The sequence below is a fragment of the Equus asinus genome, chromosome 17 (assembly GCF_041296235.1).
Source record: "Equus asinus isolate D_3611 breed Donkey chromosome 17, EquAss-T2T_v2, whole genome shotgun sequence".
Taxonomy (NCBI): domain Eukaryota; kingdom Metazoa; phylum Chordata; class Mammalia; order Perissodactyla; family Equidae; genus Equus; species Equus asinus.
In genome coordinates, this window is record NC_091806.1 from 32,841,287 (window position 1) to 32,985,465 (window position 144,179).

Here is a 144,179-nt window from a genome sequence, read left to right on the forward strand (position 1 = left end):
GGTTTCCTTGCTGCTAAAACACTGATCATGAAGGCAGCATCTCTTTTTGAACAAATATAACCACTTACATTCATTGGGAGAGGGAAAACTCTTCGCTTAATTTCAGCTTAGTGAACTCTGGCTTTTGTCTGACCTTTTTAAATATTTAGGTTCTACTATAATTTCAAAACAGCTAGTCCTTAAAAAAAAAGTTTTAGTACCTGAACATTCTTTCTTAAGGGCTAAATCCCCAAGTTTACTTTGTCCTATTGCCAAGGCAACCATGAAGACTGCCATATTAACACCTGCATGTGACATCACAGAGTGAGGACACTGTAAAGAGGATGTTTAGAAGTTGAATGCATATTTTGCTTAGTCTGGTACTCTCAGCCAAGCAAACAGGACATGAGGCCAGACAGCTCCCTGTGTGGCCTCCCATACACATTTGGAATTCCTATTTTATAGAATTAACTGTTACCACTTTCTTTTAACTCTCAAAATCCCTTGATCACCCATTCCAACAGAGGAGATAGATACAATAAAGCTTGACAAGAATCATTTAATCCATCACTTCTCCAAGAACTTCTGTTCCCATTCCAATCTAAAGACACCAAAGTTGGACCTATTTTTAAAAATTCCTCCAGTGAAGGAGTTTCCCTCAGTAATTTAGACTGTTTTTTGATTTTTCTGGGTTTGTCGGTGAGGAAGATTATCCTTGAACTAACATCTGTTGCCAATCTTCCTCTTTTTGCTTGAGGAAGATTGGCACTGAGCTAACATCTGTGTATCCTCCTCTAGTTTGTGTGTGGGATGCTGCCACAGCATGGCCTGATAAGCAGTACATAAGTCCACACCCGGGATCCAAACCCACTAACTCCGGGTCGCCAAAGTGGAGCATGCAAACTTAACCACTACGCCACTGGGTCTGCCCCTAAACTGTTTTTTTTTTTTTTTATAACAAATAATCATACAATTATTTTTAAGACCATGGTAAGTAAGATATAGCACCAATCTGAACACTACCTCTTTTGAGGAAGCATGACTCCTTCTGAAGCTTACTTGAGATAGGAGATGAGAAAGTCATATTCTTTAATAACCCGAGAAGCTTTTCTACAAATTTACTTATAATATCCTGCAGAGGAACAAATAAGTGGAGATTTTTCTTTGGGGCTTGGATTTCCTAATCCAAACTGGAAAATGATCAAATGATCTTTTATAGCATCTTTCTTCAGAGATGTTCTAAGAACAGCCATGAGACAATTGTGAAGTTTAGGTAGATGCATGTTTCATTTTTTAAAACAGCTTTATTGAGACATAATTGATATACAAGAAAACTAGACATATTTAATGTATATAATTTGATGAGTTTGGAGATACACAAACATATGCAAAAATGAACTTGCAAACGCCTCACGGAGATTCAGTTTTTCTCCTTATGTAAACAAAGTGAGAAAACAATTTTAAGAATCTTTGCCATCTTTCAAGATGATTCAATCATCTAAGTGCAAAAAATAAAACAAAAGGAATGTTATGGGCCCAAATTAAGCAGGAAGTTACTGGGGAATAGGAGTCCCTCTTTTTAATTTCTTTTGATTAAAAAAAGCACTCATTGTATGAAAGTAACAAGACATATGATACAAATTTAATTACACATACTGCCTAGCAGAGAACATGGGAAGCAGAAAGTTTGTCTCCAAACATGACAATGAGTCATTAAAACCGAAAGCCATTTTATTTGTCAATGATGTCAGAATTTAAAGTTGTTCAGTTAAAATCTACTTCCTCTTGAAAAAGAGAAATATACGGAAGGGAGATGCAAAGAACTTAAGAGTAGGATCACGATTCCTAACAGCAAAATAAAGTCTGCAGAAGTGATTATGGGAAAATGAGTCACAGGGAAACGTGGAAAGCTTGAAAAGGGACAGTGATGAGGGCCAAAGGAGACAAGATATGAGCAGGGCCATCATAGGCATAAAAATGGAGAAGTCTGAGACAACCAGGGATGGAATCAATGTGTGCATGTGGAAAATACATCTGCAGAGGCACTAGACAACAGGACCCAGATCTAAATTCAAGTACCTAATTAAAAATAAAAAAAGACTAGAAATCTAAAACTTAAGTATACAAGCTTAGTCATGTAACATCTAGAAGTTCCCTTCTTTGTTCATCACCTTTACTTTCTCTACAAGCCTATTGAGCAGAAGGTCAGTAACAACAAGTGTACTCTTTCGTCTCTTGGTTTACATTTTAGAGGGGATCTGAAGAGGCTGTGGGTTCAGCTAAGATTACAATGGGAAGAGCTTATTGAAGCAGGGTAGACAATAGGTCTTGTCGTTCTGTTCCCTGAAGATGCCCTTCGACAACTGCGTCAGGCAGAAAGCACACACGAAGTGCTCAGGATGGAACTTGTGGCCCATGGCACTGATGCAGCGGCCAGTGATGGGCTGCCCACATCCATGGCAGAGGGTTCCTCGGCGGTGATGGTAATGGAGCTCACAGAAGGGACGTCCATCCAGCTCAAAAAAGGACCCAGTAGAAAAGCTACTGAAGCAGTCCTGGAGGGACAGAAAGAAGAGAAAGGAAAGGAATGCAGATGTGAAGAAGTAAATCATCAGCAAAGTAAAGCTTTCAGCCTTGCAGTTCCTGCAAGTTACCTGCCAGTTGCAGGAACTCACTCGGGTCCTTGACAAATGGAGACCAGAATATCACCCACTTGCAAAACGGAGAAGCAAATGCCCACAATGGATGCTGTGCTTTATGTCTCCTTTAGGAAGCCCACATCAATCCTTCATCCTGAGCTGTGAACCCTCTGACCAGTTGCAGCTCTGCCTCTCCGAGAGGAGAACCCCTGACTTCTCCAATACCCAAAAGATAAATAAGTAAGTATACAGACCCCACAAACAAAGCACTCAGGATGCCAGACAGTGTCCATGGCTGAAAGATAGTTTTCCAACACTGGGCGGTTGCAGCCACCACACTTGGGTGAGAACATGGCTAAGAAATCCTTTCGGCAATATGGCTTCTTGTCCTTCTCATGAAAGCCTGGAGAGACAAAAGCAAGGATTCACTGTTGCAGTATGAGACTTTAAGCCAAAGTGAAGGCTGAGATGAGGCCAATAATTTAAACTCTTCCAACCTCAGGGTCCTCATATTCAAAATAGATACCTACCCCTAAGAGTTGTTTTAAGGAATATATGAGATAATGCATGTAAAGTGTTTTAGCATTGTGCCTGGTTCATAGTGAGCATTTAATAAGTGTTAAGATCTATTCCCCCTTGATGCATCTGTACTAAGCATTCTCTTGGCCTGCAGACTTCTGCCCCAGGTCTCGATAGGGCTAGTCTCATCTTGTGATTCAGAAATCAGCTCAAGGGGCTGGCCCCGTGGCCGAGTGGTTAAGTTCACGCGCTCCGCTGCAGGCGGCCCAGTGTTTCGTCGGTTCGAATCCTGGGCGTGGACATGGCACTGCTGGTCAGACCACGCTGAGGCAGCGTCCCACATGACACAACTAGAGGAACCCACAACGAAGAATACACAACTATGTACCGGGGGGCTTTGGGGAGAAAAAGGAAAAAATAAAATCTTTAAAAAAAAAAAAAATCTGAAAAAAAAAAAAAAAAAAATCAGCTCAAATATCATCTTATCAGAGAGGCATCTGTTCAGCCCGAATCTATCACTTCATCTTTTTAACTGTCTTTATAGCATTTACCATTATCTGAAATCATCTTTGTGGTCTGTCTTCCCTCACTGGAACATTAGCTTTGAAAGAAACTAGATGTTGTTTGTCTTGTCACATTATATCTCTACTATCTGAAACAGCACCTGGACAAAAGTGCCTAATACTTAGAAATAAAACACTGTTAAATAATAATTTCCAAATGGATGCAAGATCTATACATAATAATTCAAATCATACAAATACTTGAATTAAAAATGGATGGATTCCTCTTTAAGCAGGGAATAAGAAAACTGTCATTAAAATGGCTCAAATTTCAAAAGCAAGTTAAAGATTAATAAATTTAGCCACATTAAAAATATATATGAATGACTTACGGATGACCAAAAAACAACATAAGCAAAGCCAAGATAAAGGGAAAACTAAGGAAAATAATTGCTAATTACACCTCAGGAAAAGTATAGCAAATACAAAGGGTTCTGAAATGTATATATGGTTTCAATCATTGTTTTATAAACTAAGGAAACAACAAACAATCTCTAAAACACTGAAAGAAGAAATACTTTTAGTGATAATATGTTCAACATTATGAGTAAGCCATGAAACTCAAAAGAAATCTATGGAGTTCTAATTTTTGCTAATTAGTAGTTTAATTTCTAATTGTAGCTAAATAGTAAAAACAGCGTTAAATAAATATAGCCAATGCTGGAAAATACAGAGTGATTTATATATTTATATATTCCTGGTGATAAAGTTGAATGCTATTATTCTATTGGAAAGTCATTTGATAATGTGTATTCAAGAATTTTAAAAAAAGATATAGATATCTGAATCCCAGGAAGTAATCCACACAAATAATTCAAATAAGAAAAAGTGATGTTTACAGACATTCATTGTAGCACTACTAAAACTCCAGAAGTAATCTAAATATACTATTCTGAACGCATTTCAGTTGTTTCCAATATTTGTAACTATAAATAATTCAATGAACATCTTCAGGCACATAATCTTTTATAATCTGCATAAAATCCTAATTGAATAATGTATATTATTAAAATTATTATCATAAAATTATGAGACAACATGGAGAAATGTTTAGGTGAAATAAAAGGAATTTTAGGTATACTATAACTTACACATGCATAAATATTAATAAACGTAGAAAACATTGGTAGAGAAATTTTTTTATGTTGCATTAGTTAAACAGGGTGATGGGTTATAAATGAAAATTTCTGCAATGTCTTTTTATTGTCTTTACATTAAAAGAAGAAAAACACAATAAACTAATTCATCTTCAAGCACTTATTCAGTGACATATTCCCTCTGCTTTGAAAATCACTTCCTCATGCTACCCAGATGGTTTGGTCCTTCACTTAACCCAGGGGTCTGCTTAAGAGAGCAACTGCCCCAACCATTCTATTTCAAATAGCACCCTATCACTCTCTCTCTCTCTCTCTCTCACCTAACATATAAAGTCAGTTAGTTATTTAGTTGGCTGGTTTGATTATTGCCTGTCTTCCTCACTAGAACATATGTACCATGAGGGGGGAACTTCGTTTTTTGTCACTGCAGCCTCAGTACCTAGAATAGTACCTGAAACATACATAGGATTTGCTCAACAAATATTTATTGAATGAACAGACATGGAAACAATATTACAATAGCAAAACTGAGACCATCAGCTCCAGAATACGTTGCTGTTTAGAGTCTCACTCCAGGATTAACTAGAACACGTATAAACAAGTGAACTTTTCTGTAAAGAACGCTCCTTGACATTTACTTGGAGAGCCTACCTAAGATGATTATTAGCAATCCCATTTCTGTTATCACCTGCTTTGTACTGGTTCCAACTGAGAGTTTTACCTACAGTACTAAATTTAAATTAGATTCTTTACAGCAACCCTCCCAAAAGGAAATCTAAGAGAAATTACATGTAACCAACTAGTCAGTGGAGGAGCTGAGATTCAAATCTAAGCCTACCTTCAAAGCCTAACTTGGATGTCACACCCCTAACTTAAATGCATCCTGCCCTTGACCTCTTTGTGGGAACTGAACTCAGTATCAGCGAGTCCAAATATCATAAGCCAACAATTTTGGAATGAGAGCTCTACCTGTGTGCCACTAAAATAGCATGGAAGCAAAGCATGCACAGTAGATTGGAAAGCAGCCCGGGAAGAACGTTATTTCTAGAAATACTCTTTGATTGTAGCAGCCAGATTTTAAAAAGGTAATAGGAGCAGCCAGGCATTGGGACCTAAATTATGCAGCCATAGTTCCTCTGCTATCGCTGGTCACTTTTTGATATGCTTTGCCTTGTTCAACTATGCTGTTCTTGAAAAGGAGACAATTTAACAGACTTCTGAGGCCTATTGATCTAAGAATTTAAACTAATAATTTATAAACTGTCTTATATTGTTCTTCTATACCCCTGAGACACAGTAGAGCTCACTTTCTTCACCTTGTCAAAGAATGTCTAGAGTCTGATCAAATGTAACTGAATGTAGGAAGGCCTACGATTTAAGAAAAATAAACCAACACCCACAACCATCTTTCTTGCTGTTGGGCAGCACAGTCTTTCTCTAACTTTAGCATGGATCCATCACCTGGAGAGCTTGTCAATATGCAAATTTCTGGGTCCTATCCTCAGAGTTTCTGATTCAGTAGGTCTGGGATGGGGCCAAAGAATTTGCATTTCTGAGGAGTCCCCAAGTGATGCTGATGCTTCATAAAATAAATGAAATAAAACTGAGCTTGCCTATAAGTTAAGTGTTACTTGAGAAAATTATAAGACATGCCAACTGACCCAGGAATGACCCTCATCTAGGCATTTGCAGGGTAGCTGATCTCAAGAATGAGACAGCAGGGAAGTAACAGCCTCTGTTTCAACTCAGGTGAGTCCTGGGAGAGAAATTAAAAGCAATCAGCCAAACTTGCTGTGATACCCTTGCATTCAGTAATCCAATAAATTGAGAAAGTTTCAGCACTTACTTTCCTAGAGGCTCTCTGGGGCCAATTACCTCTGGAGGATGGATGAGAGATACTAACAATTAAAAGTGTCACAGGGAGAGGGAGAGCATTTACACTCTTGTGAGGCTCTTAACCACAGGGGGAATTAGGGAGCACCTGCATGGCCTGGATAATGAACAATTAAAAAGAAAGACGTAGGCACCGAGGACCTGGTCCCTATGGGAGGATGCTAAGGCCTGATGTGCTTAGAAACTTGAGCCTCAAAGAATAATTTTCTGAACTGAAACAAAAATGCAGGTGAATTTAATTTCCCAGGAGGCTCAGGGGCTAAGCTGTCATTATAGAAACTTTGTGTGTAGCTATGTGACATAGGGTAAGGCAGGATGCCACCTAATTAATGGACTAACCATATAGTAGGAGACCCATTTACAGAAAGTGAAGGATAAAAGCAAAATTACAGCTAAAGAGGAGCTTCTGATTAATAAATGGCCTTTTTTGTCAGTTGTCTCAAAAAATATGTCTTATGTGTGGCTTCTATCTATGTAAAGTCATAAATGACCCAATCAGCCTTGTCTGTTTAGAAGGGGCCTAAGTCAAGAACAGTGAAAACGAGGTATCTTCATGGTGCTTTCTGGTCATCTTACAGATAGGATAATTTTTCTTTTGTATATAATTAAATTTCTGTTTGAAATATGTCTATATTCTGTCGTTCTGCTCTCACACAACTTCTACATCATAATCACCCACAGGCACCGTTCGCTTGCTGACTGTTCTACTCAAGTCACTCTCAGGCTTCTGAGGCTACCGATACAATATAAACTTAACCATGACACACTTTAATATGCTTTCGATCAAATCACAATGAAAAATGTGGCTTAACTAAAGTGCAATCTAGAAATGAAAGACCTAATGAGTTGTGAAAAGCACTGAACAAGCTTCAGTGAATAAGTAAATTACTACAAAGCGCTGTATTAGTGGATTCTATCAGTGCTGCTCGATCTAGTTCTATCTTCAAATAAAATGTATCAGACTGGTGCTAAGAAAGCGAAAAGATCCAGTAGCAGAAGAAGAATCGAGTCTCCATCAAAGGACAGTTTTGATGTAGAAAAAACAGGGAACCTGCAGAAATAAGACCCAAGTTTAAATTTCAAATCTCTTTGACTTTCTAGTTGTATGACTGTAAGAAAATCACTTTACCTCTGAGGTTCAGTGTTTTCATCTGCAACTAGGTAAGATATGGAATAAAATAACTCTCTAAAGGTTGTGGTGGGGATTAAATAAACAAGAGTTAGAAATATACATAATAAAATGCCTGATATTTAGGAGAGTTTCCATGTTGGTGAGGGACTCAACATGTGGAATTTTCTTCACTCACTCTTGAAACATTACTAACATGACAGATAAAGAATTATTTAAAACAGAAAAATCCATAAGGAAAAAGAGAAAAGAAAAAGAGATGCTACAAATGAGATACCAATAAAATTTTCCAAAATTTAAAGTAAGCATGAGTGACAACCAGCTTGGCAAAAACAAGGAAACTAAAACCTACATCTCTACAGAGGGGAGGTGCCAATAAAATTCAAGCCATCTGGAGCTCATAACATCAGAGGGGTTCAGGAACTGCACGCGCAAAATAGTCATCGAGGCTGGAAATAGGATTGGTTGGTTGCAAGTCTGAAGAGCTGTTAGGAGATCAGATCCCCCACCCTACCATAAGATACAGTGATTAATTCTGGAAATGCCAAGTCAGAGAATCTCAGTGATCAGGGTACAGGGCACCATAAGGAAAGAAGTCAAGCTTTCTACTGAAAAATGGGCATTAAATAACAGTTGATGTGATAAATGGTGAAAACCCCATCTTCCAATCTCTTTTTTTAATTCTCATAATGCTGTTGGAGAGAACATCTCTTCAGTAGAATTGATTCAAGATAACTAAAATATTAATATTCAGGGGCCCTCCAGCAAAATGGCCAGAGTATCCTATCTGAGTACCATACAGTTGAGTCCACCAGTCAACAAGTTCTGCCTATATCCACAGAGCTTCAAATTAGCATTTTAGTGTCTCATTCTCAAATAGGAAATGGACAACCAAAGACCAGCAGCATTGGGCAAAGACAAATATAACAAGATGTAAGGAATCAAGATGGAATAGATATCAAATTCCAAATTGAGCTGCAAGACATCCTTCAAAGTAGCCATGAACTGTTTTCACAACTCTTGAACTCTTCACTCACGCTGAGGATACAAACAGATAAAGAGGAAGGGAAATTGAGAGAGGGATTTCTTTGGAGAAAACTGTGCTATGGGTGTTCGAACACCACCTCCAAAAGGGATGAGGTATGATTCCTGCTAACCTCAGGCCAAGAGAGGAATTTCAATGGGACTACTCAGAGAGCTAGATATGTGTCCCCTGCCATTAGTGAGATATGGTTGATGGTATTTGACTCATCCTTGGAAAAAGTCCACAGGAGATGGCATCCTTTATACAGATGTACCTGAAAATCAACTTCAGTCCCACTGAGTGCAAGGAAGGTGCAAGTTTCCCATGGTCCGTATATGAAAATGTGAGTAAAAGAGATGATCCAGAATAATTATAATCATTTCTAAGAGATCACCAGGAGGAACAATGTAAACCCTGCAAAAAAGAACCTGTGTGAAATGGATCCTCAAAGAAATGTGCCACGGGGAAACAACCAGCCAAGGCATGTGAAAAGCAATCAAGAGTTTACAACTGGACCTATATTGAACCCATAAAAGCATCCAAGAAGAAAAAAAAGTCAGAGTTAAACATCTGCCAGGCCCAGAGAGTATAAAGCAAATTTATAACAGCAGAGACAAGAGACAAGTTAGAACTTTTGTGCCCTCCAGTCTCATCTCCTTCCATACCTGTTTCAATTCTGGAGGGATCAGATATCAGGATTAGCAATAGGAGTGAGGGTGGTGGATGCCAAAGGCAGGAAAGGACAGATAAAAGGCCATAAACCCCTGCCCTGGTCTCCTGCAGCTTAAAGGACCTATCAGGGGAGAGAGCAGCTGACTCTAAATAAGTTGGAAGCTTTAGCTATTACACAGACTGAATTACCTAAGGACTTAGTTTTGTGTTTTGTGTCTTAAACTGACTTTCTGTTTAGAATTATTTATTAAGAGTAATCAGAAAAGACACAGGACTGTCCAAATTTTTATTTAGGAGAGAGGAGCAAACATTCCCCACTGAGTGAATTCTAAAAGGACAGGAAAAGACAAAATAAAGAAGTTTTCTGATTCCATGTATGAGTCATATCTGTTCAAAAGAAACATAAGTAGTAGAAAAAAATCAAGACAATTCAGAAAACAGAAGAAAAAAAACTTGCAAAGAGGGAAAAACAGGTCACATTGAAAGGATCACGAATAAGAACAAAATAACAAAAAATTCTCAACTATGGAAGCTGGAAGACAATGAAGCAATGTCTTCAAAATTATGAGGGAAAATAGCTTCCACCTCGAACTCTATGCCCAGGAAACTTAAAGTAGACAACAGAATAAAAATATTTTCAGAGATTCAAGGTCTCAAAAATTTTACCTCCTATCCTACTCTTGGGAGCTACACTTGAGGATGTGCTCCACCAAAATATAGACAGTAACATTTATTAAGAGACATGAGATCCAAGAAACAAAGGATCCAGAGAAGAAAGTAGTAAAAGGAATTCCCAAGATAACGGTCCAGAATACCACTTGTCAGCAAGCCTGAGGAGGAACCATTTCAGACTGGAGCAAGGAGGATGGAAGTCTCCAAGAAAAAACAAATGGAAATGACATGTTACCAGATATAGTAGATCATTTTGAGAAGGATTTCACAGCTCTGTCAGATAAATTATAGATAAGAACAACAAACATTAATCTAATGAAAAAGAAATCCAAATATTAACTTTAGGAAAAAATTAATTTATATAAAAATGATACCAAGAAAATAATATTAATTATTACTATGTCTCCATGTGCTGGGCACCATCCTAAACACTATAATGGTATTGTAATCTTAAAATCCTCAAAATGACCCTATGAGGTAAGCATTATTATTAGGTCCATTTTACTGATGAGAAAAGTGAGGTACAGAGAGGTTAAATGACTTGAGCAACATCATATGACTAATAAATACCACAGTCCAGATTTGAAGTCGGCAATCTAACTTTAAAATCTCTGCTCTACGGTAATCACAGTTTGCTACATGGCTCAATTATAAGCAGTATTTCCATAGTTGTCAACATGTACACACTGAATCTGACCTGTAATTATAACCTAATTATATATTGAGAGAATGGGGGAGAGAAAATATGTTGGGGGTAAGATGGGGTAGTAACAACATTTCTAAATTCTCATCTTCCCTGATAGATTAACATAATGGTTAAAACTAGAAAAAAAATCTATAGTAATATATTATTTAAAACACACAAGTAAATAACAGAAAAAAGTTAAAAAAAATTGGAAAGGAGAACTAGATTTGAGGGTAGAGAAAGGAAAAGCTAATCTTTTTCGATATTATCCTTGAAGTAATATTTGATTTTTAAACTATGTATTCATATTTCTTTGATTTAAAAAACTAATTTAGAAAAAATTTATAAATGTTGGGAAAAGGTAGGGAGGGATGGCATCTAGTACTGAAATGGGCACTTGGATGGTAGGGGCAGGACTCAAGGCCACCATGGCAGGTCAAGGAAAAGCTCTGCTGGTATTCTTGTAACTGTTCCGGGTGTACCTTCTGCACCAAACACCTCTCCACAATGAAAGCAAAAGAAGTGCTCTGGGTGCCAGGTTTGGTCCATTGCTGTCAGCACTTTCTGGAAAAGGAACACACAGAGAGATGTTAGAAGGCAGCAGAGTTGTAAACACTATCCCGGTTCTAGGTTCTAAATGAGTGATTAAATACTACATGAAAGCAGGGGTAAGGGGGATTTACTCACATCCTGGATGGGAGCAGCACAGTAGGCACAGCGTGGAGAAAAAAGATGGTGGTAGTCCTTGCAGCAGTAGGCCAAGCCATTCCGCTCAAAGAAGAGGCTAGAGCCAATCTCTTCTTTGCAGTGAGTGCAGACGAAGTGCTCTGGATGCCATGCTTGCCCTAGAGCGTAGATCACCTGGAGGACAAAATAAGACCTAGCATGGGAACCCAGTTGAGTGCTCTAGGGCCTTGAGCTTACACAACTCTGAAAGGCACTCTTCACAAGCATTCCTTGTCAACGACACCCCTGGAGTCATACAACGCTGAGGCCTAGGCTGAGGTTCTACCTATGCGACTGTTGTCTATGCTTTATGGATAGTAAAAGAGCGCCCAGTTTCCTGAGTGATCATGCTGATAGAGGCCTGTAAATGTTTGTTACCACTACACTGCCCCAGAGGGTAGGAGAAACAAAACAGAGCACAGTAGTGACCAACAAGACATACTATGGCCTTGGCATGGAAGGGATCCCTGGAAGAGGAAAAGGCCAAATGACAGTTTTCATTCCTCAGGTCTGAACACGTCATTTCATGCCCCATGCATGAATCAAAGCCCTTCATTATGGTTTCTGGTGAAGGGTGATGTGGAGCAGGAGTCTGTAGCTGTGATTTGGAGCTGAGTGCAGCTGAATTGTAATCAATTAATTTAGACTGAGACTGTCAGAACAGAGGAAGCAGTGAGAAGTTCCTTTCAGTAAAGGCAGTACAGAAAAATGCTTAAGAACTCAAATTTGAGAATCAGACTCTCCTGGGTTCAAATCTTACCTCTACCTCTTACTAGACCTTGGACATGTCAGTTAACATCCCTGAGCCCTCAGTTTCTTCATCTTTACAACGGGAACGGTAATAGAGTCTTCCTTAAAGGGCTAATGTGACTATTAAATGAGGGAATTCTTATAAAGCACTTAGCTCAGCGCCTGGAGCACTGTAAGGGATCAGTTACTAAAACGTCTTAGAATGTAAGGAGATAAAGCAATCTTTGGTGAGACGGAGACAGACATATACACAGACAGACGGCTGTAGGACGAACATTGTGGCCTATCCCACCTTTCCAGCAATCGGTTTCTGACAGGAAGCACAGTGGCCCTTGGGCACTGTGGCAATTCCAAGGTCCTGCAAATCCTGCTCCAAACCCCCCAGCATGGAGTCTAGGGAGGCCTTGTCGTCCCGTTTGTCTGGCAAGTGTTTCTTGCTGACATCTGGTTTCACTGCAGCCTGGTACCAAGGGAAGAACCATGAAGAGAATCAGTTTCATGTACATTTACCCTCGTTGGCATCTTCTGCATGATCCTGTAAGTTCATCTCTACTGACTGATCCTTTAGTCTTTCCCTAACCTTTGTTCAAGACATGGTAGAATCCAACATTGTAACACCACTAAAAATGTTTTCATCCTCCTTTCATTCTAAGTTCCTCAGGCCAAATAAAATCTGATTAATCTTCCTCCATTTATAAATCTTTTCTGACCATAGGAAATGGAGTGTCTGAAGACGATACCTTTTCTTGTTCTTATGACAACCATCGGTCAACAATTAATCATATCTTCTTTTCATTCATTTATTCTGCAATGTTTATTGAGCAATTAGTTTGTGCCAATAACTACTCCAGACTTTTGGTAGAGAGCAGTGCACAAGGCCTACTGAGTGCCGCCCTCGTGGAGTTTACTTTCTCTGGGTGATAGATAATAAACAATTTAACAAGTAAATATATGATGTAATGTCAGGTATAGATAAGATATAAGTTATATACGGAGGTGGAAGTGACAGAGGGTGGGATGGTGAGAAAGAATTGACTTAGATGTGGGAAATATCAGAGAAGGCCCTCTAAGGAGGTCATACTTGTGCAGATATTTGCGTGATGTGCTTAGGGACCCAGAAATATTGATGTTTGTAGGAAAAGCATTCCAGAAGGAAAGAAGGCCCGGTGCAAGGAAACAGTTTGATATATTAGAAGAAAAGTAAAATGGGTCAGTGGAGCTAGAGCAGGGGGAGTGAGATTGAGCATGTATGAGAAGAGATGGAGAGAGAGGCAAAGATGGCATCAGGCCTTCACAATAAACTCGGGTTTTATTCCAAGGGTGATGGAGCCATTGGAGGATTTCAAGCATGAAAGTGAAAGAATCTGATTTACAAGATCCCTGTGGTAGCTGAGTGAGGAATTAAGTGCAGATAAGCAAGAGTAGAATTAGCGGTACTAGTCAGGAGGGAGACTATTACAACAATTCAAACCAGAAGTGATGACTTGGACCAGTGTTAGGGGAGAAGGTGGTGAGAAGTTGTCAGGTAAGACTTGCTGGTGGATTGGATTTGTTAAAGCAAAACTCTAAAAGAGTTATTATAAACCATTCAAAGACAGAGCCTCAAATTACAAAAAAGATACCCAGCTTGTCCTTCATCACTTCGTGTCCTGCTTCCATCTCTCTCAACTCCCTTCCAACTGGGCCACTGCTACCATCTCCCTAATACTTCCTGATCAGAAAACAACAATGGCTGTCCACAACCTCCAGCATCAAATCTGTACTCATCAGACAGGCGTTCAAAGTCTCCCACCCTCTGTCTTCACTTTGCCTTTCCAATCTCCTCTTTCATTACTCAGTCAAAAGCCTCCATTGTTCAAGGCCAGCCAGGCTCCCTGCAGTCTCCCGAATGTGATCTGTTACTGTCTGCCTTCAGGCCTCTATATCCTATTTTTACTGCCAGGAATAACCTCACATTATCTCACTAATCAGAAATGCTCATTTCCCTTCAAGAAACTTTTATCATCTGACAGATTTCCTTCCTTTTCTATTATATAATGTTACCTAATGTGGAAGACATTAGTGTTCAGAAGGTTAATGTCTCAAAGGCCTAAAAGGACAACCAATATTAAGTAAGTAATAACACAATTTTATATATATATAAATCTATGTCTGTATTTACATCTGTAACTATTTGCTTGTATATTTCAGAATACTTCTAAATGGCTATGTAAGAAATACTGACAACCTCCAGGGGGCAGCACCGATGGCCGGGAAGAGAGCTGATAGAGAAACAGCTCACTGTAAACTTTTGTACTTTTGGTTTTTGCACAATGTGAATGCATGGCCTATTCAAAAAATAAACAGAATATCTTTTAAATGTAAATAAACCAAAGCATGTTAAATCAATTAGAAAACACAACACAATTAAAACTCCTAATGTAGATTTTTTTCCTAGTCGTTTCTGATATACAGCACCATGAGGAATGCACTCAGCTTTACTGTAAACATGAAAGAAAATTTGTTTCTGACATTTATTCATTTGTCCCTCTAATAAGTATGTATTACTCACAATGTGTCAGGAACTGTGCTGGGAGTCCAAAGGTGACCCACAAAGATAAGGTTCCTGTCTCCCCCAATCATACACATTTTTTTGCTTTTTTTTTAGGAAGATTAGCCCTGAGCTAACATCTGCTGCCAATTATCCTCTTTTTGCTGAGGAAGACTGGCCCTGAGTTAACATCCACGCCCATCTTCCTCTACTTTATACGTGGGACGCCTGCCACAGCATGGCTTGCCAAGCGGTGCCACGTCGGCACCCCGGATCCAAACCGGCAAACCCCGGACCACTGAAGCAGAGCATACACACTTAACCGCTGTGCCACCAGGTCAGTCCCCATACACATTTTTATATACTGCCTTGAAATTACTTCATCGTCACTCACACGTACATATCAAATCCCCCAAACAATTTAAAATGGTTGGACTCCCTACCTTAAGAATTCTAGATTATATTTCCCTTAATACATTTTTAAGCCAACTTCTCTGATTTTCCTTCCCTGCCAGGCCATGCGAGCTCAACACTCATGCTCTGGAGGCTAGAACAAGGAGGCAGGTTATATTGCAACATGGGGCTTAGGAATCCTCATCTGTCCTACTTTCAATGCCACACTTTGATCTCTCATGCTCTGTCCCAGCTTGCCCACAGGTCTCCTCCATCCTGCTCAGGCAGGTCTCTTTAACAGTCCTGCCACACTTCATCCAGCCTTAGATGCTGATGCTCTCAGGGCTCACTTCAACTAAAAGGACCTCCTCTCTCATCTCTTTGCATCCAAACGCTTTCCATTCTCCAGAGTTACCATCCCACATCCCATCCCCACCTCTGACAAAATCTCCTTGACCTCTCTACATTCTTAATGTTTGCTCCACATATTTTTTGAAAAACCACCTGTCTTTTATTCTGTAAATGTTACAGAGACTTATGCTTCATTTTACCAAGCACACTCCAAGCTCCTTCAGATCAGAGGCTGTATCATACTATCTTTTGCGTCCAGATAATACATAGCACAAATTTGAGTTCATCTGTTGAATAAATTTAGTCCGGGAAAATGAATGACAACTTAGAAGAATTCCTAAAGGGGGAAGGCAGAGCTGAGTTCCACAGAGATAAATGCTGGAAGCTTCACCACAGGGACTGTGCTCACCTTAGCCTGCATCTCACACAGGTGGGCCATGAGCTCATCCAACTGAGCGGCTGCTGAGGTTTTAGGAGGTGGTGGTGATTCCTTTGGCTCTTGGACCTCACTATGGAGAGAAATCAAAAAAAATCATTCTAACACATCAAAACTCAAATAAATGTTAAGCCATACATAAAATACCAGAAAATGCAGCTTTAGCTATTAACCCCTTAAATGTGAGTAAAACTAGAGACAGCAAGTACGTATTTTAAAAAATAGGTACTAGACGAAAACTCTGAATAAGGTTTCCCTGCCTTTTGTCTCCAAGTCTCCAACTGGTCGTCTCAAAAACTGACTATTGTTCTCAAGTGCATGAAGGAAAGTGGTGGACATGTAGGTGGGCAGCCATTCTCTCCCAACAACCAGATGCAAAGCAGCCTCTGAAAACAGCTTTAAGGCCATGGTTCAATGTGTATTATTTTAATAGCATTCTTTTATTAAATTATAAAGTATTATATCTTCTCTCAGTAATTGTCAGGCAAAAGACAAAAAATAAATAAGAATATAGAAGAGGCCTCAACAAACTAAGGCCCATGGGCCAAATTTGGCCATGCCCATGCATTTACACACTGTGTACACCTGTTTTCCTACAGAGTTGGATAGTTGTGACAAACACCTCATGGTTCACAAAGCCTAAAATATTTACTATCTGCCCTTTACAGGAAAAGTCTGCAGCGCCCTGATAGAGTTTAGATAATCTATACGATGCTGGTTTCATATCCATATAATTGTGAATAAATTATTGATCAATAAAATTTTGGACCCAAGAAATAAAATTCAGATTCTTCAAATACTTGCACAATCATTAGCAAAATTAACCATGTATAAGGACATAAAATAAAGCTCAATAAATTCTAAGTCAACCATACAGAACATATTCTTAGATTGCAGTGACTGAAAGTACAAATTAACTGTTAAAAAAAAACTATCCACTTAAGGAAAAATAAAATACTTCTAATTAATTCTTGGGATGAAGAAAAAAATAAACAGAATTTTAAAACTACTTAGAAATAGTAATGAGATCATGCACACACATACACATATGCTTCTTCGAGTTGAAAGCAAAATGTTACTGAAAGGAAAATAAACAGACTTAAGTGCAATATTGAAAAATAAGAAAGCTCAGAAACAACTAAACAAAATATCCAACTTAAGAGTCCAAAAATAAACAAAGACTAAAATAATTAAACAGAAGGCATAAAAGCATAAATTAATGAAACAGAAAACAAAAAAAACCTGATAGTTTTTTAGAAGCATTATATAAATTTTCAAGTACATAGAAAAATATGGAAAATCACCCAATAAGTTCTAGGAATATTGCAGAAACTTGATACTAAAACCAGACAAGGAGAGAACTGTTTGTGTGTGTTTGTGTGTGTGTGTGTGCGTGTGTCTGTGAGAGACAGAGACAGAGGGCGAAAGAGAGAGAAGCTTAAATTAAAATAGTAGAAACGTGTTTAAAAATCATCATGGCTAGGCAGTGTCTACACCAGTCATCCAAGGATGGTTCAACTTTATGAAAAGGATTTATATAATTCATTATACTAACAAATAAGTGAAAGATTTTATAAACATATTGATAGATGCTGAAAAGCAGTTGAAAATAAATTCAACCATGTTCCTCTTGTTGAAGATTGAGGAAAAGAACAAAAATTCCATAACCTGATAAAATATGTCTATAAAAAATTTATAACAAGCCTCATATTTAAGAGTCAAATAATAAACACATTTCTAATTGAGAAGAGGACAAGGATTCTACTATCATTGCTGGTCTTCAATACTATTCCAGAATGCATTATCAAATTCATTTAAAAGTAACAATAAGATTTATACATTTCAAAGAAAAAACTAAAGCACTTTCCCTCCTACTTCCTTTTAAATAGACGGTATGATCATTTACCTAGAAAATATAAGATAAATGATTGAACTATTAGAATGAAGAGAAAATACCAGGATGGTTACCAGACACAAGAATAAAATGAAATAATTGGTGTCTTTCTTATAAACCAGCAGTAACCAATCTGAAAATCCAATTGGAAAAAAAGAACGTGTTCACAATACCAACAAAACAATTTTAAAATATTAGAGAATAAATCTAGCCAGAAAAGTGCAAGACTTCTATGAAGAAAAGCCACTGGCAGAAGTAAAAGAAGACCCACATAAATGAAGACACATAATACAATGTTAGTTTCACCCAATTAAACTATAAATTCAATGGAATTCATATAAAAATCCTAATAGAATTATTCAAGTTAATTAATAAGCTAATGGTAAAATTCAAGCTCTAGAACACGAAAGAAAATTTTGAAGAAAAAAAGATGAAGAGGTAAGACTTCTCTCAATAGATATGCTCTCCTATAAAATGACAATAAGTAAATTTGAGTGATGTTGTTAAAGAAACAGACAAATATATCAAAGGAGTAGAACAGAGAACCCAGAAACACTCCTGTACCTATGAGAACTTTGCATACAGTAAATGTGGCATTTCAAATAATCAGAAACAGACTATTCAACTCAAAATGTGTGGCAGTCTATTTGGAACGCAATAAATTTAGATCTGTAACACAATACAAACAAATAAGTTTTAAGTGAATTAAAGATACAAATATTTTTAAACATAAAAATTCTAGAAGGAAATGGAAGACATTTTTTATAATTTGGGGTGATGAAGACCTTCCTAAGAAAGGCATACAACTCTAAAGTGAAGTCAAAAAAGAAAAAATGTCAATAGAGATAATTTCAAAAACAATTTAAACATAAATAAAAGAACATAAATAATATTCAAATATTAGGACATCTATAAATCAATAATAAAAAGACAACCCAACAGAAACCTGAGCTAAGGAGTTTTTTTAAAAAAGCAGTTTTCAGAAAAAGAAATTTGAATGTTTATTACTACATAAAAACATGCTTATTCTCAATCTTTAATATGAATATTAAACGAGATATCAATTTTTTACCCATTAGTCAAAATTTTGAAAGATTGATAATAAGCAGTATTGGCAAAAGTCAGGATTATATATATACATATATATTTACAAGTAGCTATGTAAATTTATAAAATCCTTTGCAAAGCAGGATCTAGTAATATTTCAAATATACATATCCTTGGATTCAGCAATTTCACTTTCAAGACTCCATTCTACAGAAAAATTGGAAATATCTACTAAGATATATGTACAAAGACGTTCCTTAAAACATAAAAATAGTACAGTTTTTATGAGCAAATTTTAAATAAAATAAATGGAGATAGAGTCAAATAAATTACGGTTCCTCCATGCTATAGAATAGTATGAAGCTGCTAAAATGAATGTAGGCATAGATTTATACGAACTAAGGATGACTTATAAGATACATTGTTAACTTCAAAAAGCAAAGCCCACAACAATATGAAAAATACCCTTCATTTTATGTAAACACATATGCACATATACATTAGTGCGAATATGCATACACAAAGGTCTGTAAGGAGACACACCTGACAGCAGTTACCTAGAGGGCTAGTAAATAGGTGGTGGGAGGAATGAGAGTCTACATGGTCTGAATTCTTTGACTTTTATTTTGACACTATTTTTTAGAGCAGTTTTAGGTTCACAGCAATATTGAACAGAGGGTACTTCTTTGTACACATTTTTTTTTATACACATGTACTTTTTTATACACATGAGTTTATAAAATAATTGCATATAAGTTATATTTTTAAAACAAAGGTCATCTGTACTAGAAAAAGAGCTCATGTGCACGGCCAACAGACAAGGTGATGGGGGGGCAAATGAGGCATCCATCAGTAGTTCAGTTCTCATGTATACACATGTACATATTCAGGTATAATAACTCTATGAACAACCTTCAGTAAAGTACATTAATATAGTCACAGTGTTATAGTTTTTATTAAAAAATATTTTTAAATATAAAATTAATGTAAGTGTAGAAAATTTTTAAACTGCAGAAAAATATAAAGAAAAATTTAAACCACACATAATCCCCCTTTTGAGAGGCAATTGATTACTCTGGACATGTTGGCTTATATCATTACACTCTTCTATGATTGTATACAATTTTAGAAAATTAGGATTTTTTTTCATGTTTTAAAGTGAACACTTTTTCATATCCCTATCCATCCTTTGCAACCACAATAGATAGCATCTATTGAGTGTCTACACTATGCTAGACCCTCTGTAAAGGGTTTTAGTGGTGTCCTCTTTAAATCCTCATAACCTTAAGAGCCATATATTGTCACCCCCAGATGAAAACAGTGGGGCTTAGAGAAGTTAAAAATGGTGCTCTACATAATATAGCTGGTAAATAACAGAGTTATTCTTTATCACTATGCTAAACTACCTTCCAAATGATGTTTAATGGCTACATAATTTTCAAATGTATAATATAGCATAATTTATTAAACCAATCATTTACTGTTAGACACCTACATTATTTCTGATTTTTGCTTTTATAATAAATACTGCTAAATAAGTACTTGCACTCATATTTGATTATTTCCATAGAGTAAATTTTGAGAAGTGGAACCGCTGGATCACACACAGGTAACTGACTCTAGAGTAAGTTTATAATCAACAATGACCAAGAGAAGTTAGCTGACAACCCACCAAACTGACATTGACACTGATTCTCTCCCTTTCTCCCTCTCTCTCTCTCTCACACACACACACAATGTCATAAACAGACCAACTATTCCAAGTCTTTCACTAAATATATTTTCAAAACCGAAAACATAAACTTACTACTTTACTTATTTTTAAGCATTTATCAACCAGGAAAAATGTAGAAGGAAAATGGATATCTTCGTTTCCTAAGAAAAAACAAACGGTCTTTTGGGTCAACATGTCCCACTAGTGACTTACTTATGTCTGAGTATTTAACAACAAGGAAAATGTAGGAGGAAAGTGGATGTCTTCGCTTCTTAAAGACTTTGTCTTTTAGGTACAACACGGCCTCCTGCCAGACCTTAAGATTTTTTTTCTTTTTAATCTGGGAACAAAAATGGTGAGGTATGCAAGTGATTGAGTCAGTCTTTGGAGGTTTTCAAGAAAGTGCAAAGGAGCTCTCCCTCACAACTCTTTTCAGTCATAATCCCTTAGTAATTTCTGCCACAGGTGTGTGTCATAGAAGTACGAAAGGCAGCTGGACTGTGAGCACATTCTTCTGCCCTGTGCCCCAGCATAGAATAAATGTTTCCTGTATGGGTCTGTATAATCTTGTCCATCTCACAGTTGGGGCATACTTGTGTTTATTCAAAGAATTCTCACTGGTTTCTAACTAAACTCCTAGTGCAGTGTATAAAGAGAAATAGATCATCGTCATGATACCCTAATAGTAATTGAGTTGACAATATGATATTCTAAACAAGAAAGGAGAGACCTTGAAGAGTTGATGATTACATCACTACAGGAAATGTTCCTGAAGAGAGGAACCTCAAGTCAGAGCTCCTGTGATTTTTTCCCTGAACTCTTGAAGACGGTAAAGGTGTTTTGCTATACCCTCAGCCACAACTTACTTCATTACTCAGAGATTTTAACAACACAAATCACAAGAGATGCATTTAAAAGAATCCAGACTTCTCAAGTGGAGGACTTCATTGTGCTGAGTTTTTTTTCCCCATTCAATCCCCTGTAATATTTTTATGAATTGTTTTTCCCTATTCTTACCAAAACTGTTTTTGTTCATGTAAAAGATACTTTCAAAATTATTGTTCATATTGCTACTGATATATACCTACTTTAGAAATATCATTACATTGCTATATTCACAACTGGTATTGAATACACTTTCAAGGTTGAAAGCAATGTCCCATTTATTTAAGCAAGCCAGAGAAAATGATGGAAAAAGAATGCAGGAATCTAGTTTCTGAGTCTCATGCTCTATCTGCACATGCCAGCCTTGTGAGCTCTGAATTATACCAGCCTTAGGAGTTGTATCAGTCTACTACATATTTACCAGGTCACCTGTATTTCATATCACTCTCCCACACAGACCTACACAGCAAGTATCATTCAGTAATGAGAAGTGTGTTGGTCAATGTCCACTCAGGAAAATACAAACACTGGGAGTAAACAGAAGGAATTTAATCAGAAATTTGATTACACAGGTGATGGGAGAGCTCAGAAGCAAACAGAAGACATTGAGGGAACCCAGAGATTAACCACAGCAGGAAGCTATTAGGTCAAAGGGAGGAAGAAATGAGGCAAAGTTCCCAGAGCCCAGGGGCCCAGGTCAACAGGCATAAGCCAGAACCACAGCAGACCTGTTTTGCTCCAGCTGAAGCCACAAAGGAGATATAACTGCTGAGAGACACTGTGGAGAGACAGAGATTGAGCAAGCAAATGCCCTAAATTGCCCTGCCTTTCATCCTCCAGTCTCTGCACAGTGCCTCCTACTTGTTGATGCCAGCAAAAAGCAACTGACCCTGAAGCCTGGAAAATCCAGTGGACAGAGTGGTCAGCTCCCCAGGAATACACAGCAGAGCAAGAGAAGAGGAAGAAACGAATTTGGTGGGAAATAGGCCAAAGACTCATACTACAGGGGAGGGAGTGTCAATAAGTTAGTATTGGCATGCCATCAATTGCTCACAATGCCAGATAAACAAGAAAATGGCTGTTGGTTGGGATGATTTTCTTGTTATATGTTCATGTGCTCATTAGTATTTCTATTAAAAGTCTCGGTTTCCTAGATTTAAAAAACCAAATATTTACTGAAAGCCTATTGTGTACCAAGCACTGCTTTGTTGTTGTTTTGATTTATTTATGAGGGGGAGAGACAGAGAGGTCCAGGGGGCATGCCCACCAGGTAACTTCCTGGAACTGAAATAAACTGGCAATATATATTAATAAACTGACCTTACCCCCAGCAAAGTAGAAAGTGCCCTGAAGTGGAAAGTTATAAAACAGACTTCCTGATAGCATAGGTCCTTCTCCTATTTTGGTGGTGTATGCGTGCTCCATTGGTTGCAATTCTGAAACCAGATCAGTGTAGTGTTGCACCCTTTACCAAGCATGAGCCTTTATTATATACATTTTAAGCCCTTTGTTGCCCAGAATTCTGATTTTCAAAATTGCAAGCTGTAACTAAAGAGAGAACAAGAAAAGTGGCCTTTTTATTTTTTTGAGATTGTCAATTCTGCTTTGGTCAGTAGAAATGATTAGGACACGGATCTGTGTCAATATGTAACTTTTATTAAAAGGAAATCCCTCCACCCGCTAAATAAATTTTGAGGAAATACAGAAAGAAGAAGTATATATTCATGAGCCTGCTGTGGAGATCCACTGTCTTAGCTCAGCCCTGATTTTAGCTCTGATTTTGTTGGCAACTTGCTGAAATTTCTTTAGGTCTTTTCTCTTCTGTGAATCAGAGCACAATATCTGGTATAGCTGAGCCAAAACATCTGTGGTGACTTGGATTATTTCCACTTTTTCAGGTGGTGAAGGAAATAGCGAGCCCACCAGCCTGGACACCCATCCAGAAGCCAGGCAACTGGAGAAACTGCCAAGTCAGCCTGGCAGAATTCCACCTGTGTTCAAAGACTATGGAAAGAGGAGGAGAGTAGTAGGAGTTCTAATAATAAACACTTGCAAAGCAAATTATTGTCCAAACACAGATTGATAACAATTATCTAATAACTTTAAGTATTTAATAAAAAAAAAACAATACCTGTAGACATTGGGCTCCTGGATATTGGTAGTATACACGAGCTGCACCTAAGACATAGTGACAGAGAAGAGCAAAGAATGAATTTCTGTTCTTAGAATGTCGGCACCCAGAGTTAGAGGATGTTTTTAGCTTCTAAAGGAGACTGATAGTGAGCATATCTCTGAGATCTCCTTTCATAAAGCAGGGAAACACCAGCCGTCCCACAGAGAAAGGGCAAATTCTAAGCAGAGTCGCTGGCACATGAACAAATAATGGTGGTCCCCTCCCTGCCCTGGTAGCACTCAAATAGAGAAGTCATCATACCCAGATAAGAACTAAGCAAAATGAGTCAGAGCAAAGCCCCTTTAACTAGACAGGCCAGTGTCTGGGGAAGATTATAACAGGATTAAATTTAACACACCAAAAGAAATATTGTGTGACTCTAAAGGGTAGTTGGTCAGCAGCTCATTTATTTAATGAACAAATATTTATCAAGTGCCTGTCATGTACCAGGGCTGGGGCCGTAGAAGTCAAAAAAACAAAAAAAAACAAATGAACAAAGACTGTTTACCCTGGACTTTACATTGCAGTGGTGAGAACCAGGCAATAAGCAAATTAATATATAAAAAAATAATTAATACGTAGAACTAATCAGGGAGTGGGAGATAGGAAACAGGGGAGAGATGGCAATTATAAATATATTGATTGGAGAAGGACTCACCAAGGGCCGGTAGGAGATGAGGAAAGCATATAGATATCAGGGGTAACATGGTCCAGGCAGAAAGAACAGCAGGGAGAGGAACTCCGGAGCATCAGCGGAACAGAAAGGAAGCCAGTGTGTCCTGAGCAGAGTGAACCAGTGAGACAGGGGCAAAGAGGAAAAGGAGTCAGATCATGCAGGTAGGGTGACCATATAATTTATTGTTCCAACTGTGATCCTTCTGAGAGTGAAAGATGGTATTAAAAATAATCGATATTATATAATTTTTGAAATACCTATTTATTGACCAAAATTTTGATTTTATTATATTGGGAGACCTATAAAATAATTCTATTCAAAACTTATTTGCAACATAGAATGTTCCAGAATGTTTTCAAATGATACACAGTTATGAACATTAAAGCAAAATATTTTTTTAAAAAGTTTTTGTATTGAAACAGGTCCACAGATCAATGGAACAGAATTGAAAGCCCAGAGATAAAACCACACATCTATGGACAGCTAATCTTCAACAAAGGATCAGAGGGCCTCCAATGGAGAAAAGAAAGTCTCTTCAACAAATGGTGCTGGGAAAACTGGACAGCCACATGCAAAAGATTGAAAATTGACCATTCTTTTTCACCACACACCAAAATAAACTCAAAATGCATCAAAGACCTAAAGATTAGGCCTGAAACAATAAGTCTTCTGGAAGAGAATATAGGCAGTACACACTTTGACATCAGTTTCAAAAGAATCTTTTCGGACACTATAACTCCTCAGTTGAGGGAAACAATAGAAAGAATAAACAAATGGGACTTCATCAGACTAAAGAGCTTCTTCAAGGCAAGGGAAAACAGGATTGAAACAAAAAAACAGCTCACTAATTGGGAAGAAATATTTACAAGCCACTTATCCGACAAAGGGTTAATCTCCATAATATACAAAGAACTCACAGGGCTTAACAACAAAAAAACAAACAACCCGATCAAAAAATGGGCAGAGGACATGAACAGACATTTCTCCAAAGAAGATATAAGGATGGCCAATAGACACATGAAAAGATGCTCATCATCACTAATCATCAGGGAAATGCAAATCAAAACTACACTAAGATATCACCTTACACCCGTTAGATTGGCAAAAACATCCAAAACCAAGAGCGACAAATGTTGGAGAGGTTGTGGAGAAAAAGGAACCCTCATACACTGTTGGTGGGAATGCAAACTGGTACAGCCACTATGGAAAACAGTATGGAGATTTCCCAAAAAGTTAAAAATAGAAATACCCTATGACCCAGCCATCCCATTACTGGGTATCTATCCTAAGAACCTGAAATCAGAAATCCCAAGAATCCCTTGCACCCCTATGTTCATCGCAGCATTATTTACAATAGCCAAGACGTGGAACCAACCTACATGCCCAGAAACTGATGATTGGATAAAGAAGATATGGTATATATACACAATGGTATACTACGCAGCCATAAAAAAAAGATAAAATGGGCCCATTCGCAGCAACGTGGATGGACCTCGAGGGTATTATGTTAAGCGAAATAAGCCAGTCAGAGAAAGACGAACTCTATATGACTCCACTCATAGGTGGAAGTTAATATATTGACAAGGAGATCTGATCGGTGGTTACCAGGGAAAAGGGGGGGTGGGGGGAGGGCACAAAGGGGGAAGTGGTGTACCCACAACATGACTAACAATAATGTACAACTGAAATCTCACAAGGTTGTAATCTATCATAACATTAATAAAAAAAATGAAAAAAAAAAGTTTTTGTATTGATTATCTGAACATTTAAAAATAGCACAATAATTACAGACCTTATTTGGTTACTCAGTCATTGTTGTCTCTAATATTATGATGTGGAAATTTTTCTGAAAAAAGTATTTTATCCAATATGGTCTTATTTATTTTCATATTTTTTTATAAAATTGTGATCTTCTGCAAAGTTGCGTTCTATGGTTAATATATTTGAAATTGCGGACACTTTTACCTAATGCTTCTCTGTAGACCGTGATATTTTTAATTGAGAAAATACTCCCTCTCTAGATGCTGATGAACCTATTAATTCAGAGCCACTCCTTCTGAATGGATGATATTCTCAATTCTATTTTTTATATTAAAATGTGTAAATATTTCAGCCCCAATATTTTCACAGGTGCTCTATTTCTGCCTCCACTCAGAGCACCTTTCTTCAGGAATATTTTTACAAGACAGACCTCTTAAATTGTCTCTATTTTTGATCCTTTTTAAGATTTCATCAAATGTAAATACTGTAAAATCATAGGCCTTCACAATTTTATCCCATTCTTGCAGAGAATACAAATTTATCCAATTAAAATTAGGAGCTCTGTCAAAGTCAAGATTTTTCACAAAGTACAATTTTCAAATTAGGTAATTAAACCTTTTGAGCTCTCATCTTTTGATTTGCTCAGTTCCTCCCCAGCTTTTGCAGGGAGAAATGTGAGCTGCTTCCTTTTTGCAAGCTTTGTTTCACATAATTGCAACTTGCTAAAAGCTTCAAAAGCCGAGTTCTCATGTTTCATTCATTGAATAATCTGATTAAACATTTCTAACTGATTTTGCACATAATGTGACCTAAATTTAGGTTGCTTTACAAAGTGATTTTTTCAAAGGCTCAGGCTTTTCTAAACTCCAGCTGATGACAGGCAATACAGAGAGAAAATATACGCAGCCATGCTGAAATATTTTTAGATTCAACATCAGCTTCAGTTACAAAAGTTTAGGAGATGAGTTACATCTGATTGTGTGTGTATATATATGTTATGTATATGTGTGCGATACATAGGTATATATACATAATATTTGTAAATTTTGACAATTGTAGTTTCCATTTTGATTGGTAGAACACTGCAACTTGTTTGGAGGCAGTCATGAATTTTGTGCACATCACAACCAATTCAAAGTATATTTTTGCTCCATAGGTTTTTAAGTTTGTAAGTTTTTACCGCAATGCTGTGCTCCACCAAAATTTGTATTCGTATTATCACCCCCAAAGAACATTTTATCTTCATTGTTGAACATTTCAACTAAATTTACAAAGGCATTAAAAATGCCAGATGTTTCATTTTCAACAGAAAAATGAACTTCTAACTACTTTTTTTGACACTTTGAACTGGATGAAAAAATTAAACCATTTTGCAATTAACAAATTTTCTAACATAGGCCTCTGATATCAATCTGACATTATTTGATGGTTTGCAAAAGAGATCAACTCATTAATTCTCACCAGCTCACTTTACTTACAATCACAAGAAAACTTGAAACTGAAAATGAGTAAAATTAATTTACTTGATATAAACTGAAAGGTGTGCTTCACAATGACATATAAACACACCTCCTGCAGCTGCACATGTTGAATTGTCATCTTCAGGCACATTCTTCTTAAATTAAATATTAACTTTTGAAGAAGATAATGCTTCTTCACCATATTTGTGTCTTCTGGTTTTGAAAGAAACAGTGATATCTCTTTTGTCCCCATGACAGACAGTAAATGTTAACAAATATTTTGTGCAAACTACACATTTGTCATCAACTTTCTTAAGAAAATTAAACATGCAATTTGGGTTTTGGTTTCGGTTTGAGCCAAATGCTGCTAAATGTGTTTATTCCAAAATTAAAAAGCATTACTAAATAATAAATAGTTCTAGCATTACACATACAATTAACGACAAAAATGCTTTAACAAGAACATTTAGATTACACTACTCTATGGCAAGACTGCTTAGCCTCTATTTCCTACATATAATTTGTACAACATTAAGCTACAATTTCCCATTATTTCTTTCTGACCCAGAGGACGTTCCATGCATCTCACAGGCCACCACACGGACCACAGCAAGGCATGAGCAAAGGTATAGCAAGTGGCCACAAGGGGAAAAAGCCTCAAAATCTTTCCTGCCACAACCTAGGACCAGAGTTAGCTGTTCCTGACTGCTGTGCTTGACCTCAGCTTTCACAGCCAGCACCCTGCATATTATCCTTGAAAGGGTGCTATCAGTTAGGTTTTGTCTGAACTAGATCAGGAAAACAGAGACAAGTTATCATTAGTCATCTTTTGGATTTAGCCATAATGAAATAAGAACTCTGTTCACTGCATGTGTGTTTTATATGCTACTAGATGAGACCATGAAAGAAGCCAGAAGAACCAAATGGAGGTCTATTAACCGATGCTGGTTTACTTTAACTCAAACACTAATAAGAAAACTTCATAAATAATAGAAAACCTGGGGTAAAAGGTAAAGCCAATAATAGAATGTCAAGAAAACAAACAAACCTGGGGCTCTTCCAAGTGAAGCAAGATATACGGTTGCCACACAAGGTCAGGGAAAAGATCACGGCTTTTACTCCAAATGAGATGCAAATTCATTGCAGGGCTCTCAGTAAAAGAAGGATATGATCTGATTTAACTCTTATGGGATCATCCTGGCTTCTATTTGGAGAATAAAGCGCAGGGAGGCAGGATAAGGGACCGGTTTGGAGTCTCTGGCTACAATCTAGCAGTGAGAACACACAACAGCTCCCTAGTAGAGAGACAGATGTGCATCCTTAACACTGCATGCATATAGCTGGAGGGAAGAAAAGCTAAAAGAGGAACCTACCCTTGGGCTCCAATTTCAGGTCTGTGCTACTAGTGATTTCATGTAGTGTATAAGCATGAATCAGAACATCATAGTTCAAAACTCACAGATACAAACAGCATCTACTTAATTCCTCTTACACTAATTCCATTCTCATCAAACAACTTTCTAATTATAAAGTAGATACACATAGACTTATCTATAGGAAATGAATACATATATTAGCAAATACTAGTATCTGTTCTATGTGATAGTTTTAACTCTAACTAGAAATTAATAAATTGGATTTCTGGATTTTTTTATACACCATCTCTTATGAGATGTTTGTTTGTTCCCTTGAGCTTCATCATCTCTGGATATTCTAATAATTGAATTTTCTAATATATATAGCAGCAAGTAAGACCTGGGAAGTGGTGACCCTAAAAAGTCACCCTAAGAACACTTGTCTGAGCTGCCACCTGGACTTGCAGGTGATTTCTGGCCTGATCAAGTGCTATTCCAGACAAACTGCAGCATGCATCTCTGATGCCCTAACAGTAATATCAGAATATCCCAAATGAATTAGGGAATAGTCTCTGTTATCATGCCCTCACCAGAAAAAAGTCAGTTCTCAAAGGCTTATTCTTTTATAATGAGTTTCTCAACTTTCCTCCTCTTTCCAAAAACAAAGACCTTTAAGTTATCATTGAGGGGGGTCCACCCCATGGCCGAGTGGTTAAGTTCACGCACTCTGCTTCGGTGGCCCAGGGTCTCACTGGTTCGGATCCAGGGCGCGGACATGGCACTGCTCGTCAGGCCATGTTGAGGCAGCATCCCACATAGCACAACTAGAAGGACCCAGAACTAAAATATACAACTATGTACTGGGGGGATTTGGGGAGAAAAAGCAAAAAAATAAATAAATAAAAGAAGATTGGCAACAGTTGTTAGCTCAGGTGCCAATCTTTAAGAAAAAACAAGTTATCATTGAGGGATTTTTTTTCTCTTTCCTGGATATATGATTCTCCTTTCACATCATTTTATGTGAGATACAATTAATTTTCAGAAATGCACTCGAACATCTATATTCAAGGTATTCCAATAAATGAAAAGTTACCCGCAAGGGACTTGTGTCATCCTGAACAGAAAGGATCTTTGATGCCTCCTCAAGGTTACTCTCCTTTCTGGAATGCTGATCCAGGGGAAGAGGAGCTGGACTGGAACATTCATGACTGTCCTGGAGGGTGGAGCGTTCCAGTTCCTCTAATAAGGCATCTATATTAAAAGACATAAGAGAATCATAATATAGGATATGGAAGTCATCTGGAATAATTATCCCCTTAAATATCCCCACTCTGCCTCCATACATTTCCCTCTTCTCTTGGGTTAAGGCTATTTTCAAACATCTTCCTCTTACTTCTTATTTCACTTCAAGAATGTGGTTTATTCTACCAGGACATGTTTAATGCTTCCACCTACTGTATCCTCTTTCTTATTTCCTATAATGGCATTGAATTTCATAGTCTCACTCTATAATTTGACTTCTTACATTGCAGGGCATTAATTTTTATCATTCATTGAGATCTCCAATTAGAAAAAAGTAAATCCTACATATTTTTCCTATGAGAAAAACATAAGCAATTATATTAGTTTTTCAAAATACACCAGGACAGTAACATGTATTCTTAACTCTGATGATTTTTTTCTTAGCCTAAGCACAGAACAAAATTCTCAAAACAAAATGTGTATAAATACTCTGTCTTTTAGGGTGTGGGAAAAAAGGTATTGAGGATAAAACAGATATTACAAAATCAAGCAAGAAGCTGCAATACAAACAGTTGAGATTTGTTTCTCTTGTAATCTTTTTGGGAAAAATCAATGGACTTTACAAGTATTACACATTTACCTTTCTGTTATGATGAAAATAATAATAATAATAAAAATTAACATGACAGGCACTGTGCTCAGGAGTTTATATATTTCATTTAGTCATCCTAATGCTTTGATTTAGGCGATATTATTGCCCTTATTTTATAGATCAAGAAAGAGACAAATAACTTGTTTAAAGTCACATTGCTACTTAGTGCAGAACCTGGCTGTCTGATCCTGGGGTACATGATCCCTAGTCCCTGCACTAACTTCAAGTTTGAAATTCCAGTCCCCATTCCCATGTGGATTCTCTGGGTCATCTAGGCATGACATGCTCTTCTCTGAAGCCACCTCCTCACCTACATAATGAAGCAACTGTATTACAACAGTATTTTTCAAATTGGTGGACCTGTAGAGGATTTTTTACCAGGGGTTGCAGTTTTTAAAAGTTTGCAAAATACTGGAAGATATTATTTCTAAGGATCTGCCTAGCTCTGAAGTTCTCAGAAGATGAAAATGAACTTTGCAGGTCATTAAAAAAGCTTTTTCATTTATTTCAGGTGTTGGGGCATTTCTTAACCACATAAGAAAAGGGCTAATCATTTCTTAAGAATGAAATCTTCTACAGATCTTTCTCAATCACCCATCTCACAAAAACAGTGAATTTTATGTACCATTTTAGAGATAAGCAAACTGAGCTAAACTCTTCAGGTCAAATTGCCCTTCAACAATGATGAAATCCGGCCTATGTGACAACATGGATGGACCTTGAGGGTATTATGCTAAGCGAAATAAGTCAGAGGGAGAAAGTCAAATACCGTATGATCTCACTCATAAGCAGGATATAAAAACAAAGACAAACAAATACCTAGCAACAGAGATTGGATTGGTGGTTACCAGAGGGGAAGTGGGGAGGGAGGAGGGCAAAGAGGTGATTAGGCACAAACATGTGGTGATGGATTGTAAGTAGTCTTTGGGTGGTGAACATGAGGTAATCTACACAGGATTTGAAATATGTTACAATGTACACCTGAAAGTTATATAATGTTATAATCCAATGTTACTGCAATAAAAAAATAAAGATTGGCACCTGAGCTAAAAAAGAAACAAAAAGAAACCAAAAATTACCCTTCAACAAATAAATTGTAACGGAAAAAAAGAGATGGAGGGGGAATTCACAGATCAAAAGAGACTTGAGAGACATAACTAATTTCAATGTATGAACGTTAACTAAATAAACAAAAAGAAACAATCGGGAATGTTAAACACTGACTGGGTATGCAAGCATACTGAGTACTGTTAATTTATTGTAGATGTGATAAGGATATTTGATAATATTAAGTAATTTAAAATTACTTTAATTTTTAAAAAGTAAGTAAAATTAACATTTTAGGTGTGATAATGGTATTTCATGAAATTAAAGAATTATTATTAAGGACTTTGTGAGTGATAATGTTATTATGGGTTTTCGTGTGTATACATATGTATATGTATATGTATATACGTGTTTAAGAGATCATGCTGAGATATTTACAGATGAAATGATACAACGTCTGAAATTGCTTTAAAGTAATCCAAGAGTGGAAGGAATGAATGAGTGTATAAATGAAATAAGATTGGCCAAGAGTTGATGATTGTTTAAGCTGGTTGATGGATACATCAGATTTCTTTAAACTATTTTCTTTACTTTTGTGCATTTTTAAATTCTCTGTAACAAAATGTTTTTAAAAAGAAGAGAAAAGAAAAGAAAAATAAAACTAAGGTAGAATTAGAAAGTAAAATTTTTTTTTTCAGGACTTTACTAGTCAGACTGAATTCCAAATTTCTGATTTCCAAATTTTTATTCTGTATCCCTCTATTAAGATATAGCCCTTTTCTTTTCTATTTTCTAAGCTTTGTTCCAAGTAGAAGTCATGAATCCTCTTAGATTCAAAATAAAAAGACGCTTACAATAAAGATTAAGGGAAGAGGAGACCCTCTATAAGAGAAGTAAACCATACCACGAAGAGGAGAAGGTTACCCTCAGAAGCACCAGCTAACCAAAGTTGCTGAAACTCTCTCTTCTGGGTCATAAGTTAACAGGCCTTTCTCTTCCTGTTTCCTACGAGGGCACATATCACCAACATCCCAAGATTATTTTGCCTTTTGCAAGATTCTGTAATTTGAAGATGACTAATTTCAGTATGACAAACATGGGATTACTGGTGGTGGAGTGTATTATACTGAAAACTCTACGGTCCGTCTCTATAGCCCTTCATCTGGAGAAATCAAATAATATCAACGTTAACATGAAAGGAGTAAAGTGACATCTCTTCGGGGTCTCACTGGATTGTGATGATTTCATTCAGAGCCAGAGTCTTCTCCTGGTTCCCCTTTATCTAGCATCCTCATATAATGAGGATTTTGATAAAGCTGTCTGGGTGGATCTGAACTACTCATCTTGGAGGAAGTATTGCAGAGAGGAAATATTGGCCCGCCTGTTCTGACCTGTTCTCCATGCTATTTCTGTGCAAGGTGGAAGACCCACCCTAAGTCTTTTGGGTAGTAACTGGGCTGATGACAATTTGAAGAAGCAGTTGGAGTTTAACCACCTGGATAATGTACAGGAATGTTACCTTCCAGGCTGCTTGGTATTTTCTGGACCAAATTTCTCTATGATTCATCCTGCTCAGGAAATGCAAAACTGTGCAAATCTATTATTTTGTAATTATCTGGGTTATTCTGTTGGCTGGAACACCTAAGCCAACAAACTTCTAAAACTGGAGAGCATCTTGTAGCTGAATCAGTTTTGGTGTCAGGTGCTCCAGAGAGTGATGTAGAACAAGTTATTTTGTTTTTCTTAGTTTTCTCATGTGAAAAATAAAGGCGGGGGGATAATACCTATTTCAGAGGTTGCTTTGGACGCTAAAATGATTAATGTATGTAAAAATGTCTAATTTTAGCGTAAGTCATTGAATAAGTATTAATTTCCTTTTGAATTACTTTCAGGAAAGCCATTAGGTATCCCTATAATAAAAAACCAGAGCTGGACTCCAGTGGAACTAAGGCAAAAGTGTGAATTTCCCTATCCCTCACACAGCACAAGAATTTGGATTCCACACCAAGCCCAAAATATATTCTACCCCAAGTATCAAAATGGACTTTACTTACAACCAATTCAACACCATCTTTTCATCATCAAAATCCCTTCCCTCCTGTAATTTGCCTTTCCTCCTCCCTCTACCTCTCCAGCTCTCAAATCACAGTTCAAATTTTTTTTTTAAAGACAATGTGCAAGAGATGTTTTTGTTGTCGTTGTTTGCACTTTTGACATACCCCAAACATACAAAAACTCACAACACTGCGGAATTAATAACACTTGGAAATTGGGTAAAGGTTAGTGACTCAGTGCTAGTAAGGCTGCCAGCAACAAAAGTTTGCAAAGGATATGGAATGAGTTTCAAGAATGACAAAGATTACATTACTCCAAAGGTTTGAAATGAGGAATTTCTCTGAGCAATGTGGCCAATAGTTTCACTGCTAGTTTTAATTGCTTTGGAGTGGAAGGAGCTATCATATTCACAGGCCATAGTAATCTGTTCTTTCAGAACTCCTTTGAATAAATGCTTAGCAACAGAATCCCCGGAGTTACAGTGCTATGTCTTCTTGATTTAATACTAAACCATGGAACAAATGAAACCACCCTGGCCTTTCTCCAACCTTTGCGGATCTCACATTCTTATACTTCTATTTCTCCTCATAACACCCTTTATCTCCCTCCCTTTTCTTTCTTTTGAAAGAAAGAAAACTAAATGCAAATTGCATTTCTGCAGTTGCCAACTGTGTGAACATCCTATGATCTCCAGTAGCCCCAAAAGGGCAAAATGCCCATAACAAAATGGCAATTTCAATCACAATTCAGTCGAAAAGTATTTGTGCAGAGTTTACTCTGAGGTTAGCACCTAAATTCTTTGCCTACATTCTGCCACTGAAAACAGTGAACCCATAGTTCCCCAAAACAATCATAGTTCCTCATGCTTCACTCTTGGTTGGGCTGAGGTCAGGAGAGAAGTGAAAATATACTCTTCCAGCACTACCCTCCAGCTGACTAGAAGTCCACCCCACCACACATGAAGATGGCAGCCAAGACTTCATTCCCTCCAAGTTTCTCCTCCAAGAAGGTCCTCACTCACCCAACTCTTCCATTGTCACACGTCCAAGATGCTCTGGTGCCACAGGTTGTGAGGAACTGCTTTGGCATGTGCCGGAGAAGAGGACCACAAAGGAACTGAATGAGACAGCGTGAAGCAGCCTCTATAACCCTTTTTGGTTCCTGTATTTGCTTAGCACTTCCTCTCTTTTGATTTGGTGAGTTTTTTCTTTTTTTTTTCTTTTTTGTCGGTCAGAGTTTTAAAAATGGGACTGAAATGAAAAGGTGGGTAGGAAGATTTGAGTTCTGGTAGTGCATTGGCCAGGGTGATAAAGATTCAAAATTAATTTTGAAAAATTTGAACACCTACTATGTGCTAGGATTCATCTCGAATTCATGGAAATGGCATATTTGTACTTGCGTTTTTTCCCAATATGGGTATACCACTGTGACTGGGCATCAGGGAACCTACTTTTTTTTTTTTTTCTGTAAAGCTTGTAAACTGCGGAGGCATAGCTTCCTTCATAGTTAACCAGCACCCAATTCATTTGGCTGTCTTTATTTCTTGAAGACATGCTTACCTGTTTCCTAAATAGATTGCAGATACATTAAAGGCAGGGCAGAGGCATATTCATGTTTGGGTTCTCAGGACCTGAGTTATTTCAGTGGTCCAAAATGCAAACAACTATAGGGGTCATTAAGAATGAAACCAGAAGATTTAAGACACCAGGTGCTAAACTGCAGACATCTCAATTAAGCATAATTCTGCCTAGTTACATTGCCTTACATTAGCTTCTCTGAAAAGTGACACTGAGGTTAGCTTTCAACTTTTTTACTGCTATGATTTTACTCATTTTGAATGAAACAGAACATTTACAAAAGGCCTACCATGAGAAGGTAGTATGTAAAGAACTATAATTATGGCCCTGTGAAATAGATATTATCCCCATTGTTACCAGTGGTGAAATAGACTCAACAGAAAACTGCTAAAATTAATAGAGTTAGCAGGTAGCTTTGCTACTTACTATAATCCAAATTTAACTTCAAATCCTGTGATCTTTCCTCTACAACACAGTAGTCTTTTTTAGGTTGATCTAAAGGAATCATTCATTCTCCATCCCATTGTGACTCTTAAGACCTTTTTCTTTTTTTTTTTAGTGGAAAAGAGAATCCACTCTGCATTACTCTGAGCAACCATTGGATGTCAGTGCTGTTCCAAAAGTCTGCTCACTGCAAAGATCGGTTTGAAAAAATCCCCATGCACAGGATGCCAGACAGTTTTAACTAGTGAAAAGCCATTAGCCTTGTGAAAGTGCGCAATACTCAATAGACATATAAAACATTTGCCGAATCTGAAGTGTAACTGAGCCAAAATACTAAAAGGAAAAATGCACTTCAGCACATCGCTTGCAAATATTGGACTCCATCTGCAGTTTAACAGAATGATTGTAAAATTTAGAATTGGACCCCCAAATCTTGTTTCCATCCCTTTCTTTTGGGACTTTAATCCTGGATGCTTTATTTTCAAGCGGTAAGAACCATTCCTGCAAATTGCTCCTTGATTATGATGGATGAAAGGAAAAAAGGAAGGAATGAGAGAGGCCCACTGCCATCGCCAAATGCAACTTGGAGATGAGCAAATGGAAACTCCCGTTTGACATATTAGAACAATTTATTTGCACACGCCAGTAAACAGCAACGTAATTTCTGACAAAGCTGCTATTCTGACTTTGCTTCCTGTGCAGCAGAAACATTTAAAAACCGCAGAGGCAGGTGGCTCCGGGGTGGGGAGCATAAGAGTCACGCGAGTCACGCTAACAACCCTTCACTCTTCCTTCCAGCCCAGGGACCACCGCCAAGTCAAGCAGCCGATTCCAGCTCCTTGGCCCCGACAAAGTCTAGTAACAAAGCAACTCTACAATTCTTTCTTAACTTTTATTAAGAATCAAACGAGTGGTGCGACTTGTGCTACGCCCCCCAGGACCCGACGGAACCAGATTCAGTCCCTGACCTCCAGGGACTCACAGGTTGGTGGATCAGACACAGGATGACGAGACGAATATTGCAGACACGAACGCTAACGGGTCCCAAAAGAGGTGCCACCTAACCAAACCAAGGTAAGGGCTGTTACGTGGCTACCCTACAAAAGCTTCGCTAACACCAACTGAAAAAGTAGACAAAACCATCGCAGGCAAATAACACAAGCAACTGGCTCAACATTTGTGCCCAAATGTTGCGTCGCGGCCTAACCCGGAACCACTTCCTCCCTGAAAAAGTTAAACTCACACTGCGCAAAGAGTAAACTACCATTCCCATCCTGCATCAGTCAATAGCTCCCAACATCCTCTTCGCCTCTGGTTTCCAATCTTTTTTCCTCCTGAATTATAAAATAAATAGGACTTCATCACCCAGCATGCCTTTGGGCAAGTTAACCATGCGCCTGCGCCAACAGGCGGGTCCTTCTTGCCCTCACGACCCCGCCTCTGTTCTGCCGCCGCCATTTTTTCAGAGACTTTCATCCGGCAGCCGACGGGGCTTTTTTTCTTAAAGGAGAAGCGACAGCTCAAAAAATTTTCCCCTTCTCCCCGCAAGACCTGGCGGCGTTGGGGACAGAAAGGCCACAGACAGGAAAGTGGGATCGGGGTACAGGCAGAAGAACGCCGAGGCTACTTCCGCGGCTTAAGGAAGAAGGATAGAGCCCTTGTGGCATTAGCGGCTCCTTAGGGAGGCAGGTGCGCGCGCAGCCTGGCCAGGGTGCGCGCGAGGCGGGGAAAGAGGTGCGTTTTCTTCCCACCAACCTCCTCGCGAGACCTGCCCCTCCCACTGCCCCTAGCGCACGTTGAGCTCCGGAGGGGGGATAAAAGGTGACTTTGGGATTGTCGCGAGACACAGCCGTTTAACGGTGAGAACGGGTGCGCGGGGAAGAAAACCTCGCGCGCTCCCTTGTAGCCGTTTCCTGATTGGCTGAAGGAAGGTGTGGGGGAGGGAACCCAGTACGCTGCTGCGTGAGAGACCGTGAGGGGTGGGGCGAAGAAGCTGTTCCCCTTCTCCGATTGGTCCGCTGAGCGTCTGTGTAGGGCGCGCGCGCGCGCGCGCGCCGCCAGCCGTAGCGGGCCCTGAGTGGCAGGGGGCGGGGGGGGTGCCCTCGGAGCCGGGAGGAGGGGAGGGGGGAAAGAGGAGCGCAGAGTGAGAGTGAGCCGGACGCTCCGGGAGGCGAGGGGGGCGGGGGGAGCAGCGTCGCGGCCGCCGCCGCCTCCGCCTCCGCCGCCTGGGATAAGGGGGTGGGGGACGGAAGAGTCCCGATGCCGGGGGAGACGGAAGAGCCGAGACCCCCGGAGCAGCAGGACCAGGAAGGGGGAGAGGCGGCGGCGGCCAAGGCGGCTCCGGAGGAGCCCCAACAACAGCCCCCTGAGGCGGCGGCGACGGCGCCTGCGGGGACCACTAGCAGCCGCGTGCTAAGGGGAGGTCGGGACCGGGGCCGGGCCGCTGCGGCCGCGGCCGCCGCCGCCGTGTCCCGTCGGAGGAAGGCCGAGTATCCCCGCCGGCGGAGGAGCAGCCCCAGCGCCAGGCCTTCCGACGCCCCCGGGCAGCAGTCCCAGGCCGCGAAGCCCCCGTCTCCAGCTCAGGGCAAGAAGAGTCCGCGACTCCTGTGAGTAACGCAGTCTTTCAGGCGGTGGTAAAGACCCCCCTCTGCCCGCACGCAACCCTCTCGGCTGCCGTAGCGCCCACTCCACGTGACATCCTGCCCGCTCTGCCCCCTGCTGGCTTGCACGCCAGATGTCACTCCGCTCCGGTTAGCTGTCTTATCGCGCCTGTCCAGCCTTGTGTCCTCCGCGCCCCTGCCCTCTGCCCTTCGGGCCGCCTCCCCACCCCGTGAAGTTGTCCTTTGCTGGATACACCTCTTCTGCTCCCTAGTGACCCACCTCTTCCCTGTCGCCGCAGGCTTCTCCCGCACTCTGGCATCTGCACTCCCTTTGTCAGCCTATCCTTTCCCTCTTAAGGCGGCTCTCCAGTATTACATCACATCCCCTTTAGGAAATCAACAGCATGATCTTAGCCTTCGAAAGTGTGTCCCCCTCCTTCCCACTAATTAGTTCAAAAGCCAGTTGTATTAGTGTTTTCATGTAGCTTTTTTCACTCTACTTAATTTTCACATCATTTTTCACTCGTTTTAAAAATCTAGTATTTACCAGTAGGGTAAAAGCGTGGTTCTACCAGTTTTGTTAAATGTAGAGTCTTTCATATAACAAGATTAGGTGTATATTTTTAACTTCTTGTTTTGCAAAGTGGCATAGTTTTGTTTTTGCATGTTTTAATATAGAAACTTCACTTTTAAAAATTAGACTAATCTGAAAGGAATTACTTTATTACCTGCAGATAATAGAGGAACCAGGAACATAAATATTTTAACTTGTTTATTAAAATGTTTATTGAAAATACTGAAGCACACGTGCTTGTAAACTCTAGAAATTAATCTCATTAGCCGTTGATTTCTTGACTGAAAACGTCATTTGTGTCTTTTGACTTTCAAGTGAAAAAAATTAGTGAAAGCAGAGAAAAGAAGGTGGCGGGGCGATCAGCTTCCCTCCCCACCAAAGATTTGGCTTGTACCAGACCTAGTAGATTTAAAATTTGAAACAACCTATTCTAAAATTGTTAAGTCTGTGACCTTGGCATGCTTGCCTTAGAAGCCTCTCAGAGAGAAATACAATTAGAAGGTGTCATGTTATGATATTAGATGTGCTTTCAAATTTTTGAATGTTAACATAAGGGGACTGTGTAAACTACAGTTCTGTGGACAACAAAAATCTGTACTTATAAATGATAGTTATAATTAGGATTCTAATTGCTGTAGATAAATTTTATGGTCATAAAAATTTTAAGCTTCTATATTTAAATTCATAAATTTGAAAAGATATATCATTAGCCTTATTCGGATATAAATTCCCTGGACAAACTTCTCAAACTGTCAGTGCCTCAGTTTCCTCGTATCTGTAAGATGTTAATCCCTGTAAGATGTGCTTGTGAGAATTAAGTACAGCATGTGAAGCACTTAACACAAAGCCTGATATATAGAAAATATTAAAAGTTATTGTTTTGAGGGCCAGCCCTATGGCCGGGTGGTTAAGTTCACACGCTCTGCTTCAGCGACCTGGAGTTGGCAGGTTGGGATCCTGAGTGCAGACCTACACACCGTTTATCATGCCATGCTGTGGCAGGTGTCCCACATATAAAGTAGAGGAAGATGGGCACAGATGTTAGCTCAGGGCGATTCTTACTCAGTAAAAAGAGGAGGACAGGCAGTGGATGTTAGTTCAGGGCTAATCTTCCTCAAAAAAAAAAAGTTACTGTTTTGAGTAGTGGTGGCATGATAGAGGTATAAGTGGTGTGTAGTGCTGTTTTTCATCTAAGTTCTGCAAAATTTGATATTTTTTCTGTTTTTAAATATTTTTTCTACTGCTTCGCATAGGAAGGTTAATAACTTAAAATATTTGACCCATTTGAGAGTTAAATATACCTATGTCTCCTTGCCACATTTCCCTCCCACTGTTCCACCAGTTTTACTTATATAAATGATCTCTGAAGATAATTATACCAAGAGTAGTAGTTTTACCTGCTGTCATGCTTTATTTTTTCCCTACCTCTTGACAAAAAAGTACTAATGAGCCTTTTACTTCTACAATATAAGTAATAGAACAGTTGAACTTGGATGAAGATGACAATTAAATCCCTTCAGTTTTTTCTACACAAAATTCCTTGTGGAGAGGAAGGAATTGTTTTGGTTCTCAGTGTCCCTCCCTCTCTCATCCAGGATCATAAAAGACTGTACAGTAGTATTTTTTTACCTTCTTTTAGCCTCAGAACTCTCTCTTGATTAGGTGTTTTAAATTATGCAGTTTTGAGTGGATTGTTAAAATAAATTTTTGTCATAATAATTTTTTGGTACACATTTTCAGTTTACCGCAAGTCCTGGAAATAAAGGAGGCCTAAAGCATTTCAGCTCAGTAAACTTGATTGAGTGGTAGCTGGGCCTGATACTGTGCTGAGTTGGGCTTTATAAAGATAAATGAGACGTGAACTTCAAGGACCTTGCAGTATAAGGGGAAGATACACTGATTAGTGGAGATTTGTCAGACAGTGTGCATGGCTTATGTATTTTCAGTGATAAAATAAATTTTAAAACTAATTAAGTAGGAAAGTTAATTTAATCCCCTGAGACATTTCAAGAGGTTTTGAGTATCAGTTTACTGAACCTTGGTCAAGTGCCTTCTGACCTTGATTTGTCTCTAGTATTTTCCAAATAACGTTATGATGGTTTTTTAAAAAGGAAGTAAGAGATTTAATCCCTATATTAATTTCTTGTTCTATTCAGGTCCTTTTTCTGTATCTCAGCATTTGCCTGTATAAATTACCAGTAATCAGTTGTTTAACCTACATTTGTTACTCTTGATTGAAGAGACTACAAAGTGTCCAATAGCTTAAAAGATCAATATAGAGATTTGGATTAATTAAAACCTCTTTTCCTATTAGAAGGCAAAATAATATAGTGGGAAAAGCATTGGACTTTAGTCAGAAAGTTTCAGGTCCTGGCTTCACCATATGACCTTGGGCAAGTCACTTCTTTAAATCTGCTTCTTCATCTGTAACTGATAATTTATGATTTGTGAAATGATCTTTGTAGTTAGATGATAGTTATGTTACAGTTTATAAACTTTCGTAAGCTTATAACAACTTTTCCATTTGCATTGAAATGTTTGGAAGTTAAATGAAAAGAGCAGGACATCTTTGTGAAGAGAAATAAAAAAAATTTTCAGTAAATGTGTTTAAGAGAAACGCACAAAGTTAAATGCTGGAATCATTATAAATTAAAACTTACGGGCTAATAGTAAGGAAAGGTAAGCCAAATTTGGAGAAAGGTTATGTATCAGTACTATCTAAGAATTAGGCTCATCGTTTGTCTTATTTTAGCCAATAAACCCCAGAGTTAAGATCCTTAGATTAGTATATAAACATCTTCTTTTGAAATATAATTTTTAAAAAAAATATATATTCCACCAACTTTTTTCTGATTCGTAAGTTAAAACATCCATTCTTTCTACTAATATGCAAACAGTGTAATTGTTAGACTAGGTTAAAATGCAAAAGGATTCTTTTCATTCTACCTTATGATAACTCCTTTGTTTATATGGTGCGTTTCAGAATTTAAAACTTCAATAAATACTTTTTTAAACTTTTAGGTTAGCTGTTGAGTAACCCTGTTGGCCAAAACTGAGTATTCTTAGAAGTACTCCTGCAGGTTCAGATGGATTATAAATGAAGAAAACATATATTTTTCTATTTTGTGATACGTGGAATTCTATTTTTGTTTTATTTTCTTGCTAAAGGTGAAATGGCAGTAAACCTTTAGGTGACACTTTCTTGCTCTTTCCTCTTGTAAGGAAAAGGCGAGGGTCATGGATAGTGAGAATGAAGAGACGGTAATATTCTGAACTGAAAAAACTTTTATGGCTCTATGGAGAATGCTTCAGTACAAGCCTTTAGTATTGTACAAGACTAAAATCCTGAATTTTCTTCCTCTCGTGATCAATATGATAATAGAAACATTGAACCATTCCAGAAGGTTTTTGGAAAGTTTATTGTATAATGTCTCAAAATTTAGCAGTTATTCTGTACTTTCATTTAGAGTTAGAATGATTGCCAGTTATGTTGTGTTAATTGTTAATTGGGACATTGGTAATACAATTTAAAATTATAATACCAAGCTTTTTAAAAAATATGTGGAATAAGAAAATCATAGTTATTGTTTCTAAACATTCTAAACATTCTTTCTAAACATTCTAAACATTCTAAACAGAATTTGGATTACTCCCTGGCTTCTGTATTTGCTCGGATAGTCTTTTGTGACACAAGAGTCTTCATTTGTATTAGGTTTACTTTCAACAGAGGAGAAAACTTTGTACTGCTGAGAGGTATTGTGGGGCACCTTTATGGTAAAGATCCAAGACATGTCAACCATTTGAATTTGGGTTAATAGCTAGAGGGAGATTCATTATACTGTACACAGCAGTTATGTATGATAGAAATTTTCCCAAATTAAAAACATGGGAATAATATTTTTTAAGTCAGTAGTTTATAACGTTAAATTCTTTACTATTGCTAGTTGTGTAGTTGCAAGTTATATTTATTTCTGAAGTCCAGTATTGCCTTTGTAGAAATAGATTTTGACTTGGGTTTAATAAAAGAATAATTTTAGGGTTTTCTTTTAGGTTCATTCAGTTTTTATCATGAAAATTGTGAAATATACACAAAGTAGAGAAAACAGTATAATGAAACCCCAGTATTTGTCACCTAGATTTAACAGTTATGGAGATTTTACTATGCTTGCTACATCTATTCCCTTTGCCCTTCTTCTTCTTTCGGCAGAAGTATTTTAGAGGACATCTCAAACATTATTTCGTTTTACCCCTAGTTACTGCATTTGTGTAAAATAAGGACATTGTATTATATAACCACTTAACATAAAATTAGCAGTATTTTCTTTGTATTAATACATTTTTACAGTTAAAAACAACTATTTGAAATGATACTCTGTGTGCTGTCAGATATGGTAGCTACATGTGGCTGTTTAAATTTACATTAATAAAAATTAAAAATTCAGGTCCTAAATTACATTAGCTATTTCAAGTACTCAGTGGCCACATGCAACTACCGTATAGAACAGTGCAGATAGAGAATATTTTCATCACTGCAGAAAGTTCTGTTGGACAGCATTGCTGTAGGTGCTTTCTGCATCACTCTGGCGATGAACATGAAAGAGATAAATATTTGTGTTTTAGGAAAGTGTATAAGATTGTTTATTTAATATTTGATTCTCATTTCTTTCAGATGCATAGAAAAAGTAACAACTGACAAAGGTAAGACTTGATCATTCTTACCTCTCATGTATGTTACAGATTATCTAATAATCTGATAGAAAATAGAATAGGCTTCAGCCTGATAATTCAAATTGTTCCCATTTAAAAATGACTTTTATTTAGTAAAGAATTACTGGAGTAGATCAAACCTATTTAGATAACAACAGGTTTGGACAATCGGATCATTTTGGCTTTATTTAGAAACCTAATAATGGGAAATCAGATTATTTGATGTCAATTTATGGCAGTTTTTTTTAAGCTAGTGAGTTTTTTACCAAAGTAACAAAGAAGAATGATACACAGTACAGAGTAAAATGTAGACAAAATCTTGATGCTGGTGGAGACTCAAATTATAAATGCAGTTTGAAGAATGTGGAAAGAAGTGTTCTAAGATTTCAACCTGCTGAATAATTGAATGGGGTCATTAGGTTGTTTCTCTTTAAAGTGTTTTAGCAAACCAGATATATGTATTGAATGTAGTCTTCTGCTTATCTGGATTAAAGGGAAGCTAATGTTCACTTTTTTCTTTTTAAACAGTTTTTTAAAAAGACTATTCTGTTTTTGGAGATTGGGTTATTAACATTGCCCCATCATGTTGGGCCAGGTGCTCATTGATTACATGTTTTTATCTGGTTGTTGGCTGTGTTCCTTGATGCTAAGTTCAAATACACAGCATCCTTCTTAAAACTGGAACAAATATACTTTTAAGCATCTCTCATTTATTTGTCTGATCTTGGCCCGGTCCTGATGGGAATTTACTTAATAAGTGTGGGTTGACCAGTTAACTTATTATGTATGTGTTATATATATATATATTATTCCTAATGAAGACTTTTCTGTTCATAAATAATGCTTTGAGAATATACATAAAACAAGTTTAAAATCTGGATTTTATGCCATGGAGAAGAATGACAGTATGATTAGGAGCCAGTAACTTGAATTGGTGGCTGCTTTGTAAATAATTAGATGTTAATGATCAGATTTCTTTTTCCTCTGAATTTTAGAATCTGAAGCTAGTTTTTCATAGTATACAAGGCAGAAATATATTGCACTAGGCAAATTTTTTGTGTAGAAATCTTTCCATGACTGTTTTGTCTAGCAAGTTTTTGGTTTTGTTGCTGTTGATACTTAGAAAATAGGGTATGTCTGCTAAGAATGGAAGCTCTCGTGTTTATTGTTTAGAGATCATCTTGGGAATTTTATGATGTGGAGAAAATGTAGAGAGAGGTAGCAATCAAGTACCAGAGCAGTTTTTATTAAAACAAAAACTAAAACCCCAACCTTCCTTTATCAGAGCTGAAATTACCTCATGTGTCTAAAGAGTACGTCTAAAGAAGTTATTTTGGGTTGCCTTGAGAACTCTCATAATGTGGTGGAAATTTTGAACCCCTGTTGCATATTAATTTAATTGCCCTTTGTGCAGATGTCTTAAACCAGAAATTGGCATGTTATGTAGTTACGCAGCTGTGAAGAGATTAAAACTGCATTATGGGTAATTCAAACTCAAAATCAATCCCACTAGTTAAATGCTCTGGATCTAGTGTTAGAACTCAGGATTTGAATTCAAGTTCTGCCTTTTATTGCAAATAATTCAGTACCTGAAATCCAGTGAGCACTCAATAAATGGTACCTATTAGGTTTGTAAAATTTTGAAAAAATAGATTTTCTCCAACTCCCATCTCCATCTTTTCATTAGTTTACCTATCACGGTAGCTGTTCAAGTCTATGAACAGTATATAGGTACATAACTGTATCTTACCTACATTTATACAACTAGATCAGTGAATAAAGAAATGAGGACTGTAGTGGTCACCTTTTCCTGTGCTGTTTAGTATTTAGAATTCACTTCAGTTCTTTGCCTTGTCATTTAACTTCTCAAAAAGTTATTCTGTTACTCTAGAATAGTTTTCATGTTCAGTCTCCTGAATTTTAACTGAAGTAACTCATGCTTATTCCAGAAGTTGAAGTTTTTTCAAAACTTTGGACACTTTTTGATATTTTCTAGAGATATGACTATCTCTGTTTTATTAATATTGAAAAGATGTTTTCAGGCTTGCTTTTACTCTATTTACTCCAAATGACTTGAAATTATATGCTTTCCTTCAGCTACGGGTAAAACTTTTGACGTGTTTGAACAAATAAATAATATTCCACACACACAAAAGCAACTTACTATTGTTTTCAAATTATTAAATTGCCAAGTGCTATGTTCATTTTTCAAACTGAAATAGTAGTAAAGAAGCATGTTAATGTTGGTCCCTGTTTCTGCTTCATTTATTTAATCCTGATGGTAATATATAAAACAAATGAAAAGTTGCTTTGTAAAAATAGTGTTTAGTTATTCATTCAACAGGTAATTGTGGAGCATCCACTGTGTGTCCAGCACCATTCTAGATACTGGGTTGTACTGGTAATCAAATAAGTGTGGTGAAGAAATTAAAAGAGTGTAATATATTTGATGAAGTTGGAGGTGGGGAGGCTAAGTTTAGATAAGATGGCAAAGGATGACCACTTTGAGTATATGACATTTGAGCTCATACCTGAATATACAGGTAGATATCTGAATGAAGAGCATTCCACAAACAAGAAGCAAAAAGGAAAAAGCTTAAAATGTGAACGCTTAGTTTACTACTGCCAAGGTTTATCATCATCATTGTGGAGCAGAAATTTTGAAGGACAGAGCCTGCCTAGTTCATTTTTAACTTGCCTTTATATTTTCTTTCTGCTCCCTCTGTTTTGAACCAGTGTTATACTTATGGTAATGAAGTAAAGTGATGGTTTGTCTAAATGTAATTTATTAATAATCCCAGTGTTACATGATTCACAAATAGTAATTTCTTTAACTTTCGACCCTCTGACTAAAACTGCCCAAGATACAACATAAAAAAGGAGACTGTAGTATCTTAACGTTTACTAAAGTGTGTTTCAAGTGTTTCATGGAATAATAATAATAAATATTACAGACTCAAATAAATGTGGACAGTGCTTGAGTCATCAGTGTTAGATGATTTATTCCAGGACTTCTGAGAGACTTTGATTTGGGGTAATATGCAATGTAAATACCAAAATATGCAGCAATTACGTAACTTAATTGACTGTAAGACCTTCCCCGTCTCGTTTTTTTTGGTTATTTTTAAGAATATCTCATAAAATTAGAGTTTATGGAAAACCTACTTTGGAGTACTGGGTGCTTGAAAATTTGATTATGTTAAACTTGAGGTCTCATCTTTTATTCAGAATCATTTTACTGTTTTCAGTTACTCTTCTTGTTATGTAGTGATATTTGGAAAAGATTGTCTAGACAGAATCATCAAATGAGTTCATAACAGATCTGGGAATTTACTTAGATTGTTTAGAGCTTTGACTGTTTGCCTTATCTGGTTTATAATCAGCATACTATCTGGAATTATTAATAAAATGTTAGCTTGTTTTGGTATTTTTTTCTTTCCTGAAACATCCTCAGTTTTTGTTTTTTATTGATTTAATCTAATTTTCAGATTATAGCTTTCCTCCTTTCCTAAAAAGTTAGAATTTATTTATTTTTAACAATTTTCATAGTTTTAATTTCGTCAGATTATTTCATTTTTCCTGTGTTGGAATACTTTTGTTTCATATTCTCTCATTTCCAGTATCCTTAAACAATATTCATCTTAAATACGTGGGGTTTTTTTAAGCCTCGGTTTCCCTTGTTTCTCTTAATACTGCTGATATTGGCTAATATTTCAAAATGGACTCTTAGTACTAATTATTCATGGAAAACAAAGTAGAGCTAACTATAGAAATACACAGTAGAGAGATCGGGTTTCAGAAACTCAAGTTTCTGGCTATTGTAATAGTGCTCGTGTCTCAAATGGCTGACCGTACATTCGATAAGCATTTTTTCTTTTTTTAAAGATTTTATTTTTTCCTTTTTCTCCCCAAAGCCCCCCAGTACATAGTTGTATATTCTTCGTTGTGGGTCCTTCTAGTTGTACCATGTGGGACGCTGCCTCAGCGTGGTTTGATGAGCAGTGCCATGTCCGTGCCCAGGACTCGAACCAACGAAACACTGGGCCGCCTGCAGCGGAGCGCACAGACTTAAGCGCTCGGCCACGGGGCCAGCCCCCATTCGATAAGCATTTTATCTATTTTATTTCCTTCCTAGCCCTTTATCTTAAGGTAGCAGGAACTAAATTATTTCTCTCAGTATGAGAATGATCTCAACGTCTTACTCCTTGTTGAGAATGCCCCATATACTTTAAACCATTTTTCTGATTCAAACCTCCAGACCTGTGGTTCTTCCTCTCTGCTCTAGTCTCCTACAAGTACAGACATACCTCATTTATGATATATGTAGATTGTGACACAGGCTTAGAAAGCCTTGATTATCAGCTCGTTTCAGTTATGGAATGTTTTATCAGTCAGATAAATGAGTCTTTCTGTCCCTTACATACAAAGAAATTTTATAACAATTTGCCACTTGCAATTCAATTTATATAAGAACCCTCTCAACAGTTATTTTATTCTTTTATACACGGTAATTATTTTATATTGAGATCCTTTTCCCTGCCAGAACCACTTGAGAGTTGCAGCAGAATGCTCTAGTGGGAGGAAACTGAAGCAGAGCAAACCTAGGGTCCTGAGTGGGCAAACTTAAGATTCAACTGATAAGAATATGAAACCTCTAAGAGACACTCATCTCTTACTAGGGCATAACATTATCTTCTCATTGACATGATTCTGAGTGGACCACAAACCTCTGACATAAAGGAATTAGATCTGATTTAATGCCCCCTGACCTTTTTAAGTCCAAGAAGGATCAGTCTCCTCTGAATTAAAACTAGCCAGATGGATTTAACTACAGTACATCCAGGCAAAGACCCCTTTAGCTTCAGTGCGGTTAATTCTCTTAGAGGTAACTGTACTTCCATCTTCTGCCTGCCTGCCTTATTAAACCTGACTTGCTTCTTTGATCCTAGTTAAACTCCAAACTTGTAGCTTAGCTTCTTATTGGATGATTATGTTTGTAGAATTTCTCAACCCTGTTTTCTTTGCTATGTCTCTCCCTAAACTCTTGTATCAGTTATCTGTCCAGGTATAACAAACCATCCAATACTTAGTGATTTAAAATACAACAATTTGTTATTTCTCAGGTGGGCCATTCCCTCTCCTCATTGGTCTTTCAATTCAGTCATTTTCGTGTCATGGTGGTCTCAGGACAGTGTGCCAAAAGCTGCAAGGCATCTTGAAGCTTACCCCACAGCATACAAAAATCAGTTGATTTCTGTATATGAGCAACAAAAGATTGAAATTATAAAATTTAAAAATATCATTTAGAACAACATCAAACAGTCTGAAATACTCTGGGATAAATCTGACAAAAGATGTGAAATACTTACACACTAAAAAGTACGAAATATTGCTGAGGGAAATTAAAAACCTAAATGAATGGAGCAGTATACCTCGTTCATTGAATTGAAGACTCAATATTGTTAAGATGTCATTTCTCCCCATAATGATCTACAAATGCAATGTAATCCAAATCCAAGTCACAATTGTTTTTTTGTGGAGAGTTTTGACCTTGAAAACTTCTTGAAAGGATCTTGGAGACCCCTCGGAGTTTACAAACTACACTTTGAAAACCATTACCTTACACTAATCAGGAATCCCACCATGTTTCTAAGAGTGGGATGGATTCTTAAGAGAAAAAAGTGAATAGATAGTTTGTGGGCATCCAAACATATTACACGTGTGTTTTATAACTGATTTAGCCTCTACCTGATGGAAGGACGTTTGATATTTCTCACAGTTTTTTCTGGGTTGCAGGTGACTTTTTTTTAAGAAACTGTATTAAAATATACCATACATACACAAAAGTACACTTAAGTATGCGGCTTCATGATTTTTCACAAGGCAAACCCAGTGGTGTAACCATCACCCAACTCAAGAAACAGAATGTGATTAACCTCCCCCAAGTGTAACCACTATTCTGACTTTTAACAGCACAAATTAGTTTTGCCAGTTTTTGAATTGTATGTAAATGGAATAATGCATTATGTACTCTTGTGTAGGGCTTCTTTTGCTCACCATTATGTGACATTCCTCTATATGGTGTTTGTTATAGATTATTTTTATTGCTATATAGTGTTTATTGCAGAAATATATTGCAGTTTACCCATTTTACTGTTGATGGGCATTTGGGTAGATTTCAGTTAGTGATCTTTATTACTAGTGCTACAATGCATATTTTATTAATAAAATTTTATTGAAGCATAGTTTACATACTTAAAATTCACCCATTTCAAGTGTACAGTTCTGTCTAGATAGATTTGCCTTTTCTAGATGTTTTTATATAAACGGACTTGTACATACAATATATGTTTTTTTTATTTTAGGTCTGGTGTCTTTCACTTAGCATAATGTTTTTGAGGTTAATCCATGTTGTAGCATGTATCAGTATTTTCATTCCTTTGTATGGAAATAGTTCATTTGATTTATCTGTTCACCAGTTGCTACACTTTTTAGCTATCACGAATAACGATACTGTGAATATTCATGGGCAAGTTTTTGAGTGGACAAATGTTTGTATTTCTTTCAGGTAGACATCTAAGAGTGGAATTGTTGGATTGTATGGTAAATATAGGTTTAACTTGAAGAAACTGGCAAACACTTTCTTAGGGTGGCTGTGATATTTATGTTCACCAACAGTTGATGAGGGCTTCTGTTTCTCTACAACCTCACCCATGTTTGTTATTGCCCTTCCACTATTCTGTCAAGCCAGCTGCTTCAGGATGGTAGGGAATGTGGTAACACGCATAGTGAATTCCATGAACATGGGTCTCTTGCTGCATTTCACTTACTGTGAAGTGAGTTCCTTGATCAGAAGAAAGGCTATATGGAATACCATGACTGTGGATAAGTCATTCTGTAAGTCCATGAATGATAGTTTTGGCAGAAGCATTGGGTGCAGGGAAGGCAAATCCATATTCAGAGTAAGTGTCTGTTCCAGTAAGAACAAAACGTTGCCACTTCCATGATGGAAGTGGTCTGATGAAATGAACTAGCCACCAGGTAGCTGTGTGATCACCCTGGGGAATGGTGCTATATCAGGGAGTCACTGTTGATGTCTGCTGCTGGCAGAATAGGCACTCAGCAGTGCCTGTAGCCAGGTTGGCCTTGGTGAGACTCTGGGTTTGGTTTTCAGGAAACTTAGCTTTGCAGGTACAGGAAATAAGGATTTCTTTCAGGGCAGGCATAGAAACTTCCAGGTCATTTATGTGGTGCTTGAGCTGGGAATTTGAACCTCTGAGCACACCCTTTTCTCTCCCCACTTTGTCCAGCACAATTAGGAGCAACCAGCCATTTTCATTATAACTCATCGGTTTGAAATGTCCCAAAGTATCAAATGCATGATCAGCAGAACCTCTCCTCTTACTATAAGTATTTGATTTAGAAGTATCCATTGGTGATATTTTGCTTATTTCTGTTGTTACATCATGCCGTGGACTTTCAGTGCTCTCTTTACTACTGGAAATAAGAGTCATATTAGTGCCTTTAAATCTAATCAGATTAGAGAACCAATTAAAAAACTAATCAGTAAGATTCTGTTCCTTTAGAACCAGTTTCAGTACCAGAGTGTGTATTAGGGGTCTTCAAAGAAATAGAACCAATAGACTATATATATAATTTATTTTAAGGAATTACCTCATGCAGTTGTGGGGGCTGTCAAGTTTAAGATCCATAGGGCACACTAGCAGACTGAAAATTCAGATAAGAGGTGATAATACAGTCTGAAGTCCAAAACTCACAGGACTGGAAACTTAGGGAAGGGTTTCTGTGTTCATTCTTGAAGCCAAGTTACTTCTTCATGAAACCTATCTTTGCTCTTACACTTTCAATTAATTGAATGAGGCCCACCCACCATTATGGAGGGTAATTTACTTTACTCACAGTCTACTGATTTAAGTCTTAATCGTGTCTAAAAAAACTACCTTCACAACAACTTCTAGATTGATGTTTGACCAAACAACCGGGTACCATAGCCTAACCAAGTTGACACATAAAATTCACCATTATAGGGGCTGGCCTGGTGGCATAGTAGTTAAATTCACACGCTTTGCCTCGGCCGCCCAGGGTTCGAAGGTTCAGATCCTGGGCAAGGACCTAGCACCACTTGTCAAGTCACGCTTCAGCAGCATCCCACATAAAATAGAGGAAGATTGGCACAGATGCTAGCTCCGGGCCAATCCTCCTCACCAAATAAATAAATAAATAAATTATTCTTAATTTATATCAGATTTTATGTTATTTCTTTAACTTCATCACTTTTGCTTTCTCTGTCCTTTAATTTTATACTTCATTACATTTCTTAACCCTTTGTATTGTTATGCTACTTTTTCAGAGATTTTCTCAGCTTAACTTCACATCTTTTCTTCACGGGTTTTTTTTTTCTTATATTTTTAATTTCCAAGAGCTTTTTTTGAGTGTACTTTGTTAAATAGTATTACTGTTGTTAATCTAATGATGTACTAGCCTCCTATCTGAGGATATATTTATATATGTTTTTCTGTACCTTGAATTGCCCATTTCTTTCAAGTTTTTTTCCCATTTGTTTATTTAGCCTCTTCTGTTAGAAATTTTCCTTAAGTTTTGGGTGTTCCCTAATTTTCTTTTGATTTTTAGAGTAAAGTACTAAAATGCTGATTGGAAGGTCTGTGTGCACAGGTTAGACCTGCTATTCTCTATTAAAGGATGATGTAGGAATAGTCTTTTTATGGGTCATTTCAGTTTCTTCAGAGAGGAATTCTTGTATCTTGGTACATGTGGTAGGTGTGAGGTCGGTGAGGAGGGTCTTCAACATTTATTATTTTTGCTTCCATTTAATTATCCCTAGTCTGCCCTCACCTGAAACTGTTGATACCAGAGCCTTTGTGGTTTAACATCTCCTAAGTGGTAAGTCTCCATTCAGGTGGAGGGGTAGTTGCTGGCAGCATGGGAGAAAGGGGATTGGGTGTTCAGACTACTTTTAAAATCTTCAAACTGCTCTTCATTTTTTCAGTCCTACCCTGCATCCCCACTTTCAGAGGCACACTGTGATTCCAATTCCTGACCCTTTCTGAAGTGGTTAAAATGTCTATACATATATTGCTTGTTACTTGTTTGTTTCCCCACTTATAGTTTAAGTTTAAACTTTATTTGATGTTTAAAGTCATTTATCACTATCCTGGTTTTAGTCTTCTAAAATTTTGTTGAAGTGAAATCAGAGTTGTTATTGTCTCCTTTTGTGTTCCTTTGACTTTGACTTTGTTAGCCTTGGTCATTTTTAGCCCTTTTCTGTCATTTTAAGAGGAAGCAGAGACAAAAAATGTATATCAATCTGTTTGAGACATATTTTTTTAATCTGAATTCTTTTAGGCAGTTAAGGGGGAGGTAACAAGAAAAACTTTCTCAGTGTTTTGTTTCTTAAAAATAATAAGCCTGAAATAATCTTCATGTTAGAGAGATGTGTTTTGGGGTGGGAAATTTTGTTCCCCTTCAGCACACTCTGTGATGTTCACACAGCAACGAAATCACCTAGGGATGCACTTGTCAGAACGCATCACCATTGTTAAGCAACATATGACTGTATAAAGGACAGTGAGAGGAGGAGGAGGAGAAGCTCCCAAGGAAAAGAGAAGCCAGGGAGTTAGGAAAAAGACCAAGAAAGTGTGATATGAAAGCCAACTGTCAAAAGATGATAAGTCAGGTAACTAAAAAACGTCAATTAGATTTAAGTATGTGAAGACATTGGGAACCTTAACAATAGCTATTTTAGTGGAATAGCAGGGCCTGAAGCCAGATAATCCATGTTGCCTTTTTCCTCCTTACCTCTGTATCTTACCACGATGAAGGTCTACCTGCCTGTTTTGTGTCATCCCCCTCCAACCCCCTCCTCACTCTATTAACCATTTGATCATTAACAGTATTTAGGTAAGCCCCTTATTAATTTTAGATCTGTACTATTACAGTGCATCCTATCTGGTCTCGTTAATTTCCATCTCTCAAATCACCTCCCATTTCTTATCAGCCCATCATGGGCTAGCTCCTTCTCCATCTCCATTCAAGTTATGTAACTAATTCTTACTTTAAAACTTTCAGAGATTCTCTACCAAATGTCTAACTTCATAGTTCTTTTTTTTTCTTTTTTTTTTTTTTTGGAGGAAGATTAGCCCTGAGCTAACATCCATGCCCATCTTCCTCTACTTTATACGTGGGATGCCTACCTCAGCATGGCTTTTGCCAAGCGGCACCATATCTGCAGCCAGGATCCAAACCGGCGAACTCTGGGCCACCAAGAAGCGCCACGTGCAAACTTAACCACTGCGCCACCAGGCCAGCCCTAACTTCATATTTCTTAAGCTTGGATCCAGAGCCTCTACAATGTAGATGAATTATACTTTCATAGTGTTATTAGTCACAATTCTCCTTAGGTAGACCCCCAAATTTCTTCTATAATATTTCCTAACCCCCAAATCTCTGAGCTTTTCTGTTTTTGCAGCACTAGTTCTGCTTTTTCCTCAACATGCCCTCAATGTCAATGTTACACCCATACTTCAATACAGCTTTTTTTAACATGTCTCAGATACTCAGATATTTTACCATCATGGATTGAAAGAATGGCCTGAACAAAGCAAAATTGTAGTATGGGTATGTTTTTAAAATATATTTTACAGTACTAAAGTGCTACTGGAAGAGAAAAATCAGTGAATAAGTCAGATATTAGAAATAGCTAAAAACACATTTCATAAATATTGAAAATGACGTTTTATGTGGACCATGCTGAATCTAGACCATAATGCTGATGATTCCCAATGTTATATATGTAGCACAGACTCCCTCCTCTGTCTTTCAGGCCAACTGTGGTTTTACTCGGCAGACGTTTCAAATTTAACATGTCCAAAATGGAACACATTATCTCTACTGTCTCCTCAAAACAAGCAAGAAAAACTATTTTCTTCTGTGAATGCTCCCACAATCCATCCAATTGTTCAGATCATAGATCTCTGACCCCTCTCTCTGTCCTCCTCTATCCCTTTATTAAGTCATTCTCTTGTGCTGTCTGCTCTGTCTCCTAAGTATTTCACATCTCTAATTCTTTCCATTTCCAATGCTGTTATTCTTTTTCAAGCTTTTATTATTTGTTGCCTAGGCTGTTGCAGTAGACGTTAAGCTGGTCTCCTTGAAATCAGTCTTGCCCCCACCTGGATCATTCTCTAGCCTGCAACCAGAGTGAACATTAAAACTGAAAATCTGATCGTGACACCTTCCTTTGTAAATTCTTCTGGCTTTCTGTGGCTATTAGGGTAAAATCCAAAATCCTGCAAGGACCTTCTTTATTAGACTCTTTCCTGCCTCCTCAGCAACATTATAAATGATGACAGTTTTTGTCCTCTTCTCTCAGCTCCAGTCATTTTGGTCATCTTACTTCAGTTCCCATCTCATGGTATTTACATGTGCTCTTCTGTCTTACTTCCTCTCGTTTTTCACCTCGCTAGCACTTATCCTTGAGAGTCCAGCCATATTTTTTCAAACTTAAATGCTAAATTTTGAGCTAATTGTTAGCTATAGAGACCATTAAGTTAATGAACATTCATTTTGAGAGCCACAGTTTCAAAGAGAAAGTATCCTTTCATCTTCTCAAACCTATCCCTAAGCAAAGTCTTTTGAGACAGAACTAATACACCTGACTGTACTCTGAAACTAAATGGCGCTACTTTGTGATTCTAATTTTTTTTGCCCTACACTTTTAATGTCTGTAGGAATTTTGTAAACTCTCATTAATATTTTTTATTCCTTACTTCCTTTCTCAGTACTCCAATAGCTCATGTCTGGTCTGAAATAAGTAAGAAAGAAAATAAAAACATAGATGTAGTAAATGATGAAAGAGATGACTAGAACAAGAAAGAAAAAATTAAGTATTAACATATTTATAAACATAAATACCCTTGTTGATTGAAAAATGAGTAAACCAGGGGGCTGGCCCGGTGGTGCAGCGGTTAAGTGTGCACATTCTGCTTCGGTGGCCGAGGGTTCGCCGGTTTGGATCCTGGATTCGGACATGGCACTGCTTGATGGGCCATTCTGTGGTAGGCGTCCCACATATAAAAAGTGGAGGAAGATGGACACAGATGTTAGCTCAGTGCTAGTCTTCCTCAGCCAAAGGTGGAAGATTGGTGGCAGATGTTAGCTCAGGGCTAATCTTTCTAAAAAATAAATAAATAAATAAAAATGAATAAATCAGATTAAAGTATATAAATACTTTAATTTCTTAATTAAAAGTTTGAAAATCTCTCAGCTTTTTTTCTGTTTTTAATCATTAAAAAATTCCTCCAGTTCTCTTTTGAAGCATAAAGAAATACCACATGCAGTTTTAGATTAAAAATTCACTTTCATGGAATAATAAAACTTCCTTTGGTCTTTTAGGTCAGTATATTACATAAATGGCTCCCTGTCTTGGCACTTGAACCTATGTCTGGGTGGAAATGAGCCAAATCTGAATTAAGCCTTTGGACTGGCACTTTCCCGTTTCACTTCTATATGGTTAGGTGTGGTATAGTAGAAAGAATATAGACTTTGGACTTAGATATACCTGGGTTCAAAATCCCAGCTCCACAACTTAATATGTGAGCCTGGGAAAATCAGTTAATTGCTTTCCTCACCTGTAGAGATAAGAGTAATAATAATTACTTGACATGGTTATGAGGATAAATTTAGAAAAAAGGAAAAAAATATTATTATACTGTAGTAGAGGCTTGTTAGTTTCCCAGAAAAAATGGTAAATATTTGCATACATAGAGATGAGAAGACCTTTACTCTAGTTTCTTCCCAGCCTATCAACCAGCCACTCCCTGGTCACCCAACAATCAGTGTTAGCTTTGTAATCTTGAACAAGTCATTTAATTTCTCTAAACTTCAGTTAGAAAAATGGGGCAACCTGAAGGAAAACCGGTTCATGTTAGGATGACCCTTCTAACTTGAAGTATTTCATCATGATGAAGTGGCTATCACCTTTTGGAATTTGATGAGTTAGCTTGTTTTGAAAGAATTATCATGCTGTCTTTTACTACCTAGAAGAATTAGGAGAAGCGTTCTTGCAGGTAATACCAATTTGTCTCACTTCATAGTATCAATCACTCTTACTTTATCTCTTTTTCCTCTTTCGAGAATGTGGTTATATTCGTTGTGCCTGCATGTTGCTCAGGCAGTGGCTTGCCTGATGTCTTCCTTCACCTAGGCTACCGTGGCTTTTTTTCTCTTTTTTCTTATTACTTATATATCTAGGAGCCTCCTCGAAGTCAACTGCTATTATGAGAAAAAGCAGAAATTGTCTTTGAAGTAGCACACAGAAGAAACTTGACTCTTTTCTATTTGGTTGTGATTGTTTTTCCTAGTGTATGGGTTATCCTATTGTCAGTTTCTACTCTGGAAGCCTAATAGTGTTTTTTTCTCCCCTCTGTTTTTGTTGTTGTTGGCTTGTGTGTTTCTTTTTTTTTTTTTAGGTGACATTTGTGTAACAAAATTAACCATTTTAAAGCATACAATTCAGTGACATTTAGTGCATTTACAGTGTTGTGCAACCATCACCTCTATTTAGTTCTAAACATTTTCAACCCTACCAAAGAAAACCCATACCCATTAAAAGCAGTCATTCCCTGTTCTGCCCTCTCCTCAGCCTCTAACAAACATTAATTTGCTTGTGCCTTAAAACATTAATCCGACTTTACCCCTATTAAGAGTATTTCAGATAAATGAAATCATACTTATGTGACTTTCGTGCCAGGCTTCTGTCATACAGCATATTTTGAAGGTTCATCCATGTTTTAACATGTAATAGTACATATTAGTACTTCGTTCCTTTTTATGAGTAATATTCCATTCTGTGGATATACTTCATTTTGTTTATCCATTCGGTGTTTGATGGACATTTAGGTTGTTTCCACATTTTGGCTTTTATGAGTTGTATTCCTGTGAACATCCACGTACAAGTATTTCTTTGGATACTTGTTACTTTTGGGGATCTACACCTAGGAGTGGAATTGCTGGGCCATGTGGTAATTTTGTTTACGTTTATGTTTTTTATATTTATGCTATGCTTATGTTTTTGAGGAACTGCCAGCTGTTTTCCACAGTCGCTGCGCCACTGTGTCTATTTAAGTCCTTTACCATTTTTTAATTGGGTAGTTTGTCTTTTTGGTGTTGAATTGTAAGAGAGTTCTTTATATATTCTGGATATTAGTCTCTTGTTAGATATATGACTTACAAATATTTTCTCCCATTCCATAGATTTTCTTCACTTATAAGAGATTTTTACTATTACCTTTTACATTTAGGTCTTCGATCCATATTTTTTTTTTTCTGCTTTTTCTCCCCAAATCCCTCCAGTACATAGTTGTATATTTTAGTTGTAGGTCCCTCTAGTTGTGGTATGTAGGACGCTGGCTCAGCATGGCCTGATGAGCAGTGCCATGTCCGTGCCCAGGATCCGAACCAGTGAAACCCTGGGCTGCTGAAGCAGAGCGTGCAAACTTAACCACTTGGTCATGGGGCCAGCCCCCTTTGATCCATTTTGAGTTAATTTTTGTATATGGTATAAGGTAAGGGTCCAGCTTTGTTCTTTGTATGTGGATATCCAGTTGTCCCAGCAACATTTGTTGAAGAGACTGTTCTTTCCCCATTAATGGTCTTGGCAACCTTGTGGAAAATCAGTTGACCATAGGTGCATGGGTTTCTATCTGGACTCTGAATTCAGTTCCGTTGGTCTGTATGTCTGTCGTTAGGCCAGTGCCACACTGTGATACTGATTGATTACTTTAGCTTTGTAGTAAGTTTTGAGATTGGGAAGAATAAAGTGAGTCCTCCAACTTTGTTCTTTTTTAAGATTGTTTTGGCTGATCAAGGTCTCTAGTATTTTCATATGAATTTTAGGATGAGGTTGTCAATTTTTGCAAATAAGGAAGCTGGGATTTTGATGGGGTTATATTCGGTCTGCAGATCTGTTTGGGTAATATTGCCATCATAGGAATATTTAAGTGTTTATTCTTTTTAATTAAATTATAAATGGAATTGTTTTCTTAACTCCCTCTTTGGATTTCTCATTGCTGGTGTATTTAAAACAACTAATTTTTGAGTGTTGGTCTTGTATTCTGCAACTTTGCTAAATTTGTGTGTTACCTTTAATAGTTTTCTTTTTGCAGATTCTGTAGAATTTTCTTTAGAAATAGCATTTCATCTTCAGATAGAGTTTTACTTCTTCCTTTCCAATTTGGTTGCCATTTATTTTTATTGCCTAATTGCTTTTTCCAGAACTTCCACTTGAATAGAAGTGGAGAAACAGGGCATCTTTATCTTGTTCCTGATCTTAGGGAGAAAGCTTTCAGTCTTTTGCCACTGAGTATGTTAGCTCTGGGCTTTTGATAAATGCCCTTTATCAGGTTGAGGAAGTTCCATTCTATTCCTAGTTTGTTGTGTGTTCTTATCATAAAAGTTTGTTGACTTTTGTCAAATGCTTTTTCTACATCAATTGAGACGATCATGTAGAGTTTTTTTCCTTCATTCTATTAATGTGGTATATTAATCAATTGATTTTTATATCTTGAACCACCCTCGTAATCCTGGGATGCATCTCACTTTGTCTTAGTCTTAATATGCTTCATAGTCTTGTTATTCTGCTGGATTCGGTTTGCAAGGGATATTCGTCTGTAGTTTTCTTGTGGTGTCTTTGTCTGGCTTTGGTATCAGTAATCCTGGCCTTATAGGATGAATTGGAAAGTGTTCCCGCCTCTTCTGTTTTTTGTAGAGTTTGGGAAGGATTAGTGTTGATTCTTCTTTATATGTTTAGTAGACTTTACCAGCGAAACAATCTGCCTCTGGGCTTTTTTTCATTGGGAGATTTTTGATTATTAATTCAGTCTTCACTTATTGTAAGAGTGTTCCAGTTTTTTACTAGTTTGAGTCTTCTCTTTTCTTTTTCCTCAATCTAGCTAAAGATGTGTCGATTTTGTTGATATTTTCAAAGAACTGAGTTTTGGTTCTATTGATTTTTCTCTGTTGGTTTTCTGTTTTCTTATTTCATTTATCTCTTTTCTAATCTTTATCTCCTTTCTTTTGCTAGCTTTAGGTTTAGTTTGCTCTTTTTTTTTTCCTTTTTAAGGTGTAAAGAATACTTCACACCAAAACAACAAATAACCTAATTAACAGGTTATTGGTTAGACGTGATTTTTTTTTTCTATTTTAATGTAGCCATTTAAGTCTATAAATTTCACTCTGAGCATTGCTTTTGCTGCAGCCCATAATAACTTATGGCATGTTGTTTTTTCATTTTCATTCATCTTTAAGTATTTTCTAATTTCCCTTGTGATTTCTTCTTTAACCCATTGGTTAAGAGTGTGTTGTTTAATTTCCACATACTTGAATTTTCTTTTTTTTTTTTTTAAGATTGGCACCTGAGCTAACATCTGTTGCCAGTCTTCTTTTTCTTCTTCTTCTCCCCAAAGCCTCCAAGTTCATAGTTGTATCTTCTAGTTGTGAGTACCTCTTTGGTTGTGCTATGTGGGACACTGCCTCAGCATGGCCTGATGAGTGGTGCCATGTCCACTCCCAGGGTCCCAACTGGGGAAACCCTGGGCTGCCAAAGTGGAGCACACGAACTTAACCACTTGACCATGGGGCTGGCCCCATTTTTTTTTGAGGAAGATTAGCCCTGAGCCAACATCCATGGCCAATCCCTTTCTTTTTCTTTTTTTTTTCCTGCTGAGGAAGATTGGCCCTGAGCTAACATTCATGCCCATCTTCCTCTACTTTATATGTGGGTTGCCTGCTGTAGCATGGCTTGACAAGTGGTGTGTGGGTCCACACGTGGGATCCAAACTGGCAAACCCCAAGCAACCGAAGCAGAGTGTGTGAACTTAACCACTGCACTACCTAGCCGGCCGCTTGAATTTTCTAATTTTCCTTATGATACCGATTTCTGTTTTCATTGTATTGGATCAGAGAACATTCTCTATATCATCTTTTTTTTTTTTTTAATTTTCTTTTAAAGATTAGCACCTGAGGTAACATCTGTTGCCCTTTTTTGTTTTTACTTCTTCTCCCCCAAGCCCCCCAGTACATCGTTGTATATTTTAGTTGTGGGTCCTTCTGGTTGTGCTATGTGGGCCATCGCCTCAGCATGCCTGATGAACGGTTCCGTATCCATGCCCAGGATCCGAACTGGCGAAACCCCAGGCCGCAAAAGCAGAGCACACAAACTTAACCACCCAGCTACGGGGCCACACCCTCTCTTTATGATCTTAATCTTTTTAAGTTTCTGCGGACTTGTTTTGTGGCCTAACACGTGGTCTTCTGTGAAGAATCTTTTGTGTGCACTTGAGAAGATTGTGTATTCTGTTATTTTTGTCTGAAGTATTCTTTATTTATCTGTTAGGTTTAATCTTTTTATAGTGTTGCTCAAGTCCTCTTTTTCCTAACTGAACCCCGGACTAGTCCTTCTATCCATTACTGAAAGTAAATTATTGAAGTCTCCAACTTATTTTAGTATTACCTACTTCCCCCTCCAATTTTGTCATTTTTTGCTTCATATATTAGGTATATATAGGTTTATAATTCTTTTATTTTCTTGATTGATTGACAGTCTTATCAATATACACGTCTTTCTTTGTCTTTAATAACAGTATTTGACTTGAAGTCTATTTTGTCTGATAGCAGGGCCATATGCTATGAGTTGAATTGTTTCTCCCAAAAAGGTGTTGCGTACCTGTGAGTGTGACATTATTTAGAAATAGGATCTTTGCAGAGAAATAGGTCTTTGTGGTAATTTGTTGTGGCAGCCCTATGAAACTAATACAGATTTCAGTACTGAAAGTGGTATCTTGCTGTAACAAAATACCTAAAAATGTGGAAATGGTTTTGGTGAGTGGATACTAACTGGGAGAGTTCTGAGACACTTATTCGGAAAAACAGCCTGGATTGCCTTAAGGAAACAGTATGCAGAAATGTGGATGTCAAAGGCAATCTGGGGAGGCTTTAAAAGGAAATGGTGAACATGTTATTGGACAGTAGAGGAAAGGCGATCCTTGTTAGAAAGTGGCAGAGACTATGGCTGAATTATGTTCTGTTGGATAGAACTTTTATGCAATGAACTTGTATATTTAGCTGAAAAGATTTCCAAGCAAAGTGTGGAAAGTGCAGCCTGGTTTCTCCTCCTTGATGGAGGGGGTTAGGTTGTTTTCCAGTGTTTAGCTGTTATAAACATGCTACAATGAACCTCCATGTGCCAGTTTATTTTCCTAGGGGTAGATATTTAGAGATGGAATTGCTGGAAGTAGTTTTGCACCTTCCCTGGAAGAGACCAGTATTTATCAATTTCTTACATGTTTGTCCAGAAGTTTTGTTACCATATATATCATATATATATCTTACACGCATATGTATTTATTTCTATATCTATATAACATGTAAAACATATATATACATGTATCTAATATTTGGGTATTATATGCATATGGGTTTTTCTGTGTGTAGTAAAGTGTCATGGAGTTGACTCCATGCCTTTGCCCATTGACTAGATGTGTCGTAATTTATATAACAAGTTCCCCCGATAGTTTTCTACTTTTTTACTACTAAAAACATTCCTATAATGACTAACTCTATACATAAGTCATTTTGTAAGTGTGATTGCAGTTTTATAGGATAAATTTCTCGTACTTGAAAGTTTTGATAGGTATTGCTAAATTGTCCTTCATAGAGGTTTTGCCATTGCACACACTATCTTCTGTATTATAGTGCCTGTTTTTCTACAGCCCTGCCAATACAGTGTGTTGTCAAACATTTGGATCATTGCCATTATGATGGGGAACAGTACTATGGCACTGTCGTTTTAAGTTTCTCTTGTTACAAGCGGATTGAGCTTTTTTGTCGTTGTTTGTTCACCATAGGTTTTTTACTGAGCTGCCATTTTTCTACTGAGCTTTTAGACTGCTTCTAGTGGAATTTGCCATATGTAAAATTGTTTTTATGTTTAGGTAGTCAGGTATATCAGTCTTAAGACCTGAAATTTTGTGCTGTTCTTAGAAAGCCCTTTTCCATTCTGAGATTATGTAAAGAATCTTCCATAGTCATAATAGGCTCAGTTTTACTATACTAACTTAATGTAGTTCTAAGTAATAAGCTACTCTAGATATGAACACGAATTTTTAATGATAAGCTTTTTATTATCACTCAGGAGGAAATGACCTTACATTACCTCATTTACCCTTTCAAGCATGGAGAAATATAGGGTAACAAACAGATTGTATGTGTGCCTGGATGTAGCATCTCATAGGTGAAACAGAACAACACTGAAGCTGGACATTGTCATGATTTGCCCTATGGATTAATTCAAATTCATGGTGTAATTCCAAGTGAAATTATTGAATACGGTCAAGGGAAGGCATTCTTATAATGGAATTTCTTTTTACAAATTCCTTGCACATTGGTTGTAAAATCATCTAGACTTGTGATTCTTTTTCATGCCGTAGTTCTGCTCTTCTTTCTGGGACCACTCAACTCAACTTAGTTTCTTTTGTCTTAGATCTAAAGGTTAGAATTCCATGAATTAAATTACTTAGGTATAGTTTGCCTACTTCTCTTAGCGTTCCATTTTTCAGTAGATAAGGCAATATAAAATTACCACTTTGCAACATACGAAGTTTTTTCTATAGAGTGATGACAAAAAGGGTAAGTTTTGTCTAATTTTCCTCTCATCTTGTTTCTGTTATTTCAATAAAAACCTGAGGAATTTTCTCAAAAGAATTTATCTTTTCATTGATTGTATTTAATAGTAGACATAAAAAGATAGTTATTGGTTAACTGTAAACTTAAAAAGAATTGTATATGTTTTCATCTAGATCCCAAGGAAGAGAAAGAGGAAGAAGACTCTGCCCTCCCTCAGGAAGTTTCCATTGCTGCAACTAGGCCTAGCCGGGGCTGGCGCAGCAGTAGCAGGACGTCTGTCTCTCGGCATCGTGACACAGAGAACACCCGAAGTTCTAGGTCCAAGACTGGTTCATTGCAGCTCATCTGCAAGTCAGAACCAAATACAGATCAGCTTGATTATGGTACAGTGCAAGTAGATTATGGTTATTTAATAACCAGTGCCTGTAGACTTTAAATATAATGTTGAATATTTACCAAAACAGTTTAACTTTCATGGGTAGGTATGGTTATATAGGAAAGATTTCTTTTCGACAATTTGCAGATCCTCTCCTTTTGCATAATGACTACAGGCAGTAATTTGCTATGTATCTCTTGGCTGCAGAAAGAAAATATCCTTATCTACATAGATAAACTTTTGTTTTGGCTTTATTTTTCCAGATGTTGCAGAAGAGCATCAGTCTCCAGGTGGTATTAGGTAAGAAACTTTTCATATTTCATATATAAACCCTTGGAGACAAAGAGCACAATCACATTATATGATTCAGAAGCTGTTTTCTACTTGAAATAATTTTGAGCTGTTAAAGAGAAATTAGCTTCAGTTTTGGTATTCAGTTTTTAGATTGCATTTTATTCTTGATTAGAGCTTTAACCATGTAGTCTTTAGTTATGTAGTTCAGAAACCATGTCTTAAGTACCTTCTGTGTTCTGACTTATTCCCTGCTAGACAGGAACATGAAATGGGGATGTTTTGACCAGGGTTTTGAAGTGTCTTCCTTGATAAGTCATTTGATTCCCACCAACTTTTTTGTGTGTGTCTGTTCATAGGTCTTTTTTGTTAGAGCAGATTACTAGACATAGAATTATAAAGTTAATTTTTTTAACTCTTAGTGCCGTTGAACAGTCATCACCTTACCTTTATTTAATGAAGTGATAGCATTTCTAGGATTTATGTGTTTTTAGTTCCAATTATTATTCTTTAGGATAAAGCAGCTAGATTGCAGTCCAACTAGACCATGAGGATAAAAATCCTAGATAACTTACTGTGAATCTTTGGCTACCTCTAAGTAAATTACCGAATAAAATTCAGTTAGGTAGAATCCTTACAACTAGAATTTCTAATCTCTGTTTGCTGCTTTTTAGTAGTGATGAGGAGGAGGAGGAAGAAGAAGAGCTGTTAATCAGTGAAGAGGAAATACCATTCAAAGATGACCCAAGAGATGAGACCTACAAACCCCACTTAGAAAGGCACGTCTCAGATTTTACTCCAGACATGTCAATGAAAAATAAGTTAGGAAAACACTGTTGCATGCTTTTATTTTCCCTTGTTGCCAGACTAATGAGTATAGACTTAATTTTAAATGAATAATTAATTATGCACTTGTTTTGTAAATCTAACGTCATCTTATTACTCCCTCATACAAACCTCTTTTCCATTTTTAGAACTGTATTTTTGATCATATCCAAATTAAGATGTCTGCATGTTTTATCTTAATAGGATATCGTAAATTGCCTAAGTACTTAGTTTTTACTTTTGTCTTGATTCTCTTTACATCTGTAGTGAGATTTGATTCTAGATTTGATTCATGATCCTGGTGGAGTCATCTCATAGGCTTTAAATATATATCATTCCTATGCATATGAGGAATGGTTGGCCAGAAATCACATTTCATGAGCTGAGGACCATAATTTTACATTAAAGTGGTGATAACCCCAGGCTTTATCCTGTTGTCACAGTTTTCCTTGAAAGGGCCTTTTGTGGGACACCAACGTTGAAATGCATTTGTGTTTTCAGGGAAACTCCAAAGCCACGGAGAAAATCTGGAAAGGTGAAAGAAGAGAAAGAGAAGAAGGAAATTAAAGTGGAAGTAGAGGTAGAGGTGAAAGAAGAAGAGAATGAAATTAGGGAGGATGAGGAACCTCCTAGGAAGTGAGTAGACACTTACTGCTAAAAATGGAAACTTAACAGATTTTGAAGCCACTGGTAGGAAAAGGGTGGGGGCGGTGATGAGGAAGGATGTTGACACATTCATATTGCTGCCTCAAGTAGCCGACCATTTCATTGGAGAGACTCTTCTCAAAAGCTTGAAAGCTTAATTCAAAGCCATACTTAAAGACATCCAAATGAGCAGGTAAGACAGTGGCTGTAGCGATGCAGATGTAGTAGAGACAGCAAGAAAAAGTGTAGCAGTGTGGATCCTCTCAAGAAGGGCAAATAAGGCAAATGATGCAATAACTTTGGGCAAAAACTTTCTGCCTAGCAATCATTTCCTATTGTGGAAATAAGATTTTTTAAATATTTAGGCTTTTTGGTTCTATTGCAAGGAGAATATAGTTTATATTCTTAGGGTTTTTAGATAATAGACTCTTTTATTTTACTTCTTAAGTTGATTAAATTTAAGTGATAGACTTTTCACTGAGACAACTCTTCAAATAGTGATCTTGAGATTTATCGAGTTCTTCCATAGTAATGCATAGTTTATGAAAGGTATATAACTTGTGATGCAGATTTATTTGAAAGTGAAATGACTTCAGAATGAAATCTTTGGTTTGTCAGATATGTCTCTGGATTTTTGTATACTGGCTTATCCTTTGTTTCTGCCCCCTGCTCTTTGGTCTTGAGTATATGTCTTCAGCCATCCTTCGTTGTCGAAGCCTCAATCCAGAATATGTGGACAGTTACCATGTTCTTTAATTTTAGGAGAGGAAGAAGGCGAAAAGATGACAAAAGTCCACGATTACCCAAAAGGAGGTGAGTAATTTATACTCGTACTATGTTGTACCTTATTTCTGGTGATAGGTACTTTACTTACGTATTTAGCCCTCATAATTATCCTGCAGGAATGGCTGTTTAAAAATTTCTCAGAAGCAACTTCATTAATGTCCTTATTGCAAAGTTACTGTTTTTATTTCCATTACAGGATCTTAAAGTTCCTAAAAATCTTAATACTTTTTCTTTACCTTTTGGAGGGTTACTAGTTTATTTTGTGCTTTTTTTTTAAAAACTCTGTCGAGCATTTGGCAATTTCTGATTACTTCTAACATAAGTTCTGTGGAAGCTATGTACTGTAAAGAGATTTTAGTTCTTCATACTGTAAAATAGCTATTTCCTATAGTGCAGGTCAAGTTAAAGGCCAGTGTGCAGAGTGCTGCTTTTCTGTTGCTAACTTTTCTCCCACATATTGATAATAGAAAAAAGCCTCCAATCCAGTATGTCCGTTGTGAGATGGAAGGATGTGGAACTGTTCTTGCTCACCCTCGCTATTTGCAGGTCAGTGAAGTTGTTTTGTAAGGCAGCCTTTCAGTTTATCTTTCATGACTAGTTCTCATACTTCATGAGTCTTTATAGTTTGTGAACTTGTGTAGGCTTCATCATTGACGTATAAGGTTGAGAAAAATGTTTTTTAAACATAAAATTATTTTAGTTATGCTGTTAAAAAAAAGAAAAGTGACTAAGAACCTGAGCCCAAATAGAAGATTTCCTTGGAATCTTGGAATATCCCATTGTTTCCCATTGTGTAAATACTTCTCATATATAAGATGTGTTGTTAGAACACCCTAAGACACAGATGAACAGATTTTATTTTGGTGTGTATTTTTGAAAAATAGCAATCAAACCAGTAATTTCTTGAGTACTATTTAGATTTTTTAAAATTAGTTTTTAGGGGTTTTTTTAAGTGAATAGACTTTTAAAAAACGAGTCAAGATAGATTATATTTAGGTCTGGCAGAAAACCTGAAAGTGAAGTACTGCTTACTGAAGCTTAAGAAATGCCTGTTTAATCTTTAGCAGCAAGTAGACCAAGAGAGTAAGGCCTTACTTTCTGGTTCTGGTTCTGTCGTGATAATGACAGCTACTCTTCTTTTGCCATGTGCTGTTTGCTGCACTAGGCAGCAAACAATATATGATCTCTATATTCTCACAACAGCGCTATGAACAATTATCGTTATTTCCCTTTTACAAATGAGAACTGAAGCTTAAAATATTTAGGTATGTCTCCTAAGATCACACTGCTAATGAATGACCCAGACTAGAATCCAGATCTATTTCCATAGCCTAGGTTCTCAACCATTTTATTATACTGCCTCCCCAACCATAATATAGAGTATTCGGTTTTCCTTCACCACTTAAACTTTGCAAAAGAATGAGCTTTCAGGGGGCCTGAATTTTTATCCCTCTTCACTTTCTTTTACTGTTTTAGCACCACATTAAATATCAGCATTTGCTGAAGAAGAAATATGTATGTCCCCATCCCTCCTGTGGGCGACTCTTCAGGCTCCAGAAGCAACTTCTACGACATGCCAAACATCATACAGGTACTTTTTTAAGATTAGTAATATGTTTTCCTAACATTAATCTTAAGAATTTGCAGTCAAGTGTGGGAGAAAGATATGAAAATAAAAAGCGATAAAACATGAATTTTACAAGGGTTTAACTAAGTAGGGCTTTTTAACTTTTGTCCTTTGGCTTCTTTAAGAACTTTTATGCTTGGAGAATTATCTTTTATTGAGCATGTACTCTGTCAACTGTGGACTAAACACTTTACATGTACTATTGCTTATCCATCTATTAAACATCACCAGGTTTGCTTATATTAGCCATACGTTACAGCTAAGAAACCAAACCAAGGCCTACCAACGTTAAGTAACTTGCCTGTGGTCACAGAGCTAGTTTTTAGCAGAACTAGGATTTTGTAATTCTGCTTCAGGTAGATAGTTGTAGTAGCTCTTATGGACTAAAAGTGAGAAGTATGAAGAGACAGCCTAAATGGTAAAGAAGCTTACTTACAGTTTATATTAACTACTAAATAGCCGCCGGGACTTCTGCTGCTGTTGAAATCATAAAGGCTAGCTATTGAATTCCCACATAACCTCCTGTAAGAGTTATTGACTAAAAGAGAAACTATCTTCATAATACATATTAGAGAATGGATTCAAATTCCATCCATCTTTAGCTACTGACAGTCTCAGTGCAGTGCAGCTAATAGGAACAAATTGTGCTGGGTATTACAGCTAATTGAAGAAGTGCCAAAAACCTGATTATTACATGTTATCTTCTCAATTTTAGAGGATAAGGAATTCCAGTTGCAGAGATGTCATGTCTCCAGCCCAAGGTCATATTGATCTATGTTCCCTTTGTATCATTTACTAAATGTGTGACTCAGGCAAGTTACTTAATTTGTCTCACTTTTCCTCATGTGTAAAATAAGGGTAATAGTGATACCAATGTCATGGAGTTATTATAAGGATGAGATAACATATGAAATGCTATTTACTGCACAGAGCCTGGCACATGGTAGACTTTGAAAACACCAGGATTTGAACTCAGATCTCAATCACTCCAAAGTCTACAGACTTTGCATCATACTATGTTTCTTCAGAGAGAATGAATCTCCACTATTTCTTGATCGGTGCTGCTCATCCTTCTCCCTTTTGCCATAGAAAAGTAGCTTCTAACAACCGGTTTAGACTATTTTAGCTAAATATCACAAGCTTACTGTGACAAACTGTTGTAGAAATTTAGTCCATTCCAAATATTTATATTTGATTAATACAATTTTATGATGTCAGTGTTAGAGAGTTTACCTTTTTCAGATTAGTTTGTATAGACTCCCTTTGGAAATATATGAATTTATTTAAGCAAATCGGTGCCCCACCTGGGTTTACCATGCTACCTCAGGGAGCTAGAAAAGTGGATGAGACCTGAGAAGTACTAAGAGTTGTCCCTGGGTTAGAACTGTGCATTTTTAGATCTTGCTACTTATCGTGTATAACATAGACCAGCAAGTGTTGGCATCACTTGAGCTTTTGTTAGAGATACAGGATCTCAGGCCCTGCCTCAGACCTGCTGAATCTGCATCTGCATCTAATAAGATCCCCAAGTGATTCCTAAGTACCTTTAAGTTTGAGAAAAACTTGGCACTTCTCCCAAACTTGGTTTTAGAATTGTTTAAGATGGAGTACAGGATGAAATTGGTATTCTTTGCCTATTAATTTATCCTTGTGTTTTCACTGTAACTATTTCTATTAATTTTAAGTGAAAGGCATAGAAAATGTAGTGGTCATTCATTCAACAAATATGTATTGAACATCTGTTTTCCACTCTTTCCCCAACCAAGTGATAAAGAAATAATTGAGTACAATGCTCCTTTGCCCCATAGATTCCACACCATGTTATCAAATTCATCAAAAATCCTATGAAATTTAGGGGGACTGTGACATGAAAGAGGGAGGTAGTTGAATGGTGCAGAAGATCTGAGGGTGGAGAACAAGGAAAAGAAATACAGGTGCTGTTTGCATATATTTGATAGCAGCTACTTGAATCTTTGGAGAGAAGTTTAGATTGTTAGGTAACATTTTTTAAAAGTGAAATGGAAGATATGATTATCACTATAGATGTGGATCACTTTTCTTCTAGGGAATGCCAAATTCTTTTGTTGTTATTGTTGTTTGAATGCCAGGTTTTTTATATGTAAGCATTCAGCTTTCACAGTCTGTGAAAAAACTATTTTAAAGAATAAAATTGATGGAAAATTTAGCTGTTTACTTGCTAAGCAATTTATCCAAGATCTGGATTACTGATAAAATTGAGGTTAGGATTCCAGTTCTCATATTTCTTTCTAGGTTTTGGCGTGTTTGTTTAATAGATCCTTATGCCACTGAGTGTATGGGCTAAAAAAAAAATGATGAAAGGTATTTTTTTGTTATTTTGTTTTTGTTTTGTTTTTGTTTTTTTGTTTTGTGAGAAAGATTGGCTCTGAGCTAACATCTGTTGCCAATCTTCCTCTTTTTGCTGAGGAAGATTAGCCCTGAGCTAAATCCGTACTCATCCTCCTCCACTTTCTGTATGGGATGCTATCCCAGCATGGCTTCATGAGCCGTGTGTAGGTCTGAACCCAGGATTCGAACCAGCAAATCCCAGGCCACCAAAGCACAGCACGTGAACTTAACCACTACGCCGCCAGGATGGCCCAAAACTGTTTGTTTCTTAAATTTTGTTCATACATTGAAAACAATATTGCTTTTACTCTAAATTGACCTGCCTGAGATCAGCCTACTTACTTATGCAAGCTAGGCAAAAATACTTACAGGGATTCTAAATAGAACACTAACCACATTATTCTTTTCCTTAGATCAAAGGGATTATATCTGTGAATATTGTGCTCGAGCCTTCAAGAGTTCCCACAACCTGGCTGTGCACCGAATGATTCACACGGGCGAGAAGCCATTACAGTGAGTATTTATTTACTTGTGAACATCTGGATGAGAAGTGCATATACCCTACTTGAGAGTGAGCCCCTTTTCAAACATTTCAGCTGCAACTGCTCTTTACTTTTACCAAGTTGAAGAGTGAGTTATTTCTCTATTTGATCAGCCATTTCCTCTTCCACTCTCCTTAGATGCGAGATCTGTGGATTTACTTGTCGGCAAAAGGCATCCCTTAATTGGCACATGAAGAAGCATGATGCAGACTCCTTCTACCAGTTCTCTTGCAATATCTGTGGCAAAAAATTTGAGAAGAAAGACAGCGTAGTGGCACACAAAGCTAAAAGCCACCCTGAGGTGCTGATTGCCGAAGCTCTGGCTGCCAATGCAGGCGCCCTCATCACCAGCACAGATATCTTGGGCACTAACCCAGAGTCCCTGACACAACCTGCAGATGGTCAGGGTCTTCCTCTTCTTCCTGAGCCCTTGGGAAACTCCACCTCTGGAGAGTGCCTCCTGCTAGAAGCTGAAGGGATGTCAAAGTCATACTGTAGTGGGACAGAACGGGTGAGCCTGATGGCTGATGGGAAGATCTTTGTGGGAAGTGGCAGCAGTGGGGGCACTGAAGGGCTGGTCATGAACTCGGATATACTCGGTGCTACCACAGAGGTTCTGATTGAAGATTCAGACTCTACTGGACCTTAGTGGAAGGGAAGACTTTGGGCACTGGGACAGCTCAGACTTTGTATTTAAAAGATAAAAAGGACAAAAAAAATTTAAAGCATTTAAAATCTAGTAAAATAACTGAAGGGCCTGCTCTTTCCATTGTGGATCACAGCACACACACACACATACACCCACCCCTACTTCTCCCTCTATTGTCCTCTTTATAAAATTGGTCTTGCCTTTACCAGAAAGGTAGATTAAAAAAATAAATAAATAAGCAGCAGCAGCTCTTAAAGTGAGGGTTATACTCAGTTCCAGCCAGGCAGACTTCCTGCTCGTTGGCAGATCCCCTTTTCCAACCTGTAACTCTGATGTGCTCTGGATCAGCTTCTAACTCTTAATAGTATATTATTGTCTCCTAAACCCCTTCTCCTCCTCTACTGCTGCCCCATGGTTCTGGCTTCTACCCACTGCAGCACACTTATCCTCAAAGTATCATATAATTCTAATCTCTGGAGGCTTGCAGCTTGACTTGGCACTTTAGGGCCCCTTATCAGGGTGAGCTGTTAAAACAGCACACATCTCTCACCCCCTTCTCCTCCATTCCCCATTGGGTTTAGGAAAGGAAGGATACGTGGGGACCACCTCCCTCCTCTGACCCCAGCACCTCAGTCCCCCTCCCAACACCTCCATATGGTTCTCAATGGTGCTCACTTGCTTGGAAGCAGGCTCCCAACAGGGAGGGGGCTGCCCTCTACATGGCCTCTCTGACCATAGGACAGGGCTCTGGATCAGTGAGACAGTGAGAAAAGTCCCAGACTAATGGCAGAAATTTGCACTTTGAACATGTGTGTTTTTGTGTTGTGGAACCTGAGATTCCTTATTTATTAATGGAAAAAATCTGATTTTTTTTTTTTTTTTGTCTTTGTTGCTATAATTTTGTGGGGCTGGGAGAGATTAGATTATTCTGATGTGGGGTCCTTTCCATAAGAGGTACTTTTGAAGGCAAGATACAGGGTTGAAGCAGCACAGCCCACCTCTGTAAAATCATAGCTCTCCAGTGGCCATTAAAGAAAGCTGGTCCTCAGCACTAACAAAGTCACTACAGTAGCCTAGTGCTTTTCCAGGAGGCTTTTTAGGGAAGGGTGTTAGGTTTGTGGTAATTAGTGCTCCTTGAGTTTTTAGAGCATTGGGATTTAGGAATTTGGTGGAGGTGAGGAAGGTTCCTTGTTCAGGGTCTGAATTACAGATAAAAGACTCTCTCTTGTGAATTTATTTTCTCTTTTGTCCCCATCATTTCTTTACACATGCCTCCCTGTTGGCCCAGCTCTGGTCCTTTGCTTTGTTTTGCTTTTGCTTTGCTTTATCATTGGTTCATTCCAGCTCCCGATTAGTGAAGGACACTGCCGTTAGTGAAGGAATAGACTGAGAGTCATACAGTTTTAAGTCAAAGAAAATTGCTCTGTTTTGTTTCCCTTTTAATAACACTTCAGAAGAGGAAAGGCTTCAGTAGACAAAGTTAATAATCTGTATAATAATGGCTTTGGCTTTCACCTGAAATTCTGGGAATTACCACTTCCCTTGAGAATAGGGATTTTCATGAGGTGGATTGCTTATTACTGTCCACAGGAAAGACTGGTAGTGTTTTGTACAAATTTGTAACTCCCAGAAGACTAAAAACATATTTTGGCTCATTTTTAAAGAATTAGAAGGGCAGTCTCTATCCTTCTGTATACCTCAGAAGCTGGAATTAAAGATTTGCCCTCTTCATTGTTTGTCAGAAATGTATGATGGTTGTTGGAAAGAATGAAGTTTTGCTGAGAACAGAATAAGGAACAGCTTGTTTTTCACAAACACTAAAACTACAAAGTTTATCAATTTTCTCTTTATTTTTTCCCAAAAAGAGGGGTAACAAAATGTCATCTCTGAAAGAGGCTTACTTTACACCCACTAGAGTCAGTGGTTGGGATGCCAGGGAATAGGGAGTGAAACACCTACAGTGAACAGTTTTAAATGCACTATTGTTCTTTTCAGAGTGTTGTAGATTTACCGTCCTTCCAGTGTGGGGATAGAAAATGCAATAAAGATAGAAGGGGTGTAGATAATGCTTTCCTGCCCACAGTAAGGATTTGGAGTTGACTTTGGTATGTTGGGTAGATTTGAAAATACTATAAGATTGATTGGATGAGTCTACAACAAGGTTGTTCCACTCCCATATAAGTCCAGTTTGTACTGGCTTGACTAGCTAGCATCTATACCCTGCACTTACCTTTTTGTCTTTGTTGTGTTGATCTTATCCCATGTCTCCGTAAATTACCTTTGCAGTGGTTAGTCATCAGATGTTTTAGCTGCTTACACAAAAGCAAACTGCATTAAAAAAAAAACCCAACTATGAGATAGAGGGAAAATATTTTCTTCCTTCTGTCATACTCCTTCCCCCACCAAAAGCAACTAGGTCTAATAATGAGAAAGTTTCTGTTCTTTCTTTTTTTTTCGGTCTTCTTCATAGCTACCATTTGCCTACAATTTACTTCAATAAATTATTGTAGCAGTTTGCAATAAATTTTAAAATACTTTTCTTGGACTTTATTTTTTGCCTTTTGAGAAGACGATGCTAGCATAGTTAAGAGTTGGTGTAAGTAAACTATCTTATACTAGGCCCTCTTCCCTTTTCCTTTCTGCTCTTCATGCTGTTTACTTCTTTGTCCTTCTAAGGAGCTCTTATAATCTTAAAACTGCATTTCCTACTCTTAGTCAAATTCTATTACCTTTTTAATAACTCTTCCCACTGCATATTCGCCATCTTGAATTGGCAATTCTAAATTCTGAAAGTGTCATTGAGATGCAAGCATTATGTCTGGGAGATGTGCCTCCCCGGGTTTGTGGTTGCCCAGGGTTCTTTTGAGACTTAACATGCTTCAGAGTGTTTAGATAAACACTGGCCAGGATTACTGGGAGTAAAAAACATATATATATATATATATATATGATGGTATGGAAAAGCATCCACATAGAGCGCTTGAACCTCCTTTGTACCTGTTTGGAGAAAAAATATAAAGAGTGTACTAAACCTAACTGAGGTTATTACAGTCTGGTTGTTTGAAGTACCATTTTTCCCTCCTGTCTTTTCCAACTTTCCAATGTACTCAAGAAAAGTGAAAAATTGTAATGGATCAATTTAAAATATTTTATTTCCTGAAAGCCTTTTTTGCCTGTTGTAATGTGCAGGACCCTTCTCCTTTGGTGGGAGAGACAGGTAGTTACCTGAATCTAGGTTGAAAAGGTTATGTAAAAAGAAATTATAATAAAAGGGATACTCTGCTTTTCAAATCCTTGTTTTCTCTTTATCTAGGTAAGGAATATCCAAAATAAATATGTAAAGAAGAAAAATAAAAGTTATCTTCATGGAAGCAACTGGTCTTCCTTGGTTGTACTGAGTTACAGTGAAACAATTGATTTTGCCAAATGAGAAAACCAAGTACCTTCAGAGCAAAGTTTCTATGGCATATACTGTTGTTTGCTCTTGTTGAGAATCATGTAGTTAACTTTTGACTCAGTTTACTTCCTGATTTCTGATGCTGAGATGCCATACGAATCTGATCATTTGGCACACTTGGAAATCCCTTCCATGTTTTGACAGACTTTTTTTTTTTTAAGATTTTTTTTTTAAATTTTTTTCCTTTTTCTCCCCAAAGCCCCCAGGTACATAGTTGTATATTCTTCGTTGTGGGTCGTTCTAGTTGTGGCATGTGGGACGCTGCCTCAGCATGGTTTGATGAGCAGTGCCATGCCCGTGCCCAGGATTCGAACCAACGAAACACTGGGCCGCCTACAGCGGAGCGCGCGAACTTAACCACTCGGCCATGGGGCCAGCCCCTTGACAGACTTTTTTACCAGGAAAGGTGGTCATATTAATCTAGTGGAGAAAACGTTATGAAAGCTGTGAGTTTAATTTTCGTTCTGATGACAAAACCTTGAGTAACATTTAATGTCAGTGCTTTCTCACAAAACTCAATGTCCATATAAGGTACTAAGTTAACAAAAAAACAGAATCCTCCTACCTTCTTAAAAGGCCTACTGTGACAGCTGCCCAGGCCTCATTCTTGCTCCTTTGCATCCATTGTTTATTGTTTACCCATAGAAATTTGCCCTTGAGAAGGGATGCATTTCAGCTTAGAGGCAAGGAAATAGTGAAATTAATTGATTCATTTGGGGATGAAGCTTGCGACTCTTACCAGATTAGCATCATCCTCTCACCTGCTGAGTTAAATGCAACAGAACAACAGCTCTCCAAGTACTTTTAAACTCCTTACCCTCATTTCAAAGCCCAGCTCATTCTCTTACTTTGTTAAGAAGCAATGTGGTATGACTGGGATAAAGAAGGAAAAAGCATGTTGTCACTTGAGTGAGACTGCCTTAGAAATGTTAGCAAGTCAGGGTTGGGTGTTTCCTGTCTTTTGGAAGAGAACAGGCCTAAACAGTACCTTCCTCATCCTATACCTACGAGGAAGGAACCATGGTTGAGATTAGAGATGCTTCCTTAGCCGATTTTTTAATCAAATGTAAATTAAACTAACTTTAAATATATACCAAAAGGATGGGAATGGAAAACATAATGTATTGTTAAAGGACCTATTTCATGTAAATTTTTGTTTCTTGAACAAAATATGAACTACCTAAAGAATGAAATTGGAAAGTCAGTGAGAGGAACTGTAGAATCGAAGACCGATATTTAAATTTTGAGCCTAGTAGTTGGATTTTGTGCACATTGTTTATGTGTCGATTACTTCTTGTGTAAAATGGGGAAAATATTTACCTCATAGAATTATTTTAAAGATCAAATAAAGACTTTAAAGCCTTTAGGGCAGTGTCTGGCCCAGGGTAGGTGCTTAATAAATGGCAGCTTTATCAATAATCATAACAACTTAATGTTATTGAATACTTCACCAGACTGAAAACAGAAAGAAAGAAAAGGACATAGGGAGCACAAGTGAGGGTGATAATAAAATGAACTGATTATGTGTATATAAAATAGATTACATTAGGCAGGGATGTCATGAGGATTAGTGTGATAGTGACCTTGTTGCTAAGTGGAAAAGCAAAACAATGACGTAAAAACAAGTACGTTAGAACAGAGTGGAGGAGAGAGAGGGAGGCAGACGCTGCAGGAAAAAAAAAGCTGATTAAAAAGGGGCCTTTGATTCCACAGGCACAAAAATCCACAGCCAGGAATTTGCTGCCACCTCTGAGTCAGGCAGGGGGTGGGGGTGGGGTGCACAATCCCATTAGTAGAGAAATGCCCAGTGGATTTAGTCTGAGAGTCACATTTCTTATTTGGACCAGTGTAGACAGAAGCAAGCCCAGCTCACTTGTTTCCTGGGACAGTTGAGTTAGGGGATGGCTTTCGCAGAGCATTCAGCGCTGACCCCTCACCGCCGGGACCTCTGTAGCCGCTCTATCTGGCTAGCAAGGAAGATTCGTTCAGACCTGACTGCTCTTACGGAATCTTATGTAAGTTGCCTATTTTGCTGTTGTCTATTTTCACTTCGTCTCTTCTGATCCAGCCTCTTACCATCATGCTCCAGCCCCATTACCAGTTATGAAATCTCTAATTGTACAGTCATTCATGTGTTGGACATCTATTATTTGACATGGCCCCTTGAGGAAACATGAGCTTTATTTTCTTTCTCTAGACTGTTTAGGAGACATGTTCCTTGAATAAGACAATATATATAGGGTTCTAGATCGGATTGGCTACATGTCTTGGAGGCTGTTCCTAATCTGATTGCCTACAGTCTGAATTCTACCAGAATAGATTAATCATGGGCCCTCTAAGTTTGGGTTTTTTACCTACCTTGTTCTGAATTCTTGAGCTGTGTAAATGAAAGGCAGAGTGAGGTTTATAGATAGGACTGGGAAAAGAGCAATATAAACCCAGCCAATTTCCATACAGTATTAGCCACCCACTTTTTAATTACATACATTAAAAATATCCCCCTGTCTAAAGAGAAAGGTAACCTACACTATCAGAAAGATCCCTTAGAAGATTCACTGGGGAATTGGGGAAGTGTCAAATTCTTAAGGAGCCAACCATGGAGTTCCGGATTGGTTTTCTGATGGAGGGAGATCCCCCATCAATCTCCACCTAAGGCCTGCTGTGGAAATACTCCACATGCCTTTGGAGAGGTCTGAATTTAGATTCTCTGTGAATTGGTTTATCTTCATACAGCCCACCAGTCACAAATCAGACTCTCTGAAGTATTTTTTTTTAAATACTAAATCTCACTGACTTCTTTAAAGAATTGGCCTCAGCTTTGAGAGTGGGCAATGGAGGAGAGGGCAGTTCAAAAAATTCTACAGTGCCTACATTCTAGGGTTGCCTAGGTGTGGCCAGTATCTTTCAGTATGTTTAAAACAGGTAAACTCCAGTATGATTAAAATGTATCAGTTTCCAGGAGGGAGTTTGAGGTGGGAAGGAGAAATTACTCTGGACCAGTAGTTTTCAAACTTTAGAACCTAATGAAAGCTGCAGATTCTGCCAAGAAAAATGAACAAGTAGCCAAAAGCAGTACGTATAATTTCAGGGAGAATAGGGTCTTCCTAAGTCCAGTCACGGACTCCTGTTGAAGAGTTCCTGTTCTAGACTTTTCATTTTCTTTAAAATTTGGATCCTTGACCAGGGATGTGAATAAGATTCTGTATGAGCTTTAGGGATTGAGAATGGTGGGGTGATTACAGAAGATGTGATGTTTTTCTGTATCGTTGGCCAGGTGAAGCAGCAGGGCCTGGACGAGAACATGAACCTGGACTTTGTGGGTGGTGTGCCAATAGCAAGCACTGTTCGATGGAGTGAGCTGACTGAGGCAGAGCGACTCCAAGAGAATCTGCAAGCTTATCGTACCTTCCACGTTATGTTAGTCAGGCTTTTAGAAGACCAACAGGTGCATTTTACTCCAGCTGAAGGTGACTTCCATCAAGCAATACATACCCTTCTTCTCCAAGTTGCTACCTTTGCTTACCAGCTGGAGGAATTAATGGTGCTCCTGGAACACAAGATCCCCCCCAAAGAGGCCGATGGGATGCCTATTATTATTGGAGATGGTGGTCTCTTTGAGAAGAAGCTGTGGGGCCTAAAGGTGCTGCAAGAGCTTTCACAGTGGACAGTGAGGTCCATCCATGACCTTCGAGTCATTTCTTCGCATCGGACTGGGATCCCAGCACATGGGAGCCATTATGTTGCTAATGACAAGAAAATGTAGCAGTTACCCCTCTTGCTTTCTCTTCTAATGGAATATATGTAGTTCTCTGAGGCCTCACTTTTCTATTCTTAAGTTTTTGATAACCTTTAAGTCCACAGGCATTTTCGTTAAGTAGGGTTGGAGACATGGACAAATGGACATAACATTTTACCCTCGGGGGGGAGGTGTATATATGTGTTGGGGCCATAAGGGAGTGGGACAGAGGTAACATTCTTCCACCTCAGTGCTCTAATCTTTTCTACCCATTAAGTAATCTTTACAGGCATTTAACAACCTCACAGGATAAATATATTTTTGACTCTAGGATGACTCTTCTGAGAAGACTAACAGTGAATTAAAAATCATGGACTCTAGCCAATTCAAACTTGGATAATAAAGATAGTAACTAACGTTTGTTAAGTATCTGCTGCATTGAAGTAAGATGCCAGGGGCTTTATGTATATTATAATTTTCACAGCAACCCTCTTGAGGGAGGTGGTGTTACTCCCATTTGGCCGATGTGAAAACAGGCTCTCAGAAATTTACAACTTGCTCAGGGTTACCCACCTAGCAGATGGCACACTAACTTTGAATCCAGATCTTTCTTATTCCAAAGCCTATATGCCCTTCACTTTAGAGGCCTGATTATGAACCTCTGTCACTGCACCTCTTGGCCACAGAGGGTTGGAAAATGTATCCATGTAGTCTAATCCTAGCACTGCAGGAACAACCCCCATTACATGTCCTGAATGGCACAATTTTAGTGTTAAAGGCAGTAATTAATTGTTGTCCATACTTGGCAAAGAAAGCAGTGGAAATCTTAAGATTTTGTTTGGGGCAAAGATTAGGCCCACCAAGCTTCGGAATTTAGGAAGCTGAGGATGTGCAGTAATACAGCCTGCTTTAAAGTGTTCACTGATGCTCTTCTCTGGGGTTGAGCACAGCGTTGTACCAGGTTACGTCACGTTTATTACAGTCAGCAATGCAGTGGTACAGACACTGTAACGCAAGCGTTCATGGACGATGGGTGGAATACTGCTCAGGTTAAAAAGTCACAGAACTCCTTCACCACACATTCTCAGGACTTAGTCATGAAGAGAGGGTGAGGTCCACTCTGTCCCCAGTGGGAATGCCAGCGATTCTGAAACAATTTACAACAAAGCCTTCATGCTTCACAACAAAGGGGCAGAGCTCTGCATTTAATAGACACACAGTGTGAGAGGCACCAGCTGGTAAATGTGGACATTTGCAGTCAGGCCTATGAACTAGTAGTGCAATGTGAAATCCAAGTTCTCAGGAATAGTTTGTTTCACACTACCATTTAGTTAAAACTCAACATCTTGGATTAGGGACCCAAATCAATTTTGTTTACTTATTTTGGGCTTCTGTGTTCTTTTTTCTTTTTCTTTAAGATTTTATTTTATTTTTTCCTTCTTCTCAAGGCCCCCCCAGTACATAGTTGTTTATTTTAGTTGTGGGTCCTTCTAGTTGTGGCATGTGGGATGCCGCCTCAGCATGGCTTGATGAGCAGCGCTAGATCCGTACCCAGGATTTGAACCAGTGACACCCTGGGCGGCCAAAGCAGAGTGCGTGAACCTAACCACTTGGCCACGGGGCTGCCCTGGATTTCTGTATTCTTAAATGAACCAGGAGTCAGTAACCTAGCTCCCAAAGGTTACAGAGGTGGGATGGGTGATTAACTTGTGTCCTTCCCCACATGGGTTCACATCCAAATCTCCACAAAGTCAATATTATGGGAGGACTCTGGGCTGGGTATTGTGTTGGTACAGGGGAAGGAAGGCCCTGCTTTCTAGTATGCATTTGTGTAACAAGGTTCTATGCATGTAGGAGAGCAATACTAATTTGGAATTGCAAGGCACAGGTGTAAGTGTTATGGAGTTAAAAGGAAGCTCAATGAAGGCCAGAAATCGCTTTCTGGAGGAGGGAGGAGTTCAGTTCTGTCTCAGAGGTTGGCTGAGCACCAAAATAAAGAGAGATCATGAGAGGAGCAGGGAAGAGTTGCCTGCTTAGAAGAAAGTGAGGCAATAATAAACATTTGAGTCCAGCAACCACTAGAGGTTTATCATTTGCTTTTATTTCATTTGTGATTTGGGTATAGGTAGATGGTTCCCCAGTGAATGCATAGAGGCTTATTTGATTCAAGCTTTTCCTTATTTAAATTGTTCCTTCTGCTTAAGAGCAGTATTTTTGATTGGTAAAGTACCTGCTTATTAATGTGAAGCTCTTAGATTTATTTGCACAATATTTTATGCTCTTTTTGTTTAATGGTGAAAGATTGACTAAAATTTCTTAATGAGGAATAACTGATTACACACTGGCTGAATCTGAAAGGTGTGACCCCTCTCCAAAGTGTTTTGTTTTTATATTCAGCAGATATGGCAGGGCAGACATCTGTGGAAGTTTCAGAAAGTAATAGAGCATGGCTTAAGCTTTGCTGAGTTGCATTGTGAAGGAGTATTTATGTGTAAGAGGCACATTTGTAGTAGCAGAGGGTCCAGAAAAGATACAGGTAATAACTTGAATAGGAGGGAATAAGAAGGTGTGTAAGTCTCGATTAGGTCACAAAAGCAGCAAGTCTATTGTGAGTGCTTTCCCAGCTCTGTGCTAAGAACTGTGTATCAGTTTCTCCTTGAAGAAACTTGCAATATGCCTCAAAAGAAGTGTGGAGAAGCTCCTTAGAAAAAGGTAGATAAAGTAAGGGAGAAATGAGAACTTAGCCGTAGTAACAAAGACATAAACATATGCGGATCTGCATGTGTAGACATTGCATCATGCTTATCTGAAAGGGATGAAACAGACTGAATAAGGGACTGCCAATACAGCAATGCTCTGTGGTGTGTGTCTCATAATACAGATAGGGATAATGGTGACACAGTGGACCTATTTTTTTTTTTTTTTGAGGAAGATTAGCCCTGAGCTAACATCTGCTGCCAATCCTCTTTTTGCTGAGGAAGACTGGCCCTGAGCTAACATCTGTGCCCATCTTCCCCTACTTTATATGTGGGACGCCTGCCACAGCATGGTTTAACAAATGGTGTGTAGGTCCACACCCGAGATCTGAACTGGTGAACCCTGGGCCACTAAAGTGGAAGGTGCAAACTTAACTGCTGCACCACGCCGGCCCCACGTATATAGTTTTTAAGAATCCACAACCCAAAAGAGATTTTTTTTTTTAAAGATTCTTTTATTTTTTCCTTTTTCTCCCCAAAGCGCCCCGGTACATAGTTGTATATTCTTCGTTGTGGGTCCTTCTAGTTGTGGCATGTGGGACGCTGCCTCAGCGTGGTCTGACGAGCAGTGCCGTGTCCGCGCCCAGGATTCGAACCAACGAAACACTGGGCCGCCTGCAGTGGAACGCGCGAACTTAACCACTCGGCCACGGGGCCAGCCCCCCAAAAGAGATTTTTGATCTTCAGATTTTAGTTCCCTTGTTTCTTAGATCTGTATATGGATAGGATCTCTGGGGAATCATATTTTTATATACATATAAACTATATCATATATATTAATGTATATATTTGTATATCAATAAGGTATTTAAAGGCATAAATTTAGTTCCTAGCCCCTAACTCTTATTTTGTAAAGAGGATTCCTTCCATCCCACTGTCTCCAGAAAAGTCTTCTCTGGGGGGAGAGATTCAGTTTTCCTGAATCTGTCAAGGAATTGCATGTGCAAGAGTTAATAAATTCTTTTTGCATTGACTTAGGGTGATTTGGAAAAGACTTGGAAATTAGCACAAACTCAAAGGTGAAGCATGGAATAAAATTAGCTTTAGGATAATCAGGTTTGAGGGAAGTGAGAGTTTTAACACAAATGGTAAGTGTCAAGTCATAGCCCTGGTATTGCTGTTATTTCAGGCTGCTGTGGATTCAAGCCCAATGGATGACTCATTGTTGTGACCGCTGGTCAAACAAAGAGAGGTCAAGTAAATATTTCAGGGAGATATATCTACAAAGTTGTTTAGAATGACTTTTGTTTGTGAATCCTTAGCTCCTCCTGAAGAAGCTGAGTGCCTTCTCCCTCTATTGAGGAGTAAAATAGAAATGCACCAGGATGAGAAAGGGATTGGTGAAGAGGAAAAGGAGGAAAAAAGTAAAATCTGGATATCACTTCAGTTGATCTGTTGTGTCTGTTGTGTGTGTGTGCTACTAACAGTGTTTAAGCCAGGGCCTAAAAACAGTCGTTTGGCCTCCTGCCTCCTCCCACCTCAGCTTCAAGCATAAGACCCAAGAATGAACCCACCCTCTGAATGTTGGTACATTGAAAAAGCGAAAGTGATAAAAATTTCATCTCTCCACTCAAAAGCTTCTATAGAGCTCTAAGGTTTACAGATAAAGACAGAGTAAAAATATAATTTGATCTTTTGATGAAATTTGTGTGGGGCATGAGATAAGAAAATCCACGTGCATGCAATTCTAATATTACTTGGATCGATCTATTTTTGGCAGATAGAAAATAAAAGATTCAAGAATGGCTAACAATAAAAATCTTGCCTCAGCAAGACCATGAGTTGCTTCTTTTATTTCTGTATCTTTGGATGAACAAGAGGAATTTCAAGTGATTTCAACACTGGATGAAATGTAATCCTCCCAGCCAAGGCCAGGCTCAATCGAGCATGTTGGGTAAATCTCCATGATGTCAGGCCACTCGGAAAAACTAGGGCCAGTCAGCCTAGAAGGTAGATTGCCCCTATGCCTATCAGCTAGCCTGCGGGTGAGGAAGATTTCCTATATGGTTTAATTTCAAGTATTTAATTTCAAGTGTTAATTTCAATTTTACTTCAGGTATTCCCAATGAAGCCTTTGAAAGACAGAAGAATCCTGACTAGCCCATTTCTATTCAGTTTGAAGGTAGAAACTAAGTTGTGGGAAAATCACATCAGGGAAAATATGAAAAATTGCTAAGAGATTCTATATTTTTATCCACATGTGCAAGGCGGTATCAAACGGAATTCTGCAGTTCCTTGTTATGTCAGGCACCTTACACTATTGTATGTCATTTAGTCCTCAGTTACTATCTCTCCTTCACTAATGAGGGAAATAAAAATGGACATTGACTTGTCCAGGTTCTCTCTTCCAGTATATGAAAGGATTAGAGTTTTAATTCTGGCTCCAAAACTCACTTCACTACACCCCACTGCCATGGGACACCTATACAAATCCATTCTTCATCTCTTATTCACTTTTCTTGGATAAAGCCAGCACAGACTTGTACCAACTCTTGCCCTGTGACACACTCTATTAAGTTCCCAAACTTTGGGACAAGTCACTTTTTCTGAGCTTCCTCATTTATGAAATGGAAATGACAAATAACTAACTTTACAGGTGGTTACGTGGTTTAGACAAATTAAGGATCTGAAAGTCCTTGTAAATGACATAAATATCAAATATATTTAATGGCTCAAATAGCTTGGATTGATGTAAGACTTTCGACTGAAGAGAGAGCTCTGTAAGTGTCTCAGAAAAATGCCAGTTGCTTCCCAGGATCCATCTGGTCACGGGGTAGACTTCACTTTGTTGCAGCTGTGAGCCTTTGGCCACTAGAGGCCGACCCAGTCTCATTCACAGCCTCCAGGAGTCATCGACCTCTTTGGAGAGTTGAGACTCAGGCTGTTCACTACACCCAGAAGAGATGGCTTTCACAGTAGGTGAGGTCAGACAAGTTCTGGAGAAGCCCAGCAGGCTCTCTAGAGAGCCAAGGAAACATGCAAACCAATGCACCACCCAGGATGTGTTACAGCATGCATTTAGAGTTAGAGTCATCCTGCCATATACTTGCATTCTCCTCAATACCGGAAGGAACTCAAACTTCATTTAGTTTAATCCCATTATTAAACACATAGCACAAGGGAGCCAGAGAGGTTCAGTAATCTGCCCTGGTGTCCTAGCTAGAAAATTGAAGAATTAGAATTAAACTTAGTCTGGGGCATTCCGCACTGTACCTTGTTGCTGCTCCATTAGACCAACCTCACCCTAGGAAATACGGTCTCTCTGTACATCCTTTTCCCTCTTGTATCCAGTGCTCTCTAGCACCGTGACCTCTAATAAGCCCTTGGAAGCTCTGGGAACAGCAACTCATAACCCAGACTTCTCTTGTCACTCCCATACCCACCCCTGCTATAATTTGTTGGTCCTATATCTCATCCTTTTCTGATATTATGGAAAAAGTGGGACACATTCTGAGATAGTGGTTAAATATGTTATTCCTTCCAAGATAAGTGTGTTGTTTGAACAAGGGATCCAGGGAAGTGTTTAAAAATAAATTTCTGAGGCAGGTGTCTTATCTTTAGGTCAGACCAACCCTTATGCCACACCACCAGGTAGAGGTTTAGGACTACTTTCTCTTCTCTTAGTTAACAATCTCTGGCTCCTATCCCCAAAGCTTGCAGTGGAAGGAGGGTTGAGAGTTACGTAAATAATTTAGTAGGACACAAAAAAAAATTCCCAGCCTGGTTCTAAGCTCTAAGGCTCTGTCTTTGGGAAATTTCCTGCCCCACTCCAACCAAATTCAACAGCAATACATACTGATGCCTACTTTGGGCGTATACTAAGGATACAGAAATGAATATTAATGATAGTAACAAACATGTATGTGGTGTTCGCTCTGTGCCAGTCATTGATCTAATTCCTTTATACGAATTATTTCATTTACTCCTTACAAGAACCCTATGAGGTTGGTACAAAGATTCTTATTTTACAACTGAAGAAACAGAGGCACTGAGAGCTGATGGTTCCCTGTCCTGCAAACACTCAGGGCCTCCTGAGAAAGAAAATAGGTATACAACCAACTGTGACAGAAGTCAGGGTGTGGTTAGTGATCCCAGGAATATAACAAAGAGCTGCAGGAGCCTGGAGGAAGGAAGGATTGGAGAGAGCTGGAGGGGCTAGTCTTGGAAAAATGACTGGGATTTTGTCCTCAGGAAAATATAAGAACATTTTTGAAGTAGAAGCAGCAGCACTTGTCAAGGCTTGGCTGCCGGAAGGCATGTGTCGTGTTCAGGAATGTTGACCGTGACTGAGGCTCAGTGTTCTTCAAGAGCCACAGTGGGAGGAGAGACTAGAGGAGTGAGGTGATGACACCACGAAGAGAGACACTATGAAAGATTTTTGAAGAGTGATGGTGCTAGCATCTACCCTTCGTTTTAGAAAAGTAATTCAGACAACTCTGTAAGAGCTGTATGGGAGATGAAAGTGGCTGGAGGTAGAGAGATCCATTCAGAAGATGCTGTTAGGCTCAAGGGAAGATATGTTCCAGTTATTCGTGGAAATGTTAGAGGCACTAGGATGCAGAGATGAACACGACATAGCCCCTGATCTTTAAAAATTTGCATCCTGGTTGGGGCAGATAACATAATTTAGAGGGTGAGAAGAATTACATAGCAACTCAAAAACGTGATATTATAGAACTGAGAATAGGGGCCATGAAGGCCTTGCTCAAGTGGTTATTTTCCCCTGAGAGCTGAATGATGAGAAGGAGCCAGCACCAGGAGACCTGAGGGTGTGGTATTTCTGTGGGAGGGAACTGTTAAGTGCAAAGCCCTTAGGCAGAAATGAGCTTCCTGTCTGCAAGGAACTGAAAGGAGGCCAAGGTAGCTGAAACCAGGTGAGCAGGAGAACAATGCCTGTGCCAAGGCCCTTGGCCAAAGACCAGGAGAAACACACCTGTAGTTGAACTGATGGGTTTATTACTTGTTGCAGGGAGGAGAGAGTGTTAGAAAGAACCTATGATAGGATTTAGGCTTTGGCTGGGTGATTTTGGGGAGGGCTTAAGGAAGCAGAGGTTTGCTCTGATTGGATAATGTCAGACAGTGGGGGCAGTTCTCTGACGGGATATTTTGTGGGTGGCACAGTGACCTTGCATTTGTCTGTGATTAGACAAAATTATGAAATGCCCTTGTTTTGTTTCATTTATCATGGTCTCAGGGTACATCTATGTGAGGTTATTCTTCTATGAGATCGTTCAGATTTGTAGGCTCCCTGGCTGTGAGCCGCAGACCACCTTGTGATAATATCGCAGTCCCAGCTGTGAAGGTCAGATTAATTCTGGACATCAGAGGCTACCTTTTTTCTTTCTCACTAAGATTCTGTGTGGAAAGGGATCTGGATTTTATTCTAACCTCTGAACACAGACAATGGGTTTACAACCAAGTCTGACTGAAGTCAGTATGTGATTAGTATTTCCACACACTCAACAAGGAGCAGCTCTTCCAAGATAGAGTGATCAAGATGCTCAGTTATAGAATTGCCCTTCCTTTCTGACAGCACCCACTCCAGAGCAAAGCTATGCTTCACTGAATCCTTCCCCAAGCTAACCCAAGTCCAAATCCCTCCTAACACTTCTTTACAGAGGTGCCCCAAAGTCTCTGACAATGTGCTGTCTCTCTCATTGCAACAAGTCAATAAACGCAACTTTGTCTGATATAGGCATTGTCCTGGTGGTCTTTGGCTAAAGGGTATCAACAGTGCAAAGAGAAACCATTGGAAAGTCTTACACAGTAAAGTGACATGATAAGGTTTATATTCTTAAAATGAACACTCAAGCTGCTCTGCACAGATGGTTTTATGGGGGCAGGATTGGAAGCAAAACATCTATATGATGGAGAACCTGAATTAAAACTGACAGCGGGGGTGGAGAAAAGAGGACAGCTTTGAAAATCATGACTGAGGATTTGGCATGGGAAGTTGGGAAGAAAGGTAGTGAGTTTTAGAAAGAAGGAGGAACCAAAAAGCACCCCCTCCCAACTAGGAGGATAGTGAGTAATTAGGCAAAAAATATGGAAGGGGAAACATATTAGGGGTAGCACAGGAGATTGCAAGTCTGATTTTTAAATATGTTGAGTTGAATGTGGAGCATAGGAAGCACAGAGGAAGGGGTGGGGAGGTGAGTAAGTGGAAGTGAAGATGGATAGGAAGGTTGAGGCTCAACATAAGGGCCTAGAACACCATGCTGAGGAATTTAGATTCATTCTATAGGCATTGAGGAACCATTCAAGGCTTTAGATCAGTGACTCTCTTAAAGTCAGCATAAAAGAGACCATGATAAGAAGGAAGGAAAGGAAAAATAAAGAAAAATCCCCAGTGGTCAGGTCAGCAATTCTACCTTAGTCCTAAAGGGAAGTGAAATGATCCCCTTGCCCAAATCAAAGTGCAGAGCCCCCTCTGATTCTGATGGTCATGAGAGTTTTAGTAGACATAAAGCATACCAGGCAACCACCCCACTCTGCATCTTCCATCTTGGGCACATTCTCAAGAAGGATTTCATTTTATTCATTTTATTCTATCTGTGCCCAGACCTCCCTCTCCACATGACTAACTGCTGTTCCTGCTTCAAGATCCAGATCACACATCACTTGCTTTGTGAAAACATCCCTGATCAATACATCTGTGTCATTGTCCTCTCCTCTTCCCTGTGACTTGCACTTTCTACCTAATTTACCATCACTATTGCTCTACCACTGATTACCATTACTACCACTGCTACTGACAATTATATTAATATTGAGCTCTGACACTGAACTAGATGCTCCGCATATAGCAGCTCATTTGATCCTCACAACAAGCCATTGCACTTGATGGCATTATCATTTCTACTTTACAGATGCGAGAACCGAAGCTCAGAACGGTTAAACGGCTCACTCAAAGTTGCAAAGCTGGTAGTTGGCAGAGCTGGGATTCCAATGGAGGTATTTGGGTGTGCAGGCCATGCTTTTCTTTACACACCTATTCTATGACTTAGCACATTGCATATTAATTGCTTGTGTGTATGCCTCTCTCCTGGTGGAGTGTGGGCTCCTTGAAGGCAGGGGCTGTGTCTGCCCTGGCATAATGTAGATGCTCACCAAAATGTAACCTGAATGAGAGGAGGGAGGCAGGGAGAGAAAGTGATGAAGAGAATGGAGGGTAGTGTGCTGTGGAAGAATGGTTAGTTTTAGACCAATGCCTCCCAACCTTTTTCACAGAAATGATAATGTTTTTATGGTACACTGGGGTAAACTGGAGGGGATCTGGATTCGGAGGGAGGTGCTCTAGGCTGGAGGGAACTGGACCGTGGTAGGGATGGTATGTCTGGCAGCCTGAGTCCCCACTTGGTTACTGTAGTGTTGAAGGGATCAGTACATCTTGGCTCCCATTGGACAGTCTGTGCTTTATACGAAGTGTTCACAAACTATTTTATCGACGAAAACCGTAACCAATCTATAAATCAAAATTGGGGTGAGTTTATTATGAGCAAGATCTGAGGACTAGCTTAGCTTAGCCCAGGGCATTCCTTTCCCAAGGAAGGAAGGGCACCAAAGAAGTGGGGTGCAGAGTAGCTATATTCCACCAGCTTGGGACAAAGAGCATACATCACATATGATAGAAATTCCCCTTTTACAACAGTCACGAGCTTGCCCAGCCGGCACAGCACAGCTATTCACACAGCAGCTAGTAGGTCTGCTGTCTCAGTTGACACAGCAGGGTGGCAGGTCTGTTGTCTAGAGCTGGGTGGTCACAGAGTGAGCGCAGTAATTAATCCCTAGCCTAGGGAGAGATGCTTATCCTTAAGGAAATGCCAATGTGGGGGAAGTTGCATCTTTACTTTAAGGCCATTCGTTCTTGTCTTTGGGACAGAGCAAATGCTTAAAGCAGATATACGATGCATGCTCAAGGGCCGCATCAGAGCTTTTTGGAAAAACAAGGCCAGGCTGAATTAGGTTTACACCAAATGTCTTCCTCATATACTCAAGTATCCTATTGCTTGCCATTTATTTATCAATTTCTTAAAGGGCCAGATAGTAAATATTTTAGGCTTGTGTGCTACAAGGTCTCTGTTGCAACTATTCAGCTCTGCCATTGTAGCATGGGAACAGTTATAGACAATAGTAAACAAGTGAGTATGACTGTGTTCCAATAAAAATTTACTTACAAAAGCAGGCACCCAACCTGTGGGCCATGTTTGCTGACCTCAGCTTTATACGAAAATTATACTTCAGAGTTTTGGGTCCTTCTCCTTTCAGCCCAGTTTTTAATTTTGATGAAGCTGTAGGGGAGGAAAACTTTACCCCTGCTCATCTTAGGTTTTCAGCTGGGACTCTGGACAAAAGAAGAGATTAGAACAAAGACAGAAGAGAACAGAACAGAATAGAACAGAACAAAAAGATTAACAGGAGAAAAACAGTTTATTAAAGCATGCAGCACACATCACGAGGGAGAAACCTGAACCAAAAGTAACTCAAAATGCTGGGATAGAATTCCAGCTGATATAGCATCTTCAACAAAGAAGAATACATTTGCAGAGAAATGACAGGACAAAGGAAAGCCTAGGCTTCCCAAGGATGGCAAAGCGTGGGAAGGTAAATATATGGGAGGAAACTAATGGAGTAAGGTTTTTGTGCAGATGCCTCTGGTGCCGTCTCTGGGCTGATCAGAGTCTGTCTTCAGCAAAAGTAGAATTTACAGTAGTTACCCCTTATACACAACAGATACATTCCAAGACCCCCAGTGGATGCCTGAAACCATGAATAGTACCAAACCCTATATATTCTGTTTTTTCCTATACATATCTGTGATCAAGTTTAATTTATAAATTAGGCGGAGTAAGAGATTAAAAACAGTAAGTAATAATGATAACAACAATAAATAATAATAAAACAAACTAAAATAATAATACAAAAGAACAATTGTAACAATATACTGTAATAAAAGTTACCCTAGATCTTAGCAACCAAGATACAATTTTTTTCTTTCAAGCCTAGAACTTTCACATTTTCACATAAAGGAAGCACTTTATGGCTTCTCTTTGGCATATCCGAAATGACAGCATCACTACTCTTGCGCTTTGGGGCCGTTATTGAGTAAAATAAGGGTGACTTGAACACAAACACTGTGATACAGGCGATCTGATAACCGGGATGGCTGCTAAGTGACTAATGGGCGGGTAGCATATGCTGCGAGGTTGCGCTGGACAAAGGGATGATTCACGTCCCAGGAGAGATGGAGCCGGAAGGCCCGAGATGTCATCGTGCTACTCAGAATGGCTCACAATTCAAAACTTATGAATTGTTTATTTCTGGAATTTCTCATGTAATACTTTCTGACCATGGGTAACTGAAAACACAGAAAGCAAAACCAGGGTTAAGGGAGGGCTGCTGTATATCCTGACTTTAAGCAGAAAAGGGGCAGCTTTTTTGTGTGTTTGCTGCTTCTTAATTGCTTTTAGCTCAAAATAATTTTTATATTAAAGAACATATTTGGGGATGACATATTCTGATTTCCTTCAAAGTCCAATTTATTAATTTGTTCTTTTATGGATTGTGCTTTTGGTGTCACCTCTAAAAATCTTCACCTAACTCAAGGTTACAAAGATTTTTTTCCTACATTTTCTCCTTGAATGTTTTTTATCTTCAGCACTTAGTCAAGGGTTGTCTTTCTTAGGAGCCCCTTAGGAATGAATGAATGAATGAATGATTTAAATGCTTTACCTCCCTTACTCCTGCTCTCCCCACCCTGAACTCCCCAAACCGTGAAACTCAGCAGAGATTCCTTAAACTCCAGTCTAAGTTTTGAGCTCCCAACCTTGCTGATTTGTTTGCCTATAACTTAGTGATTCTCAAGCTTTTGATGCTGCATAACTTTATTTTCATAACATACACACCTCACTTTTATTTGCACCCCCAATCTGTTTTAACAAAAATTATTCCCTAACGTAATTTTAAAATTAAATTTTAAATTAGTTTTCATTGTCATATTTTCAGGAGTTCCTCCTTGAGATAACAGGAGACTATCCGATCTACAAATTCCCTCTCCATGACATAAAGAGAACAGTCACTACCAGGATGGATTTGGACCCAGTCTGAGGCTAGAGATAGTGAGACTGTGGCTGAGATAAGGGGTGGGCTTGGGAGGTGGGGCTCAGAGGTTTATCAGGTCCTCCCTCACGAGTCTCCCTGGAGAACTGCTCAGCTCTGTATCCATTTCCCTTTATTTTTTAAAATGAGTATATGATGTAATTTTTCTTTTTTTCGTGAGGAAGATTTGCCATGAGCTAACATCTGTGCCAATCTCCCTCTATTTTGTATATAGGTCACGGTGACAGCATGGCCGCTGGTGAGTGTTGTAGGTCTGCACCCAGGAACTGAACCTGGGCTTATGAAGCAGAACGTGCCAAACTTAACCACTACACCATGGGGCTGGCCGCTATATGGTATTTTATGTAAATACATACCTTATAACATAAAGTTTTGAAAAATGAGTTGATCGAGAGGGAAGCTAAGGGCAGAAAAGTTGCAACTAAGATTGAGTTTAGCAACAAAAATGTTGTAGAAGGGGCCAAACTCTGGTTCTAAGTTCTCTAGAAGTCAAAATAAAGAGAAAAACCTCTGTTTTATATGACTTGCAGTGTCCATAAGATAGGAACAACCCAGTTGTCCAAGAGAAGCCTGTTCCAGAAGAAGACATTGTATAATATCCGAGGAGCAACTGCTGACAGCAGTCCAGGAGTCTACACTCTATCACCAGCCGGGATGGGATTTCAGCAGCCTCTCCCCGTTACTCAGAGTTCTAAAAGGCATGGTGCAGACTGGGTGGTTAGACCGCACTGCCACCTCCCCCTCCCGTCCCTTTTAGGTTTATTTTTTTGTCTACTTGCCTAGAATATTTTGAGACTGTGAAAACTGAGTTTTATTCATCTTTGTATTTATTCCAGCACTTATAATGGGCAAAACAGGGCTTAAAACTGGTTTACTAATGAGATAACAATACATTTAAGAATCCAAGAGGGGCAGGTAACCTAAAAGGATTTGCTAGCTGGGTCTTATCACCTGGAGCCTCACAAGATTTCTTGTTTCCTTTCATTCAGCAGACTTGTAGAGCGCCTGAAGGTGTTGTGCCTGATGCTGAGCTCTGGAAATAACCAGGATGAACACCACACCATCCCTCCCTCCAGTCAAAGAGCTCATATCGAGGAGGGTAAAGAACTCACGCAAGGTGACATGCTCATAGTAATATGCTGCTAAAGAGGTTAAGAGGAATAAGAGATGAATTCTTCCTGGGAGATTGAAGGAATGTGTGAAGGTAGACGAAGAGGAGGAAAATAGAAATGTATCCTCAAGGGAGGGACATTTGAACCCAGGCTGGGTTTTTGTTTTGTTTTGTTTTGTTTTTTGGTGAAGAAGATTGGTCCTGAGATAGCATCTGTTACCAATCTTCCTCTTTTTTTTTTCACCCCAAATCTCCAGTACATATTTGCATATTTTAGTTGTAAGTTATTCTAGTTCTTCTATGTGGGGTGCCATCTCAGCATGGCTTGATGAATGGTGTGTAGGTCTGTGCCCAGGATCTGAACCAGCAAAACCCTGGGCCTCTGAAGCAGAGTGTGGGAACTTAACCACTAGGCCATGGGGCCAGCCCTCTGAACCTTGATTGATGAGTAAGATTTCATCAGGCAAAGGCAGTCAGGAATTGATGTGATGTGGGCATCAGTGTGTGCTGCACAGTAGGTCTGTGTTATGGGTAAAGGCTAGCTGGAGATCAGGGTGGTAAGGTGGGTCAGGGCCCAGTGGCAAACACTCGCCTATCAAAGTGGAGTGACACATGTTCTCGTTAACGTGTCCTATAAAATTACCAATAGCACCTCCTTTCAGTCTCAAGAAGAGTCCAGATTTGGATGATCAATTATATGGCCACCCTACTTAGAGGGTAGTCCATTCTGCCCCTCTTCTTTTTTATCCCACACCAACACCTTCCGTTATGCCCTGATACCCACCTCACCCCTCCCCTCAATGGAGGAGTTCAGTTTTGGAGCCCTGGGGCTCTTCTAGGAGATGAATTGAGACCATCAGAAAGGGGCATTCGGTTGCTGTTGAAAGGATCCTCCCAGGGTAGCAGAACTGAACGAATTTGAAAATGTGCCTGGCTGAGACCAGGAGTCCCATCCCATCCCATCCCAGAAGCCTTACCAGCACCTCCCCCCTATTAGAATTTGTGTCCCTCATTCATTTTCCCAAAGTGTTTTGTTTGAAACTCTGTAACATTTTCACAATGAGTAATTTATATTTGTGAGTTTCTGACCCATTCAACTGTGAGCCCTGATCGTACATCTTTGTATACCCATCACTCTGCTGATCACCTCTACACATCACTGTCAGAATTATCCCCACATCATGACACCTCCCTGTGACATGCCAGACACTGTACTAAGGGATTTCCTTGCATTATCTCGTTTAATCCTCGTAAGAATTTATGACATCAGTTTTAGGATTATCTTCTTTTTATATATGAGATTAGTTCTCAGAGAGGTGAGACAATTTGCCCATGATCACAGAGCTTGTAAGCAGCTGTGCTGGGACTTGAGCACACGTCTGTCTGACTCTGGGGTCCCACTCTTAAAGCGGTGGCAAATTGGACCCCATAGTGTTAGCATCGTAGATTTCAAATTTAGAAAGGCCAGGTTGGGGCTGGCCCCATGGCTGAGTGGTTAAATTTGCGTGCTCCTCTTCAGGGGCCCAGGGTTTCACTGGTTCGGATCCTGGCTGTGGACCTAGCATTGCTCATCAAGCTACGCTGAGGAGGCCTCCCACACAGCAGAACTAGACGGACCTACAACTAGAATATACACAGCTATGTACTGGGGGCCTGTGGGGAGAAGAAAAAGAACAAAGAAAGACCAGGCTGTTCCACTGTGCTTTACATCCATTAGCTCATTTAATCTCTCAACTAACCTAGGAATTTAACACGCTAACTCCATTTTATTGAGGACCAAACTGACGCACAAAGAATTAGGAGAGGCCAATATCTGACCCAGATCAAGCCCATAGCTTTACGGCTATGCTCAGCTGCAGTTTCCTAAAAAGGTACTTAACTTCTCTGAGCCTCAGTTTCCTCTCAAGTAAAATAGGGATATTCCCAGTGCCTAACTAAAATCAGTTTTCAAAGAATTAAATGAAATAATCTTTGCAAAGTGCAAATGCTAAATGGCTACTAGCCATTGTTATTCTTAATATTTGAATCATGTGACTTTGGGCAAATCACTTAACCTTGCTGAGCTTCAGTTTTCTCATCCATAACATGAGAATTACTTATCTTTGGGTTTGTGAAGATGAAGTGAGATGCTATTATAAAGGTATTTTTCACATAGAGAAAGTCTCTATAAATGGTGATGACCACAAGTCCAGAGGAGGCTCAGAAGAGCCACCAGTCAGTCAGTCCTTAGCTGACACTCGGCTCCAATGTGACCACATCAGACCAGTGGGAGAAATAATCTCAAACATCCCAATATTATTTGGATTTAAATGCCTCTTCCTCTCAGAACTCAGAGTTTGCACCAATACTTTCTCATCAGTATCTTGATAAATTCCAATTTGCAGCTGGAGTGGTTGAAACACCAAGAAGTAAAATGACTCACGTATGTCACCCAGGTCAGGGATGTGGGGTCTTGTCAACCTGTGATGACACACTTCCCGACTACCAGAACCTATAGTCTCTCCATGTGCCTTCAGAACTGACTTTAAAAATTCACACAGGGGCTGGCCCCGTGGCCGAGTGGTTAAGTTTGCGTGCTCCGCCGCAGGCGGCCCAGTGGTTCGAATTGTGGGCTTGGACATGGCACTGCTCATCAAACCACGCTGAGGCAGCGTCCCACATGCCACAACTAGAAGGACCCACAACGAAGAATATACAACTATGTACTGGGGGGCTTTGGGGAGAAAAAGGAAAAAATAAAATCTTTAAAAAAAAAAATTCACACAGCATGGGGCCCATTTAGACTAGGTCCTGCGTGCCCTGTGGTTCCAAAGTTAGGGTTTAATGGGACACCTTCAGTTTGTTCTTGTGACAACCAGAAATCCACACTCTAGGGTTAGAGTGCCACGAGACCTGTGTTCCAAGAATGTTATCATAACACTGAACCTCATCCCAAAGAGATTTCGGTCTTAGGTTAGAGAATGGCAATTTATCCTGGCATGCTTGAGCTAACAGCACCTCCAAATGGAAGTCTCCTCTGTAGGGATGACTAGGGGTGAAAAAGAAGGGTAAGGACTCACATAAGTTTTCCAAAGCTGAGCTTCATGGAACATCATGAAAAACAGTGGCTTTCAAATATTTTGACTGTGATCACAGTCTGAAATATATTTTACAGTGTGACCCAGTACATTGATACATATACACTAGTTTAAAACATACAAAACTGCCATTTTTTTTGTGAGCCAAAGTGGTTAAGTTCAGCGTGCTCCACTTTGGTGGCCCAGGTTGTTGGGTTCAGATCCCAGGCATGGACCTATACGACTGTCAGCCATGCTGTGGTGGTGACCCACATATAAAGTGGAGGAAAATTGGCACAGATGTTAGCTTAGGGCTAATCTTCCTTAGCAAAAAAAAGAAGAAGAAGAAGATTGGCAATTTTATATGATAAACTTAATATATATGTATATATAACTGAAACAAAATTTCACAAAACGATTCTTATATTTACTTCATGCAATGCACTATATTTTCTTTTGTATGTCATTTAAAAAAATGCTGGTCACAAACTAATTCATCTCTTGATCCACAAATAGGTCAAGCTCTAGTCAAAAAAACCCCTCTAACTTAGACCAAGCACAAGAGAGAATTTTTGAGTCCTTGGGTACAAGGCAATGATTCTGGGAAAACAGATCGATATCATGAATTTTATAACAATTATAAAAAAAAAAGTCCAACTGCAAAAGCTATGTCATATGTCCTGGGGTCAATGTCAATTCTGTTTTTTCCTGTTTCTTCCCCTCTGCCCAAAAGCACCAGGAATACCCCTGTGTTTGAACAAAGTTGGGTTTATTGTTTCCTTGCAACAAGGGAGGTAGCCCACCTGGGAACACACCATGGAGAACACTTCTCTGCACAAGGCTGTTAGGGAAAGGCATTGAACTTGGGTTAGGTGATTTGGAAGAAGATTGGAGGAGGCATAGTTTAGTTCAAGACTGGTAACTTCAGAAAGTGGGACCAGTTCTGTGGTTGAGTATCTTACTTTTTTTCTAGTTAGTAGAAGGAACAGAATGGGCCAAAGCTTAAATTAGTAATGATGCAGCTGTCCTCTCTGGTTATTTTTAAGGTTTGGACAGAATTCTTGTCATTGTCTGTGCCTTCAGACAGAGCCAGGCTCTGCAGTGGTTTCAGTGGTCCCATAGCCCCCCTGTTCCTCTGTGAGGATGCCCCCCTGCAGTCTCTTGTAGCCCCCTTTCTTGTAGCGCCTGAAGCCATAGCTTATCCCCAGAGCGACAACCACCACAGCCACTAGGGTGCCCACCCAGCTGCCAGCAATGGCCCCGATGCTGGGCTTCGAGCCAGCCTGGCTCAAGAGCTTGGCTGCCAGGGACAAGTCATTGATGTTGGCCTGCTGCCAGCAGTCAGAGCCTTGCAGCCTCACCCAGACCCACTGGCCAGTGGAGTCAACCAAGACAGAGAGACTGTGGGCGCTGCTGCTGTTAAGCAAGGGGGGCCGGGGAAGAAATGGGGACATCCGGACAGCTGCTTGCTGCTGGCCCAGGAGGGCCCCAGCCCTGAGGCAGCAGAAGATTTGGCAGCCATTGCTGAGGTAAGCCTGGTGTTGGCTGTACCCTGCTGGGCACTTCATGGGGTGGTCAGTAGGGCTGTCCTGGCAGAACATCTCCTGCAGGAGCCCAGGGCTCTGGTCCTTCAAGAGGCCCACCAAGGGGTTGCCCACTTGACAGCTGAAGAAACCCCCAAAGGGGACTGCCTGGGCTGCACCCAGCTCTAAGTCACTGCTGACACACACCTTGAGATCACCAAAGAGCGTCAGTGCGTAGAAGTAGGAGGGGCAGGCCTGGGCCTTGGTGAATGGGTTTGAGTTGCCAGGGCTGTAGAGGTCTCCGAAGAGAAAGCCCGAAGTGGCAGGCAGGGAGGCCTGCGAGTGCACGCACCAGGAGGCAGCCAGGCGCACCACGCTGCGCTGCTCGTGGGTGGCACACACGGTCTGGCAGCAGTGGAAGAAGAGCCAGCACTTCCGACATTGCTGCTGGCACTTAGGGCGGGGCTCGCTCCACGTCTTCAGCTCGCTGTGCAGGGCACTAGCTGTGTAGCTGGCTGGGCAAGAGGCATAGCCGGTGAGCGGGTTCGGGATGCGATAGGCCTGGCAGAGGTGCTTGGCGTCCTGCCCGGACACGGCCTCGCACTCCTGGAAGACACCCCCAAAGCTGAAGTTGGAGCGGCCGCCTCCGCAGGAGCCGTCCTCCAGGTTGGCCTGGGGGTTGAAAGCGGGCGCCCCGCGCCTCAGGCAGCCCGGGAGCGCGTTGACCGCATAGTAGCAGTGGATGGCGCGGCGCACAGCGGCTGCCACGCGTTGCACGGCGGGCGCCGGGAGCTCGGGCAGCGCCTCCGGCTGGAGCAGCGCGGGCAGGGGCAGCCCCGACCTGCCGATGACCACTAGCCGGTTGCTGATGCCCTCCTGCCACTTCTGCAGGGTGATGCCCGGGTAGAAGGGCACCCCGCCGTGGCTGCGCATCTTGGACGCCACCGTGTTCCGCACGTAGTCCTGGAAGAGCTGGCTCTGCGCCTGCCAGGAGGCCGCGTCCCCAAAGTTGACCATGTGGAAAAACACGGCCGAGGCGGTGGACGGGACGTTGTTCCTCTCTCCGGCCTGACTGTCCACCAGCTCCCGCCTCACCTGGTCCTCCTGCACGAAGGTAGCCCCGGCCTGCACGTCGGTGAGGACATGCGTGCCGTACCAAAGCACAAGCATCTCTGCCAGGTACTTGGCCTCGCGGATTTGATCGTTCTCCAGGTGGTCGCTGAGGGCCAGCAGATGCTGCCGAAAGGTGGGCTGGAAGTCGGGGATCTCTGGGGCCTTCACAGAGTAGATGCTGTGGCGGACCTGCACCCTGGCTGTAACCGTCTGGTACTCCAGGTTGTACTTCTTGACGTTCTGGCAGTCGATGGAGGACTTACCATTGAGGCTGGGGAGGAAGGAGAGCTCAGCGTTGATGGAAGGTGTCGGTGTAGCTGAGCCACTCGTTGATGAGCTCCCCGCGGGTCTCCACGAAGCTCTCCCGCTGCGGCACCACGTGCAAGTGGTCTTGGATGAGGTACTCGCCGTCCTCCATGGTGAGACACTGTGAGTAGTAACGCCGCAGCACCAGCTCCAGCTCCACGTTGCGCAGGTTGTCCCAGCCACCTCCTGGCAGCGCCCCCAGCACCGGGACATTCAACGTCTGCTTGCAGCCTTGGAAGCCGGGTGCTCCCGGATCCCCCATGCCACCGCGCTCGGCAGAGAGCAGGCCCAGCAGCGGCACAAGGCAGAGGGCCATGGCTGGAGGAGAGCTGTGCCTTGGCAGCCTGCTACCTCTCAACTCCTCCATGGCTTGGGGTCGTGGAGGAAAAGTCCTTGGCCTGGGAACTGAAATAGCTCACCCGCAGGGCAGTGACTCAGCCCGGTTGGAGCCCCTCCCCAGAGAGCAGTCCCCTCCCAGGCTGCTGTCCTTGAAGTCTTCAGAGGAAAGGATAGCAAGAACATCCCTTATCAAAAGTACCAAGGGGAGTGACACCGACAGATTCCAGGATTTGGGCTGGACCCGGGGGGGGGCGGGGGGGGCGGGTGTTGAACTAGGTGAAGAGCTGGCTGCCAGAGGGCCCCTTGATTCAGCTCTATGAAGAACAGCAAGCCTCATCTATTGAGCACCTGGTATTTTAGCTTCTCACTGGCTCCTAGCCACGGGATGCAGGCAGGGTCCTGCGAAGGGAAGTGTCAGGCTCAGACTGGATGAGGAAGTGGCCCAAGGGGGCAGCCTGGAAAACTGGGCCTCTTCCCAGTTGACCACCTAGCCTATAAGGTCATTCACTCCAGGCTGATTTTCTTGTGGACTTTCAGCAGGTATTCCAGAAAAGAGCCCCTTTCCCAACTGGGGAAGGCTCAGGGCTGCTCAAAGAAGTGAGGCTTGGCCGTACCAATGCTCCAGAGCCCTGGCCATGGGCAGGAGAGAGATTCTCAAGGGAGGCTTAGCACACTGCATAAACGGTCCAGGACCCAAGAATTTTGCTCCTCTTATTCCATCTGCTTGGTGCCCTCTAGGGGGCCCTCCCGCTGAGATCAGCGGCTGCCCTAAATGAGACCTGAGCTGGGTGCTTTATAATTCTATTTTAACCTCTCACCAGTCTTCTTTTACACATTAGGAAACTGAGGTCCAGAGAAGTCAGGTAAAGTACCCAGGGTCACAGTTAGGTGCACCATGGAGCCAGCATTTGAATCCAGGTTCATCTGATGCCAAAGCACAGTTTCTGTCCACTGATCTGTGCTGGTGCCTCTCCTTACTATTCAGTCAGAGTCTTGATGTTTATCCCTCCTCGGGCTTTTGTAGTGAAAGAAGGCTCCTGGAAAGTGCATAGGAGTTCACTTAACCCAGTGGTATCGCTCCTGGTTAGACCTAGTTGCAGCAGTGTGTTTGGAGCAGAAAAGTCCTTTCTCCCCATCATGCATGGGAGAGGCAGCACCATCCAGAGGAATGGGTACCAGCCTTGACTTCTCAAGATCTGGATTGGAATTTGGGCTCCATCATGTCATCGGTGGAGCCCTCCCACTAATGTGGCTTTCTTCTCTGAGTCCCACTTCCCTCATCTGTTATATGATGATGAGAACAATACAGAGCTCTTCAGGCTTGAGCTGTTGGCTGTGAAATGCTCAGCAGAGTGCCTGGCGCAAAGTAGGGTGTTCATTCAGTAAAGTGGGTTAAGTGACTTGTTCAAGGTCTAGTTTTGCATGTAGATTGGTCTGAATCCAAAGCCAAGTGCTTTTTCTGCCACCACATGGTTCCTTCCAATCTCTGCTTTTGCATTTTGTTATTAAAAAGTGTGATTGATTTGTCGTAAGGTAATTTGGGATGGATTATTTGTTAGAACTATTCTCTGGGAAAATAGTAAAGCTTTTTTTCCCCCTCTTGGTGTGTCTTCCTATGACAAGGACAAGTAATCATGCTGTTTTCCCACATCCCGCTCAGTCCCCTAGGTTCATGACTTAGGAACAAACACCTCACGTCATTATCAATCTGAAGGAGGCTGGAAATTTATCATGTTTGGTGACAGCTCTTTCCCAGAACCTGGGGCGTGTTCGTGGGCATTTTATATCAGTGGATACAAGAGAAGATAAACATGCTCTGGCTGAACAGTAGCTAAGCATTTGCTGACTTGGATCAGTGCCAGCAGGAGGACAAGGAAAACTCCATGAGGATGTTCTGTTACCAGTCCCCAGCAGCATCTGCTGAGGCCCAGGGATTAAGAGGGTCAAACAGTGCCCAGCGCACACATCGCACCATTGTTCAGGGGCAGCATATGGAACATGTAGCCTGGACAGCCTTGAATCAGATGCCAAGGCCCCATGTGACTTAGGATAAGAAGTGTGACTTCCTGAAAGTAGGAACAAATAGGACTTTTTTTTTTGAACTCTTAAAAATTGCAACAAATGCTTGTTATGGAAAGTTGAAAGAGTAAAGAGATTAAAGTGAAAAAGACCTCCTTCCCCCAGTTCTACTCCCCACAGATAACCACTGTGAGCAGGTAGGTATCTATCCTTCCAGACGTGTTTCCCTGTGTGTACATACATATGCACTTTTCTTTTACAAAAACAGTACCAGGCCATACACCCTTTTATTTGACTCATGGAGTAGCTGAGTCTCAGGGAAAGTGATACGCACAAGGTCACACACAGATAGACTGTAGCAGGGCTTATCTGAGTCCTTGTGTCTTGACTCCAAGTTGCAGGCTCAGTCCACTCCACACCCTACCCTGCCTTACAACCTAGGGCTGTGCGCATTCCAACTGAGCACCCGAGGGGACACACAGGTAATTACATGTAATTACCCTGGCAGATAAGCAGAGGAAATAGTCGAAATATTCAACGCCCTGCAAGTTGCAGGCCCAGTCAATCAGAACCAACACTGGCTGCAAATGACCTTCCTGAGGTTACTGGCTAAATATTAGCCCTGAATGTAGGTGTCTTATTTTACACCCGATGAGTCTCTCGGTGCATATTTGGGGAAGGAACACATGAATGAATGAGGATGCAAAGTAGTCTTAAATAATACCACAAAGGAGGAAAGAAATGTCTTTCATAGAATCACAACATTATAAACTGCAGCATCATCTATCTATATATTTTTAAAATAAGGACGAGCGACAAGTAATCATGCTGCTTGTGAAAGGGGAGAAAACACTAATGACTAAGTGAAGAAATAGGTAGAGGGAGTTAGTTAGAGTTTGGCAGAACTGGATTCGGGATATAGCTTTGCACTTAGCGGCTCTATGGCCTTAGACAAGAGACTAAATCTCCTTGAACTTCTTTTGTGTAAACGTCTGTGAATGTGAAGGGGAGGAGGGGAACATAGAATAATTTCACCAAGGTTACGCCATTTAAGGGTCAGATGGGCTGAGACTCCAGGGGGCTTTAGTCTGATGGGCTTATAGTTCAAGTCAGGGGTGGCCCAGGGATCCTAGATTCCAGATGGAGGTCTTTAGGCCCTTCTCACCCTGAACTCAAGCTGATGAGGATTCTGGGTTAAACCTGTAAATAACTCCTATTCCCTCTGTGTCCACCCCACGCCACCCTGCCAAGCATACCCAAGAGTCACTAACCAAGGAACCTGTAAGCTCAAAGCAACTTCCACTTCCCTCTCCCCACCTTCCAAAGGCACCTGGGAATCTCTGCTTCCTGCAGTCTCCCTGCTTTTCCTGTCATACTTTCCCTCAAGGATTTTTCCTGGGTTCACCTTGCTGGTAATGGATATACATGTTCTCTGCAACTTGGCTTGGAGAAGACCCAGAATCACAAAAGAAATGAGGAAGACTGACAGGAGGAGACAGAGTTGAGAAAAGCCTTGACCAGCCAGCGTCATTGAATTAACTCCTGTTGAGACCATCATCCTATCTCATTTGGATGATTACTGGACCCTCCACACAAGTGCCTCCACTTCCTGAAGTGCAGCTGGGATCCAGGCAGACATATAGACAAAAAAACCTGCAGTGGTTCATTGCTTTGTAGAGGAAGAAAAACGATTTTCCCTCTACCCTTCTAAGTTCTTGACCGAGACTGTAACGAAAGGACCTCTAGGACCAGTTCAAACTGACCCTATCTTATCATCAGAAGGTTTCTCAGGGGCAAGCCAAAAGTTTGAAAGTCACGTAGCCAGAGCATGCATAGAGGAGAAAATCTTGACCCAAAAATGACACCGGAACCAAAGATTCTCCCCTCCATGGAACCAAAGGACCAGGGACCTGACTGGAACTTGAAAGTCAGACTCTTATCAGAGCTGAGGGGTTTGTTGTCTAGGAAGATCCAGTGTTGAAGCCCCTTCCATACCTTACCATAAATGTGTAAAACCTTGTCATAAATGTTTAAAACATAACCATAAATATTTAAACCCCTCACATCAAAACCTGCCCTACCAGAATATCACATACCAGCCTGTTCTCCCTAATCTCTTATATTTTGCTCCAAATCCTGCGTTGGAGAGACAGATCTGAGAGCTTCCTGTCTCCTGTCTCCTTGCAGGTTGACCTGGCAATAAAGACTTTTCTCACAAGCTGATGCCATAACAATTGTTTTTTAAAATGCACATCAGGCTGAGAAACCTCCCTTTGTGCGGTAACAATTTTGGTGACCACAAAAGGACTAAGTCCTGTGACCACCTCCCCAAGGCTCTGGAGCCTTCGACAAGGTACAGAGTCTTTTCACTGACCCTCAGTGGCTACCTCGATAATTTTGTCTGGAGGCTCAGCTGAGTGGATTCCTGTTTCCCGCCACAGAGTCCCAGACCTCTCAAGCACTCTTTTTTCCTTTTGAGAAAAGAAACAGCTCCAGGATGAGATGTCTTTTGGGTGAGTAACCTCTTTAAAATGCACCTGTGCCTAAATGTTTAATAATCTCATCAGAATTGTGGGTTAGAGTCCCCACTGGGGAGATTTTTGCTGGATTAAAATCCTAAACCTAGAATTCTGGGTTTGAGTCCCACTCCAAGGGAGATAATATGAGTTACAGCTGCTGCTGCATTCAAAAGATTGGGTTAGAGTCCCAGAATATTGGATTACTGTGTCTGCTCATGTTCGTCTGTATCTGACTGTTTTATTTGTTAAAATTGGCTGTTTGGGGACTGAGTTTCTCAGTGACTGTAACAAACTCTCTTTAGAAATTACCTTGTTTGTTGTGGCCCCTTTGAGAAAAGCCCCCTTAAATGGGAATAACTGTAAATGACTGGCAAGATAACCCAGGATAATTTAAAATTACAGTGGCCACTTTGGGCACCTTTTGAGATTTCAAATCAAGAAACAAAGAAATCTTTAATCTTTAAAGGGTCATGCATGCCACCTTCTAGCACAATTGCTCAAAATCGAAAGGGCCTGGAAGCTGTAAATATTTACAAAGAACTGAAAAATCTTACCAAGCTTGTTTTGTGTCCTGAGGGCTTGGGGCTTGACAATCATCAGGCTAGGAGGTCCCAAAATATGGTTGGTCAAAAATGCAGTTGCACCTTACTTTGTGGTCAGAGGCAGTCAGACAGAAATGCGGTTTGCACTCCATTCATTGCTAAGGGTCCTACCAAACTGCCACCAGCCTCAGGGGAATTACATCAGCCATTAGAAAGAATGTTCCAATTAGATAAGATCATTTGAAAAGTGCATTTAAAAGCAGAAACTCCAAAATTCCACAATAACCTTAATGAAAGTTTTGTTGCAAAAACTAGTAGAAAATTAAGCTATAAAAGGTATACCTTCAAGAAAAACATATTATGGGGTCAGCCTGGTGGCATAGTGGTTAAGTGCACATGCTTTGCTTAGGTGGCCCAGGGTTCATAGGTTTGAATCCCAGGCATGGACCTAGCAGCGCTCGTCAAGCCATGCTGTGGTGGCATCCCACATAAAATAGGGAAAGATTGGCACAGATGTTAGCTCAGTGACAATCTTCCTCACAAAATCAAAAAGAAAAGCATATTAGGTCATGGCTTTACAGACATCTCATAATCTACCTTCAAAGGATGGCCCAATATGAGCCCTCTCAGAGTTAAGGAAACTCAGAGATTTTCTGGGAAACTACTAAGTTAAAGATTAATGGAGTTGTTCAATACTGCCATGTATGGCTACTGCTCATCCCAGCTGAAACAGAAAGATATTTAAAAGGATTTAGCAACTTACAATCAGAAATTTGGCCAAACTGGAAGCTGATATTCAGAGCCTGATAGGATTTTTTTAGGCCTTCTTCCCCAAGTTAAAATAAAACTAAGCACCCAGAGGGAAAGAAGCAAATTAGGGATGATGTAGTTGGACAGGTAGATCAACCTATAATATCACTTAAGTTATAATCCAGTTTCTGAGGAATTAAGAGCAAGTGTCCTTAAAAGAAAAAAATCCTTGTAACACTGGAAATTCAGCTCTAGAGGCAGTTCAGATTCCATCCATTTTCCTGTATCTTAAAAAGCTTGTAACCTCTCAGGAACTGTTATCTAGCCTATCACAAATTCCTAAGACTGAAGAAAAAGAAAAATGGAAAAAAGAGAGAAAAACTCCCTATGGGGAGCCTTTTCCCAAAATCTAGAGACTCAAAATCTTGAGTGTCTTCTCCATAAATATTAATAGAAAAAGCTTAAAACAAAATTTAGATTCAATTATTTTTTCATAACTACTGAGCTTTGTATTACTGTACCTGGTTCATGGCAGTAATTTTATTTTATTGCTTTACTTACTATTACCAGTTTGTTATAAAGGATACAACTCAGGAACAGCCAAATGGAAGAGATGCATGGGATGAGGATCAGGGGAGGGAAGGTGCTCAGAGCTTCCATGCCCTCTCTGGGTGGACCACCATGCCAGCACCTCAGTGTGTTACCGACCTGGAAGCTCTCAGGATGATGAGGTTTATGGGTTTTTATGGAGGTTCCACTACATAGGCATGATTGGTGAAATCATTTGCCATTAGTGATTGAACTCAAACTCCAGCCCCTCTCCCCTCCTCACTGTCAGGTGGGGCTGAAAGTTCCAACCCTCTTAATCACATGTTTGGTTCCTTTGGCAACAAGTTCCCATGCTGAAGCTATCTAGGGTCCCCCCAAGAGTCAACTCATTAACATAAACACAAGTATGGTTAAAAGGGGTTTATTGTGAATAAGAAAAGATACTCTTCTTACTTCTGTCACTCAGGGAATTCCAAAGGTCCTAGAAGCTCTGTGTCAGGAACAGGCGAAAAAGACCAATAATATTTCTTATCATGTCACAGATATGGACAATAACATCCATCTCAAAGAGAATTCATCCACATGTCAGAGAAGGAAGAATGTTAGTAGGAGTCTGTCTGGTGCCCAATTGTGCAAGGCAGCAAAGATATAATATGATAACGATCATTTGTTGTCTACTATGTCACAACATACCTAGTGCTTCATTGATCCTGAGGGGCCATGGTGTGACATGTGCACCCCTGGACTTAACTGGGCAGAGGCAGAAGGGCATGAGAAGGGGAAATTAAGACTATTAGGGAGTGGGGAAGGAAACCAGTGTTTTCTGAGTGTTCAGTATGTAACAGGCCCAGCGTGATTATCTCCCTTTTACGGATGAGGAAACGGAAGCTTGGAATAATGCAATGATTTGTTCAAGTTCAAAAACTCTGGGTCCCAAACTCTTGCGCTGTGACTTCCTAAGTGATAGAGGTGCTAGGAGCATCGTTTATTCTAATATTTGGTCCTTGATCCTGGTTCCTGACACAGAGCTCCCAAATCCCTTGGAATTTCCTGTGTGACAGGAAGGAGCATCCTTTGTTCTAATGAAGTGACTCTTTTTTTTTAATCATTATATTTTGGTTTCTGTGTAGATTACATCATGACCACCACCCAAAGACTAATTATAATCCATCAACATACACATGTGCCTAATCACCCCTTTTGCCCTCCTCCTTCCTCCTTTCTTTCTGGTAACTGCCAGTTAAATCTCTGTGTCTATGTGTTTGTTAGTTATTGTTTTTATCTTCTATTTATGAGTGAAATCATACGGTATTTGACTTTCTCCCTCTGACTTATTTTGCTTAGCATAATACCCTCAACATGAATACCATTCATGTTGTTGCAAATGGCAAGATTTCATCTTTTCTTACGGCTGAGTAGTATTCCATTGTGTGTATATACCACAGCTTCTTTATCCATTTATCCCTTGATGGGCGCCAAGGTTGCTTCCAAGTCTTGGCTACTGTGAATAATGCTGCAGTGAACATAGGGGTGCATATATCTTTATGCATTTGTGTTTTCATGTTCTTTGGATAAATACCCAGCAGTGGAATAGCTGGATTGTATGGTAGTTCTATTCTTCTTCTTCTTCTTCTTTTTTTTTTTTGGTGAAGAAGATTGGTCCCGAGCTAAGTTCTGTTGCCAATCTTCCTCTTTTTTCTTGAGGGAGATTAGCACTGAGCTAACATTTGTGCCAGTCTTCCTCTATTTCTTGTATGTGGGATACTGCCACAGCATGGCTTGATGAGCAGTGTGTAGGTACCCACCCAGGATCCAAACCCGAGAACCCCAGGCCACCAAGCAGAGTGTGTAAACTTAAACACTATGCCACCAGTCTGGCCCCAAGTAGTTCTATTCTTCATTTTTTGAAGAATCTCTACACAGTTTTCCATAGTGGCTGCACAAGTTTACACTCCCTCCAGCACTGTATGAGAGTTCCCTTCTCTCCACATCCTCTCCAACACTTGTTGTTTCCTGTCATGTTAATTATAACCATTCTGATGGGCATGAGGTACTATCTCATTGTAATTTTGATTTGCATTTCCCTGATAGTGATGTTGAAAATCTTTTCATGTGCCTGTTGGCCAAATGTATGTCTTCTTTAGAGAAATGTCTGATCAGATCTTATGCCCATTGTTTAATTGGGTGGTTAGTTTTTTTTGTTGTTGAGATGTATGAGTTCTTTATATATTTTGGCTGTTAAGTCCTTATCAGATATATGGTTTGCAATTATCTTCTCCCACTTGTTAGGTTTTTTCATTTTGTTGATGGTTCCCTTTGCTGCAAAGAAGCTTTTTAGTTTGATGTAGTCCCATTTATTTATTTTTTCTATTGTTTCCCTTGCTCAGTCAGATATGATACTTGAAAATATGCTGCTAAGACTGATGTCAAAGAACGTACTGCCTATCTTTTCTTCTGGAAGTTTAACGGTTTCAGGTCTTACATTCAAATCTTTAATCCACTTGGAGTTAACTTTTGTGTATGTTGTAAGATAAGGGTCTACTTTCATTCTTTTGCATGAATGTGCAAGTTCTCCCAACACCATTTATTGAAGAGACTTTCCTTTCTCCATTGTATGTTCTGGGATCCTTGTTAAAAGTTAGCTGTCCATAGATGTGTGGGTTTATTTCAGGGTTCTTGATTCTGTTCCATTGATCTGCATGTCTGTATTTGTGCCAGTACCAAGCTATTTTGATTACTATAGCTTTGTAGGATATTTTGAAATCAGGGTGTGTGATACCTCCAGCTTTGTTCTTTTTTCTCTGGATTCCTTTGGCTATTCTATGTCTTTTGTTGTTCCATATAAGTTTTAGGATTCTTTGTTATATTTCTGTGAAAACTGTGGTTGGAACTTTGATAGGGGTGGCATTGAATCTATAGATTGTTTTAGGAAGCATGGACATTTTAACTATATTAATTCTTCCAATCCAAGAGCATAGAATATCTTTCCATTTATTTGTGTCTTCTTCAATTTGTTTCAACAATGTTTTATAGTTTTCAGTGTACAGGTCTTTCACCTCTTTCATTAAGTTTGTTCCTAGGTATTTTGTTCTTTTGTTGAAATTGTAAATGGGATTGTATCCTTAATTTTCTCTTTGTGCTATTTTGTTGGTAGTGTAAAGAAATGCAGCTGATTTTGTATGTTGATTTTGAATCCTGCAACTTGACAGTATTCATTTGTTATTTCTAAAAGTTTTTTGGTAGCTTTTTAAGGGTTTTCTATATATAAAATTATGTCATCTACAGATAGTTACACTTTTACTTCTTCTTTTCCAATTTGAATCCCTTTTATTCCAGGCAAGGGAAATAGTAGAAAAAATCAAAAAATGGGAGTGCATCAAACTAAAAGCTCCTGGACAGCAAAGGAAACCATCAACAAAATGAAAAGACTAACAATTAGCAGAAGAGAAGTGGAAACCATATATCTGATAAGGGGTTAATATCCAAAATATGTAAAGAACTCATACATCTCAACAACAAAAAAGCCAACAACCCAGTTAAAAAATAGGCAAAAGATATGAAGAGACATTTCTCCAGAGAATACATACAGATGGCCAACAGGCACATGCAAAGATGTTCAACATCATTAACTATCAGGGAAATGCAGATCAAAACTACAATGAGATTTCACCTGGCACCCATCAGAGTGGCTATTAATAATCAGACAAGAAATAACAAGTGTTGGAGAGGATGTGGAGAAAAAGGAACACTTATGCACTCCTCACAGCATTGCAGACTGGTGCAGCCACCATTGAAAACAGTATGGAGATTTCTCAAAAAATTAACAATAGGACTACCATACAGTCCAGCTATTCCACTGCTTGGTATTAATCCCAAGAACATGAAAACACAAATGCATAAAGACACATGCACCCCTATGTTCATTGCAGCATTATTCACAATAGCCAAGACTTGGAAGCAACCTAGGTGCCCATCAAGGGACGAATGGATAAAGAAGGCGTGGTGTATATATACAATGGAATACTACTTAGCCACAGGAAAAGATGAAATCTTGCTGTTTGCAACAACATGGATGGACTTTGAGGGTATTATGCTAAGCAAAATAAGTCAGAGGGATAAAGTCAAATACCGTATGATCTCACTCATAAATAAAAGATAAAAGCAATAATTAAGAAACACATAGATACAAAGATTGAATTGGCGGTTACTAAAGAGGAACGGGGCAGGGAGGAGGCTGAAAGGGGTGATCAGGTTCATATCTATGGTGATGGTTGGCAATTAGTCCTTGGGTGTAACATAGACAGAAATTGGAATATAATGATGTAAATCTAAAATTTATATAGTGTTATAAACCAATGTTACCTTATTAAAAAAAATAAAAAATAATTTCAAAACCCCTTGGTGACTTAAAACCTCAGAGTTTTGCTAAATTAAGTGATAAAATTTATTCAGTACCTGGGTCATTTCCACATAAGATAAAATATTTGATGTTAGTTACTTAACATAATTTTATTTACTTTAGCTTTGTATTACAGAGAAACTGGAAAATTACTTGAGTTTATTGATAAATACATTTTATGCCATGCTGAGAAATTTTCTGTGAGATGGCATATGTTTCTAGACAGTATTTGTGGATCTGCCAATCCACAGGATGCCAATATATATATAAAAATTAAGGAAAGTAAGATGTGTGTTGTCAGTAAAATTGATTTTAGAAATGGAGATATTTTTGTTTGTTATGTTAGGAAATATAAATTTGTCCTAAAGTACTAGGAGGTAAGAAGGAAGACATGGGACAAATTCTGAATGTGAAAATAAAGTTATAGAAGGCTTGTGGAAAAGGAGCCATGAAGAAGGACTTTCGTGCATGATCAAGTTAGCTAAAATTAAAATAAATTCAATTAAGTGAATAAGTTTTAATATCAAAAGTAAAGTGGTACAAAAATTAAAATTTGGTTTTCTTTCTCTTAAAAGGATAATTTTCCTGGACTTTTAGTCTGCTCTTGATAGAGAGATTACAAAAGGTTCTTTTTTTACTTTTGAGTAAATCTACCTAAAAGACAGAAATCCTATGTTTTGTCAAAATAATTTCCTATGTTCTGAAAAGCTGGAATCTTTCTTCTAAGAGAACTAAGAGTTTTAGGAGAACTAAGGTTCTTAAAAGCTGTTTAATTCTGTACATTTGCCTTTAACATCTTCTCTTGTCTCTTTGGTTAAATGGATACTAAGCATTGTTTCACAGTGACCTATGATCCTATTTGACCAAGTGTTTAAAACTTTTTTTTTTTAAAAAAAGATTTTATTTTTTCCTTTTTCTCCCGAAAGCCCCCAGTACATAGTTGTATATTCTTCTTTGTGGATTCTTCTAGTTGTGGTATGTGGGACGCTGCCTCAGCGTGGTTTGATGAGCAGTGCCATGTCCGCGCCCAGGATTCCAACCAACGAAACACTGGGCCACCTGCAGCGGAGCGCGCGAACTTAACCACTCGGCCATGGGGCCAGCCCAAAACTTTTTGATATTTTTGACAAACTTCTCCACAAATTCAAATCCTAAATAAAGTCTTTCTTTTGACTTGAAAGTAACTTTAAGAATTACCAGTGGGAAAGTATTAAACTAATTAGGCTTTTTTGGTATGTTAAAGTACATGGGAAGCATTTTCAAATAAATTATGATAGTCTTGTTAGGTTGTATTGCATGGGTTACTGTTATTAATATGTGTCTAAAAAATGATATAAAATTCCTAAAATTCTGATCTATCCTGATTATCAGTCATTATTCTAGTTATTTTAAATTGTTATATTTCACAGAAATAACCAAATTTTGGGGCTGGCTCAGTGGTGTAGTAGTCAAGTTCACATACTCCACTTTAGTGGCCCAGAGTTTGTGGGTTTGGATCCTGGGAAGGGACCTACACATTGTTCATAAAGCCATGTTGTGATAGTGTCCCACATACAAAATAGAGGAAGATTGGCACAGGTGTTAGCTCGGGAACAGTCTTCCTCACCAAAAAAAAAAAAAAAAAAAAAAAAAAGAAGGAAAGAAATAACCAAATTTCTTTGTCAATTGCCTTTTTAAAGTCTTTTATCATTTGCTGACAGTTGTTTTATTCTGAAGTTTTTGCAAATTTGTTTCATATTCAGAGAAATTCATGGAAAAGACTCTGACACTTTCTAGAATACAAGTTTCTGGTAAGCTTCAGATTATAAAACTTAACTGGATAGAAATTATAAAATTCTCATGGAGAAACTGATGGCTTCATAAAACTGCTAACAGAGGGGAGAAGATCCAAGATGGCGCCGTGAGTAGTCCTCTTTGTCTCTCCCCCTCTCGAGTCTACAATTATTTGGACACTCATCGCTTAACAAAGGATATCCAGATAGCATCTCAGGACGTCTGAGAGACCCATGCGACAATACATTGGAAGGCGGACGGACTTCCCTCCAGGAGGAGGTGGAGACAGGTGAAAACTCTCCGACCCTGACCGAACAGCCTAGTACCTGCAAGCGGCTTTCTTCCAACGGACGCCCCTAGAAGATCAACACACACCTAAGGCAGGAGCGAGCACACACCAGAGGAGTGACGGTGGAAACAGGTGACCAGATCCCTACCTAACCCCCCCCCCAATTACTCCTAAACGCAGAGGGAAACTCTAGAGTTACACACCTGAGCCCACGGGGAGAGTCTCGCCCTGCCATTGGTGGGGAGATCCCACCTGGTGTCCACAGTGCCTGGAGGGTCCCAGAGAGAATCACAGAGGGTGTGGAGGCCCCCCAGCTGCCACTGCCTGCACGGCAGGGCAAGGGATTGCCGGTGATCTCGGAGAGGACTGGGGCTGGGTGAAGCTCCAGAGGCTGGCTCTGTGGCCCAGAGGGGAAGCTCCAGAGTTCCGCCCGGGCAGCAGACAAAACTCTCTGTCTGCCATTAGCGGAGGGGCCACACCCAGCATTCACAACTCCGGGAAAGACCCGGAGAGAATCCCAGAGGGTGAGGTGACCCCCAGCTGCTGTTGCCCGCCCAGCAGGGCAAGGGATTGCCGGAGATCTCGGAAAGGACTGGGGCTGGGTGAAGCTCCAGAGGCCGGCTCCACGCCCGGACGGGAAGCTCCAGAGTTCTGCCCGGGCGGCAGACAAAACTCTCTGTCTGCCATTAGCGGAGGGGCTATGCCCAGCATCCACAAGACCAGGAAGGTCCCAGAGAGGAGAATATCAGGCAGGGCAGCAGCTGACCACCTACCACTGAAATCAGGATCTCCGGCTATCCCCCAGTCAGGGCAAAGGGCTCCCCGAATTCCTGGGGAACAAGACTGGGGCTGGGTGGAGTTCCAGCGACCCGGCTCTGCAGCTTAGGGGGAAACCCTACAGTCTCACAGCAGCCTCAGCGAAAGCCTCTGCACGGCACTAGTAGAGAGCACCCATCCGGCAGCCACAAGGCTAGAAGACCCTGGGACAAAAGTAGCATAGCTAGGTGAGCTAACCACAGACTGTAGAAGATGCCAATAGCTCTTCTGTGACCCATAGTGGACAAGTGAGATTTTGTGGGTGCCGACAGTGACGGAGCAGCAAATATAAGTGATCCTACCCCTGGCTGCTGGAAAAGCCCATAACACCATTGCAGACCCCAAGGAGGGAGCACGTCTAGGTGGGCTGCAACAGTAGGCACCAGCAGCCTGAAGCCCCCCCGTGACGGCCCCCATGGCAGAAGAGGGAATCCAAAGGACCACTGTGAATACGAGGAGGGGCCCAGGCCCAGTTAGCAACTGCGGATAGGGTTCCTGGTTGGTGCAGTATAAACAGCTGCTCCCCCACCACACCAGCAGAAACAAGTGGAAGGAGCGACTAATCTCTATCTCTATGCAGAGGCACAAATCTACAACATCAAGCAATATGAAAAAATACATTAAATCTCCAGAACAGAAGGAAAATAACAAATACACAGAAAACAATCCCAAAGAAAATGAAATATATAATGTAAATGACGATGACTTCAAAACAGCCATCATTAAAATACTCAATGAGTTAAGAGAGAATTCAGATAGACAACTCAATGAGTTCAGGAGCTATGTCACAAAAGAGTTTGATACTATAAAGAAGAACCAAACAGAAATACTGGAAATGAAGAACACAATAGAGGAGATTAAGAAAAACCTAGACGCACTGAACAGTAGGGCCGATAATATGGAGGAAAGAATTAGCAATTTGGAAGATGGGAATATAGAAATGCTGCAGGCAGAGGAGGAGAGAGAAGTAAGACTAAAAAGAAATGAAGAAACTCTCCGAGAATTATCAGACACAATTAGGAGATGCAACGTAAGGATTATAGGTATACCAGAGGGAGAAGAGAAGGAAAAGGAGCAGAAAGCCTATTCAAAGAAATAATGGCTGAGAACTTCCCAAATCTGGTGAGGGAGATGGATCTTCAGGTGACAGAAGCCAACAGATCTCCAAACTTTATCAATGCAAGAAGACCAACTCCACAGCATATAGTAGTGAAGCTAGCAAAATTCAACGACAAGGAGAAAATACTAAGGACAACCAGGCAGAAGAAACTAACCTAAAAAGGAACCCCCATCAGGCTATCAGCAGATTTCTCAGCAGAAACTTTACAGGCTAGAAGAGAGTGGAATGATATATTCAAAAATCTGAAGGACAAAAACCTACAGCCGAGAATTCTCTACCCAGCGAAAATATCCTTCAAATATGATGGAGAAATAACAACTTTCCCAGATAAACAAAAATTAAGGGAGTTCATTGCCACAAAACCACCTCTTCAGGAAATGCTCAGGAAAACTCTCATTCCTGAAAAATCAAAAAAAGGAAAGGGGCTACAAAACCAAGAGCAGAGGAGATAACTAGAAGGACAACAACAGAGAGTAGCAGCTCTTCATCAGAACAGATTAAACCATGGGACGAGAAACAAAGGAAATTGAAGAAAACTGGAAAACAAGACATAAAATGGTAGTGGTAGGCCCCCACATCTCAATAATCACTCTAAATGTAAATGGATTGAACTCCCCAATCAAAAGACACAAAGTGGCAGGATGGATCAAAGAACAAGACCCAACAATATGCTGCCTCCAGGAAACACACCTCAGCCCCAAAGACAAACACAGACTCAGAGTGAAGGGATGGAGAACAATACTCCAAGCTAATAATGAACAAAAGAAAGCAGGTGTCGCTATACTAATATCAGACAAGGTAGACTTCAAAGCAAAACAGATAAAGAAAGACAAAGAGGGACAGTATATAATGATAAAAGGGACTCTCCACCAAGAAGACATAACACTTATAAATATATACACACCCAACACAGGAGCACCAAAATTTGTAAAGCAACTCTTAACAGAACTAAAAGAAGACATCAACAACAATACAATAATAGTAGGGGACCTCAACACACCATTAACACCAATGGACAGAACATCCAGACAGAAAATCAACAAGGAAATAATAGAATTAAATGAAAAATTAGACCATATGGACTTAATAGATATATACAGAACACTTCATCCAAAAACAGCAGGTTACAGATTCTTCTCAAGTGCACATGGAACATTCTCAAGGATTGACCAAATTTTGGGAAACAAAGCAAACATCAATAAATACAAGAGAGTTGAAATAATATCAAGCATCTTTTCTGATCATAATGCTATTAAACTAGAAATCAACTACCAGAAAAAAGCAGAGAAAGGTGCAAAAATGTGGAGACTAAACAACACGCTTCTGAACAATGGATTATTGAAGAAATTAAAGAAGAAATCAAATATTATCTGGAGACAAATGAAAATGAGAACACGACATACCAAATCATTTGGGATGCAGCAAAAGCAGTCCTAAGAGGGAAATTCATCACAATACAGGCTCACCTCACTAAACAATAAAAAGCTCACATAAGCAACCTCAAACGACGCCTAACAGAGCTAGAAAAAGAAGAACAAATAAAGCCCAGAGTCAGTAGAAGGAGGGAAATAATAAAAATAAGAGCAGAAATAAACGATATTGAAACAAAAAAGACAGTAGAAAGGATCAATGAAACAAAGAGTTGGTTCTTCAAAAAAATTAACAAAATTGACAAACCTTTAGCAAGACTCACCAAGAAAAGAAGAGAGAAATCTCAAATAAATAAAATTAGGAATGAGAGAGGAGAAATCACAACAGATACCAATGAAATACAAGGGATCATAAGAGAATACTATGAAAAACTATATGCCAACAAATTGAACAACCTGGAAGAAACAGACAACTTCCTAGACTCCTACAACCTCCCCAAACTGAATCAGGAAGAAATGGAGAATCTGAATAAGCCAATCACAAGTAAGGAAATAGAAACGGTAATCAAAAACCTCCCCAAAAATGAGTCCAGGACCAGACGGCTTCTCTGGAGAATTCTACCAAACATTCAAAGAAGACTTAATACATATTCTTCTCAAACTGTTCCAGAAAATTGAGGAAGATGGAGTACTCCCTAATACATTCTATGAAGCCAACATCACTCTGATCCCCAAACCTGAGAAGGACAATACAAAGAAGGAGAACTACAGGCCGATATCACTGATGAACATAGATGCAAAAATCCTCAACAAAATTCTGGCAAACCGAATACAGCAATACATCAAAAAGATTATACACCATGATCAAGTGGGATTTATACCAGGCACACAGGGATGGTTCAACATCTGCAAGTCAATCAACGTGATACACTACATCAACAAAATGAAAAACAAAAAACACAAGATCATCTCAATAGTTGCAGAGAAAGCATTCAACAAAATCCAACACCCATTTATGATAAAAACCCTCAATGAAATGGGTATACAAGGAAAGTACCTCAACATAATAAAGGCCATATATGACAAACCCACAGCCAACATCATACTCAATGGACAAAAACTGAAAGCCATCCCTCTGAGGACAGGAACAAGACAAGGGTGCCCACTTTCACCACTCCTATTCAACATAGTACTGGAGGTGTTGGCCAGAGCAATTTGGCAGGAAAAAGAAATAAAAGGAATCCAAATAGGTAATGAAGAAGTAAAACTCTCGCTGTTTGCAGACGACATGATCTTATATATAGAAAACCCCAAAGAATCCATAGAAAAACTATTAGAAATAATCAACAACTACAGCAAAGTAGCAGGGTATAAAATCAACATACATAAATCAGTAGCATTCCTATACACTAACAATGAACTAACAGAAAAAGAACTCAAGAACACAATCCCATTCACAATCACAATGAAAAGAATAAAATACCTTGGGATAAACTTAACCAAGGAAGTGAAGGATCTATACAATGAAAACTACAAGACTTTCTTGAAAGAAATTGATGACGACATAAAGAGATGGAAAGACATTCCATGCACATGGATTGGAAGAATAAACATAGTTAAAATGTCCATACTACCCAAAGCAATCTACAGATTCAGCGCTATCCCAATCAGAATCCCAAGAACATTCTTCACAGAAATTGAACAAAGAATCCTAAAATTCATATGGGGCAACAAAAGACCGCGAATTGCTAAAGCAATCCTGAGCAAGAAAAACAAAGCCGGCGGAATCACAATCCCCGATTTCAAAACATACTACAAAGCTACAGTGATCAAAACAGCATGGTACTGGTACAAAAACAGGTCCACAGATCAATGGAACAGAATTGAAAGCCCAGAGATAAAACCACACATCTATGGACAGCTAATCTTCGACAAAGGATCAGAGGGCCTCCAATGGAGAAAAGAATGTCTCTTCAACAAATGGTGCTGGGAAAACTGGGCAGCCACATGCAAAAGATTGAAAATTGACCATTCTTTTTCACCACACACCAAAATAAACTCAAAATGCATCAAAGACCTAAAGATTAGGCCTGAAACAATGAGTCTTCTGGAAGAGAATATAGGCAGTACACTCTTTGACATCAGTTTCAAAAGAATCTTTTCGGACACTATAACTCCTCAGTTGAGGGAAACAATAGAAAGAATAAACAAATGGGACTTCATCAGACTAAAGAGCTTCTTCAAGGCAAGGGAAAACAGGATTGAAACAAAAAAACAGCTCACTAATTGGGAAAAAATATTTACAAGCCACTTATCCGACAAAGGGTTAATCTCCATAATATACAAAGAACTCACACGGCTCAACAACAAAAAAACAAACAACCTGATCAAAAAATGGGCAGAGGACATGAACAGACATTTCTCCAAAGAAGATATGAATATGGCCAATAGACACATGAAAAGATGTCATCAGGGAAATGTAAATCAAAACTACACTAAGATGTCACCTTACACCCGTTAGATTGGCAAAAACATCCAAAACCAAGAATGACAAATGTTGGAGAGGTTGTGGAGAAAAAGGAACCCTCATACACTGTTGGTGGGAATGCAAACTGGTACAGCCACTATGGAAAACAGTATGGAGATTTCTCAAAAAGTTAAAAATAGAAATACCCTATGACCCAGCCATCCCATTACTGGGTATCTATGCTAAGAACCTGAAATCAGAAATCCCAAGAGTCCCTTGCACCCCTATGTTCATCGCAGCATTATTTACAATAGCCAAGACATGGAACCAACCTACATGCCCAGAAACTGATGATTGGATAAAGAAGATATGGTATATATACACAATGGTATACTACTCAGCCATAAAAAAAGACAAATTTGGCCCATTTGCAGCAACGTGGATGGACCTCGAGGGTATTACGTTAAGCGAAATAAGCCAGTCAGAGAAAGACGAACTCTATATGACTCCACTCATAGGTGGAAGTTAACATATTGACAAGGAGATCTGATCGGTGGTTACCAGGGAAAAGAGGGGGTGGGGGGAGGGCACAAAGGGGGAAGAGGTGTACCCACAACATGACTAACAACAATGTACAACTGAAATCTCACAAGGTTGTAATCTATCATAACATTAAAAAAAAAACTGCTAACAGAAGATCAGGATCAAGAATTGATTACATGGGGCTGGATTAACTTATGAGGATGGTCATAATTTTTATGACTTTTCACTTGAGATATTGCTGATTTTTAATGTTTTGTTTTTCTAGGTTTAAGGAAACTTTTTCTCTTTTCTCTTAAGCTAACTATGACTTATAGCAGCTTGGTAAATTGTACCTTTTTAAGTAAAATTGGAACACTTATCTTTTTCTCTCTACCTGATCCCTCCAGAACATGGAAACTCTTGATGAATGAGTATTCTTATTTTCATGGCAATATAGTTGTTTGCACAAGCTCAATATGAATCTAATCTCCTTATAACAGGACCCAATTGGGAACATTGGTTATATTACCAAGGCTTTGACTGGAATGTTATATTTGAAAGAAACATGCATAGACTCAGATATGACCAAGCAGCTTTAAGGAACATAAGTTGACTTTATGACGTAAAGCTGCTTGAAAGTGGCCTGGTACCTTGCTTACAGGGTTCCCAGCAACTCACCCTGGTGAGAGAAGAAGGTGACTTCCTGGAAGGTGCAAAAGCTTCAGGATATTTTGGTAAACCTCAAGAAAAGAGACATTCACCCAAATCTATAGGTATTGTAGGCAGAGTCTGATGACAAGTTCTTGGCTTGGCCTGGCCTTGAGTGGCTTTTAGGGTTCAATCTGAGATTCCTTATAAAAATTTCCAGTGAAGCAGATTTAAAAGAGCCTATATGATCAGTTGCTATTCTTGCTGTACTTATGTAAATATCTGGGCCAAGCTTATTGAAACTAGACATTTTACAAACCAATGAGTCTTAATTTGGTTGTCTTTGGTAAAAATTAGGGTGATTTTAGAGAGAAAAATTATGTTTCAGTAGAAGCTATAATACACATTTGTGCATATTAGATTCTAGATCTGTTAATTGTCTCTGAGGTTTTTGTTTTCTAACTGTAAACTGGACTGGATCCTAAATTATCATTGTCTGCTCAGATATCTGCTATAAATCTCCAAATTAATGTTTTCAAGTTTTTACATCATTTTCATTTGGAATCATTGAGAACTGAAACCATCCTTTCTCCTGAAACCTTGCAAAATGAAGCTGGATAACTTGATATAAACTTAAGAGAGATTCATGCCTGTTGCTGTGTAAGCCATTTGGAAAGATACTTGAACACCTGATGATATCATCAGAGACATTTCAAACTGCAAAAGATGCTTCGACTCTGACACTTAGATATCTTCTTGACTGTCTGCCTTGTTGGCTCAGAAACTGGTTTATAATTTGCTCCAACCATTAAAGGAAAACCAAATAAAAGAAACAAAAATAAAAACCTTGTTTTTCTCTAGAAATGTTTTTTACTAGGTACCTGGTTACATGCTTTCACAATGTAGGCTTAACTTTGGGAGCCCACCTGCATCATCACTTTACTAAGAGACTGGTTTAATGAGATGGAACAACCTAGGCCCCATATCAGAAGGAAGAAGCTAGGGCAGGTGGTCATTGCCCTATATCTCTCAAGATTGAGGAATGAACAAGAAAAAAAGGGCGATTTGTAACCATGGGCACTCTAGGACAAGTTCAAACTGACCCCATCATATCAAGGGAAGGTTTTTCAGGGCCAACCAAAAATTTGCAAGTCATGTACCCAGAGGATGCACAGAGGAAGAAATCTTGACCTGAAATGACTCCAGAACCAAAGATTCTCCCCACAACAGAACCAAAGGACTGGGATACTTTCACGTCTTTCTCTTATCAGAAGCAAAGGGTTTGTTGTCTAGGAAGATGTGTTGTTAAAGCCCCTTCAACACCTTACCATAAATGTTTAAGGCCTTACCGTAAATGTTTAAAGCCCTCCTATTGAAACCTGACCCACCAGCACTTCTGTGTATCAGACTGTTCTCCCTAACCTCTTAAATTTCACCCCAAATCCTGAATTGAGGAGACAGATTTGAGAACATTGCCTCCTGTCTCATTGCTGGTCAACCTTACAATAAAGCCTTTTCTTTTCTCAAAAGCTGATGTTGTAATAATTGGTTCTTTGTGTGCATTGGGCAAGAGAACCCCAATTTCTGTAGTGAAAAACAAACAAAACCCTGTAGCAAGATAAAAACAAACAGAAGTTTATTACATGTATATCTCATATATACATGGGAGATACCCAGGGAAAAATGAGTAAATCAAAGAGGTGGCTTAAAAATTTAGGCTTGGGGTCAGCCCATTGGTGTAGTGGTTAAGTTCATGTACTCTGCTTTGGTGGCCTGGGGTTCATAGGTTTGGATCCCAGGCATGGACCTACATACCACTCATCAAGCCATGCTGTGGTGGCATCCCACATACAAGGGAGAGGAAGATTATCATGAATGTTAGGTCAGGACCAATCTTCCTCACCAAAATAGATAAACAAATAAATAAAATTTAAGCTTAAATATCATCTTAATAGAGAAAGAGGAGGGAGGCATGTAGGCCTCTTAGGGGAGAGTAAATGATTTTTAGGAAAGATGAATGGGCCCTTAAAAGATAGCTGGGAGGCATAACTGTTTGTGACAAAGTTTATCTGATTGTGGTGTCAACTTCTAGTTTTCCACTGACTCTTCTGTCTTAAGAGTTAATCTTTCTTGGTTTTTGAAAATCCCAGGAAGAAGATTTATGACAATTGAGTTCCTTATGGAGGATCTGTCTTTAGGCATATAAAGGGAATTCAGAGAAAGCCTCTCCCTGAATTTGCTGTTTTTCAAATTCCTGTAGGTCAAAATAAGCAATATACCAAAACAGCATATTTTTGGGTGGCATACCCTTCAGCTTATAGCATTGATTCCAAATGAAGCCTGTTAAAAATAGAAGTTTTAGGGTTTCATTGAATAAGAGCTTTTGAAGATGAGTTCTGAGAATCAAATCTGTATTTTGACAAAGTTCTGAGAACCAAACTATCAACACTCCATGGGGCTTACTCTCCACATTAACATGATGCTAGGATTCCATTGTCTTAATTGGCACAACTTTATTATTCCAGGAAATTCTTGCTTGGACAAATGGCTTGATTATTCATTATAAGAATTTTCCAAAATATCCGTCAGCTCCTCAGTGAAAACATCAACAGACAGTTTGTGCCCTAAGATTATGTGAATCCTTTGCCTTATCTCGTTTTTACCACCAACCTTAGACTGTTGTGTTGTAATCTCTACCTAAACTTAATTAAGACCTTTCCCCCTCTCCACTGAGGGGCTTGCCTTAAACCAAACTGCCAACTCCCAATAAATTCTAACCTTGCCTTTCCCCCTCTGAGACACTGTTCTCCCTGTCTTATGAACAGGTTGTACTGATGATATTTGGGGAGCTGGCATTCCACAGTCTCTAAGATATTCTGTGGCACAGTTAGATTTGAGAACTACTGGACAAAATTAAGTCCAAATTGCTGAACCTAACATTCAAGATCCCAGCAGTCTGACGGTTGCCTCACTTTCAAAACAGATGTCTATTTAGTTTTCTCTACACTTCAGTCTGTTCTCTTGTATTTTCACCAAATTTGTGCTTTCATGCAGGCTTTTGTCTCTGCTCATCTTTCTATATCTCAGCCTCTTTTTCTTACCCATTGTTATAACCAGTCTCCAAAGACAGTCCCCAATTAACCACCCCTTCCAGGATTCATGCCTCTGTGAGGTCTTAACTCACAGTGAATCTGGGCTGGTCCTGTGACTGACTTGAACTGATTTAATGTGGCAGACATGAAGCTGTGTCACTTAGGCACCTAATTCTAAGAAGGCCTGGAAGCTTGCATTTCCCAGGACCCTGAGATATCCAGCTATTCTGCTAGAGAGTCCACATGGAGAGGGAGAGACCATGAGACTACTTGGAGAGATAGAGGGCCCCACTCTGCCAGCATCCCAGCTTAGCCCAGCCTTCATGCCATCTTCATGTAGGATATGTAGGTGAACTCCTAGCCAACATTCCATGGAACAGGAGAAGTGTCCAGCTGAGCCCAGTCAAACCAAAAAATAGTGAGGGATAGAGAACTGTGGGTTTTTTTGTTTGTTTGTTTGGTATTTTTTACTTTTAGATTGGCAGCTGAGCTAACATCTGTTGCCAATCTTATTTTTTCCCCCTTCTTCTCTCCAAAGCCCCCCAGTACATAGTTGTATATTCTAGTTGCATGGTTCCAGTTGTGCTATGTGGGATGCCACTTCAGCATGACCTGATGAGTGGTGCCATGTCCATGCTCAGGATCTGAACCGGTGCAACCCTGGGCCACTGAAGCGGTTTGCCATGGGGTTGGCCCCAAGAATTGTGTTTTAAGCCCATAAATTTTGTGGTGGTTTGCTATATTGCTATAGACAACGAATATCTACTTTCAAGGCCTACCTCAAAAATTAGCTCAGGGCTTATCTTCCTCTGAAAAGAAAAAAGCCACTCCTTTATGAAATCTCTTGCATTATCCCACTCAACTTCCTTCCCTTTTCCACAGCTGGAAGTAGAAATCATATAGTTCCCTGCTGAAGTCAAAGAGAAGACATTCAACTTTCTGAATGGAACTTCCATCTTTTTATGGCCTCCTTCTGAAGAGTATTGCATGAATTCAACCTATTTTATGGCCAACGGGCCTTTTAAGGTGAGACCAACAATTTAGAAAAAAACTACTCTCTATTAAGAATCAGAAAATTTGTGATATACATTTACCTCCAGTAGATCAAATGTGCTTCTTATAGAGATAAAATCACTATCCTGAGAGGAAATCGTAGATTTTAATCTTTAAAATCATCCACATTGTGGTTTATCTGGTAGAGGCTGGGTTAATTATTGAGGGGATATGGAGGTGTAATCACAGAGGTAAATATAAGAGGAAAAAGTGAAGGGTAGGGGTGGTTTTCAACCTTCTTGGTCTATGGTGCAGGTTTATGACTAAGTTTGTACCCCATGAACAGACTTTCTACCTGTTTTTAAGGCCAAGTGACAATAAAATAGAAGGCTCCCCCTAGTGGTGAGAAGTTGATTTTATTCTGGAAGCTGGGAGTGCTCCTCACTGTGTCAGCATCACTGAGCAGCAGAGGGCGGTGCAGACCACAGGAGACATCACTTTGCAGGCTGTTTTGTGAGACTGAATGACTTTTTTTTCCAATTGTGGTAAAAAACACATAACATAAAATTTACCATCTTAATCATTTCAAATTGTTTAGTTCTTTAGCGTTAAATATATTCACATTGTTGTGAAACTAATTTCAGGAAAGCAATTTTTCATCTTGCAAAACTGAAACCCTGTACCTGTTAAACAACTCTCCATTTCCCCCTTCTCTCAGTGGCTGGCAACCACCATTCTCTTTCTGCCTCTATGAATTTGAGCGTTGTAGATACTTCAGATAAACGGAGTCCTACAGTGTTGGTCTTTTTGTGATTGGATTATTTCACTTAGCATAATGTCTTCAAGTTTTATCCATGTGGTAGCACGTGTCAGAATTTCCTTCCTGGAGAAATAGACAGTAACACAATAATAGTAGGGGACTTTAATACTCCACTTACACCAATGGATAGATCATCCAAGCAGAAGATCAATAAGGAAAGATTGGTCTTAAACAAAACATTAGACCAGATGGACTTAGAAGATATATACAAAACATTCCATCCAAAATTGCAGAATACACATTCTTTTCAAATGCCCATGGAACATTCTCCAGGATTGATCATATATTAGGCCACAAAACAAGTCTCAATAAACTTAAGAAGATTGAAATAATATCAAGCATCTTTTCTGACCACAAAGGTATGAAACTAGAAATCAACTATGGGAAGAAAATCAGAAAAGCCACAAATATGTGGAGATTAAACATAAGGCTATTGAAAAATGATTGAGTCAATGCATAAATCAAAGGAGAAATCAAAAAAATACTTGAAGACAAATGAAAATGAAAATATGACATGCCAAAATCTATGGGATACAGCAAGGGTGGTTCTAAGAAGGAAGTTTATAACAATTCAGGCCTACCTCAACAAACAAGAAAAATCTCAAATAAATAATATAACAGTGTACCTAAAGGAACTGGAAAAAGATGAACAAACAAAGCCCAAGTCAGCAGAAGGAAGGAAATAATCAAAATCAGAGTAGAAATAAATTAAATAGAGACTAAAAAAAGTAGAAAAAATCAATGAAACCAAGAGCTAGTTCTTCTAAAAGATAAACAAAATTGACAAACCTTTAGGTAGACTCACCAGGAAAAAAAGAAAGACGGCTCAAATTAATAAAACCAGAAATGAAAGAGGAGAAATTACAATGGACACCTCAGAAATACAAAAGATTATAAGAGAACACTACAAAAAGCTATACGCCAAAAACTCGATAATCTACAAGAAATGGGTAAATTCTTAGAGTGATACAAGCTTCCAAAGCTGAATCAAGAAGAAATAGAGTATTTGAACAGACCAATCACTAGTAAGGAGATTTAAACAGTAATCAAAAACCTCCCAAAAAATAAAAGTCCAGGGCCAGATGGCTCACCTGGTGAATTCTACCAAACATTTAAAGACTTAATACTTACCCTTCTCAAACTCTTCCAAGAAATTGAAGAGTAAGGGAAGCTTCCTAACTCATTCTATGAAGCCAACATTGACTTGATACCAAAAACAGACAAAGACAACACAAAAAAAGAAAATTACAGGCAATATCACTGATGAATGTCAATGCAAAAATCCTCAACAATTACTAGCAAATCTAATAGAACAATATATTAAAAAGGTCATACACCATGATCAAGTGGGATTTATTCAGGGTTGCAGGGATGGTTTAACATCTGTAAATCAATCAATGTGATACTCCACCTTAACAAAATGAAGAATAAAAATCACAAGATCCTCTCAATAGATGCGAAGATATATTTGACAAGATACAGCATTCATTTATGATAAAAACTCTGAATAAAATGGATATAGAAGGAAAGCACCTCAACATAATAAAGGCCATATATGACAAACCCACAGCCAATATCATTCTCAATGGAGAAAAACTGAAAGCTATCCCTCTAAGAACAGGAACCAGACAAGGATACCCACTGTCACCACTCTTATTTAGCATAGTATTGAAAGTCTTAGAGCAATCAGGCAAGAAAAAGAAATAAAAGGGATCCAAATTGGAAGGGAAGAAGTGAAACTGCCACTATTTGCAGATGATATGATTTTATATACAGAAAATCCTAAAGAATCCACTGAAAAACTTTTAGAAATAATAAATGAATACAGTCAAGTTGTAGAATACAAAATCAACATACAAATATCAGTTGCGTTTCTACACACTAATGACAAAGTAGCAGAAAGAGAAATTAAGAATACAATCCCATTTACAATTGCAACAAAAAGAATAAAATACCCAGGAATAAACTTACCTAAAGAGGTGAAAAATCTCTACACTGAAAACTATAAAATCGTGTTGAAAGAAATTGAAGAAGGTGCAAAGAAATGGGAAGATAATCTGTGCTCTTGGATTGGAAGAATTAACATAGTTAAAATGTCCACACTTCCTAAAGCAATCCGCAGATTCAATGCAATCCCTATCGAAGTTCCAACATTTTTCACAGAAATAGAACAAATCCTACAATTTATATGGAACAACCAAAGATCCAAAGTAGCTAAAGGAACCCTGAGAAAAAAGAAGAAAGCTGGAGATATCACACTCCCTGAATTCAAAATATACTACACAACTATAGTAACCAAAACAGTATGGTACTGGCACAAGAGAGACACACAGATCAGTGGAACAGTATTGATAGCACATAAATAAGCCCACGTATCTTTGGACAGCTAATTTTTGACAAGGGAGTCAAGAACATACAATGGAGAAAGGAAAGGCTCTTCTGTAAATGGTGTTGGGAAAACTGGACAGCCTCAAACAAAAGAATGAAAACAGACCATTATCTCACACCATACACAAAAATTAACTCAAAATGAATTAAAGATTTGAACGTAAGACCTGGAACCATTAAACTTCTAGGAGAAAACCTAGGCAGTATGCTCTTCAATATCAGTCTTAGCAGCATATTTTCAAGTACGATGTCTGACCAGGCAAGGGAAACAAAAGAAAAAATAAACAAGTCAGACTACATCAAACTAAAAAGCTTCTGCTCAACAAAACAAAAAGGCAACATAACAATTGGGAGAAGATATTTGCAAACAATATATCTGATAAGGGGTTAATATCCAAAATATACAAAGAACACATACATTTCAACAACTGAGAAACTAACCACCCAGTTAAACAATGGGCAAAAGATCTGATCAGACATTTCGCCAAAGAAGATATACAGATGGCCAACAGGCACATGAGAAGATGTTCAACATTGGGGCTGGCCCCGTGGCCGAGTGGTTAAGTTCACGTGCTCCGCAGCAGGCGGCCCAGTTTTCGTTGGTTCGAATCCTGGGCGTGGACATGGCACTGCTCATCAAACCACGCTGAGGCAGTGTGCCACATGCCACAACTAGAAGGACCCGCAACGAAGAATATACAACTATGTGCTGGGAGGCTTTGGGGAGAAAAAAGAAAAAGTAAAATAAAATCTTTAAAAAAAAAAAAAAGATGTTCAACATCATTAAGTATCATGGAAATGCAAATCAAAACTACAATGAAATATCACCTCACTCCCACCAGAAGGGCTATAATTAACAAGACAGGAAACAATAAGTCTTGGAGATGATGTGGAGAGAAGGGAACCCTATGCATTGCTGGTGGTAATGCAAACTGGTACGACCACTATGGGAAACAGTATGGAGATTCCTCAAAAAATTAAGACTAGAACTACCATATGATCCAGCCATTCCACTGCTGGCTATTTATCCATTTTTTTTTTTAAAGATTTTATTTTTTCCTTTTTCTCCCCAAAGCCCCCCGTACATAGTTGTTTTGTATATTCTTCGTTGTGGGTCCTTCTAGTTGTGGCATGTGGGACGCTGCCTCAGCGTGGTCTGATGAGCAGTGCCATGTCCGCGCCCAGGATTCGAACCAACGAAACACTGGGCCGCCTGCAGCAGAGCGCGCGAACTTAACTCGGCCACGGGGCCAGCCCCTTATCCATTTAACATGAAAACACAAATGCATAAAGACACATGCCCCTATGTTCATCGCAGCATTATTCACAATAGCCAAGACTTGGAAGCAATCTAGGTGCCCATCAAGGGACGAACGGATAAAGAAGATGTGGTATTTATGCGCAATGGAATATTAGTCAGCTATAAGAAATGATGAAATCCGGCCATTTGTGACAACCTGGATGGATCTTGAGGGTATTAAGCTAAGTGAAACGTCAGAAGGAGAAAGTCAAACACCGTATGATCCCATTCATATGTAGAAGATAAAACAACGACAAACAAACACTTAGAAACAGAGATTGGATTTGTGGTTACCAGAGAGGAATGGGGAAGGAGAAGGGTGAAAAGAATGATTAGGCACATGGGTGGGGTGATGGATTGTAATTAGCCTTTGGGTGGTGAACATGATATAATCTACACAGAAATTGAAATGTAACGATGTACATCTGAGAAAAAGCAATAAAATTTGTGTCAATGTAAAAAAAAAAAAAAAGAATTTCTTTCCTTTTCCAAATGTACAATATGCAGATACGAACAGCACAAGTCTCCTCTTCCTTGATTTGAATACATGCTAGTATGTCATGTATTTGTAAGTGGGGGCATCCATGTCTCCCTTCAACACCTGCCTATGCCAGCCACATATATGTATTTACGAATAGCATGGTGCTCAATACGTGGGGTTAACTAAAAGATGGGGAAGGAGCAGGAAAACCTATACACTCTTTCACTGGGCAGTCCTGAGCAGGGCATTCTGGCTATATGTATAAGAACCAGGACATTGTTCATACTCCCCCTTGAACTCAGTGTTTCCATGTCTGGGAATCTATTTAAAAGACTTCATTCAATGAAGAAAAATAATTCACATTCAAAACATTTAGAGCAGTATACTAAAACATTAACAGTGGTGCACGGCTCACATCTCCCTACAAGAGAGAAACTGCTGTGAGGACTGTTGTAAGCTGACAGCCTCCGGCTGCTGCCCATTTGGGATCTGCCATGGCATTTGGGCCAAGTCTATACTCTTCCATGGGATTGGAAGAGGCCTTTCCTAGAAAGTAGGCTTTAAGCTAAATCTTGAAGGATGAATAGGACTAACTCAAAGAGTGGATAGAAGGGTGTTCTAAATATACTCACACATACACACACAATTTATTATAAGGAAGACATTTATCATAAGGAATTGGCTCACATGATTATGGAGGCTTAATTTATTAACAGATGATGAAATGGAGATGCAAGTAACCTGAGTGAGTGACTCTAAAATACCAGGAGGAAAGTACTGGTTAGAGCTAGTGCTTAGGATTATTAAAGAATGATCTCGTAAGATCCAATATTGAAATATTTCTCAGTGTTGTACAAGAGTTTTGGGACCACCTTTAATCTGAAAATTAATAATCACGCTAAAGGGATCCAGAAACGCAGGCTGGTCCTGCACACACACATGCATAGTGGTTTCAGACTGATCCAGGCAGCCTCCAAGAAGTTTTTGATTCCTCAGGGTCTTTTCCAGGACCTGAAGCACCTGGAAGCTGTGGATAGTAAGCATCACAGCTGGACTTTTAGCCTAGAGGGGACCCAGAAAGATTAAGGAATGCTTTGGGCATCCAGTGTGTTAAGAATTAAAGGAGTGTAGACTGATTTATGGCCACAGGCTGGGAGAGGGTAGATTGTTCCTAAATATTGACTTACCTCTTGGTGGTTTCTAATCTGTAAAGGGCAGGTGTGGATCTCACTTCCTGACACCAGATATGGAATCTTGTTACATTATTTGGTAGAGGAGAAAATTCACTTAAAGAGAAGAGATTTTGATCTCAGTAGGATCGTCAAAGAAGCCCTACACATGATTTTTAGGAGGAAAGGGTCATATAAAAGTGTCTTGACAAATGTGCAATACATGAAATTTGATAGGACACCTCTCTGAGACCCCTTTCAATTGGGCAAGGCTAGCAAGCTGTCTTGGGAGTTCAGCTTCTGGTGTGTTCCTTTGGAGGAGTAGGGCAGGAAGGCAGGAGGGAAGCCATGGTGTATAGTCATACCACAGGGACTCAGCTTGTTTACCATAGGATTTGCCTTCCTTCTCAGGCTTAAGCTGCCTGATATAGGAGCTGAAGGCTTGCAAACTGCCAACAAGGTAATGCACCTAAACCTTATTACCTTTCAGAATGGCCCCATAGAAGCAGGATGAGAAAGGATAGCTCAGCAAAGCCACACCCTCGAGCCTCCACCTCTGACTCTACCAGAGCAGAATAATTTGCCATGACATGCTGGAAACAGGTTGGGTTAAAGGAAGAGCCACATGCTTCGCTCCAGTAGGTGCTATGGGACAAGCATGCTTCATGTGCTTTCCTATCAGGGTCAGGCTGGGAACATGCGCCTCCACCCTGGGTCACTCCTCTTGGTCAGTGGCATTACAGTTTGTCGTTTTTGCGTGAAATCCAGCCACTGGACAGCATGAGCTGTTGGCAAAAGGGCTGCAAGCATCTCTTTCCCAATTGATCAAATGTGCTGTGGGCAGGGGCTGAGGAGTGTGTGTTTAGGATCTTCTGTAATTCCCTAAGTTTCCAGGAATGGAGGCCCATTGATGACTCATTTTGAAATAGGCTGGGGAATTTGGTGCAGGATATCTACTTTCAGAGACAGTAGGGAGTAAGGAGGAGTCTCTTTCTCTCTCTCTCAACATATTTATAATGTGAACTCTTTCTACTATTCACATTTCCTCACACTTGCATTCTGCCAACCATTGTAGAGACTAATAACAAAAAGGTCTAAAAAGAGCAAACCACCAAGAGAACACAAGAGAGGGGCTGGCCCGGTGGTGTAGTGGTTAAGTTTGTGTGCTCTGCTTCAGTGGCCTGGGGTTTGCAGGTTCGGATCTTGGGCATGGACCTAGCACCACTCATCAAACCATGCTGCGGTGGCATCCCATGTAAAACAGAAATGACAAGTATCTGATAACAGGAGGAGGAAATTTTTTTAAGTTTTAAAAAATTAACTGAAAATAAGATTTTTTAAAAAACAGAGGAAATGAGGAAAATAAAAATAATATTTATTCATAATAATCATAATTATAATTAGCCAAATATGTTTTGACTAGTTATATGTGAGGCATTGTCCAAGCACTTCACAGGTATTACACACTCTTCACAGAAATTATGAGAGAGTAAAAGCAATTATTATCCACTTTGAAGGGATAACGAACTGGAGGCCTGACAGATAAAACAACTTTTCCAAGGTCAGCTAGTGAGTGGCAGAGATGGGATTCCAATCCAGGAAGTCTGACTCCAAAACCCACACTCAAAACTGAATAAAAAGCTTGAGCTGGTTTTACTCACATCACTTTTGACACCAACTAAGAATTCTGCTTCCTGACACCAACTATATGGTGTGTTTTTCAACACCCCTTCCCCAATTCTCTATCAACTGATGTTCAACAATTCAATTCAGTTCAATTCTGACACCACCTGGAGTTAGCACAGACCCCACAGGTTAAAGGGCTCCATCCCACAAGACTGCCCCCACTTCAGATGCCAGTTGCAAGTCCCAGGCCACCTGTACTTCTGACGGGTCGGCCATAAATCAGAGATTCCCATGACCCCCTCCTCAGTCTTGATAATTTACTAGAATGGCTAAAAGAGCTCAAGAAGTCACTTTGCTTATGTTTACTGGTTTATTATAAAGGATACAAATGAAGAGCCTAGGGTGAGGTACAGAAGTGTCTTAAGTGCGGGAGCTTCTGTCCCTGCGGCGTTGGAGTAAACCACCCTCTTGGCACATGGGTATGTTCACCAACTAGGACGTTCTCCAAGTCCCATCATTTAGGTGTTCTTATGGAGGTTCCATTACATAGGCATGATTGATTAAATCATTGGCCATTGATAACTGATCTCAATCTCCATCCCTTCTCCCTTCCCTAGAGGTCAGAGGGTGAGGCTGGAACTTCCAGTTTGCTAATCACATGGTTGGTTTCTCTGGCAACCAGCCTCTCTCCTGAAGCTATCTAGGGGTCCCCCAAGAGTCACCTCATTAGCGTAAACTCACGTACAGTTGAAAGGAGCTTGTTATGAATAACAAAAGATATATCTATTACCCCTATCGCTCAGGAAATTCTAAGAGTTTTAGGAGCTCTGTGCCAGGAACTGGGGACAGAGATCAAATAAATATATATATTTCTTATTATGGCACAAAGCTGAATAAAATTAAGAGAAACATTGTGTCCGGAGTCTCCAAGACCACCCTTAGGTTTGATGACCTGCTTGAAGGACTCACAAAATTTAGAAAAGCCGTTTTATTCATGGTTATGGTTTATTACATAGAAGGATACAGATTAAAATCAGCAAAGGAAAAAGGCACATAGAGTGGAGTCCAGGTGAAGCAAGCAAAAGCTTCCAGTATCCTCTACTGGTGGAGTCATACAAACAGTGCTCAGCTCTCACACCAATGCTGTGTGACAGCACATAAAAATTATTGTCAACCAGGGAAACTCACCTGAGCCTTGATGTTCAGAGTTTTTATTGGGGGGTCAGTCATTTAGGCATGGGGTGCCCACATGACCAACTTTAGCAGCTCAGTTATCAATCCAAAACCCCACCCCAAGAGGTCAAACTGAGATAGTGTGGACAAAGGCCCCAGGGGAATGAAAACAAAGGTTAACCATAGATCACACTGTTAGCATAAACTGTCTAGCATGGACCAAGTTCTCTGATATACAAAGGCATTTTTATTGGCCTGGATATTCCAAGGGTTCAGAGGTTATCTGCCAAGAGCTGTAAGTCAGGGACCCGTCTTGTTTTTGGAATGTGCAATATTTAAGCAGCCCAGGCCTGCTGAGTTAATCCTTTACTGCCCAGTTATGTTAAAGATAAAAGTAAAAGATATGCGATAAAAATGCAACAGTGTAAAGCAACTACAGGTTAAAACCATCCAAAAATGGTTAAAAAAAGAAAAAGAAAATTGAGCTAGTTATTAGTCAGACCTGAGGTCTTTAAAAACTTTTCTGAGAAATCCCCCAAAAAAGGTTTCCTGCTGCAGCCACAGCCTGTCTTTCTTCCTGAGGTGTGGCTTGGCAGAGAGCCAGGAACTACCTCTTGCTTGCCAGGCTCTTAAACTTGCGCTCGATTGCGTGTCCTCAGAGCCCTGAACAGCTACATCTTGTCCCAGCAGCATCTACAGAGCAGAGCCCAACCACTGTTCAGTGAAGCTGCCTGGGGCATTTGCAGCATGAGAATCTGCAGCACTTTTGAGCCAGGGCACTGCAGAGGGGATGGACCAGCTGGAGAGTCAGCCAGGTGGAGGGAGTGACTCTGGACAGTCATCAGAGGGGGATGGACTAAGGGGCAGGTCCGGGTCTGGGTCCTAACTGGGCAAAGGTTAAGAGCAGAGACCAGTCCTCAGACCAGGTATAGATGACAATCAGAGGATAAGGATGACAGGGGGTCAGATTCCAACCAGGTGAGGGATGTTACCTTGGTCCTCACTCCACTCTTAGCCTGACATATAATCAGATCATTCATCACATCTCAGATCTGTCTAAATGACACCTTGTTGACACATAGGGAGTTGGACAATGAGTGGAGTTGTCTCTCCTAATCTTTGCTTAATTTGAGATTGAGTTTTTTTTTTTTTTAAACAGAATGAGACATGTCTGAAGGTGAAATTGTGCATGAAGGTGAAAGAAATGTTAAGATTTCGTGGACAGAGAGCAGAGATTTAACTTAAGAATCATTGATACTTTGAAAGAAGATTGACAGAAGAAAGACACAAGTGTGCAGATAGAGAGGTCCCTCTGTATATCAGGCAAAAGTAACAAGAGTGACTGACATCCAGTTATTTCCTACTGAACATTTTGAGTTTCAAGAATAAAACTACTCTCCAATCATTCAGGCAGATTGTTAGCTGCAAAAGAGCAAAAACCTCAGGCTTCCTTGGATATCTAAACACAACATTAAACATTAAAAGTGAAGAAAGCTATCTGACAAATTTTGAGGGGAAAGGATGTAATCTACCAATATGACAACTAGTCAAGCTGCTGTTTACGTGTAATGTCTGCTGAAAGACCTCGGATATGTATCCATCTAGTAAGTGTATCTCTCAGACACTGTAATTGAAAAATTGAGTGATGGCTGCTTTAGTTAAATGAGAAATTAATCAAAATAAAAAAAATCAAGAATTGGTAAACTGTAGTAAAGAGATGAGTATTGAAACCAACAGAATACAGAATTGAACCTAATTAAGTGTTGTAAATAGGGTTGATAGAATGTGAATGTCAAAAAGCAATTCTTGACTAAGATACACAACGTAAAAATAACATTACAATAATAATCTGAGACCAAATCTTATACTTCAGTTTTAGAAAAAAAAGATGGATATTCAATTGGCATAAATTGTACTAGATTTGTTATTTTACATGTAGAGAGTATTAATAGATGCTGTTTTATTTTTTACTTTGATAATTAGAAAAGTACAACTCAACGTATATTGCTAAAAAATTAGCATAAGTGCTAATTAAATTCAAAAAATAATCTGCAGCTTCCAAACTACTTTAAAAACAAACAAAAAAATCTTGGGAGAGATTATATTGGGGCCTTTTCTCTTCACCTCCAGCTAATGCTAAGGTTTTCCCATTTTGAGACTTTCACTATATAATTAAAAGCTGGTCATCAGTAGCCCCCTGAGCCCCTCTTTATCTAAAGCAGAGATTTTAAACTTTTTAATGCATTGAACCCCTTGGCAGTCTGGTGAAGCCTACAGACATCTTCTCTAGATCATGATTCATGAATTGTTAAATTAAATTCTTGAATTATAAAACAAAACACAAGGATCACAAAGGAAACAAAATTACATAGTCATGTGCCACATACCAAGTTTCCGTCAATGACGGACCACATATATGATGGTGGTCTTATAAGATTAGTACCATAGACTTTAGGTGTATAGTAGGCAATACGATTTGGGTTTGTGTAAGTGCACTCTATGATGTTTGTACAACGATGAAATCACCTAACAACGCATTTCTCAAAACATATCCCTGTCATTACGCAATGCATGACTGTATTCCAATAGTTATACAAATATTTTTTAAATGGTGATTAATTCATTAAATAAGATCTAGCTATAAGTATATTAATGAATATAATTATTATATAATTCTGAATTATATAATTACTTTCAATATAAATAAGAGCAAATATGTGAAGTTTTCTTCAGCAAACTGCAATTAGATATGAAGTTATCTGATTATTTTTCATGACAAAGTCAGAGGCAATACAGATCTACTGTAGTTTGGTGCATAACTCATCAATAAAAGAAATGTTAAATTATGGTTGGAAGTTAATGATAATGAAGACATAAATTTTTTTCTCTTCGAGTTCAGAGATTCCTTGAATTTAAATGAAGCCCTGGGAGATTTGTGGACCCAGATCAAAAGTTACTCACCTAAAAAGCCTTGTTTCTCTTCAGCAAAATGTCTCCCCAACAAAACACAGCTTCTAAAACTGCTCTCCCAAAGGTTGTACCAATGTGCACTTCTGCCAGTAACTTAGGGGAATCCATTTCTCCATACTCTCCTCAGCAGCAGATACCATCAAATGTGTTCACACTTTACCAATTGCAGCAAAAGAGGGAAAAAAGAGCAATACCATTGTAGTTTTCTTTTGTTTTTCATAGTTTTCATTTTGATTCTTTTGTTTCTAAATTTTGTAATCATAGCAAATCTTTATTACAACATGGATATTATAGAAAATCCCCACATTCCACAGATACTATTGTTAACAGAGTTGTGTGTGCATAATATATAACTTTTATACAAAAGTAATAGAATACGAAGGTAAAAGAATTCTCTGTTTTTTTTCCTTACTCTATTTTCACTCATTCATTTCTTCATATATTCAATAACTATCAAGTGCTTACTACGTACCAGAAACCTTGGTAGGCACAAAGGAGAGCGAGGACCCAGAACTACAATTTTTCAGGCATTTCCAGTCAAATGTTCTGCATTGTCGTACCTTTCCACTCCCCAACTGAATGACTCAGTGTCAAAAATCTCATTTTTATTCCCTGCTCTTCTGCAATTCTTGGTTAGAGATGCCTGTGACACAAGGAAGTCACTTTTCAGGAATGACATTATTATGTGTTGCAATGCCCACTCTTAGACCTCTTGCTCGGACAGACTTGTCGGTCTCTCATGGGCAAGTGTTCTGGCCATAACGTCCTGAGGTCAGTGTTCCTAGGAGTTCAGTTGTAATAAAAGATAGGCAATACCTATCAGATACTAGGCAGAAGGCTAAAGTCTGCTGGAATCTCAACGCTTTGAACTGAGAGGCGTCGGCATCTTTCAGATTTCCGAAATGAGGCATCCTTGTTCTACAGGCCTTGGCTACCTCTGCTGCCCTCTGCTGGCTGAGCGGAGTGAGCACAGTCCTGAGCAGAGACTGCCTTGGTATCTGCAGGCACACCTGTCCTGAACCTGCCTGCAAAGCCATCCTGGTAACACAGGTGAGAATTATCTAGCAATATGCATGGCACAAATAGACAGGTGGGGATATTGGAGTGTTATTCACGCATACACGCATTCAGGAAATGGCATCTCCATCCCTCCAGTTTCCTAGACCAAAGATCTTGTTGTCGTTCTTTTTAAGTTTTTAAATTTTTTCGGGGGGAGGGGAAGATTGGCTGTGAGCTAACATCCGCTGCCATTCCTCCTCTTTTTGCTGAGGAAGATTGGCCCTGAGCTAACATCTGTGCCCATCTTCCTCTATTTTATATGTGGGATGCCTGCCACAGCATGGCTCGAAAAGTGGTGCTACATCCTTGCCTGGGATCCCAACCGGCAAACCCCGGGCCGCCAAAGCAGAGTGCATGAACTTAATTGCCACGCCAGCAGGCTGGCTCCCTGTCTTTCTGTAATTACTTTCTCTGACTTATTCTGGGTCTTCTGAGACTCCTGTAGTAGACTAGACACGCAAGAGAATTATTAGGTAAACGCCGAGGAGGCAAAAAGAGAGAGAGCTGGGGGAGGCTAGGAGAGCTGTAAGTCTGAAATCCAGGACTGATCTCCTGGAGGAATAAGAGAAGAGAGAGAGAGAAAGAAGGAAGGTCTTAGGCCCATGGGAGTCTTTGGGCAAAAGCCACCCCATCAGAGGAGTGTCGTGTCTCCCTACTGTGCTGTTATTGGTAGGAGCAGCCTTGAAAAGCATGACCTCAGAGCAAAGGAGGGGTTTCAGAGTCAGATATTGGTATTGGGATCACTGGTTCATTATAGGACCTGCATTAGATCTGAGAGGTGCATTTTCATGGCCCTCTCACCTCTCATGCAATCAGGCAGAAAATCCTTCTGGCTCTACTTTTAAAGATTTTATTTATTCTTTTTCTCCCCAAAGCCCCCTGGGACATAGTTGTGTATTTTTAGCTGTGGGTCCTTCTAGCTGTGGCATGTGGGATGCCACCTCAGCATGGCCTGATGAGCAGTGCCATGTCTGTGCCCAGGATCCAAACCCGCAAAACCCTGGACCACCAAAGCAGAGCCTGCGAACTTAACCACTTGGCCACGGGGCCAGCCCCCTGGCTCTACTTTTAAAGTGTCTGACCACTTCTTAACATCTTCACCATTTCATGGCATGGTGCCTGCCATCTGCTGCTCTCTAGTTTGGTCCATCAGGATCCAGGTCACAGGATTCCCATCAGGTCCCAGCAGTCAGAATCTGGAAATGGTCTGCCCTTTATTGACTCTTGCTTCCACCCTCACCTCCCTACAGTCTCATCTCAACACAGCCCCTCGTTAGTTATGTATGTCAGTCCTTTGATCAAAACCCTGCAGGGGCCGGCTGGTGGCATAAGAGGTTAAGTGCGCATGTTCCGCTTCAGCGGCCTGAGGTTCGCCAGTTCAGATCCCGGGTGACGACATGGCACCGCTTGGCAAGCCATGCTGTGGTAGGGCGTCCCACATATAAAGTAGAGGAAGATGGACATGGATATTAGCTCAAGGCCAGTCTTCCTCAGCAAAAAGAGGAGGATTGGCAGCAGATGTTAGCTCAGGGCTAATCTTCCTCAATAAATAAAATAAAATAAATAAATAAATAAATAAATAAATAAAAACCCCCAAAATACTTTCCAGCTCAGAATAGAAGCCACAGACTTTCCCACGGCCTGTAGGACCCTACCCAGGCTGGCCTCCTGGTACTGCCCTGATCTTATTTCCTCCAACCCTTCCCTTGGCCACGTTGGCCTCTTTGCTGCTGGCTCTGCTTCCAGCACTGCAGACAGGCTCCTGCTTTAGGGTCTTTGCAGGTGTTTCCTCTCCTGGAAAACTCTTCTCCCACATGGCCACATGGTGTTCTCCTTAAGCACTTTACTCTAACGGCATCTTTTTAGTGAGGCCTTTCTTCCTATAATCTTATTTTAAATTGCCAGGTTTCTCCCTGGCACAACTTTTGGCCCTCCCTGTCTTTTTTTTTTTTCTTTATAGCACTTATGAGCATCTAATACACTATATAACATTTATTTTTATTTTTTTTTTAGGAAGATTAGCCCTGAGCTAACTGCTGCCAATCCTCCTCTTTTTGCTGAGGAAGACTGGCCTTGAGCTAGCATCCATCCCCATCTTCCTCTACTTTATATGTTGGACGCCTACCACAGCATAGCGTGCCAAGCAGTGCCATGTCCGCACCCAGGATCCCGACCAGCAAACCCCGGGCCACCGAAGCAGAACGTGAGAACTTAACCGCTGCGCCACCAGGCCAGCCCCTAACATTTATTTTTCTATTGTCTCATTCCTTCACTAGAATATAAGCTCTGGAAGAGTAAGAATATTTGTCTGCTTTTTCACTATCTAGTCATTCCACAGAGCCTAGAACAGTGCCTGGCAAACAGTTGGTACTCAATCTATGTGCATTGAAGGAATGGATGAATAGATTCAATTCATGTTTATTATGCCTGGGGATAGCTGACCAACTGGATACAGATATTGCTCTGTCCACTCAAGGAATCCAAAGCCGGGGTTAAAAAATGGACTCAGATGACAGGATGAGTTAAAAAAAAAAAGATTATAATAAACCTAGAGATATCTTACCCTGACTCTGAAATAAATCTTTTTTCTTCTAATAATATGAGGGTATTAATCAGAGTAGTTACCCAAACCACAGTGGCTTAACAGAAATAAGGTTTATTTTTCTTTCACATGACTGTGAGACACTGATTGAGGATTTATTTTGGTGGATCTCTTCTAACAGTAGGAGATCTGGGGTGCTTCCATCTTGCAATTCTGTTATTTCAGACTTCAGACATGAATATGGGAGACAGAATGTGGAAAGCTTCACATCCACTCTAACCTGTTTTGGACCTGAAGTGACACACCACTTATGCTCATATTCCTGTTGGCAAGTACTTAGTGACATGCTGCTTACCTATACTGGTTACTGAGAAATATAATCTTTCCCCATGCTACAAAGGGATAATCATTTTTGCCACAATAAAAAAAGAGAAAATTATATGCACACAGAACATTGTCTCTGTCATAACCTACCAAATGGGTTACCAAACCATTTTATTTTTCTTCCCACTCATAGAACACACCCTCTCCTTCCCAGGAGAGATAACTCAAAGTCTCATCCTCCCACTACTTCTACATCAAAGTTGAGGCATCCAGGGGATACACAGTAGTCTGACAGGCCCAGAGGTGGCTACTGTGGTTCCAGGGCTCAGTTTACACCTGTAGGGATGTTTTTATCTCATCCTGGTATAAGTACAGAGCACACACCACCTTGTTCCCAAGATGCTATTTGTCCAAGGAAATCAACGTATTCTGTGTACACTGTTCTTCACACTGAATCCAAACTCTTTAGAAGTTTCTTAAATGACATTAAACCACTATTTCTTTTAACCAGACTTTTCTTTATTAAATAAGATTTATTGAACATCAACTATGTTCAATAGTAGAGAAGACTCTACTAGGCTCTCCAGAAACATGAGTAAGCAGGAAGTTTATAGCGTCTTCCATTATGTATTTATATGCCCATCCATTAAATTGCAGTCCCCGGCCCTTGTTTGACATAATTTCTTTCCCTGGAGCAACTTCCAAGGGGCATACAATTCCACTGGTGCCACCCACAGGACATGGCCATCTGTTGCAGGCTTTGGCATGCCTTTTTCATAACTGAGTTGTCTTGGTCCATATGGGAAAGTTCGGTTTATTCAGAGCATGGATCTTGTCGTAGTAGATATTGGAGACAAGGCCCTGTCTTTGGTACTCGGGCACGGTGCCTGCTATCCGCAGCTCTCCTAGTTTGGCCCATCAGGATCTAGGTTCCAGGATTCCCCTCAAGTCCCAGCAGACAGAAGCTGGGGAAGGTCTGGATACAGCACTCAGTAAATCTTAGGCTCCTCACGTTCCCACCAAAATTCATTCATCAAGGAGCATGAATGACACCAAGGGAGGAAAGTTTAAACATCTCTTGGTTGCTGTTGAGGTCAAAGGAAGAGCAAGATCTTTTATATGGCACTGAGGCATTTTTCAAAGGGTTATCACTGGTGATCTTATTTGGTCCCTACAGAAACTCTGAGAACTAGGCAGGGTAGGAATTTTTATTACGATTTTGAGATGAAGAAGCTAAGTCCTGAACAAAAATGACTGGCCCAAATTTCATAGAAAGTGGTAGGATCAGTCCTTAAGAGATAGAATTATGGAGTATTAGTCCTTGAAGAGGCTTACAAATCATGCTACCCACATGTTTCAAGACGTACAGAAACAGAAGCCCAGAGAAAGGAAGTAACTTGTTTGTGGTCTCAAGACTCAGTTTTAGAATTCCAACTGTGCCTTTGAGTAGCAGTGGGATTATGGACACATTTCATATCCAGCAGACATGAACACCAGAGAACCAGGTATCTAAAACACTGCCTTATTCTAAAACCTCTTGAACCAGCCCTGGTACCCATTCCCTGTGGTGCTCCACGATTCCTTTCTATAAGTCCACTTCCCACTGTTCTTCTCCTTTCCCAACTGTTTCATTAAATCTTCTGGAATATATATTTCCTTGTAAACAAACTACATCCTCAACTTTCTCTCTAAATTTTCCCTTCATTTTCTGTTCTTGACTGAAATCTACCTCATCTTTAAGGACCAGACATTTATTTTTACTTCTTGTGTTTCACCCCTACACCTAGTCATTCATCAAGGCCTGTCAAGTTAAACTTCTAATCATCTCTTGAGTCCATGCACTTCTCTACACTCCTACTGTCATCACTATGGTCCAGGCTCCCATTTTCTCTTGCCTAGACAGCTGCCTCAGGCTCCTAGTTTGTCTGCCTAATTCCAGTCTTACTCTTTTCCAATACATTTTTCACTGCACAATCAGACATTGTGATCTTTAAAAATGAAAATGAGATTATGCCTCCTTGTCTTAATTATTTGATGTTCATCATGTATTTCAGTTTCTCTTCCTAGGTACATGGTAGTATTATACTTCCCTCACTTTGAAGTGCAGCATGACTATGTGGCTTATGTTGATCAATTAATGTGAGCAGAATTGACAAATGTCACTTTAAGAGATAATGAGAATTTTTCCATGCTTCCCTCTGCCCCCCTTGCCATGGCTAATGGCAAAATTCAGGAGTGTGGCTGCTCTATCAGCTTGGGTTCTAGAATGAATAGACGTGACGTTGAGCTCTCAGCTAACTGCAATGTACATATAGCATGAGGAAGAAATAAACTTTGTTTAAGCCACAGAGATTTGGGAGTTGTTTCCTACTGCAGTATAACCTATCCTATCCTCAAAAGACAGAAATTTTTACCTACGAGTGGGGCATTGCTATGACAAACATACATGGCACTAACTTTGGGGAAGAGGTTGTAAAACAGTATGTTAACAATGTGTTGGCTTTTTGACTGCATACAATAAGGTATCATACAGAAATTTTGAACTCAGAATAGAACTTCCCAGTTTCCAAAGAAAAATGAAAAAGAATAGAGAGAGAACAGAAATTTGAAGACATAAATTGGAAGAGGTAGCTACTTTTCATCCACAAGCAGTAGAAGATATAGCTGAGCAGACTTTTGAGCAAGAAAGACATTGCAACAAGAATGAAACCAAAGGAATGGCTGTTGTCTCCCTTATTGAAACCTCCAAATGGATTAAGCTGTCTTGTAAGGAAGAACCATTTTGAGTTTTGACACAGTAATGCTTTTTTTTTTGTTTTTTATTAAGATTATGATAGTTTACAACCTTGTGAAATTTCAGTTGTACATTATTGTTAGTCATGTTGTGGGTACACACAGTAATGCTTTTAAGTTGAACAAAATAGTCCAGGGAAAAGAGACTATGATACAGTACAAGATACCTACAATTAAGTCAAAGGAGGGTTATGGGGGCAAGAAAAAAAAGTATAGTCAAAATGACAACTATGTCTGAAAAGAAACTGTATTTGGCTATTGCACTCAGAACTAAATGCAATCAGCAAAGATGGCAACTACAATATTTTAGAGATTTGTAGTCTCATAAGAACCAACAGCCTAAATTAAAAGATGCTATGACTGTATGAATTTTAAAATGATCCTTAGTGTGTACTCGGTCAAAGAAAATAATGGGTTTTACTGTGGTTATTTTGTTCCTCTATTACATGGCAGGTTTGTGGGTGCAAATAACTTGTATTTTTAGTTCATGGAAGGAATAAGAAGATCCATAACCAGACTTCAAGAAGAGACTTTCAGGGATCCTAGAGTTAAGTAGGAGGCAGTTTATCAGTCAAGGTTCTCCAGAAAAATGGAACCAATAGAACATATATATATATATGTAATCTATATCATGTATACATATATATTTATAATATTTATATAATATATAAATTATATTATGTATTTATATATACATATTTATTTTGTGTATATAAATAAATATGTATATTTTATTTTAAGGAATTGGCACATGTGATTGAGGGGCTAGCAAGTCTGACATATTAGGCAAAGCTGGAAACAGACAGAAGTTAATGTTGCAGTTTTGAGGCCAAATTTCTTCTTCTCTAGGAAACCTCAGTATCTTTCTCTTAAGGCCTTCAACTGATAGGATGAGGCTCACCCACATTATCAAGGGTAATCTCCTTTGCTTAAAGTCAACTGATTATAGATGCTCACCACATCTACAAAAGACCTTCACAGTAACACCTAGATTAGAGTCTGATTAAATAACTGGGCACTATACCCTAGCCAAGTTGACACATGAAACTACCCATCACAGATGGCGACTGGGTGAGACTTTTAGATTGTTGCCTCTTGGGAGAGGGTTAGTGTGTTCTGCATGTAGGCAAGAGAATGAACCAATATTTTGGTGACTAGAAGAGCAGACTGTGGTAGGCACCCATTACTTCCAACAAAGAGTTCCAGTTTTCCTCCCACACATATGATAGGATTATACTTTCCTGCCCCTTTGAAGTTAGGTGTGGCTCTGTGACTTTCTTTGGCCTACAAAATGTATGCAGAAGTAGTGTGTGTCATTCCTGGGAGGAAGCCTTAAGAATCAGTGCACAATTCACCACATTTTTGGTTTTTCCCTTTGCCATAGTGGGCAGCTACATTTGAAATGGTCCAAGAATGGGGTTAAACAAGGATTGGTTCTGTCTCTTCTCAGAGACTACCAGTGATGGGGAACTCATCACTTGCTCAGGTAGTCTTTGTACTATGCCAACTTTAGAAAAGGCTTCCTCATACAGATTTGACACCTGTCTCCCTAAAGTATTCATCCCTTGGTCCTAGTTTTACTTAAGGAGTCACACAGACAAATCCACTCACTGTTTAATATGATAGATAATTAATTATTTAAAGTTTGTGTTAATATGGTAGAGTAGAGATGGATGGAGAGGAGGACAAAATGCAAGATGGAAAAAGACAAATGGGGAGGCAAGAGAAGAAAGATGAAGAGGAAAAAGAAAAGGGCACCAGCAGTAACAGCAACAGCTATCATGATTGGGAGCTTAATATGAGCTCTCCTAAGCTCTTGGCATGTATCAACTCACTGAACTCTCACAACAACTCTGTGAAGTAGGTATAACTCTAATTTTCCAGAGAAGGAAATTGAAGCTTCATTTCACAGCCTCACGGTTTCATGGAAAGTCACAAATCCAGTAAAAAAAAGAGCTGGCTCTAGAATTCAAGTCCTTATGTTTTGAAAACCCATGCCTTTCACCATTCTGAGAGATAAGACAGGTGATCATGAGAGCTAGAGTGAGTGAGTGAGTGCATGCACAAATGCATGAAGGAGAGAGAGAGATTGCTCTAAGGGGGTTTATTTGAGGTTGTTTAATATGGTACTAGGTCCAAGTTCTGGTGTGTCAATTTTTTAAATGCCAATCGTTTCTTGGTGGCCTGTCTTGTGGAGACAGCCCTGAGGGGACTGATAATACTTTGTACTTGTGTAGCACTTTTGCTTTAATAATTGGCATCAAAACATTTTGACTCTCTTTGCCCTTGGGATCACATTCAAAGAAGCAAAGAAAAAAGAAAACCAAATAAAAAAATCATTTTAAATGTTACTTAAGTCTCTCATTAAGATGCCAAAGAAGAGCACATTCTCGGTCCAGGGC

General features: G+C 39.5%; 4 protein-coding genes and 1 long non-coding RNA gene across 8 annotated transcripts; 3 read left to right on the top strand and 2 right to left on the bottom strand.

Moving 5' to 3' along the window:
- Window positions 1-1,239: 1,239 nt before the first annotated feature.
- Window positions 1,240-39,033, bottom strand: LPXN (leupaxin). Of its 3 annotated transcripts, none has more exons than XM_014827204.3 (9): window positions 38,921-39,033; window positions 30,117-30,274; window positions 23,730-23,776; window positions 16,032-16,131; window positions 12,641-12,808; window positions 11,560-11,733; window positions 11,355-11,436; window positions 2,873-3,021; window positions 1,240-2,534 (listed from the first exon to the last, which is right to left on the bottom strand). In XM_014827204.3, exons 1-9 carry the CDS (start codon window positions 38,958-38,960, stop codon window positions 2,265-2,267), a joined length of 1,188 nt encoding a protein of 395 aa, XP_014682690.1. In that variant the 5' UTR covers window positions 38,961-39,033; the 3' UTR covers window positions 1,240-2,264. The 3 variants fall into 3 exon arrangements, with proteins under 3 accessions (XP_014682690.1, XP_044606429.1, XP_014682691.1); XM_044750494.2 differs by lacking the exon at window positions 38,921-39,033 and adding an exon at window positions 37,284-37,406; XM_014827205.3 differs by lacking the exon at window positions 38,921-39,033 and adding an exon at window positions 35,041-35,177.
- Window positions 35,078-37,029, top strand: LOC139040783 (uncharacterized). The gene is made up of 3 exons (XR_011495092.1): window positions 35,078-35,215; window positions 36,156-36,528; window positions 36,839-37,029. It is a non-coding gene; the product is annotated as an uncharacterized lncRNA (long non-coding RNA).
- On the top strand, window positions 37,806-75,119 carry ZFP91 (ZFP91 zinc finger protein, atypical E3 ubiquitin ligase). 2 transcript variants are annotated; one of them, XM_014827202.3, is made up of 11 exons: window positions 37,806-38,646; window positions 43,884-43,912; window positions 63,814-64,023; window positions 64,280-64,316; window positions 64,982-65,086; window positions 65,634-65,768; window positions 66,540-66,590; window positions 67,031-67,109; window positions 68,040-68,154; window positions 70,971-71,070; window positions 71,238-75,119. In XM_014827202.3, the coding sequence occupies exons 1-11, from the start codon at window positions 38,300-38,302 to the stop codon at window positions 71,746-71,748; spliced, it is 1,719 nt and encodes a 572-aa protein (XP_014682688.3). In that variant the 5' UTR covers window positions 37,806-38,299; the 3' UTR covers window positions 71,749-75,119. The 2 variants fall into 2 exon arrangements, with proteins under 2 accessions (XP_014682688.3, XP_014682689.3); XM_014827203.3 differs by having other exon boundaries at window positions 38,065-38,646; window positions 64,985-65,086.
- Window positions 75,107-82,716, top strand: CNTF (ciliary neurotrophic factor). Its single transcript, XM_014827207.3, has 2 exons — window positions 75,107-77,220; window positions 78,480-82,716. Exons 1-2 carry the CDS (start codon window positions 77,107-77,109, stop codon window positions 78,966-78,968), a joined length of 603 nt encoding a protein of 200 aa, XP_014682693.1. The 5' UTR covers window positions 75,107-77,106; the 3' UTR covers window positions 78,969-82,716.
- Window positions 82,717-97,062: 14,346 nt separating this feature from the next.
- LOC106822167 (macrophage-expressed gene 1 protein-like) lies at window positions 97,063-99,241 on the bottom strand. Its single transcript, XM_014827218.3, has 2 exons — window positions 98,946-99,241; window positions 97,063-98,890 (listed from the first exon to the last, which is right to left on the bottom strand). The coding sequence occupies exons 1-2, from the start codon at window positions 99,239-99,241 to the stop codon at window positions 97,063-97,065; spliced, it is 2,124 nt and encodes a 707-aa protein (XP_014682704.3).
- Between the last annotated feature and the right edge of the window lie 44,938 nt (window positions 99,242-144,179).

Excerpts from the sequence above, each read along its gene's own strand:
- ZFP91 (XM_014827202.3), top strand. The coding sequence starts at position 38,300 with ATGCCGGGGGAGACGGAAGAGCCGAGACCCCCGGAGCAGCAGGACCAG. Across the intron at positions 64,317-64,981 it reads CAGTCTCCAGGTGGTATTAG|TAGTGATGAGGAGGAGGAGG; the intron begins GTAAGAAACTTT and ends GCTGCTTTTTAG. Across the intron at positions 71,071-71,237 it reads ACGGGCGAGAAGCCATTACA|ATGCGAGATCTGTGGATTTA; the intron begins GTGAGTATTTAT and ends CACTCTCCTTAG.
- LPXN (XM_014827204.3), bottom strand. The coding sequence starts at position 38,960 with ATGCCAGAGTGCGGGAGAAGCCTGCGGCGACAGGGAAGAG. Across the intron at positions 30,275-38,920 it reads CCTGCGGCGACAGGGAAGAG|ATGCCTTATTAGAGGAACTG; the intron begins GTGGGTCACTAG and ends CTTTTAATATAG. Across the intron at positions 16,132-23,729 it reads CAGGAGCCCAATGTCTACAG|TGAGGTCCAAGAGCCAAAGG; the intron begins GTATTGTTTTTT and ends TTCTCTCCATAG.
- CNTF (XM_014827207.3), top strand. The coding sequence starts at position 77,107 with ATGGCTTTCGCAGAGCATTCAGCGCTGACCCCTCACCGCCGGGACCTC. Across the intron at positions 77,221-78,479 it reads CTGCTCTTACGGAATCTTAT|GTGAAGCAGCAGGGCCTGGA; the intron begins GTAAGTTGCCTA and ends ATCGTTGGCCAG.
- LOC106822167 (XM_014827218.3), bottom strand. The coding sequence starts at position 99,241 with ATGGCCCTCTGCCTTGTGCCGCTGCTGGGCCTGCTCTCTGCCGAGCGC. Across the intron at positions 98,891-98,945 it reads CGCGGGGAGCTCATCAACGA|CCTCAATGGTAAGTCCTCCA; the intron begins GTGGCTCAGCTA and ends CTTCCTCCCCAG.